At 47.2% G+C, this 143,293-nt stretch overlaps 2 protein-coding genes and 1 long non-coding RNA gene across 4 annotated transcripts; all 3 read left to right on the plus strand.

The window, feature by feature from the left end:
- The first annotated feature begins 33,785 nt into the window (after nucleotides 1-33,785).
- On the plus strand, nucleotides 33,786-87,392 carry BOD1L1 (biorientation of chromosomes in cell division 1 like 1). Of its 2 annotated transcripts, XM_042984917.1 has the most exons (27): nucleotides 33,786-34,135; nucleotides 40,381-40,505; nucleotides 45,243-45,433; nucleotides 45,916-46,530; nucleotides 46,721-46,870; nucleotides 48,986-49,152; nucleotides 50,970-51,081; nucleotides 51,737-51,875; nucleotides 52,562-52,634; nucleotides 54,908-60,893; nucleotides 63,152-63,216; nucleotides 64,088-64,172; nucleotides 68,101-68,144; nucleotides 69,654-69,714; nucleotides 71,261-71,331; nucleotides 71,951-72,023; nucleotides 73,261-73,334; nucleotides 74,966-75,050; nucleotides 75,415-75,488; nucleotides 76,464-76,539; nucleotides 76,752-76,786; nucleotides 77,846-77,891; nucleotides 79,745-79,794; nucleotides 79,892-79,976; nucleotides 80,390-80,543; nucleotides 83,168-83,308; nucleotides 86,113-87,392. In XM_042984917.1, exons 1-27 carry the CDS (start codon nucleotides 33,905-33,907, stop codon nucleotides 86,228-86,230), a joined length of 9,126 nt encoding a protein of 3,041 aa, XP_042840851.1. In that variant the 5' UTR covers nucleotides 33,786-33,904; the 3' UTR covers nucleotides 86,231-87,392. The 2 variants fall into 2 exon arrangements, with proteins under 2 accessions (XP_042840851.1, XP_042840852.1); XM_042984918.1 differs by lacking the exon at nucleotides 83,168-83,308.
- Nucleotides 87,393-88,976: 1,584 nt separating this feature from the next.
- LOC122238116 lies at nucleotides 88,977-96,383 on the plus strand. The gene is made up of 3 exons (XR_006217078.1): nucleotides 88,977-89,478; nucleotides 92,697-92,878; nucleotides 95,853-96,383. It is a non-coding gene; the product is annotated as an uncharacterized LOC122238116 (long non-coding RNA).
- An 11,220-nt stretch (nucleotides 96,384-107,603) lies between these two features.
- NKX3-2 (NK3 homeobox 2) lies at nucleotides 107,604-111,060 on the plus strand. Its single transcript, XM_042984919.1, has 2 exons — nucleotides 107,604-108,110; nucleotides 109,632-111,060. Exons 1-2 carry the CDS (start codon nucleotides 107,645-107,647, stop codon nucleotides 110,165-110,167), a joined length of 1,002 nt encoding a protein of 333 aa, XP_042840853.1. The 5' UTR covers nucleotides 107,604-107,644; the 3' UTR covers nucleotides 110,168-111,060.
- Nucleotides 111,061-143,293: the final 32,233 nt, after the last annotated feature.

The following is a 143,293-nucleotide window of genomic DNA, read 5'->3' on the forward strand; positions in this document are numbered from 1 at the left end:
GTATTTCCTCCCAACGTCTAGGGTCTAGTCCGGACTATTCTCTTTTCTCTTTTCACTGGAGCTCATAAACTCTATGAGGTCATGTTCAACCTTAAAGGAGAAATCTCATCTGGCTCTCTCATACAATTCTGTCATTTCTACTTCACCAGCCAATTAATAACTCATAATTAGGTCCAGAGCTGAAATTCCTTAGTCACTGCCCCCTGTGAGGGGCAGTTGTCCGCAAAACAAGACAAAAATATGGCACACTTCTCCACTTTCAGCCAGATAAAGCTCGCAGCAGTTATCTGGAGCGGTGATGTGAGCCCCCGTTACTACAACAGCCTACCTCTGAGCACTTTGTGACCTGGGTGAGAGAGACATCTGGTCACTTCCTTCGAGATTCACATGGCTCTTGTTACACCTGTACCAGCAGCCCTTCCATGCATCTTTATTTATAGCCTCACCCTATTCTCTGCTGACCTATTTTCCCTCTCATGCCCTCATTTCCATCAGCATGTCTATGGGTGTTTTTTTTTTAACACAAATTACCTCCTCACATAATAGGTATATTACTCATTTTAGTATGTACCAATATTGAATTCCAGCTCAAGTCTTGGTGATTCTAAAATATCACATTGACCGCGTTTTGTCATTAGTTTCTTTTCTTTCTTATAATCTGCCAATTTGTATGGAGATTCTGAGACCCTAATTCCCACCTCCTTTAAAATCGTTCCTTCCCATAAGTCCCCAGACACATTCTGCATCTCCATTCTTCTCTCTGACTCATACTTGTTATCGGCCAAAGCAATTATTTCCATGAACATTTCTCCCTTCCCATCTGTATTAGTTTCCTAGGGCTGCCTTATCAAAGTTCCACAAACCCGGTGGCTTAAAATGACAGAAATGCATTGCCTTACAGTTCTAGAGGTTAGAAACACAGAATCAAGATGTCCACAAGGTCGCTTCTTTCTGCAAGTTCTGCGGGACAATCCGTCCTGTGCATCTCTTCTAGAATCTGGTGTTTGCCAGAAATCCATGGTGTTCCATGGCTTGTAGAGACATCACTCCAATCTCTGTGTCTTCACATGGCCACCGTCTTCGAAGGGTACCAATCACTGGGATGAGGGATACCCTAACTCAGTATGGCCTCATCTTAACCAATTATATCTGCAAAGATCCTATTGCCAAATAAAGTCATGTTCACAGGTACTGGGGTAAAGACTTCAACATATGTTTTTGAGGAAACACAATTCAATGGAGAACATCATTGCTACTCACTTCAGATCCTTGTGCTTCAGTCGGCTGAACTACAGAACAAATAGCCTATTCTTCATCCCCAGGGATGGAGTCAGCCCAAGGAGTCATCACCATCTCCTCCTGAGCTCAGGATGCCAATCCCATGATGGAACCCCATGTACACAGCCAGCAGTGCCCCTCCCAAAACTGCCACTCCCTTCCAAGATCGAAATACCTATCTGAAAAAATAATGAAACGCTGCCTATATTCTCCACCTTCCTGGAAACCCTTCCCTGCCGATGCTGTTTTTCCAGACCAAATTAAGAGGAGCTGATAATGAGGTACAGCACGCCCTTGACCACCACCTAAACATACCCATCATGAAGACAACCGGTTGCCTTCAGCCAGATTGGATGGTAAGAATGAAGACTTTTATCAGACAGACCTGGTTGTAGGTAAATCTTGGCTCTGCCATTTACCAGCTTAACTCCAAGTACCACAGAGCGTGACCATGTTTGGAGGGGGGGCCTTTAAATGGTGATTAAGTACAAAATAGTGATTAAGGGGGGCCTTTAAATAGTGATTAAGTACAGATTGGTGGGCCTGAACCATTCTGACTGGTGTTCTTATAAAAAGCAGAAATTCAGAGGCACAGAGAGACATGCACACAGAGAAATGCCCTGTGAGAACAGAGCACAAGACGGGCATCTGTAAACCAGGAGCCCCTGCCCACACCTTGATCTTGGACATCCAGTCTCCAGAACTGTGAGAAAAATACATTTCTGTTGTTTAAGCCACCCAGGAGCCTATGGTATTTGGCGGTTTGTGTGTGTGTGTGTGTGTGTGTGTGTGTGTGTGTGAGGTAAACTTGACAAATAAAAATTGAATGTATTTAAAGCGTGTCCTGTGATGTTTTGATATATGTATATATACTGTGAAACAGTTATCATGATCGAGCTAATTAACATACCCGTCGCTTCACATAGTTACCACCTTTCTTGTGTGGTGAGAGCACTTACGATCTACTCTCTTAACAAATGTCATGTGTACAATACGGCATTATTAACTGAAGGCACTGTATTGCACATTGGATCTCCAGAACTTATGCATCTTCCATAACTGAAACTTTATACCCTTTTACCAACATCTCCCCATTTTCCCTATGCCCCAACCTCTGGAAACCACCGTTCTGCTCTCTGCTATTATGAGTCTGGCATTTATCAATTCCACATGTTGGTGAGATCTGTGATTGTGTAGCACTTGTCTTTCTGTGTCTGGCTTATTTCACTTAGCATAATAACCTCCAGGCTCATCCATATTGACATGAATGGCAAGACTTCTTTCTTTTTTAAGGTGAATAATATTCCGTTGTGTATATATATATATATATATATATACACACACACACATACATATATACATATATATATACATACATATATACATATTTATGTGTGTGTGTATATATATATATGTGTATATATATATACATACATACAAATACCACATTGTCTTTATCCATTCATCCATCGACAGACACTTAGGTCATTTTCATATCTTGCCTATTGCAAATAATACCGCAATGAATCTGGGGATGCAGATATTGAAATGGTGATTTCATTTCACACACATATATATACACATGCATATATATATCTACACCTAGAAGTGAGACCGTTTTTTGATTTTTTGACAATCCCGCCCCCCCTACTGTTTTCCATAGTGGCTATACTAATTGACATTCCCACCAACATTCCAGTTTCTCCACATCCTCGCCAGCATTTATCATCTTTTGCCTTTTTTGATAAGGGCCATTGTAACAGGGGAGGTGATATGTCACTGTAGTTTTGATTTGCTCTTCCCTGATGATTAGTAATGTTGTGCACCTTTTCATATACACACTGGCCATTTGTATTTCTTTTCTGGGAAAATGTTTATTCAGATCTTTTGTGCATTTTTAAAATCATGTTTACTGTTTTGAGGCTCGTGGGTGGCTCAGTCCGTTAAGCGTCCAACCTCGGCTCAGGACACGATCTCGCGGTTCATGAGTTCGAGCCCCGCATCAGGCTCTGTGCTGATGGCTCAGAGCCTGGAGCCTGCTTCAGATTCTGTGTCTCCCTCTCTCTCTGCCCCTCCCCTGCTCACACTCTGTCTCTCTATGTCTCTCAAAAAAACAAAAAACAAAAAACAAAAAACGTTAAAAAACATCATGTGCATTGTTTTTATTTTTTAAACTGTTAAGTTGTTTGAGTTGCTTCCATGTTTGGGATACTAAGCCCTTGTCAGATACATGGCTTGCTGTGCTTTTGCCTTCTTCCCCCATCAATCAAACTCCAGTGTCTTTCAAACCTTGGCTAAAATTCTGCCTCCTTGATAAAACTTCCAGTGACAGTCATCGGCCCTTTCTCTGCCACATCCCACAGGCCGGGAAACAGTCTGGATCCCCCTCAGCTTGGCTTCTCTGAGTTGCTGAGAGCAAGGCCCCACTGATAAATCCTGTTTGAACTGAAGGAAAGTAAACATGAATCTGCAGCCTGGAGTAGAGATGAGGTGTGCCAGGACATTGTCTACTTAGGAAACAGCTTTATGTTGGAAACGTGGGCAAAATTCAAAACAGGAAACCCTTACAACTGGAATTCCACATCCAATTGCATTCATGGGGAAGGAATTCTACCAACCCCTCTAAGAAACATGAATCCCCGAGGGCACGGTGAGGGAAAAGCCTTCTTGTCCGGTCCCCAGACTCTCAGCCTCTCCTGAGTGAAGACATGAGTGGCCTTTTTAGGGAACCACAGAGAAACTACAGTCCCAATTGTCCCCGTGGGGCTGAAGACCCAAGGCTTAAATGACTCTGAAGGGTAATTCAAGTGAAATTGAAGAAAGTCTAAGTGTTTCAAGAAACAAGTCTCACAAGGCGAAACTTCAGCTTGCACTGCCCACAACACACACGGAGGTACTGGGGACCCAATTCTGAGGCAGGGCAGCCAGCAATGGGCATCGTGGACAAGAACTGGACCTCATAACCACGTGGCCCCACTGTTTACCGACAGTGCAACTTTGGACAAGTTACTCAAGCTTTCTGGACTTCACTTTCCACTTATCCAAAAATAGAGCCACGTAAGTTAACGTTGAATTCTTAACCACACCTGGATAGACACTGTGCCAATTGCTTTCCATGCAGTAACAGGATTGAATGAGTTAACGTGTTTAAGGGTCCTGGTTCAGAACGTGACACTGGGTAAGCGCTTATAACAGTGGATGGTGGCCATTGTTGCCGTGAAGACAGATATTATCCCTATAGTCTATGATCGGATGGATTGGTAGATTTTCCTTTTCTCAGAAAGTTCAAGCACTGGCTTTGTCCCCTGCCAGCTGTATGGCCTTGGCTAAACTTCTGAAGCTTTTCAACCTCCCTGTCTCTGATCTTCCAAATGTGCCTAACAGTGTCTGCTTCCCAAGGTCTTCGGGATACCCAGGTGGGATCTGGATGTGAAGGGTCTTGAAACAATGTATTGTGTGCATGGATGAAATTATTGTGATTACCACCCCCACCAATCTGCCCAACCTCACAGAAAGTGGCTGTGACTTAATGCTTAAGGGAAGAGAATATGTAGACCAGACCTCTCCATGGGTAAGTGCACAGTGGCAAGCTGTGACTCCATGCTATATCATCCTAGAGCTCTCAGCCCTCTAAATTTAAAGGCCATCGATAGGCCACACCCTAGCACGATCAACAGAGCAACAAGCGGGCCAATGCATTTGGCCAATCTCTCTGTCCTCCCCATACTTGTCACACCACTCTGGCTGCAAGGAGGGCCAGTCTACTTAAAGGTAATTATGATGATGATGAATGGCAGGATAGCCTCACCAAACGATGGTAGGGTGAAAGAGGAGCAATTAGAAAAGGAATTATGGGATGCCTGGGGGGCTCAGTCGGTTGAGCGTCCGACTTCAGCTCAGGTCATGATCTCGCGGTCCACGAGTTCAAGCCCGGGATCGGGCTCTGTGCTGACAGCTCAGAGCCTGGAGCCTGTTTCAGATTCTGTGTCTCCCTCTCTCTCTACCCCTCCCCCACTCATGCTCTGTCTGTCTCTCTCTCTCTGTCAAAAATAAATAAACATTGAAAGAAAGAAAAGGAATTATAGATTTTAGGGACACACAAGAAATGTGCACTTCCAGACCCTGCTTAAGTCGTTCCCCTGTAGTCTTTCCTGGTCATGCTGTCTAAAATATCCCACCTCTCCCCACGACTTTCTCGCTCTGCGCCTCAGTCTCCCTTTATTAAAGTAAGGTAATAATTATACCTCTTTTAGGATGACAGTAAGGGTTAAATGCATCATGCAGGTAAATGTTCGCAACAGGTATGCTACGTGGTGTTTCATAAATGTTAGCTTTCATCAATAGTATTAGTATTTTCATCTAATTGTTATTTGATTCTAGCCAGTATATTCTGAAAGCATTATCTTGGCTTTCCACCTCTTCTATGTGGTTGTTACCTGACTTCCCCACTAGGTCTTAACCTTTACAAGAAGGGGCCGAGGCCATCTGTGCACTAGGTGCCTAATAAATATCAGTTGGTTGGACGAGTAAATGATTTAATGAGTGAATGAATAGACAGGCAACCCCCACACTCACCAGACTCATCTCTCATATCCCGACAACATATTTGTAGAATGCAGTTTCTTATGTAAAGTTTAGGCATGAAGAACCAGTGACTCTGAAAAATCGATTTGTCCACATAGGAAGGTGGGTGAGCAGTTGGCTGCAAGACCCACTGATTGATCACTGATTGATTTATCCAGACTTGTGGTCATTTGTTCCACAAATATATCTTAAGTCCCTGCCCCGCACCATGCAATGGGCTCCCCAGCCCCATCCGCAAAGGAAGCTGTCTTTAAATCAGGGCTGCACCCTGGTTTTATTTTTTTTAATGTTTTTTTATTTATTTTTGAAGGAGAGAGAGAGACAGAGCATGAGCAGGGGAGGAACAGAGAGAAAGGGAGACACAGAATCCAAAGCAGGCTCCAGGCTCCGAGCTGTCAGCACAGAGCCCGATGCGGGGCTCGAACCCACGAACTGTGAGATCATGACCTGAGCTGAAGTCGGACGCTTAACCGACTGAGCCACCCAGGCGCCCCTGCACCCCAGTTTTATAATCTCAGTATACACATAGGAAATCAAGACTCAGAACAAATCTTACAGTGAAGAGGAGACAAGGGGCCACAGTCCCCCAGGGCACCCCCTCCCCCCCGCAGCATCTGAAGCACAGCTGAGTCTTTTCTCCCTGTGACACCTGATTTCCTCATCGATGACTGTCCTAGCCAGAGCTACATCATCCCAAGGACAAGGCCATCAGGGTTCAGCTTCATGAGCCTGCAAGTGTAGCTTTGTTTGTTCCGGTGGGGGTGGGGGAGGATGTTGATAAGCATCACCACCATCCATGGCTTACCGTTCATTTCCTAATCAGTCATCACATTTTGTTCAAGCTCGGTGCCGACCTATCGTATTTAACGCCATGTTCCGCAGCAAAAAGCTACTGCTTGGGATTACTTAGCAAAACCCACCAGCTTCTATCTTTGGCTGCTGCAGCAAGCAAAAGAAACTTAGGTTTTCAGGATATTTTCCCCCTTGGGGTCTAGGGGTTTTCATTTTGTTCAGACACTGTGTCCCCCTCCTATTCCTTCTTTCCCTCCATGGTGTGAAGACAAGTCAAATTACTTAAAGCAGGGCTACCTTTGGCTACTGTCTGGACCTGCTCTCCCCGCTAAAGCCACCCCTCATGGCACGCACACACGCACCCACGTTATTAGTCAACAGAACCGTGGGACCTTGGGCCTGCATTTCATTTCTCAGCCTACATTTCATCAACTATAACATGGGGAGATCAGACTAGGTCATCCCTTCCTGTTCTGAAATTACACAATTCCAATTTTGCCATGATTCTCAAATGATGACGATAGAGTCCCAAATTGTCTGAGATGGAAGATATGTTTAGAAATAATCCAATATGGGAGCACCTGGGTGGCTTAGTCAGTTAAGAATTAAACTTCGGTGCAGGTCTTGATCTCGAAGCTTGTAAGTTCCAGCCTCCATCAGGCTCTGTGCTGACAATGGGGAGCCTGCTTGGGATTCTCTCTCTCTCTCTGTCTCTCTCTCTCCCTCTCAAAAAAAACAAACATTAAAAAAGAAAGAAAGAAAGAAAGAAAGAAAGAAAGAAAAGAAAGAAAGAAGGAAAGAAAGAGAAGAAGGAAGAAAGAGAGAAAGAAAGACTCCATGGGGCACCTGGGTGGCTCAGTTGGTTGAGTATCCAACTTCGGCTCAGGTCATGATCTGGCAGTTTGTGAGTTCCAGCCTTGCACCGGGCTTTGTGCTGACAGCTCAGAGCCTGGAACCTGTTTCGATTCTGTGTCTCCCTCTTTCTCTGCCCCTCCCCCCCTCGTGCTCTCTGTCTCTCAAAAACAAACATTAAAATCAAGAAAAAGAAAAAAAGAAAGAATCCAATATGGCATCCTTGTACTTCAATCATTTTAGTGCCGTTTCATTATTTGCCACATCTGCATACCACCTATCCTATGATTTACCCAACTATTTTTCTTCAAGTTGACTTTATTTCTTAAAGGCACGTATTTTAAAGGGACAACTTACCACTACCATAGACCGAAAACCGTAATCCCTTGCCGTAAATAGAATCATAACTAAAGGAAAGTAAAACAAGCAAAGAAAATTCTAGCTGGGTATGATTGCCCGCCCAAGGACACCAGCCAGTCACGTGCACCTCTCCGTTGAAATGGCAGCATGGCTAGTGTCGAAAGGTTACTGACGTCATGCTTGCACAAAAGGCCATTTCTCCTGGCCCTGCTCCGCCTCGAAAAGGGCCACAGCTCTCTCCCAAGCTGTGCTGGTGTACTATTCATCACAGAGCCTGGACGCCGCACCACCCAAGATCAATCTCACGTACTTCACTTTGGGTAAAATGTCTTCACTTTTGGTCTTTGCCCACCATTACACTTAGTTCGTGCAACGTTCCAAGGCGTCTGTGTCTGCGACTCACCCACCTCCTTCACCTGCGGGCACTGCCAGGGAGCAGAGATGAGGAAGCAGAAGCAGTTCAAAACACGCACGAGCACGAAACGCTCCACAACAGGTTGCAAACGGTGCACCGCCTTCTCTGGCGCTTCCCCAGGTCCGAGGCTCCGGGGGTCTCTGACCTTGGGCAGTTCAACGTTGCTGCCTTTTTGAAAGGAATCGCCGCCAGTGCACCACCAAGAACTGCTTCCACTGAGTATCTGGGGAGCCCCTGGGGTGGCTTCCCTTTCTCCCTTTCCTCTTTCTAGAGACACCAAGAGGAGGAGGGACAACAGGATAGAGACTGGGGGGCAGAGGCAGTAAGGAGAACACAGGGGAGGCACTGCCTTCATTTATTTAGATGGTGCGGGGGGAAAAGACACTCCGGTGTTTCCTCCTTGGACGCAGTCTGGCATCCACTTCCGGTTCTATCCTTTGTCGGCAGCGTAGACTTGGGTAAGTTTCTCCCTCCTGAGCTTCGATCTCCTTTTTTGCAAAATGGCTCTGAACGCACATACTTCTGTGGTGAAGACGTCAGGAGTTCTGGCAGGTACGGGGCCAGGCAGGCACACAGATAAACACTCGTTCTGTTCCTCTTTCCGTTATTCTTAACTTTGGCACCATTTCTGGAGATCCAAAACGCGCCCTGTCTATATCGGTTTGTTTGTTTTGCCTTCCAAATCCTGGGTCTCCTCTACAAAGTAAAACAAAGTGAGAGACAGAGAGAGAGCACGTGCTGTGCATTCTCATAATTTAAGGGTTTTCTCCTACGGCCTGATGATGGAAAGGGATGGGTGGGGGCCAAGTGGCTCGACAAGGGAGCAGAGAAGAGGGAAGAAAGACTTTACACCAGCAAGCCCAATAATCAGTCAGCCCCGTTTGAATAATCAGCAGCAGCCTGCTGGAAGCTTCAAGCCCCCAAAAGGTTTCGGGATGAGAGAGTAACACCATGAATCTAGAAAATGTGGTGCGTTTTGTGCATAGATTTGAATTAGAGGATTCGCGGTTGGTTTTGCATCTCAAGTCGGGGAGGTGGATGGAGGCATAAAGAAAAACGGAGAAACACTGCCCCCTGCTGTCGATACGGTAAATAGCAGCATAGATGTAAAAAATTTCCACTCACGCCCTAAATGTTTGCAAAGGATTCTCTACGTGCAGATATTTGAATTTTACGGACTGCCTTCTCCCATCTGAAGCTATCCCTCAAAGGTTGCAAAAGTGATCATAGGACAGAGGCCTGCTTTCCAATGATTATATTTTCACCGGACATTTTGCTGTTTCTTGATCTGAACAGGAAATGCATTGACATGATTTTTAAATCAGAACACTATAAAGAAAAGTTATAAATTGAAAAAGGCCCCATCTTGTGGATGCCCTCCTTACCCATGTCCAGATGCTTTTATTCGCTCTTTTATGTAAATATAAGCAAGCGTGGCTGTATAATCTTTTCTTCCTTCTTTCTCATACAATAGGTACCTACTCACCACTGTTCCGCATACTGCTTTTGTCACTGAACACCATATCTCAGAGATGTAAGCTTCCTTGTTCTTTTTATCACTGAGCATTTCAAATATGGGGGGAGAAAACACACACTGCCAGTTGGCAAACCATACACGTTGGTAGAATTACCGCAAAATGTGAGTGATTTAAAATGGTTGGTATAGACATAACCTTCGGCCCACATCACCCACAGGCGAACACGGTCCATATTGTCCTTGGTAATAAACTTGTCGCCTGCTTAGATTTGCATCCTGGTGCTCCTGCCAATGAGTGCCTCTCACCTTGGTGCCCACTGTGTTCCACACCAGAAGAGAGCTTTGTCGCTACTGAACTTTACAAGCTGGCGCTCAGAACTGAAACGGCTTTATGCACCAAGATTTCTATTAAAAACCCAGGGTGAGGAAGAAAGCCTTTCGCTTCAGCTGAAAGGCTCTCATAAAGGGCAAAATGGGAAATACAAACACCACTGCCTTTTTGCTGGTTGGATACCACGGCCATCAGCACCTCCTGAACGTAGCAGTGGCAGCCGGCTTTGGCTTGTCGTGTTCGAAACAGAAAACGGTGCCTCCAGCACAGACAGCAAGGCAGTGAGACTGTCAAGGTCAAAGAAAAACCCAGTTATCTATAACAAACACTGACCGTACAATTAAATTATACCTGTCGGAAAAACGTTTGATCCCCTACAACTGGCCTTTCTAGAAAATGCACCCGCAGATCAGTCTGTGCAACTGATCAGCATCCAGCCGACCAATTTCCTTTTGTCATCCTGCATCCTGCAACATGTCACTAGTAAATTCGTTGGTGCCCACCTACATTTCCTTGGTCCCACCCCGGAGGCCACCGGCAGCTTCATTGGGAGTTCCCACGTGCACACGGATATCTTATCATCAAGGAATTGCTTCTCTCCACCCAAGGGCTTTTTCTGGCTACAGAAGTGTGCCCTGGACAGTCCAGGCACGCAAAGCAGGACAGAAGTGCCAGGACGTTAGGGTCCCCATACAGCAACGCTCAACCAATGACAGATGGAAATTGGTAGATACATACCATAAATATCCAGCCCCCTTGCCTCTTGCTCGAGCAACGCTCAAGCGTGTGGTACACCAGTACAGTTGAGCCCCAAGTGCCCACAATAGTGAGCCACTCGTTAACACATCCTTTATTGGCTTTTTTCCTTCTCCATTCTCTTGCTTTCTTCCTAGGATCACCTCCTATGACAATCTGGATCCAAACAGGAGACAGAGACCACAAACTAACTCAAACAGAGCACGCTTAGTACAAAGAACCATTAACTGTGATAGAGTAACCGTCAGATACAAGAAAACTCTAGAAAGGCGCCCTGTGGCTTAGGAGGGGTGCCCATGGAAGAACCAAACTTGCGAGGGGTCCAGACATCTTTGGAGGTGTAACTCTGCCCACTGGATAGCAGAGAAGTCTGCTGCTTTGGCCAGGCTGGGGCTGGTCCAGAGGCACTGTAAGTACAAGAGACCACACTCCAGAGAGCGTGTGAGAAAGCGGACAAACAGCGACCGACCTTAGGGTGTGGAGTCGGGAAGCCAACAGGGCCAGGAGTCCTGCAGAGAATACGTCTATGCCCCAGGCTCTGGCTTCTGCATCGAGGGGGCTGCACAAATGTCATCACCACCTTTGCCACGTTGCCAAAGGACCACATTTTGGCCCGTGGCTGAGGGGGGCCCCACTGAATGTCCTCACACCCTTACAGTTGAGCCCCCTCTGGTACAAAAATGGCAGGAGACCTTCCTCTTCTGCAACAGCCCTCCAGCGCCCTCTACTGAGAAGCTTGACTCCGTGCTCACATAAAATGGAAATACTTAAGGGAATTCCGTTATCACAGAGCATAGATTGAAGGGCTGCCTCAGAGCTGAGAAGCAATAAGTTAATCACACAGCCTCCTCCCAAATAAACTACGTGCATCCATATCCTTGTCTCAGGGTCTGCTCTTAAAAGAGCCCAAATCATACTTGATTTCAATCTTGGCGCTGTGACCTCGAGGAAGGAACTTAGCGGCTTACGGTCCTCACTTTCCCAATTGGTAAACGGAGGTAACAATAAACAATATCCACCTCATGAGGTGTCGAGAGAATGAAAAAATGAACCACGTGCAACTCATCCGAAACAAAACAAGGGCTCAAAGATGTCATTATCTGTCTTCCTCCTTTTCAATCCAAATTGCAGCCCTAAGGTTTCTTCTTAGTTGTCAGGATGCTCAGAGATGCCCAGCCCAAGACGTTTTTGCTCATGAACGTGCCTCAAGACAGCTTTCGTGGGGAAGGGATTAGAAGGACTGGAAAAGGAATTTTTTTTAATGTTTATTCATTTTTGAGAGACAGAGCAAGGGGTGGGGGGCAGAAAGAGGGAGACACAGAATCGGAAGCAGGCTCCAGGCTCCGAGCTGTCAGCCCAGAGCCCGATGCGGGGCTCAAACTCACAAACTTCGAGATCATGACCTGAGCCAAAATCAGATGCTTAACCAACTGAGCCACCCAGCTGCCACCCAGAATTCTCTTGAGAGAATCCTAAGCAGGGCTTAGCGTTTGAATCCAATGCCAATTCTCTAGTTCCAACCCTGAGATCATGACCTGAGCTGAAATCAAGAGACAGATGCTTAACCCACTGGGCCACCCAGGCACCCCAAGGTAAATGTTATTTTTAATCTCAACTTCCCAAATGATGAAACAGAAACTCAGAAAGATGAAGCAATTTGCCTAAGATCAGAACTAGGATTTGAACCCAAGTCGACTTGACTCAAAGACCCAGCTCCAGCCACAACTGTGGACAGAATCTTCATTTAGACCAAGGAGTCACAAGACTGTGGTCCACGCCTAGCTTCCAAGTCCCTGTATGATCGGGGGCAGTTCTTCCTTTCCCAAGATTTCCCCATCTGTAAAATGAGGGTGTTGAATGAGAACCGTGGTTCACATGGGGGTAGTCCCAAAGATATTTTGGAAATTTGGGGGGGATGGTTGGTATTGTGATAAGAGGGCCCCCACTGGCATTTCATCGTTGAGGACCACAAAGAGTAGACACTCTATGTGATGCTTGGGACAATCCTGTTCAATTCAGAATATGTGTCATGCCACAGAATGTTCCAGTAGTTGATGAAGTTATCTGAACCCAGACCCCAGCTCCATTTTACATAGAGAAAGCATTCTCGCACAGTTTTAATAGACAGTGACTTTTCCAGAACCGATCAGAGGAAGATTGTACTTTCCTTTATTAGAAATATTACCAAGAGCGGGTCACCATTTGGAAAATCACATCACCAACAACAGTGCAATTCAAGGCAGGAGTTAAAAGGCCATCAGACGTCTCTCACTTCATTCTGCATTTGTACTGATCACATGTGTAGTTGTGTCTGTGTGTCTCATTGTGTCCTTCTGAGGCAGTCATCCTCAGGCATTTGTATACTGAAATTCTCATTACCTTACTATGAATTATTTTCTTTTATTTTTTTCCTTTGAAGAATAGTTAGAACATCATATTGATTAAAAAGAACATACATGTGTAGACAAGCTGTAATATCTATGAACTTCATTTCCAGATAAATAAAAAGGCATTATAGAATATTTGTTTTAGAGGCTCCTGGATGGCTCAATTGGTTAAGCACCTGACTTCAGCTCAGGTCATGATCTCGTGGTTCGTGGGTTCAAGCCCCGCATCGGGCTCTGTGCTGAGAGCTGAGGCGGGAACCTGCTTCGGATTCTGCGTCTCCCTTTCTCTCTGCCCTCCCCTGCTTGCACTCTCTCCGTCTCAAAAATAAATAAACATTTAATGAATTAATTACTAATTAAATATTTGGTTTAAAAGGGGGGCTCTGGGCACAGGGAGAGAGGTTCTGACCTCTCTGTTCACTGAAACAGGACAGCCCCGATACAAAGCCAAAAAGCAAAATGCACAATATGTAAATATTTTCATGTACTCAAAGACAACCCATTAGCACCGACTCAAAGCCAGAAACCGCTCTGGGTTCCAGGGATGCAGCATAGACGGAAAAGACCTAAGTCCGTGACTTTATGGAGCTTCCGCTGGAAAAAGCAAAGGCTCATATCGACTGAAGTTAAATAGTCACCCAACCCGTGGTCCAGTAATTCCATTAGTAGTCACACACTCAAGGGAATTAGGGTATATGTTCACCCAAAGACATTATGAGAAAGCTGACAGCAGCTTTATTCATAATAAGCAAAAACTGAAAACAATCCAAATGTCCCCCAAGAGAAGAACAGATAAATAAATTATGGTGTTTTTGTACAATGGATAAAAAAAAAGATAAAGTACTAATATGATATGATAAATCTCAGAGACATTATATTAAAGAAGCAAGACACAAAAGCAAAATTACTATGAAATGCCATTTTTATGAAAATAAAGAACAGTCAAAATTAATCACTGATGGTAAGTATCAGAATAGTGGTTATCTCTAAGTGAAAATGTTTTCACTGGGCAAGCACACAAGGGAACCTTCCAGAAAGGTGAGAAAGTTCTGTGTCTTAATCCAAGTGATGGTTATACAAGCTGAACACCTAAGATTAGTGCACCTTGGCAAACCTTAAAGTACTTAATTTTACCTCAGGTTTTTTTTTTTTTTTTAAGTTTATTTATTTATTTTGAGAGAAACAGAGATGAGGCAAGTGGGGGAGGGGCAGAGAGAGAGAGGAAGAGAGAGAATCCCAGGCGGGTTCTGCACTGGCAGTGCAGAGCCCAACATGGGGCTTGAACCCGCGAAACCGTGAGATCAGACCTGAGCCGAAACAAAGAGTCGGACGCTTAACCAACCGAGCCACCCAGGCACCCCATTACCTCAGGTTTTTTAAAGGCTTCTATTTGAACACCCCAATTTACCAAGTTAGTAACTGCAAATAAAAGGCCTCTGGAATCAGAGACATCTAGGATCAAATCTCATTTCCACCACTCCCTACATTGTGAGAACTGGAGGCACGTACTCGGCTTGGCTGAGCCTTCATTTCCTCATTTATAGAATGAGGTCGGGGCGCCTCGGTGGCTCGGTCGGTTAAGCGTCCGACTTCAGCTCAGGTCACGATCTCACGGTCCGTGAGTTCGAGCCCCACGTCGGGCTCTGTGCTGACGGCTCAGAGCCTGGAGCCTGCTTCCGATTCTGTGTCTCCCTCTCTCTCTGCCCCTCCCCCGTTCATGCTCTGTCTCTGTCTCAAAAATAAATAAACGTTAAAAAAATTTTATAAAAAAAAATAGAATGAGGACAATAACTCAATCCTCTCCAGTTTGCTGAGAGGGTTCGAGACATGACGGCTGTAAAAGCGCCTACCACTGTCCTTGTGCTCAATAGCTATTCACTTCTTCTCCAGGAATGTTACGCTCCATTAGCTTTGACTTCCCCAAAGCAGAGCTGTGTCAGTGGTGGCACATGTGGGATGGGCACGTCCCCCACTGTCCCCTCCTGAGCCTGAGGACATGACTAACCAATGACACCCCTGTTCCCTGCTGGGCCCTAAAATCCATCTCCAAGGTTGTCCCTGAAGCTGCAGGTTCCACGAGGGCTGGCACATGAAATAAAACCTATGTGCCGTCCTGACCTAGGTCAAGTTCATCTCTGCTTTGTCTGTAGCATCTAGTACAAAGACTTGTCGAGCTTGCAGAAAATTATAAAAGAACTTGATATCTATTTAACATCTAAAACTCAACAGACTCGGACCAGGGTTATATACATACACGTGGGACCTCTTAAATCCTCACAAAGATTTTGTGAGAGAAGCACGATTCTTGCCGAGTAGTCAAAGAAAGTGATACCCAGGCTTATTGAAGTAAGGAACACCTGTCTCCAGGTCATAGGTGGCTAAGCCAGGTTCAAATCCAGGTCTGCCTGGCCCAACGCCCACGGTGTGTCCACCACGACGTGCCACACTTTGTCAACAGCAGAAAACCAATGCGCGTCTAACATTAGACAACAGACAATCATGGACGAATCTTTCAGAATCCAGAATGAGGAAAATACACACATTATGCCATTAGGAGGGAGTTAAAAAGAGAATATAGGAAATGATTTCGTGACAAGAAGTAGGTAAAAAATAAGTGAGCTCTGGTGGTATAAAGGAGCAGCACAGAATCAATGGTCTGCAACACTAACAATTCATTGGCTGCTGTTTCCACAGACTTGCTTTTGGAAACAGGAGGGCCTGAGGTATTCTGCTAATGGAGCAGAGAGCCCCTTGGCTAATCTCAGGTGAAGCACAGCTGCACAACTCTCCACAACACCGCGCCTCTTTTTCTTGCTTTCAGTTGGGTCTGCTTTCCTGCCAGTTTCATGTGCCTCATCAGAGACGGAGGTGGGACAACAGAGCTGACTCTTGACGAAACAGAGCTCTTGGCTGGGGAAGATGGAGAAGAGCCACCCAGCACAGTTTTGAATCTGGAAATGCATAATGTAATGCCCTCTCTCCTGGAGAGGCAGAGGAGACAGGAGAAAAGACGGGGAGGGGTCAGAACGTCAGAACGTCAGAGCCAGGAAGACCTGCAGAGGCCATTTTGCCCATTCCAAATATCAATCATGACCGCCATATTCCTATGGCATCGGTACTATCTTTGGCTTATTCTCTTCCTTTAAATAAGTCCGCTTACTTGACTACATTTACCTTCATCTTGGACGATAAACAGTGAAATTAGACACTTCATGTGCTCGTTATATTTTTCCTTACAGATATTAAAATAAACATGGTACCCAGGAAAGCTAAATATGTTCATCCAAAAACATGATGAGATACCACCTCACACCTGTTAGAATGGCTATTACCAGAAAGACAAGAAATAAGAGCGGGCAAGGATGTGGAGAAAAGGAAACCCTTGTGCACTACAGGTGGGAATGCAAATTGGTGCAGCCACTATGGAAAATGTATGAAGGATTCCCAAAAAATTAAAACTAGTGGGGCACCTGGGTGGTTCAGTCGGTTAAGTGTCTGACTTCTGCTCAGGTCGTGATCTCAGGTTCGTGACTTCGAGCCTCCTCTGTCAGCACAGAGCCCTCTTTGGAGCCTCTCTCTCCTCTCTTTCTCTGCCCCTCCCCCACGTGTGCTCTCTCTCAAACATAAACATTAAAAAAATAGTAAGACACACTTATCATGATAAGCATTGAGTAATGTATTGAAGTGTTGAATCACTATATTATACATCTGAAACTGACATAACACTATATGTTAATTATACTTCAACTGAAAAAAAGAAAGAAAACATCAAATATAGAACTACAATACTATGCAGCAACTCCATTTCTGGATACTTATCTGAAGGAATCAAAACCACCATCTCACCAAGGTATTTTTACCTTCATGTTCATTGCAGCATTATTTACAAGAGCGAAGATGTGGAAATAACCCTACTGTCCACTGATGGCCAAACCAGAAAATGTGGTAGGTATATACAATAGAATATTATTCAGTCATAAAAAAAGAACACAATCCTGCCAATTGTGACAACATGGATGAATCCCGAAGGCAGTACGCTAAGTGAAATAAGTCAGAGAATGACAAATACCGTACGATCTCATTCATAGGTGGTCTCTAAACAACACGGAACTCATAGATAGATTATATTGGTGGCTGCTAGAGGCAGCGTATGCGGGATGGGACAAATAAGTAAAGGTGGTTCCAAGGTCCAAACTATCAGATATGAAATAGATAAGCCCCGGGGATGTAATGTACAGCATGGTGACTGTAGTTGATATGAAAGGTGCTAAGAAGAAAATACATCTTAGAGGTGCTCATCACAAGAAAAAAAACTATAATCATTGGGATAACGGATGGTAACGAGACTTACGTGTGGATCATTCTGCAATCCACACAGTATCAGATCATAATGCTGTGGACCTGAAACTAATAGAAGATTATGTGCCAAGTGGATCTCCAAAAAAAAAAAAAAAAAAAAAAAGGTCAGCCATCTAACACATGAGGTCAACATGTATCCCTCTAGTGGAGCGTGCACCACACACATATGGACAAAATATTGATAAAGTTGGTTGGATTCTAGCCTTTTTTTTTTCCTCCAGTAGCAGAAATTTAGTGGTACTAGGGGCCCCTGGCTGGTTCAGTTAGTAGAGCATTTGATTCTTTATCTCGGGGTCGTGAGTTCAAGCACTTTGGGCATAGAGCTCACTAAAAATAAATAAATAAATAAATAATCCAAGTTAGAGAAGCAAAGAAATTCCGTGGTAAGAGGGGAGTTTAAGGGACCCCAGCCTGTCCTGTACATAGCACAGAGCCACTCTGAGGACAGTGGCCAGGAAGCCAGCCCTTTAAGTATCCACATTGCTGCCACCCTGTCCCAAGCCCCTGGCCGCCCCTTAGAGATCATGCAGTGTGCAACGAGCAGCATTTGAAACATTGCTCTAGCCCTGGCCTCTTGTTGGACAGAGGCGGAAACTGAGGCACAAGGAAGAGAGCGGATGACAAAAGATTGCATGTGAAGTTACTGCAGAAAAGAGTTTGAGCCCAAGGCCTCTGACATACATCTGACAAAGATCTGGAGATCTTTGTGCTACCCCGTGCCCCGGAAAAACTTCCACCCTGGGTCAGAGATGACACATGGCCTGCCTCCTCCTCCTCTCTCTCCACAACTTCTGGTCTGGAGCAACCTTTGAGGTGAGAGAAGAGGCAATCTGGGCCAGGAAGAAAGGCAGCAAGGTGGCGTTCTGACAACCACGGCCAGGGTGATAGTGCTCCGAAAGCTCTTTGCACTGAGAATGTAACGCTGATGCAGGGCACTTGAGGGGAGCAGACACAACTCAAATGCACCTGCACAACTTGCGCCCCCTGTTCTCCCTTCACAGACATTTCAGTTGATTGAAGCATCTACAAACACACCCACAAGCAAACCCCAATCCTACTCCAGAATCACTGAAGAATAATTTGGGACAGCTTCCACGCCTCTGCCTCTTTCCTCCGTCCCCCTCCCTGTTTCTTCTCACCCCATTCCTATCGGGCCATGCCCCTCCAGCATCCTTTCTCAGGATCTTTCTTTCTCAGGGGATCCCCAATCTTTTGCCTGGAGAGCACGCCAGCCCCTGCAGATCTCCCCACTCGTCAAGCTGCTCCACAGAAAACAGGCAGCACAACCCACACCTGCTGGCGATAGGGTCATCCTTCCCCTGAAGGCTGGAGGTGGGATCATAAATGAGGAAATTTTGAACAATCTTGTTCTGTCCACCAGATTTTAGCTCAATGTAAGGACTCATTTTCCAGAACCAGAGATGGAGACAGCAAATAACACAGCACCCATAGCCTGCATTTCAGTGAAGAGCCCCATCACTCTTCATGTGGCTTCCCTCACTGGTGATACTGTGAGAACCTAGGGTCATGGAGTCATACTGGTCAGGGGCTGGGACCACTACCCTGACCACTGCATGGGGTTGTAAGAGGAGGGGAGATGAGTCCGTCACCGGGTGCTCACTGTCCAAAGGGGCAACTCTGATTAGATGCCGATTAGCATAACTAACTAGTAACAGAGATAACAATAAGACATTACGAGTTGCTCTTTCCACATCCTTTTCTCAACCACCCTGCGAGGTTGCCATTCACATCAACCCCATTTACATGAAACAGGTTGCCCGGAAGAGACTGAATCCTAAAATTGGTTGAAACTAACAAAACTACCATCTGGGCTGTGTTCTGTGGTTTCTCATGGTAAAAATTTGAACTTTCATTTGGGGCAAGTAGTCCTTTGTCTTGGAAATGACCATTTCAATAATTCCTCTGAGTTATACATATGCAAAGTAAGTGCAGTCCTGCCCACCAATATTGGGAAAGGGGCTGCTTTAGTGGAGAGGAGGCTTGGAAGGAGCTTATGTTTAGAAGAGAGAGGCTGATAAGTGATCATGGATCCTCTCTCCTACATTTATATATATATATATATATATAGCATATATATATATATATATATGCTATATATATACTATATATATATAATATATATGTATTATATATATATATTATATACATACATATGAATCTACTCGGTAGGCCAAGAATCTTTCTGGGAGCAGAAGGTGGCCATTTAGCCACTAATTACATTTATTAGAACGCATCTGATGGACAAGGGTGGACCCCTCTGAGGCCAGAGAGCGAGATGAAAAAGAAAGATCTGCAAGAGGAAATTCATCAAGAGGGAGGAGCATGGACTGATCAACCACCGTTGGAACAGATTGTCCCGCTCTGAGCAGTGAGTGAACGATGTTGTCACTCATGACACCGCTCTCTGGTTACGGGGCTGTGCCCTAGAAAACGTGGTTGCTCCTGTGTGACGTGGAAGACCTGACATCTGATGGGCGTGGTCCTGGTGACCCAGGGCAAATATAGGGGAGTATCCGTAACCAAAGGTAAACCAAGAGAAGGACCATGGTCCATTGTTCTGAGCAACCACCACAGGGGCTGGCATTTCTGCCGGCCACAGGGCCTGCCCAGCTTCAGCGTGGGGATAAGGACGCCAATTATCGTTCTTCTCCCCTGCAGAGCACCAATGGGGAGTCTTGGGTGCCTCATGAAAGGCCCCTGAAGACAAGGGGTGGGGGCAGGTGAACAGACTGCACTGCCTGCTAATCTGAACAGGTGGAGGACTGCAGTCACAAAGTGACCGTTCCCGAAGGGAGCTCGTTTTGCACTTCTATGAGCTGCTGAGGTCCAGGGACTTCCAGGTTATGAGGACATGGGCCAACTGAGGCTTAGAGAGGCTTACTAAGAGGATCTCAGCAATTCTCCACCTTCACTGCTCACAGAATTGTCCAGGAGCTTCTAAGACGGACTGACGCCGGGGCTGAAACCCAGTCCAATTGAATGAGTCTTTTGGAGTGGAGCCAAGGAAGCAGTGATTTCCGAAAAGCTCCCTAAATAGGTCAATCTAATGCGTGGCCGGGTTGTGAAGTACAGGACTAACCCAAGATCGAGGAATACATGATAGAAAGGGGGAGAGAGGCCCCCATTTTATGGATTAGGAAGCTGAGGGCCAGAAATTCAGATGAGTAGCCCAAGGTCATTCAGCCAGTCAGGAGCAGAATCATATATCAAATTTGGGTCTGTCCGATTGCTGATCCCACATTGATTTTACTCTATCATGTCGCCTTCAGACTCTGGAGAATGAGGAAAAAAAGGAACCAAGACAGACAAAATAGAACAGAAACACCCTCCAAAACTTCAGCTTCCTGCCTGTTAAAAATATCTTTGTGGCACTGCTAGGAATTTACCCAAGGGATACAGGAGTGCTGATGCACAGGGGCACTTGTACCCCAATGTTTATAGCAGCACTTTCAACAATAGCCAAATTATGGAAAGAGCCTAAATGTCCATCAGCTGATGAATGGATAAAGAAGTTGTGGTTTATATATACAATGGAATACTACCTGGCAATGAGAAAGAATGAAATATGGCCATTTGTAGCAACGTGGATGGAACTGGAGAGTGTTAGGCTAAGTGAAATAAGCCATGCAGAGAAAGACAGATACCATATGTTTTCACTCTTATGTGGATCCTGAGAAACTTAACAGAAACCCATGGGGGAGGGGAAGGAAAAAAAAAGAGGTTAGAGTGGGAGAGAGCCAAAGCATAGAGACTCTTGAAAACTGAGAACAAAATGAGGGTTGATGGGGGTGGGGGAGAGAAGAAAGTGGGTGATGGGCATTGAGGAGGGCACCTGTTGGGATGAGCACTGGGTGTTGTATGGAAACCAATTTGACAATAAATTATATTTAATATAAAAAAGAAAGAAAGAAAATAAAAACATCCTTGCATTGAGTAAAAGGCGGATTTTTGCACTGTGACACAAAATACTCCTGTATATCAATGAAAAGCCATCCGGGCCAAAGCATCAACATATTTCAAGAAAGGTTTCTTTCTCCCCATTTCTCTGTAGCTGAACAGGTTGTCAAGCCAGGAGCACTAGAGGTATCCCTGGGGGTGGGTACTGAACGAAAGGGTATGTGGCTGGGGCGGCTTGAAGTACCCCAGAGTCATGCCCGTGCCTGGGCTCCCAGCCACACGGTGCATAGGCAGGCAGAGACTGCCACCTGGTGGAAGAGATGGCACAAGCCAGGCTGGTTCCAGGGTTGCAGACATCGCCAGAGATGGCGGGGAAGGGTTGGCCTCTGGGAACTAGCACTTTACAAGCGTTTCCAGGGCAGGGGGTCCCTGAGTGTCTGTGAATACCTGGCGAATTTCAATTAGAGCTTCATTTAGAATTTCAATTAGAGCTATCATATACTGAAAGCTTACAATGCACCAAGTTCTAAGCAAAACCTTCCATGGACACCCTTTATTACCCACCCCCCCCCCAACCCCAAATGTCACACGCAAACCTTGGGGTTGGCAGTATTCTCTTCCTTATAGTGACGAGGAGACAGGCCTAGAGATGTGGATAGTTGACTAGCTCAAGCCACAGGGAAAGTGGCAATTAGCTGGGTTCAACCCTGGGGCCAGGGAGTGGGGGTGGGGGCTGATATTGAGGCTCATTTGCTCTTAGGAATGTGGGGTCTGTTTGACTCAGGAACTCCTGGCAGAGTATGTGATGGGGGATAATGCAGAAAGGAAATGAATGCCAGCCAAAAACCTGTCCTGGCAACTGTCCCACTGTCTTTCCGTGTCCTCTCCTTGGTCTGTAACCAGTTGGAAAACAAGGGTGACCAAAAGGCACTTGAGTGACATACTGGTAAATATTTAAACACTGGTTCCGGCGGGGGGGGGGGGGGCGGTGGCGGGGAGAAATACCCTCATTTGTGGCATTTTCCAACTTCTGGTATAAACACTTCACTGTGACCAATTTCAATCTACCAACTTGGCATCAACTACTTCGCAAAATTACCTGAAAATTTAACATGAGCTTGTTGTTTGAACCGGCTCCAGGACACCTATGGAAGCAATTCCATTCTAAGAAAATATTTGTTAGTTAGAAGTAGGGACTCTCCCATCCTCCAGTCCAAAATCATCCAGAGTGTCTTAGCATCCCTCAATGATCTCATCCAGGTTTCTTCTCACGAGGGCTAATGCGTAATTTACTTCAGTCTGGCAGACCCACATTGCACACAGAACACTAATGACTTCAAGCTCTGGGTTCCATGGACTGAAAATTCAAGCAAGGGACGTTCTAGACCAGAATAGGTTTCATGAGTCAAACTGGAGAAAAAATCCATCCAAGACAAGATTGGGTTCAGTTAGTGAAGGAACAAATTTTCTTACAAATGAAAAGCAGAGTGGGAATAGAGGTGAACTACATATACCCTATGTCTATGAAATGTACATATGTATAGTATATACGTATAAATATATATGCATGTATTGTGTGTATATACACCACCTATGTGGGGGAGAGGAGGTCACAATGAATCAGTCTTTGAAAATCAATATAAACTTAAATGATATTGGGATTTCAATAAAAGAAAAAGGAGTATGGAAACCAGGGATCATCCTTTCCCTTGCTTTGCTGCTTCTTACAACTCTGGGTTAAGTTTGGTGTTTCTGGGAAGACGTACATGGAGTGCCTACCTGTGCAGGCTTTGGGAAGCAATCTGTGGCATTGATCAAGTTACTTAACATTTGTAAGCCTCAGTTTCCTCGACTGTAGAATGGTGATATTCGTGATAGCTTCGAAACAGTTTCTCAGATGAATTGTGTGAACATTTATCCACATTTTATTTCATTGTTAGGGGCGAGAGAAAAGGCGTCAGAAAAACCAGTTCCAAGGTTTTATTTGGAGAGGAAACAAGTGTGATTTAAAGAACACTATCCGACTAGAGGTTTAAAAGATGAATGTGTGGCTTATAGATTACTAGGATAGCATCTGGCTTAAAAGAGCATTCTACCTTTGAATATCTGGTTAAAAGATATTGGGTGCCTCGAAAGAATGAGAGTTAGCGGAATGGAGTCAAACTAAGTCCCCAGAAGGACTCTAAAAAGAATCGAAGTCCATCAGAAAAAAACAAACAAACAAACAAACACCAGTGCTTTATCAGGAATGCTAGATCCTTCCCAAAGGGGCTGAAAATCACATGAACCCACCACGTTCTGCCCCGGATGAAATTTGGAATGATTTCCTTTCATGGTAACCATCACATTGGGCTGGCATGAGGATTAAATGAAATCGTAATAGCAGTTAACAAATACTGAATGTTTAGCCTGTGCCAGGACCGGTGGTGAGCCCTGTACATCCATTAGGAAATCATGTCATTTACTGGTTTAAAATTCTCCAGGGGCTTTTCCATGCACTTAAGACAGAACACATTTCCTATCCTTGATGTCAAAGCCCTACATGATCTGATTCGATCCGCTACCCCTCTACCCCTTGCCTAATATCCTCCAGCCCCAATGACACTATTTCTTCTCCTCAAACACATTAAAGCTGATTCCTGCCCCAGGACCTTTACATGAACTGTTCTCCCTGCCAGGACTGCTCCTCTTCATGTTCTTATTGCTGACTTCACTAGGACATTCAGGTCTGAGAAAGACTGGACCTAAGCTGCTCTTCCCTCACCCTCTAGCCTATGGCTCTACTTAATCTGCAGGGCACATATCTGCCTGATATTTTACTCATGTATTTGTTTGTTTGTTGACCAGACCAAGGGTTTGTCTGTCTTGCTTATCTGCTTTCTCTTGCACATCAAGAACATTTCCTGGCATGTAGCAGGAGCCCAAAACATACTTGTGGAATGAATGAATGACCTCACTCAATCTTCTCCCAAGCCCTACGGTAGCTCTCTTATTCTATTTAACAAATAAGAAAACAAGGCACAGAAAGGTGGAACAATTTGCCCACAGTCATGAAGCTTGAAAACAGTGAAGCTGAAATGCACACCCAGATGTGGCTCCAAAGCCCCCAGGCTCTACCCCTTCATCGTCATGCCTGTAAAAATAAGCTTCTTCACTTGTATATTGTGATACATATTACAGTTAGTCTAGAACTCTGCCCTTGCTTTAAATTGGTTCCCCTGCTTTCTTTTTAGATGTTTATTCCTTTTTTGAGAGAAACACAGAGCATGGGCAGGGGAGGGGCAGAGAGAAAGGGAGACACAGAATCTGAAGCAGGCTCCAGGCCCTGAGCTGTCAGCACAGAACCCAAAGTGGGGCTCGAAACCACAAACCGTGAGATCACGACCTGGGCCAAAGTTGGACACTTAACCGACTGAGCCACCCAGGTGCCCGTGGCTCCCTGCTTTCATTAGTCAAAGGGCTAATGTACTATTTTATGTAAATCAAAATTTAGGAAAATGCCCACTTCAGGAGTGAATATGCCTATAATTTTATGACTACACTGTTTCTGTTCCTGACCTTGAAAATTAGGCTGCTTAACAACTTACTCAGGCCTTCCAGCCCCTCCCCCTGCCCATCCAGTGTCTGTTGTCTCTTTTAAAACCAGGTTCAAGGCTGCTTTCCTACAGAGTGTTTCATGGATTAACTGAGCCCAGCCCAGCACTGTTCCATATATGTACACATCCATTTCTTCCATTTTGCCCTCATTTTTACATGATCCAACTGCACTGATTTTATTTCAAATATGTATTATAATTTAAATCAAGTCTTTAAATATATGCACTGTATGTGCATGACAAGCACGTTTTGTCTTTACAATGAGCACTCCGGCTCTCTGAGAATGGAACCCATGCCCACTGGGCTTCCTATCTTAGGCAAATCCACGTGGGGCCAACAACCCAATAGAGAACAGGTGTTCAGGTGCCTATTAGCAGAAAATGTGAATATATAAATAAAAACGCACTTTCTTCTGCATTCCTTGTTGACATGTCCAGATTTGGGGAACACCACAAACGCTTTATTACAAAATTCACTGTTTAACCAGCATTGTAATTTGTTCAACATGTTTACCACATCAAAGCATTTATTTCCAATAACCTAAAGTAGTAGAAATTCAAGTTTATGTTCAAGCAAAAACAATCTTGACAGTTACTCAGGCTTTTATTATTATTTTTTTTAAACGGTTACCGGAGTCTCACCTGTTAATCACGATCTCATCCTTGTCACAGAAAGAGCGTGTAAAACACCCGGACGATCGCCAGACTTACATCCAGAGAAGCGTAATTGTTGGTTTGGTATTGTCGAAATAATTGCTGATGAATATTTTTATGCCCTTTTCTTTTAAGAAGTGCGCATTTGTCTTCTCTTGTCCCAACTAACTTTGATTATCTCTTGAGGCATATGGTTCAACCCCATGGAAATCAGTCTTGAGTCAGATCTTTGTAGCAAGAGACTTCCTGCCTTTAAAGAGATGCCCCCACCCAATCCACGGCCCCCCTGAGTAACTGCAGCCCTGAAGCGAAAAGAACAATTTGTCTGGCCGGCAGATCACATTTGTACGGACGCCTCGATGCTTGCCAGCAGCAAGGAGCAGGAAGTGCCCGGCTCAGGTTGTTTACAAAGGGGTAAACACTGACCGATGCTGGTGTTCATGGGTTCCCACTCACATGCTACCATTTTGCACCAGCCCTTCCCATTCTCGGTCTCTCCCGTGATCACAGAAAGGCATGCTCCATATTAAACAACGGGACTTTTCTTAGGATGTATTTTGGAGTGTTTTACATCATCAAATGATGAATAAGGACAAGTATAATTGGGCTGCAGGAACGTGGTGGATGCAGGCTGGGCCTTTGTGTTCTCTGTGCTTTCCTCTGTAGGTTAGCAAGATTTTTTTTTCCCCCCAGAGACCGGCTCTGACCATGTGGGAGATGATCTGGTGGTTGACTACTCCAGACATGTGTTTACCGTGTGGCCACCAGGAAGGGATACCAAAAGGGACTTCAAAAGTCCCAAAGATGGTTCTAATTAGTGCAGCTCGGATCAGGGGCTTATCTCTAGATTGTTAGCTGTTGTCGATAAACTTCTAGATTTTCCTCCTTGTCTACAAAGAACACGAGTCACCACTGTAATCAGTGCCACTTGAATTTAAAACCAATAAAATTGGCCAATAAAATTGGAGGTGACCTGAGATAGGCCAGTGGCCACCCATACTGCCCAAGCCAATGACTCAGTTCCTTCACCAGTGTGGGCCCTGCCTTCAGGCTTGCAAGGTCAGAAGGTGAGTATCAGTACTTAAATAATGGATCTGAACCCCAGATAGTTTCACAAGTAAACCAAGCTCTTAGAGCTTTATGCATAAAAATCATTCAGAGGACTGGAATTAAAATAAAAACTTGGAAAAAAAAAAAAAAACACCTTGAAATCATTCATGGGGAGAGACATAACCAAGTCCAGAGCTTCCCATATTTGCTGAACAAATAGGAAGCTAAATATGTGTGCCAAAGGTTGCCTAAGGATCAGTCATAAGAGGAACAGCTAAGATCATTTAATTGATCTTTTTTTTTTAATGTTTTATATATTTTTTCAGTTTTTATTTATTTTGAGATAGAGAGAGAGCATAAGCAGTGGAGGGGCAGGGAGAAAGGGAGAGAGACTCCAGGGCTCGAACCCACAAACGACGAGATCATGACCTGAGCAGAAACCAAGAGTTGGATGCTTGAACCGACTGAGCCACCCAGGCGCCCCAAGATTCTCTAATTGATCCTAATGGCTGATACCTAAAGGCTGAGGGGGTTCAGAAGAAGCGTCTCCAAAATATGCCCCTTTGGCATGAGGATTATCTTAGATTTACTTATTATTATTTTTTTTTAAGTTTATTGTCAAGTTAGCTAACATACAGTGGATAGAGTGTGCTCTTGGTTTCTGGGGTAGAGTCCCCGTGATTCATTGCTGACATACACACCCAGTGCTCACCCCAACAAGTGCCCTCCGACATGAGGATTATCTTGAACTAAATTTAGGTAGCCAAAACCCAGCAGATTTAGGAAAAGCTCTTTATCTCCACCTCAGCTGCCTAAATTTACACTGGAAAGGGAGCCTATACCAGGAAGAGAACAATTACCAGAAGACATTTATTTTTTGATGTTTATTTATTTTTGAGAGAGAGAGAAATGGAGCACAAGCAGGGAAGGGACAGAGAGAGAGGGAAGCACAGAATCCGAAGCAGACTCCAGGCTCTGAAGGTGTCAGCACAGAGCCCGCCCAGATGGGGCTCGAACTCACAAACTGCGAGACCATGACCTGAGCTGAAGTCGGACGCTTAACTGACCGAGCCACCCAGGCGCCCCAGAAGACACTTTTTTGAATTCAGCTTTTTATTGAACACGTTACAAAACAGGTTTGGTCAAAAAGAGCAAAGCCCATCTCGCCATCAGACTCCTCAGATTCTTCTTTCTTTGCTTCCACTTTCTTCTCTTCAGCTGGGGTAGCAGTGGTAGAGGGGGCGGGGGCTCCTGCTGGTGCAGCACCAGCTGCTGGGGCAGGTCCCCCAGCCCCTACACTGCAGCTGAGGCTCCCGATGTTGACATTGGCCAGGGCCACTGCAAATAAGCCTAGCCAGAAAGGTTCAACGTCTATACCGGCTGCTCTACTGAGGGCATTGGTCTTCTCTGTGGGGGTCATCTCCCCACCTTGCAGATTCAGGACGGAGTGCAGGCAGGTAAGCATGGCCTCAGCTTCCTCGGAAGGACTGATCACTTTAGTGCCAGCTGAGGAAAGGGGCTAGAGGATCCCTTCTTACCTAAGAAACTTCCCTGGATAACAGGGCAAGCTTTGTTCTCCAAACATCTCTCCCCTTCCCGTGAATAGCCTTCCTTCCCTTTGTATCCCCAGACCCCCACCAGCCTCTTTAGCTAGGATGTTACAGAAGCCTGTCACCTGGCTGTCCGTCAGGTGTCACAGGTTTGCGGCTCCCGGATGTGCAGAATTACACTAGTTTTTCTCCTGTTAATCCTGTGCAATCTCCATTTGGTTGTTTGACCAGCCAAATAACCTAGTGGGGAGGAAGGGAAAATTCTTCTGTCCCGACACAGCAAATATATACTCTCCACGGAGACAATGCTGATTCCAGACACTGTAAATCCCTCCTTTTCAGAAACTTTGTCTGTCATCTCCCCTCTGAAAATATTCCTTTTCCAGAGGTAGAATATTCTCATTACTTAAGTATACAATTTCTTGCTTATCATTACTATTTTCTCCTCCTCCTCAGAATTTCTAACTAGAATTTCTCCCTAGATTCCACTTAGACCTGGATTGGATTTAGGGTATTCAGATAATATCACATAATTTCTACAGATCTTCCTTTCATTTCTGCGTTTCCTCGTTTCATTCCTGGAGGTGTGACTTTTCATGTTCAGGGCACCATGTACCTTCTAGAATATTCAAGGAACATATACACAAACTAAAGCTATTTTAAAAATAAAGAGAGTCTTCTTGACGACTAACTCACAAATGCAAAGTTCCTTTCCATCTTTATAAGCACATAAAGGAATATTTTTTATTTCAAGCCATCTGCTATGTTACCCCAATTGTCAAAACAGCCAGCAACTCAGTAACATTAACAGATACTGGCTTCTTAACTTCACAATAAATCTTACTTTTGTTAATCTGATTACTGTCATGACCAGAAGTTTAAATCTTAAAAGCAAAGAAATATGAAAAAAGTGACGTTACATGCATTAAAGGAGTATTTTCTTATAAAAAAAAAAAGTGTTCAAACTAGAAAGCAAGGAATAAAAATATGACAAAAAGGCTATCGCTTAAGGGAAAGATAAATGGCCATCAGAGTTCACAAATGTAGATGAGAAAATTCCTATTTTAGAGTTCTAGGTTGGTATACCCAGCACCTCCCTCCTTCAAGACCAACAGCAATTTCCTCACAAAGTAGCAAATCTCCATGTGCGTTAATGGACAGTTTAATGTTAACTGATGGGCTACATCACAGAATATTTCTAACAGAAATGAAATAAATATCCCATAATAAATGAACACCTGTTATATCCATAGCTTGTGCCCAGCGCCATACTAGAGATCTAGTTTTCTACCTTGATTATATTCTCATTTATGGAGTGACTGGAGACTGAAACAAAGGCACACTCTGACTCTTTTCCTTTAGAGCGTGTCCTTTCCTCAACAAGGCATAGCTTCCCCTTTCTCTCTCTATCCAAACTTCTTCCGTTTTGTTTTGTTTTGTTTTGTTTTGTTTTTTTACAGAGAAAGCACACCCACTGGGGCACGAGCAGGGGAGAGGAGCAGAGGGAAAGAGAGAAGCTTAGGCAGGCTCCATTGGCGGAGCCCTGGGTAGGGTTCAATCCCATGACCCTGGGATCCTGACCTGAGCAGAAATCAAGAGTCAGACACTCAGTCGACTGAGCCACCCGGACTCTCCAAAACTCCACCCATTCTTAATAATTCACTTCATCTGGGCTGCACAGTACAAACCACGGTCATTTATAAGACTTGGCTTCCCTGCTAAGTAGGCATTATCTCCTCTGTTGGGAGAAGTACCTTGTTATCTAGTGAATGGCAGAAGTTCTGGAATACAGGCTTCCCCAATGGAAAGCCTCACCACCGCACCTTTGCGGCCTCCTTCCAGCCCAGGGGTTTGGCAGACGTTTTCTATGAAGGGCCACATGGTAACTAGTCTCAGCTTTCCCAACCGCACAGTCTCCATCTCAACTCCAACCTTGCAGTGAAAGCAGCCAGACATTGGAAACCAAGCAAACCCAGTGGGCGTGGCTAGGTTCCAGAGAATACTTAATAAGGACAGGTAAACGGGACTAGGCCTGTGGTTTGTCTATCCAGTGTTTCTCAGACGGTGATCTATCAGCATTTGTTGCAAACACGAGTCTCAGGCCCTGTCCCAGACCTACCAGATTAGACTCTGGGCCCGGATGGGGCCAGCACTGTGTGCTCACCAGGCCTCCAGGAGATTCTGGTGCATGCTCAAGTTTGAGCACCACTGCTAATCTTCCTGACTACCCACAAAGGACTCTCCTATCACGTAAAGTATGAGTAACTAAGGTGATGGGTACGTCCTGCTTCACCAGAAAGTGTCCCTTCCCAGCTCTCCCCACCACACCCCACATCATGATTTCTCTCCTCTGGAGTTCCTGCCCCAGTATCCCAGGGCCCAGCCCTGGTCCTCAGTTGCCATCACTGCTATCTTGCTGTGCTAGTCCCACCCTCCACTGTCCTGCCAGCTAGGACTCTCGGCGACCTTCTCGAACTCTGCAGCTCCAGCATATGCTCCCACAGCCACCGTTGCCAAAGCACCTCTACTCTTGAGCACTCCCAGACCGGCAAGGAACAAGGAAGTTTCCAGCGCCTGCCAGCCAAATGCTGCCCTGGACAACCAGCCCTCTACCTGACCGTCTCCCCTCTGACACCCCATCTCCAGGTCCTGACCCTGGAGCAAGGGGCAATTCTTTGAAGTTCCTTCCAGAGAAAAAAGCACCCCCCGCTCCCCGCTTCTCACATTCACGTTTTATAACGCTCTGTGCAACGGCCACTTCTGTCTTTACTGGGTATTTTATACTACAGCCGAAATGGAGGGCTGGCTGTGAGTGCGGAGCTTGCTGCGGGGAGGCAAGCCACACATCCTTTCCTCTCCCCACAACCTGACAAAAACTGTTACAAAAACTTGGTGGGTGGGGCCCCTGGGGGGCTCCCATCATGATCTCATGATCTCACAGTTCGTGAGAGTTCAAGCCCCCGAGTCGGGCTCCGTGCTGACAGCTCAGAGCCCGCAGCCTGATTTGGATTCTGTGTCTCCCTCTCTCTCTGCCCCTCCCCTGCTTGCACTCTATCTTTCTCTGTCTCTGTCTCAAAAACAAATAAACTAAAAAAAAAAAATACAACAACAACAAAAAAAACAACTTAATGGGCATTTGAACCCCACCTAAAAACGTGTTCTAGTGTCATTGAAAAAGTGAACTTTCAGGGTTTTAACTGGGCTTTGGGTGGGTGGAGGGTCATTTAAGAAATGATACTGGTCTTTTTGGATCATCTGTTTAAATTATAATCAGTTCTTACATAGAAAATATTTAGGATTTTCTAAAATGTTCACAAAACAAAAAATTTACTAGCCAATGAACCAATTTATTTTTAGTAGCAAAAATGCCTTATTATTATTTTTTTTTAGGTTTGATCACTATGACTGACTATATTCATGGAGTTTTGCTGAATTTTTATGGATGATTCGTACTTAGTTATTCCCCTAAAGCTGAATAAGTTTGGTGATACAAGCACCCATACATACCAAATGCCATGCCTTTTATCATACTAGACACACTTAATAAATAATATAAATATATTTAGCAAATTATATTGCACTGTTGATAACTAAGGGAAACATCATATTTGCATCTTATTTTCACTAATTTTGAAAATGGATAAAACAATTGTGTCTTACACTATTTTAATCTTTATTGCTTTTAGTAAATCTTTTACAATTCATTCAATGACTTTTTCTCTCCACAGTCTTCATTACAATCCTCAAAATGCAAGACACTTTATTTAAACTGAAACAAGGAAGTCAAAGTGTTTCTCACGGAAAACTAAATCCAATTTGGCTGGTTCCATGGTGAAAACGGGCACTATTAATTAGGGTATATGACAAACATTTTCCATGCTTGACAAAGCTTCAACTGGAATGAGCTGTATAATTAGCTGCAAAGTCTTGACAAAACAAAACCGAGCTATCCGATAACAAAACAAAATTAAAAAAAAAATTTATCTGCAGCCACTTATGAAAATGAACAATGTCTAGATTTTCCCCAAATTTTGAGCGTGTCAGGTTAAACAAGATACATCTCACTGAAAAAAAAAAAAAAAAGTCTAATTCATAGTCATTTGATATGTTGTTAAGCCTATTTGTTATATTTCCCAGAAACTGAAAAAGTGGAACAATAAGGACTAGATACACAAATCCTTTGGCAAGTCGGGTGGCTTTCAATTCTTTGCTTTCAACAAAATTGAAGGAGGCTGAATTGAGTAAGTGAACTCGTAAGTCATCAACTCTAATTTTTTGAGATCAAGAATTGAGTGACATTGCTATAGTAAGACTCCATTCACAGGTATGTACTTGTTTATATGAACACGGTTTTTCAGGGCGTAGAGCTATAAAAACTAGAAATAACAACAGAAGTCACGCTCAGCCTTTCTCCTTCCAACAATGAAGCGTATTCATCCACAGACAAATGAATTTGTAAAAACAACAGTATCCGCTTAACCAAGATGTATTTTCCAATAAATTTTGCATTCTACTAAATAATTACGAAAATTTGTTAATACTAATTTCAATTTGTGTACTAATAATTTTAAAAAATAGATTAGTCTAGAATCGGGCGATTTGCTTGCTGTGTAACCCTAGGCAATTTACTTAACGTCTCAAGGGCCTCCGTTTCCTGATTTGCAGACCGATGACAGTACTAAGACCTAGTAGCTTAGTGTCGTTCCAAAGACTGAACTAATTAATGCATATAAGAAGCTTTCAGGGCCATGCGGGGCACACAGTGCTGCACGAGAGCTACAGGAGCGTTACCTGTTCCTATCAAAGTAATCCATAACAAACCGTTAAAACTAAAAGCCTGGGGGCTTGTCTTCACGGGCAGGAAGGTGCTGTTGGGATGGAGCGAGTTCCAGACCACAGACACATTCGAAGTAAGAGGGGGACGCCCACGGAAAAACCGGAGGGAGAGAGGGGAAGAAAGACAGGAGGCGGCTGGAGCTACCTGCTTGGAAGAAAACTGGGCCGGATCGTAGGCTGAGCGAAGACGGTTGGGAGAGTTTAGAGAAGCACTTCCACCTACGGTTCGCATTACAAACGACTACGGATCTCGACTGCTCCGTGCAAGAGAAGCAAGGGCGTCAGGCCTAAATGCCACCGCGCAGGGAACCCGGCCGGCGCCGCGCGGGCGCCCAGTCGGCCCCCTGGCCCGGAGAGTCGCGTGGCTCGCACGCCCGACCACCCCGGATTCCTGACCTTGGTCTTTGGCCCCGACGCCGCGGCTCGCAGCGCCTGGTCGCCGCCGCTTCCGCCGCAAGCGCGCCTCGCGAGGGCGCCCGCGGGCGGCCGGAAATGGCCCCTCGCGGCTCCCGTCGCCAAGCCTCCGTTACTATTGTCACCTCCTTTTCCTCTCTTCCCCTGGTTCCCTTTCACTTCCGGGGTTGCTCTGGATCCGCTGGTTCCGTAACAACATCCCGTTGGCTTCCCTCAGGCGGCGGGACCGGTGCAGCCGCCGCCTCCCAGGAGCGCCCGCCCGCCCGGGCCCGCGCCTTCCCCGGCCCAGGCCTCCATGGCCACCAACCCGCAGCCGCAGCCGCCTCCTCCGGCGCCGCCGCCTCCCCCGCCGCAGCCGCAGCCGCCGCCGCCGCCGCCGGGCCCCGGGGCTGGCCCGGGTGCGGCGGGCGGCGCGGGGGCCGGCGCCGGGGACCCGCAGCTCGTGGCCATGATCGTGAACCACCTCAAGAGCCAGGGGCTCTTCGACCAGTTCCGCAGGGACTGCCTGGCCGACGTGGACACCAAGGTTCGGGGCGCACGGGGGCTGCGGGGGCAGGGCGAAGGGGAGGACCCCGAGGGCCGCCCTCTGGGGCAGTGTCCCGCACTCGTCCGTCGGCCGGCTGCGCCTCGACTTCCCCAGCTGGGGCCCCTGCTGAGCGCGCCTCTCCCTCCCCAGGTTCCCTGGGCAGCCGCTTCCTCTTTGAGCGGCTGCTAGGGGCCGGGCACTGTGCGAGGCTCGGTGCGTTCATTCATTCGCCGATCCTGTCGTTCGTTTAACGGGCTCGTGTTAATCACCTGCCCTGCTTAGACGCGGGGAGTATGGTGGTGAGCAAGACTAAGTCATGGTTCTTCGGGAGACTCGTCTGGAAACACTAATGCTAACAGGGCTTTCATCTCTGGTTTTTTTTTTTTTTTTTTTTTTTTTTTTTTTTCGTGGTTTGCTTTGTATCCAAGTTATTTTTGCGTGCTCTCTTGAAGATTTTTGGGCGGGAAGGGTCATGTCTGTGTCCTTTGGAGGAATTCAGTGATTATGAATCAAATTATTAGCATTGTGCATTGCTGGTCACTGTGTGCGTGGGTGCAGAGGTAGGGAGGCAGAGCCGGTCGGTGGAAAGGTGGGCTAGAGAGACTGAGACTCTTGTTTCCACCGCTGACTGCCTGATTAAGGTGGCTCAGGCCAAGTCACTTCTCTGAAGTGACAAGGGGCAGGGGGATAGGGAGAACCAAGCCATTGAGTGAGGAAAGGTTGGAGGAGAGGTGACAGCAGGTATTGATTGAAGTGGAAGAAGGACAGGAAAGAAGAGAGTTCTGGAGAGTAATGGGAAGAGGGGAAAGGTCAGCAAGGTGCTTCCTTGTATGGAAAGAGTTAGGGGCTGGGAAGGGGAAGGATTTTGTACCAAATGTCAGAGTGAAAGGGGGTGGTGGCGGGAGTGAGTACACTTTGCTGATTCTGCAAAGAATGAGCAGTGGACAACCAGGATAGAGCAATCAGTGAGGAGGATGGAACACAGAGTCTGGAATTCTGGAAATGATTGAAGCAGGAAGCTTCAGTTGGAAACAGTTAAGAAATTGGGGTATTTGGCTTATATCTGGTTGGGTCCCTCAGATTGGAGTTTGCACGGGGTAAGGGTTTTCTCAACACATTCCTCACATTTTCTGAGGAACCTCATGTCTTTGAGACAAGGAGTGTTTGCATCCTTACACGGATTTTTCCTTGGGACTCTGTCCACCAGGATTTGATGGAAACTGCACACGATTCTGCTGTCTTCCCTGGGAAAACCCTCTGGAGAATCTGGGGATCTCTGATCCACCATGTGGACCAGAAGTAGAATGTGCTTTTTCGGGGTGTTGGGATTTTTACACCACAGAGAATTCAAGATACTTGGAGATGTTCATCTGTGTAGGAAGTATATAGTTTTCTCACTTTGTTTTAGGGAATATGCACAGCCATCTTTTTGAAAATAATGTCTGTTGCCCTTTTTAAAAAAAAAAAAAATGGGAGATGAGACAGATCCAGGTACGTGTTATGTAGATGACGCTGGTTATTTGTATCGGGCAAATAGAGATTTCACTCTGCTGTTCTGAGAAACCACATCTCTAGGTTACCCTTGCGCAGGCACATTGGAAACTTGACTATGCTAAAGGGGGCGCTGCAACACCTAAGGCTCAAATTTTTCTTCATCCCCCATCCCCACTAAATGTTATTGTTATGTGTTTGTAATTCCCCTGCCAGATCCTCTCAGAGTGGAGCCTGAAAACCTTTCTTGGTGGGAAGGAAGGGAGGACGGTTGCTCGGACAATCTAATGAAGCCAGGACCTTCTCCCAAGAAAAAATGTACATGTGCACGTTAAAGTACAACTTTTGTCATTCAGAAACGGTCGACTGTAGGCAGTTACATGTGGCTCAGCCTAATACCCAGTTGCAAGGAGTTCAGGGGCCGCAGAACAAGGTCCCTTGTTTTAATGTTGGAAACTAGAGAACTGAAATAATACCCCTTCCCTGACGGGAAAGGATGCCTGTGTGCAGCGAAATTCTTTCCTCACCCCTCCTGTGCTTGCTTTCTCCCTCTGTCTTCACTCCTGATGCCTCCCCTCCTCTCTTTTTCCTCCTTGTCTTCTACCTCTGTGCCTCCTGGTTCTGGTTCTCTTTCCTCTTTCCCCCATGAGTGTCTCCCTCTTCCTGTTCCTTAGCTTTACTAACGATTATGCAGATTTTAATCTGATTTAAAGTGTTTCTTCTTGTTGTGTAGCATTTTATATCCTTTTTCATATATATGTATATACATATACATACATATGACTTAAGTTTGAAAGTCTCAAAAATCCTACAGAAGCCAAGGTTTTCTTTTGAGCCTAACATTCCTCTCCATGTGATGAGTGGGTCAGAGCAGACGTAAGATCCCCTGTTCACGCAAAGGAGCATCACTTTTAGGGAACCGTCGAATCTGCTCTGTAAGAACAACTTGTAATTGAGACCATTTGTGGTATGGTGCTTTTGATAATTGAACCCTGAAGACTGACCTGCTTTATGTCAAACTCTGACCTGCAGTACAGAATCTATAGGGTTATAGCAGTAACTGGCTTGTCAGTCGCATGCATATTTAAGAATCAAGACATTTGACACCTATCAGGAGCTCTCCAAGAGCAAAGCCACCATCCAGCCCAGCGTGGTTAAAGCAAGATGAGGAGTACGAAAGTCCGCTGGCATTCCCGCGGGCCAGAAAACCCTCCAGACTGCCCTGGGGTTATTGATGGCCTCTAACCAACCAAGAGAGGGATCTGACCTTAGCAAACCAATCAGCCCTCCTACCCAAAGAATGAGAACCTTAGTCATCCCAAGATCTAACTAAGGCTGAGGCTCCTCTGCTGTAGATTCCTAGTTCTCAGATCCCTGCCGTTTCTGACCCCTTGGCTCTGAGGTCACCCTGGAGAGTGTGAAGAGGGAAGATCAAGAGAGGCCTGTCCTTCTGTCCCAGGCAGAGAACTCAGCAACCAAATAAATATGGCACCTTTCTCCCCAGGTAATAAAGGCCAAGTTTTGTATACTTTCTCGGTTACAAGTGGCTCCTGGTCACTGTGACTATTGCCTCTCTTTTTTTTTTTTTTTTTCTTTTTAGATTTGAAAGGAATATTGAAGACAGAGTATATAAACTTACTCACCCAACACATATTCATTATGTACAAAGCACTGTTCAGATGCCAGGATACAGCAGTGAACAAAACCTCCCTGCTTTTATGGAGCTTGCATCCCAGCAGCGAAAAGCAGACAGGGGATAACGTGTAATAGGTCCTGTGGAAGAAATAAAGCAGGGTGAGGGTGGAAAGGGTTGCTGATTTGTTTTCAGTAAGTTGTCCGGGGAAGATTTCAAGGTGTTACTTGAGGCGTCACTGAAGGAACCGAAGAGACCATCCATCCAGCTGTGTGGGGCTCAGTGCTCTAAGTAGAGACCACAGCCAGGGGGAAGGCCTGAGGCAGGACCTGGTGAGGGAGAAAGTGACAGAAGGTGAGATAGGAGTGGCCCTCCGTCCCCCCTCCCTTCATGGATCTGGCAGGCCTTGGACGCCATTGTAAGAGATTGGCTTTTACTGGAGCTGAGAAGCCATTGGCACCTTCTGAGCCTAAGGACATGGTCTGACTCCCCTTTTAGATGGGTTGGGTTTAGGTGAGTAATTATTAAGGGTGTCCCCTTCACACTCAGTCATGATGTAGTTTGGACAATAAATATATGATTACCCTAATTTTGGAAGATTAACCCGAGCCACTGTGTGAAAAATAGACTTCAGGTGGGCAAGTGGTCAGAAGTAGGGAGATGGGTTGGGAATCGAGAGAGGAGATGAGAGCACCTTGGACCAGAGGGGTGGCGGTAAAGGGGGTGGAAAGTGGTCAGATTCTGAGTGTATTTTGATGCTACTGCGGACAGAATTTGCCAAAGGTTTGGAGGTGGGGTGGAAGAGAAAGGGAGGAGTCAAGGATGACTCCAAGGCTTTTGAGCAGAGCACTGGAAAAGGAAGAAAAGAGGAAAAGGAAAGCTTCTCAGAGGAGTAATGGGATCCAAAATATTGCTGAAGTCACTAGGCTTTTTACTGAAAGGAGAATGTGGCAACAAGGAGACTTACCTGTTGTAGTTCAGATTGGAGCTTGTTTGGGGCAGCGAGAGTGCTGAATGCTTTGTGATGATGTTTGAGTCCAGTGGTTCTGGGATTGGGGGATACTGGAGACAAGAATTATGTTTTAGAGTCAGTGGGGAGAAAATTCGTTTTAGTTCACGTTGATTTTGGATAAATGGAGAGGGATGTGAGACGGGATCTTGAGTGTCTCTTGTAGGACAGGAAATAGGAATCAGCAAAAGTCTGGAAATTGGGAGGGATGAGGGGGCATCACAAAGGGATGAAGTCTTATCATCTGTGCCTGAGATAGGTATCTGGCCATCTCCGCGGACAGCTACTTTTTTAATTGCTTATCTGCCAAGCAGTGTGAGAAGCTATGTGGAAACGAAGATGAAGGGAATGTGAGGACCCGGCTTCCTCTTCAGTGGAGAGATAAATACCCCCCTCCCCAAAATACAGTACAGGGCAAGCATTGTTGGAAAGGGGGTATGTACACAGGATGGGAGGAACATGGGGGAAAGCCAGGGGTGACATCACAGACGAGGGTGAGCTCTGAAGGCGAGAAGTTTGCCAAATAGAGAGTAGAGGGAATGGTAGGTACAGAAGATTGAAGGCGTGAGAATGTTTCACTGGACTACGGGCTTTGAAGGGTAAGGTTAGGAGCCACAAACAGCAGATGAAGCCGTATGGCCATTCAGGGACTCTCACTCCACTACATGAAAAGCCACGTGACAGACCGCGAGTGGTGGGGGTGGGGGGGCAGGCTCTAGGAAGGAGGGGTGCAGTCCTGATTGGGTGGTCAAGCACTCCTAGGCATGTCCTTTTAAGAGGTGACATACGGGGATGTCACAGTCACTTAAGTCTGTGCCTGGATGGCACAGTCACTTAAGCGTCTGACTCTTGATGTTGGCTCAGGTCACGATCTCACGGTTCTCTCGCGGGTTGCACGTTGGAGTCCAGCATCGGGCTCTGTGCTGACAGTGGAGCCTGCTTGGGATTCTCTGTCTTCCTCTCTCTGCCCCTCCCCTGTTCTCTCTCACTCTCTTTCTCAAAAATAAATAAACTTAAAAAAAAAAAAAAAGTGACATACCATGTGTTCTCTCTCCTGCTTCCCTTAACTTAGGGGTTCTCAGCCTCAGCACCATTGACATTCTGGGCTGGAACGTTCTTTGTTGTTCGGGTTTACCTGTGCACTCTAGGGCACTCAGCGGCATCCCTGCCCTCAACGCACAAGATGCCAGTGGCAGCTCCCTGAGTCGTGGCCACCGAAAATGTCTCCAGACATTGTCTAAAGTGCCCTGGGGTGGGGGTGGTGGAGGCAGAATCGCTCCTGGTTGAGGACCACTGCTTACGTTAGATCGAATGCCTGGTTGCAATGTTGGTTCAGCCCGTTTCCACTCCCCCGGTACACATCTTCATCACCGTAGTTACTGCCTCCTTTCCGAAGTACATCGTGTGTCTCTTTACTCTCTCCCTATCGGAAGATTACTGGGCAGAAAGCTCAGCCATAGCGTATCCCTCTGCTCACGTGCAGTGGGTTCCTGTCCTCAACCCCATAATCCCAGACGTCTACACGTCTGGGATGCCCTCCAGCCCGTGGCCGCAGGCTGTCTGCAACCTCGTATCTCTGCTTTTTTATATTCTCTTCCCCCACCAACTTGGAGGCTCCCAGATGCTCCTGACCCCACATTTTCTCATCCACTTGTACTGCTTCTGTTGGCTGTATGTGCAAGGCCTGCCTCTCCGATGACCAGCTGCTTTGTGAAACTCGGAGGGTCCAACTCAAATGCCATGTCCTCAGCAAAGACTTATTCCTCTGCTCCCCTCCCTTTCTTGGCTCCAGATCATCTGAAGCTAATCTAACCCAGATAGTTACTTGTATCTGATTTTCGAGTCCTTTGTCTATAGATGAGAGGTATGTCTTTCTTCTTTGTGTCCTCCTATCTCCAAACATCTTGGCTTTAACAAAATAAGCAGTATTTGCATGTCTCAGTTATCCTGAAGCAGGATGGTCCTAAGCTGAGAAACTTCGTGGCCACATTGATGCTGTAATCTAAAAAACGTTAACACTGTTAAGCATCCTCAAATTCCTGAGACTTAGAAATATTGATATTATGTAACACTTGTGATTTATAACATTTGTCTTTCCCCCCCACTTCCCAGCCTGCCTATCAGAACCTGAGACAACGGGTTGACAGCTTTGTTGCGAACCACTTGGCAACTCATACATGGAGTCCTCACCTCAATAAGAACCAGCTGAGAAACAACATTAGACAGCAGGTGCTCAAGTAAGTCTTCCAGACCCAGAGTCCCTAGGCAGGCTTGAAGGCATCAGTCTGCTCTGTGGAAGGCAGAGACCATTTTGTGGAAGCTAGATGTCGTTTTATCACGTCTGGTTGGCTGTTTCGAGGATGGCGCAGTGCAGTTTTAGAGGGGGCTCAAATCGCTTCACGTTTCCCCATGAATTTTAGCAGTCTGACTTCTGCAGACCTTTGGAAATACCTGAAGGACCAGGATGCCAATGTGACTCCAGAAACAAAATACTAGGGTATAATGTTAATTGCTGGTAAGTGCCAGAATATCCCATAAAGATCAGGCTTTATTATTCTGCTTTGATAAGTAAAAAAGGCATTCTAGATCACGGCAGTTAAAATAATTTCCCCTAATTTGAGGCCATGTCTCCTATCTTCTAATACGACTCCCCTCTTTTTTTTTTTCTTTTGCACTTTACTGTGACTTTTAAGTCTGCTTCTTAGTGATGATATAGCCAAAAAAAAAAAAAAAAAAAAGGCAGGAAAGTGTGTTTGGACCTGTCAGAGCCATTTTGGGTAAAGATAAAGAGAATGAGAAGAGCTGGAGTGTTTAGAGGGACCTTTAAAAAAAATCATATTTGTTCCCAGAAAAGCAGATTTACAATACCATCTTGTTCTTGAATATAAATATTTGCCAAGACAGGAAGACCCGGACCTCGTATCCCTGCGTCACCCTCCCCGCGGAAGGGGTGACTGAGTTATTTAAAGAGTGCCCAGTCTTCCTTTCTTGACAAATATTTACGTTCAGGCTCATCTTTTAGAATGAAATGTGACTTTTAAACAGTTAAACAAATTCATCTTCTACCTCCCACCTCTTCAAACCCTCTAGTCCGGTAGGAACCCTGCAAGCCTACCTGGTGTGCAGGCCCCGGGGAAGCCCCACAAACAAAGCTTCACACTCTGACTCAAAGACCCATTTAGCCACACGTAATACTAGACACCTGGAACCTGGGGGCCCTGACTGTCTCTGACTGAATAAGAGAAGAGGGAAATTTAACAATAGCTTTGTTGTCTGCATTTTAAAGGATGTTTGCGAAACCTATAAAACAGTCCCCGAGAGGGCAAAAGACGCCAGGGAAGGCTGCAGAGTTAATACCTGATGGGAAAAGCCAAAGACTTTCCTGAAAACCCGAGGGTCTGTGGCTGCCGACATTTCCAGGCTTTTCCGACCAGGAGCCGGAATAGCAGGGGGTGGGGGTGGGGCAAACCTCGGGGCAAGGTCGGGGCCTGCCCTCGCTTCTACAGAGCACTCCCCGATTACAGAGGGTGGAGCTGCCCCCCCTTTTTAAACCAGCCATCACATCCCTTTGAAAGCATAGAGTTTTTACTGGGGGGATGTGGGGGAGGTGCATTCTTTTTTTTCATACGTTGAGCAACCAAAGTCTTAGGCAGATTTCCTGGCATTGTATTTACCCCTCAGCAGGCAAAACCTATCAAGGAGGGAAGCAGTCCTTCATTCTTTTCTCACCCCTGTAAAATCGAAAGCACTTAACAAGTCTTAATAGCCCCCTTATAAGACATTTTCACAGAATCCTGCTTAGTGAGGGGTTGCTGTACATTTCAGTAAAGGGTTCTTGTGACCACCAGCCTGGGTCTTGGGAACTATCTTCTAGAGACACTTAAATTTCTTTTTTTAATGTTTATTCAGTTTTTGGGAGAGAGAGAGACAGAGAGCGCACGCAAGCAGGGGAGGAGCAGAGAGAGGGAGACACAGAATCTGAAGCAGCCTCCGGGCTCTGAGCCGTTAGCACAGATCCCGAAGAGGGGCTCGAACTCACAAGCCCTGAATTGTGACCTGAGCCGAAGTCTGGCGCTTAACCGACTGAGCCACCCACGCACCCGTCTTCTAGAGACATTTCATAACAGGACAAACAGCTTCCCTTGGATAATTTAGGAATTGCTCTTCTTAGACTAACATCTGTAAATTCTCTGCTAGCTATGTTATTTATTATTTTTTTTTAAATGTTTATTTGAGAGAGTAAGAGAGCATGAGCTGGGGAAGGGCAGAGAGAGAGGGAGAGAGGGAATCCCAAGCAGGCTCCACGCTGTCAGCACAGAGCCCGATGCGGGGCTCGAACTCACAAACTATGAGATCATGACCTGAGCCGAAATCAAGAGTCAGATGCTCAACCAACAGAACTACCCAGATGCCCCATTAATTAAAATATTCTCTTACTGAGTAAAGTTACATATCACTTGAGTATATCATTTTCAAGCTTCCTTAAGGAAAGATACCACAGTATTTAGTTGTCCAGCTATTGTTGTAGAGAGGGACCAGCCTCTATACATAAAATTTCAAACAGTTTTTCCTACAAAGACTTTGAGAAATATTCAATTGACCATTAGCCTGAACCATCTACAATTCCCATTTTTGTAGGACAAAAATACGGCAATTTCAAATGGTTCAACTTAATAATTGATCTTCGGACTCAGTGGTATTTTTTTTTAATGTTTATTTATTTTGAGAGATTGTGAGTGGGAGAGGGGCAGAGAGAGAGAGAGAGAGAGAATATCCCAGGCAGGCTTCATGCTCAATGCAGAGCCCGACGTGGGGCTCGATCTCACAACCGTGACATCATGACCTGAGCCCAAATCAAGAGTCAGAAGCTTAACCCACTGAGCCACCCAGGCACCTCTCAGTAGTGTTCTTTTTATGCATTCATTTGAACAACAGAATCTAAAATGCCAGATAGCTCTAAATAATGATCTTACTGAACAGAATTTGAAAGGAAAAGGAAGTAGCTTTAATCAGGAAAATACTACCTACTGGCATTTCGGCTTTGCCCTTGAGTCCAAGGCTGTAGCATCTCCCTCTGGTGAGGCTGCTGTGACCACACCATACTAGAGTGGGCCCACTAAGAGCAGTGTGTTCATTAGGATGGCCCCCACTTTGATTTAAGATCAGAGCTGACCTCGCGGGAGACTAGACTGAAATAGACGAGGGCCTGGAATAGAGGCAGAGAAACATCGGCTGCAGCAGTGATGTTAGGGTGAGTGGGTTTTATTTTTTATGCTGTGCCTTTGTGGTGTGCCTGAAAACGTTTTTAAGATTGCTTGTCCTTGTTTCTTTTACACCTGCTACATGTTAAAGGCACCTCTAAGATGTAACGATGTGTGCAGGATTTGCATTTTTTTTTTTATCTTAGAACTTTAAAAAGCAGGTTACCTACTTTGTCCGGTGTTGACTCATTTTTCTCTGTGGCCCACATAAGTAGAATTATAGTATCACAAGGCTGCAAGGTACCTCAGGAAATGGAAATCAAATCCATCCTCCACTCAGAAAGAGCTGCACTCAAAAATAGCATTGTCAAGTGTAAGGAGAGATGGCTCCCCCGTTCTGCGGAGAGAGCCGAGGCCTAGAATCTGGAAGAGACAGCCCCCGGCTCATCCAATACTGTCCAGAAACATTGGCTCCTCAGGTGGTTGGTTTGGTTTTGTTTTGTTTTAGCAAGAAACGAGGTGTAAGTGCGTTTCTTAAAACAAATCCACATCCTCTTATTTTACTCACGCTTTTGTGATTTTCTGCACATTTCAGTCTGTGTCGCCCCCTTTGCTCCTCCCGTCTCTTGCGTGTATTTCTCTCAGCTCTTTCCTCCTCTTTGCTTCTATGGAAATCAAGGCTCAGTGGAAGTATCTTCTCTTTGTGAAGCATTCCCAGATCACCTTAAACATATTTAATACTTCTCCATTCCCCTCTTTCCTAGAGTAGACGGTGTCTTATAGTGCCTGCCCTCTGGTATTTTAATCATGTCTGTCTCTCCCGCCAGACCAGAAACCAGGTCTGATTTGTAACAGAACGATCCCCAGCATGGTGCCTGTTATGGAGAAGACACTCGTAACCTGATTGTTGAATGAATAAATCATCAGTTTTTACAGCAGGAAGATAATGTAATAAAAAGAAAACGAGAAGTCTTAAGTTTTTCTTTATTTTTCTGAAGTTTGCTTTCTTTTCTTTGTTTTATAAGCTTGTTGAAATTACACTCTGTATATGTTCTTCAGTTTTCCTGGAGATTCTCATATTTCTAAAAGGCTTACATTTTTCTGCTAAAAAAAAAAAAATTGTGGACTCCATAGATTTATACCCAGAACTCAGCTTTAGTGGTCATTTATTCCCATATGCCCTGGCCAGGGTTGGGGTAAGGTAAGCATCACCTGGAAGTGTGGGCTCTAGATAATGTATTGTGTCTAGTTCTTTTTTTTTTTTTTTTAACGTTTATTTTTTTATTATTGAGAGACAGAGAGAGACAGAGCATGAGCATGGGAGGGGCAGAGAGAGGAGGAGACACAGAATCTGAAGGAGGCTCCCAGCTCTGAGCTGTCAGCACAGAGCCCGACGTGGGGCAGGAACTCACAAACCCAGTGAGATCATGACCTGCGCTGAAGTCAGACGTTTAACCAACTGAGCCACCCAGGCGCCCCGTATTGTGTCTCGTTCTAAAGGTGTTTTGTTTCTTGTTTTGCCTGCTTTAGCGTTTCCACTAGCGACACCGCTGGTAGAAAGTATACAGTCTTTCTTGCAGTGTGATCGACCTAAATGCTGCCTGGTGTGAAACTGACTTCCCATTGCCTATTCTTTCCATATATTGAGATGAGTGGATTGGGTAATTTCAGGTTGAACATATATGTGACAGGTACAATTTTATTTAAAAGCAATTAATGTAAATCATATGAAATTGTGTTTTACCTTTCTGTAAAACTTATTTTGTGTTTCAGATCAGGAATGTTGGAGTCTGGTATTGACCGAATTATTTCTCAGGTTGTGGATCCAAAGATCAACCACACGTTCAGACCTCAGGTGGAGAAAGCTGTGCATGAGTTTTTGGCCACCCTAAACCACAAAGAGGAAGCAAGTGGCAGCACAGCCCCCGATGATGAGAAACCAGACTCTTCTGCCATTACACAAGGTGCTTTGCTTTTACTCTTGGTCAGTTCCTTTGCTTTGCTTCTTGAACTGAGTATCAAGCTAGGGATATAATTATCAATTTTGTTCCTTGGCTACTCTAGTGAAATTATATTTATTTCAAATATCACATTCCTCAACTGATAGAACATTTCTTTTTGAGATTAATGCAAAATGGTAGACATTTTCCTGACGTGTTGGCTGTGTGTACGTGTGTGCGTTTCAACTGAGGGAATAATTAATATAACCGAAGAGAATTAGACTATTCTCAGATTTGCATGGTGCCTTTCCTATGACACAGTGTTAGAACAGTAGAGGATTTAGAATGTGCTCGGTGTTAGCACAGGTATCCGAAAGTCTAAAAGAGTATGAATGGTCTGCACAGCATACGTGTCTTATAAAGATGAGAGTGTCTTGTAGCATCGATTCATCAGAGGGGCTTACCTTCTGCATAAGTTTTTTCTAACGCTCATCTTTCCCTCAAAGGTGTCCCAGTGCCTGGACCCAGCGCTAATGTAGCCAATGACGCCATGTCAATCTTGGAAACCATAACTTCTCTTAACCAAGAAGCTAGTGCAGCCAGAGCTTCAACAGAAACATCAAACACCAAGACCAGTGAGAGAGTGTCCAAAAAACTCCCATCTCAGCCCAGCACTGACACTAGTACCGAGAAAGAGAGAACTTCAGAGGACATGGCTGACAAAGAAAAGTCTACACCCGACTCTGCAGGGGAAGGACAGGAAACAGCCCCCAAGTCTGAAGAATTAAATGATCTCCCTTGTCCAGTTGAGGAAATTAAAAATCACACAAAAGAGAGTAGTAGTTCAATTCTGCTAAATAAGGATGTTCAACAGGAAAGCATTGACCAAAAAAATAAATCAACGGACAAAGGTGAAAAGAAACCAGAGAGCAATGACAAAGGAGAAAGAAAGAAAGAAAAGAAGGAAAAGACCGAAAAGAAGTTTGACCACCCAAAAAGGAGTGAGGACCTACAAAAAGCGAAAGAAGAAAAGCAAGCAAAGGAAAAAGATGTAGAGTGTTCAAAACTCCCGTCAGAAAAGAATAGTAATAAAGCTAAAACCATTGAAGGGACAAAAGAAGGTATATAAAAACTTGCAAAAATCTACAACAGTTTACAGATCAAAGAGTGTCAGTTGGGGGGGGGGGGGGAGGGTGTCACATTTTTTTGACCTGTATTTAATGCAGAGTATTTTAAACGTAATTTAGGAATTGGGTGCTGAGTTTGTTCTTATAACATGACTTATCTTTGTGTTTTATTTCCTTCTCGAAGATTGCTCTTTAATAGATTCTGATGTGGATGGACTTACAGACATCACAGTTAGTTCTGTCCATACCAGTGACCTTTCATCTTTTGAAGAAGACACCGAGGAGGAAGTTGTAATGTCTGATAGCATGGAAGAAGGAGAGATTACGTCAGACGGTAAAGCATTTTACTTAATAACGCCTCTGGGAAGCTTCCTGTCGAGCATTGTTTGTATATTCACATGGCTATATCGTGAAAGACAGTGTGGTATACTGGCAAGAGCATGGGACTTTGTAGTTGGAAGATGTGTTTCTGAGTCCCAGCTCCGAGGTTGTCTGTCTGAGCAAGCTTGGTAAGTTACTCCACAAGCCTTGGTTCTCCATCCTTGAACTCCATCCCGCAGGTTTATTAGAAGATGTAGAGGAGACAGTGTATATGACGGTGCTGTGGGTGTGGGTGTCTGTGGGTTTGTGTGGGCGTTGTTGGGGGAGCACAGTCCCCAAGGCTGCTCTCACTTCTGACACCATTTGCAAAGTTGAGGTCTCCAAGCCTACCCTTAGGTTTGACGATTCTCTAGGAGGACTCCTAGAACTCACTGAAAGCTTTACAGTTCATGGTGGTGGTTTATTACAGTGAAGGGACACACATTCAGATCAGCCAAGGGAAGAGGCACACAGGCCAGAGTCCACGGAGCTTCCGGAAGCCCTTTCCCTGTGGGGTCACAGAGAGCATTACCTTCCTGGCATTGATGTCAGAAATATGTATATGGCTAATCGCCAACCAGGGAAGCTCACAGAAACCTTGATGTCCAAAATTTCTACTGGGGCTCCATCATGTAGACATAGCGTCAGATCTTAATCTCCAGCCCCTCCAGAGGTCAAGCTGATATGCCATGGCCCAAAGCTGCTGACCCAGATCATACCGTGAGTTGATTTAGCTTGACCCAAGACCCCCAGGCAGACAAACACTCGTGTCAGACATGACATTCCACAGACTTAGAGATTACCTCCCAGAAGCTACGGGCAAGACCATACTTCTCTGTAGAGTTTGTTTTTCACCCAGCCCTTACTAAGCACTTACTGTGTTCCAGGCACTGTGTACTCTTCTGTGTCCTAGCTCCTGTAATCCTTAGCAATCCTGAGAAGTAGGTCCAGGTGAGGAAAGAGAGTCACCAAGAGAAGGTGTCCTGTCTAGGGTCACGCAGCTATTGAGCTCCGGTGTCAGTTTCAACCCTGGTCTGGGCTTCTGACCAACACTTTGTGCTACTCTGTATCACGTGATTAAGTTCTGCTTACGACCTTTGTTAAAAATCAAATATTATTTGCAACTACTTGTAAGCAGCATTTTGTAAATTTGCCGTGGGCTTTTGGATAGGACACCTGGAGAGAAAATCCTAGAGGAGAAAAAGTAGAAGCTTTTAATTCCACCTTTTAATTTCAGTCCATCCCAGTTTGCATCCTTAGTATCCCCCTAAAAACGAAATGACCAGCCCAGAAAACAACGTCAGGTATGCTTTTCATACCTCGTTGTGAGGTCAGTTCCGTAGGCCCTGTGTATATGATGGATATCACTCATCCTGTGTGTACCCCACTTTCTGAAGCCTGACTGAAATTCTCATCCTAGGTGCTTTTGTGGGGCTTTCCACGTTTTTTCCTGGACAGGACTAGGTTTTATATGTCTGAGATCCAAGAAGGAAGAAGGTGACTGTTTGGAGAGTACTAAGTGGTAGAAATGAAGACCTTGTTTAAGGTTTCTACTTCACTTGCTGTGTTGTGGGAAACATACCCACCTTCCTAGGGTAGGGGGCTTTTAGTACATCCTTGGTGTGGGCCAGTTATTGACTCTTGCCTCTTGTGTAGTGAGAGACTCTCGGGTGGTCATTAAAATCTCAAAATTAAAAAAAAAATCTCAAGCCTACTTTAAAGTGTGGGTTCAAGTGAACTTGTTCCGTTTCACAGTGGCAAAGCCACGTCCGTACCAAGTCTACTGACGTACTAATGAGAATTAAGTATTTGTCAGGGAACCCTGAATGGTGACAGGGTCTAATTTTTTTTTTTGCCTTCTTTATGTGTGAGAAGCTCATTGGAAGAAGTAAATTTCGATATGGATGGGATGATGGCCTTGAAAAATGTTTATTTCTGATTTTTTTGCATCCTGGTATTTTCCATTGGGCTGACAAATGCACTTGAACTATATCGATAACTGCTTTTGTTGCTTAATGTTGATCAGGCATGGTGTCGACTTCATTGGTAATTCACAGAAGCACTCCTCTTTCTATTGGCTTTCTTCCAGATGAGGAGAAGAACAAGCAGAACAAAACAAAAACTCAAAACAGCGACCCCAGTGAAGGAAAAGCAAAAAGCGTGCGGCATGCTTATGTTCACAAACCATATCTTTACTCAAAGTATTACAGCGACTCTGATGATGAACTTACCGTAGAACAACGACGCCAGTCTATCGTAAGTCAGATTCGATCTGTCGCTATTTTAACCTGTCACATCAGGTTGACAAACCTGGCTAGTCTGTGTGCAAGGTACTGGGCAGCAGACAGAACCATGACATGGAGGTTCTGCCTTCAGCAGCCTGTCATTTAGGCAGAACAGACATAAACGTGTGACGTAGGTGTTTGTGTCATTATGCTTAATAGTGAAAACCGGGCAACAAGTGTTTCACAGTATGGAAATGTTTGAATCAAGTGTGGATCCAGCCCACACAAAGATAGGATGTGCAGCCATTAACATAAGATTAAGAGGGAAGTGCCGGTGGGTGGTTGAGTTGGTTAAGTGTCAGACTTCAGCTCGGGTCACGATCTCGCTGCTTGTGGGTTCGAGCCCTATGTCAGGCTTTGTGCTTGGAGTCTGGAGCTTGCTTCACGTTCTGTCTCTCTCTGCCCCTCCCTCGCTCATGCGCTCGCTCGCTCTCTTAGAAGTAAATAAACATTAAAAAATTTTATTTCAAAAAGAGAGAAGTGCAGTCTACAAATGTCCTAGGTACAAGATGTGTCATTGGATTAACAGCTTCTTAGAGAAAAAAATTTGCTACCTTATCATAGGTGTACGTCAGTTTTAAGATGACTTATGGTTTTAGAAACATTAAAATATGGAGCTGCACATCTTAGAGCGAGGAAATGCTGTTACCTACGATGGTCATTTGAAGGAGGTGGAAATGCTGATAGTTGCTTGTCTCTGAGAAGTTTGCTTCATCAGAGGTTATACCAATGCTTAGGGTTTTTAGCCCTCTAAGACTTGGAGTTCTGGCTGGAAAAGGGTGGGGGGCGTAACCCACGATGACCAGATTCTTGTTTTTTTATTTTATTTTATTTTATTTTATTTTATTTTATTTTATTTCTTTTTTTTTTTTTTTTTTTTTTTTTATACCTGACAGAGAGAAAGACACATCATGAGCGAGGGAGGGGCAGAGGGAGAGAGAGAGACACAGAATCTGAAGCAGGCTCCAGGCTCTGAGCTGTCCACACAGAGCCCGATGTGGGGCTCAAACCCAAAAGCCATGAGATCATGACCTGAGCCAAAGTCAGATGCTCAGCCGACTGAGCCACCCAGGCGCCCCTTGTTTTTTTAACATAGGATAGCAGAAAGTCCCATGTCCAAAACCTGGGTCCCAAGAGCATAACCCACAAGTCATATTTGTTGTAGAACTAGCCTGTCTCTTGAATTTGCACTTCAGTTTCTCCTTTAAGAATAATTTAAAAATTTGAGGTGCCCGTGTGGCTCAGTCGGTTAAGCGTCTGACTTCGGCTCAGGTCGTGATCTTGCAGTTTTTGAGTTAAAGCCCCGCGTCGGACTCTATGCTGACAGCTCAGAGCCTGGAGCCTGCTTTGGATTCTGTGACTCCCTCTCCCTCTGCCTCTTCCCCGCTCACTGTCTCTCAAAAAGTAAATGAATGTTTAAAAAAAAATTTTTTTGAGAATAATTTAAAAATTATTGTACACAGGAGATTTGCCTGTGTACATATGATGTACATTGATGTTCATATATATTTTCACAGCCAGCCTTTTAATTGAAGTAACTGGTTTATTAAACCACCATTTCCCAAAATGATACCTTTCCTATTCCTTAAACTAATGGCAATCTGAAAGAGTAATGGAAAATTTTCTGATCTGTCACTTCTGGTAGCTTCCAAATTATATAATGTGTATGCACCTTTGCAAAGCCCATTATTTTGTAAGAATATTTGAAGGGTAAACATACTTGTTTTCATTGTTTTTGCTTTTGCCTAATAGTTGGTCAGGATAATTGTGAATATTTTGTGGTTTTAGGCTAAAGAAAAAGAAGAGAGGCTTTTAAGAAGGCAAATTAATAGAGAGAAACTTGAAGAAAAACGAAAGCAGAAGGCAGAAAAGACAAAGTCTTCAAAAGCTAAGAGTCAAGGTATAGGAGGTGTTAACTTTAATATTTTAAATTATCTTGTATACTCCATTATTTTCTAGATATTCATATTACTTATGAGATGATATAAAATGATCTAAATTGCATCTCAATAAAGCTGTTGTATTAAAAAAATTATTCTTAAATATGGAAGGTTTTTTTTTTATTCTGATGTATCACTTTTTAAATTATATTGCTGTATCTAAGTTATACATTCTGTCAGGTACCAGCTTATACAGCTCTCATTAGCAATTTATTTTCCAGCCATTGTGGAATGAATTATCACTGGAAAATGGATTGTTTGCATGTGAGTAATCAAGCCTTGCTGGTGATATTAGTGGAATTAATCTGTGCTTTTTTGTTTACTAAAGTGTCAAACATTTATCTGGAATATTTCATTGAACAAAATTGAACTTTCTCTGGGCACTGATCCTTTGTAGCATACAAAAAAAAAAAAAAATACACACACATAAGCATTTGAAATAAAAAAGCTAAGACTTGTCCATCTAAAATATTACTTTTCTTCTAGTACAACTTAAGGATATTAAAGCCATTCAGCACTTTTACATTGATCAGAAATTCTCAATGAAAAATAAATATTACACTCTTTATAAATTCCATTCTAAAGTACAGCTTATTGATACTGCTTCTTTCCTAGGCAAAAATAGTGTGGACTTAGAAGAATCATCAACAAAGACTTTGGAACTGAAAACCCCCAGAATTAAAGAAGTCCTTAAAGAGCGGAAAGTATTAGAGAAAAAGGTAGCCTTAAGCAAAAGAAGAAAGAAAGATTCAAGGTACATGTTGTATCTGGCAGTGTTCCCATTATAACTTTCCCCTGGCATAGTTTCAGAAGGGAGGCATTGGCAGTGACAGTAAAGAACCTTACCTTGAAAGTGTGTGTTATTGTTGCACATTTATGAGAACCATGGGGGCTCAGAACTCTTTATATCCTCATTCCTTGTGTTAGTATCTCTACTGTAAAGTAGTGTGTTTTAATGTTTTTGGGAGAGGGGGGCCCGGAACTTTTTCATAATCTGATGGCAGTTTCGGATCTCCCCAGAAAAATGCGTGTGTATAAACACACAGTTGTTTTGAGAATTTCAGAGTTTATGGACCCTCTAGAATACTCAGGAAGTATCCCTGCAGTAGCCACTTAACCACTTATTTATAGTGACTGCATCCATTTTCTAGTCTTGCTAGGCATTCCCTTCAACAGTGTCTCATGCCTCTCCCCGTAAACCAGGGGGCTGAACCAAATGCTTATCTGTCATTGCATTGTCATAGTGAATTCTATAAGAATTAGAAAGCCAAAGAGACTCTGAAAGTGGCCTGAAGGCCCATGAGCCATAGGCTACAGTCAGGTTGCATTATGTACATTTGTCACAGACTTGGATGTAGCTGAACCAGTAACTAATCTTACTGAGAAATTCTTATATTTTATTCAAATTAAGCTCATATATGACTTTTTCTTCCCACTTAGGAATGTTGAAGAGAATTCTAAAAAGAAACAGCAATCTGAAGAAGATTCCAAAGAAACTCTCAAGACAAGTGAGGTGTGTCTGAATTAATAAAACCCATTTTAAATGTTCTTTTGTTAGATAAAGGCCATTCAGTCCTTCGGAGTAAAACTTGGAATGCAATTTGATCTTTTCCAAGTTAGATAAAAAATGTATCAAAATTAAAAAAAAAAAAAAAAAAAAAAAAAAGAGGGGCGCCTGGGTGGCGCAGTCGGTTAAGCGTCCGACTTCAGCCAGGTCACGATCTCGCGGTCCGTGAGTTCGAGCCCCGCGTCAGGCTCTGGCCTGATGGCTCGGAGCCTGGAGCCTGTTTCCGATTCTGTGTCTCCCTCTCTCTCTGCCCCTCCCCCGTTCATGCTCTGTCTCTCTCTGTCCCAAAAATAAATAAAAAACATTGAAAAAAAAATTAAAAAAAAAAAAAATGTATCACCTTCAGCATTCTTGAACCCCCATCTTATTATGACCTGAATTCCTCATTTTGACCAAGTTGATTCACGTGATCTTTTATCCAAGTAATAGCTACTTTTCTACTTTCCTTTCCCTCATTCCCCAGCCCCCCACCCTCATTTGTTATATTAGCAATAGCAAAATTGCCAGTAATGATAATGGAAAAGAAAGAGGGTAGCTAAAATCCCTTCTCCAGGGCAGATTATTCACTTCATTCTCCTACATTCCTCCACAAATGTACATAATTTTGTAGAGTGGGTGTAATCCTGCAAAATGATGTTAACATTCCCTCTTGCTCATTTCATGTTACCTTGTAAGTTTCTAGTTATTATATTTAATGACTGCATAGGGTTGTATTGAATAGATAGACTGTAACTTAAGCATTCCCTTATAGTTGAGCATTTAGATTACTTCCAAGATCTGCCAATGTAAGTACTGAAAGTACGTTTAATGAATACATTTTTTTCCCCCTGTTTGGATTATTTTCTTGGGATAAACTTTTGCTTTCACTGGATTCAGATCCTTATTTACCCTGCCATATTTATAATTCTATAGCCAAACTATCTTTTTTTTTTTTTTTTTTTTTTTTTTTTTGAGCAGACTCCATGCCCAACCTAGGGCTCAAACTCATGACCCTGAGATCAGGAGTTTCATGCTCTACTGTCTGAGCCAGCCAAGCACCCCTATACCGAAACTATCTTCACATTTCCAAGGGAAAACTAATAATTTGGTGATTATTTATTCATAGCCAGTAAATAATCTTGATTTCTTTATTCAGAAATTAGAGGCATATTTATAAGTATATCCTGATGCTTTAATGGCATACTTTAAAATATTTAACTTCATTTTGTGATAAATTTCTTTTAAAAATGACTTCATAAAATTTTGTTCATATAAACTGGTTGAAGCTTACTGTAAAATTAGGCGATAAAATCCTTGTTAGTTCTTTCTTTGAGGAATTTCACTTTAAACTGTTTTTTTAAGATCTTTCTATGTCCTACTCTGAATCTGTAGAAGTGCATTAATCTTTGTGTTAAATTGTAAGAAGTTGCAGTGATAAACTAACCCAGAGACACAGATCCTCCTGAGAACTTCAGCTCATTATTTGAATGAGAAATTATAGGTAGTGGTCAATGAGACTGTAGTATGTGTGGTCTGCGTTCACTGACTAACATTAATAATGTACTCGGTGCCATACTGTGGGACAGGGAGGAAGGGTCGGATGCTCTGGTCCATCATTGTCTTCCTTCGGGTACATAAACATACACGTGCTTGATATGTGATAAGGTTACTGTTACAGTGAGGTTTTGCGTGCATTTGAAACTTCCTAACTAGAATGTCCTTTAAGGAGCCTGAATTCATGAGGTTTCCACAAATCATTCAGGCTCCTAAATTAAAATGTAAGAAACCTTCATTTCAGTATAGAATTTTTAAATTGTCTTCATCATGTTTTGGAACTGAAAAGAACATTGAGCTCTCATTCATGCAGCTCATATTTATTAGTGGCTGCTGGGTGTTAGTGAGCTTTAACGGTTTGGAGTTCAAGGAGGCCTCCGAAGTGCAGGGACAGGTCTCAGGAGAGATAGCTGGTCTCTGCACAGATCTCTGCGGTGCAGTGGGAAGAGCCCTAGACTGCGAATGAATTCATCTGAAGTCGTTGGCCTGGGGACAAGGTCATCAAGTCCCACTGAGCTTCGGTTTCCCGATGCACCAAGTGGGGTCACCAGTACCTACCACAGGCTGCTGGCGAGCTTAAGTGACATGTAACACGTGACGGCACTCAGCATATCGGGGGTACCCAAATGCTAAGTTTGATTTTAGTATTGCTCATATTTTACCTTTTTTTTTTTTTTTTTTTACAGCATGGCGAAAAGGAAAAAGTGTCCTCTTCAAAGGACCTGAAGCATGTTCACGCAAAAAGCGAACCAAGTAAACCTGCCCGGAGACTTTCCGAGTCGTTGCATTCAGCTGATGAAAACAAAAATGAGTCCAAGATAGAGAGAGAACACAGAAGACGCACATCCACCCCTGTCGTGGAGGAAGGGGCACAGGAAGAGGCTGACGCAAGAGATGGGAAGAGGCAGGCAGAACGGGCAGAGGTTGGCACCGAAGAGCCCCAGAAACAGAAGAGCACACTTAAAAATGAAAAGCATCTAAAGAAAGATGATTCTGAAACACCACATGTGAAAAGCCTACCTAAGAAAGAGGCAAAGTCCTCAAAGGACAAGCCTGAAAAAGAGAAGACTCTGTCAGAAGACAAAGTGTCTATGAAACATAAATATAAAGGTGACGGTCTGCATAAAACGAGTGAGGAGATGGAGCTTCACTCTTCTGAGAAAAGCTTAAAAGTGGATGAAAATACTCAAAAGCAAAGTCAACAACCAAAACTGTCTTCGGATGATAAAACTGAACGAAAAAGTAAACATAAGAATGAGAGGAAATTATCAATTTTAGGCAAAGACGGGAAGCCAGTTTCTGAGTATATTATAAAAACAGATGAGAATGTTCGTAAAGAAAACAACAAAAAAGAGAGACATGTTTCAGCCGAGAAAACTAAGGCAGAACACAAATCAAGAAGATCAAGTGATTCTAAAGTTCAGAAAGATTCTCTGAGTTCAAAGCAACACGGAATCCCATTGCAGAGAAGAAGTGACAGTTATTCAGAGGACAAGTGTGATATGGACCCAACTAATGTGGATAGTAATTCGAAACCAGAAGAGATGGTTCACAAGGAGAAGCGAAGAACAAAGAGCCTTCTGGAAGAGAAGCTTTTGTTAAAGTCGAAACCGAAAAGTCAAGGCAAGCAGTTAAAAGTAGTTGAACCGGAATTACAAGAAAGCGTCGCGAAACAGGTGACCACTCCAAAACCAGATAAGGAGAAGAATACAGAAGAGATCAACCCAGATAGACAGCGAAAGTCTAAAGTTGAAGACAGACCTTCTGAGGAAACTGGTGTGGAAGCTGTATCGGACAGTGCCGCTTCTTCACACGGGGTACAGAAGGACTCTTCGAGTCACAGAGCCAAGTTACCATTAGCGAAGGAGAAATATAAGGCTGAAAAAGATTCAGGCCCCTCCAGACCGGAGAGGAAGTTATCAGATGGGCACAAAAGCAGAAGCTTAAAGCATAGCAGTAAGGAAGTGAGAAAAAGGGAAGAAAATAAATCAGATGACAAAGATGGTAAAGAAGGTGACAGTAATCACGACAAGGCCAGAGGGAATAGTTCGGTTACAGAGAGGAAATTGAGTAGGAAGTTGTGTGAAAACCGAAGGGGAAGCTTATCCCAAGAAATGACCAAAGGAGAAGAAAGATCAGCAAACACCTTGGGCACCACCAGTAGTTCCCCCATTCAGAGACCAAAAAGGAGTGGTGATACCACATTAATGCCTGAACAAGAGCCAATGGAAATTGATTCCGAGCCAGCTGTTGAAAATGTGTCTGAAGCATCTAAAACCCAAGACAACAGCAATGCTATTTCTCAACAAGACGTTGACTCTGAAAATGTTACGAAACAAAAAACCGCAGTCCCGGTTCTGAAGGATGAATTAAGAACTTCCACAGTAGACTCAAAAACAGCAGCTCCAGCCTGTAAATCAGGACGTGGAACAGGAGTTGTTAGTAATTCTGAAAAGCACGCTGACCATAAAAGCACCCTGACCAAGAAAGTGCATATCCAAAGTGCTGTGTCCAAACTGAACCCTGGGGAGAAAGAACCCATTCACCAGGGAACTCATGAAACAAATACAGACTCCGAAACTAGTCCCACACCGTTTCCTCGAGCCCCGTCCGACAATGACAGGGCACAAAAGAATTTGAAAAATACAACCAGACCCCCCGAAGAACATGCTGCCCAAGGAGATGCTGATCGTGTACATTCCCCAAATTTAGATCCTTCACCATCCTTAAGTTCAGTAACTGTCGTGCCTCCAAAACAGTCTCCTGATTCGGACGTAATTCCTTTGGTTGACGGGAGGACTGTTTTAGAAGGCGACCCAGCCAGCCCCTCACTTGTGGAGCGCTCTGGTGTTCCTAACACAAGTTTGACTGCTAGGGAATCACAAGTCCTTATGACAGGTGACAGCAAAGAAAGTGGGGCAGTTTCCACAGTAGATACACCGGCAAAAGCAAGCGTGGATAGCAAAAGACACATTCCAGAAGGTTACCAGCCCACTGTGTTGCACAGTAAGCAGGGACAAGTAAACATGCCCGTTGGTGGCAAGTTAACTGACGCGAGGATGGAAAATGAGAGTGTTAACACAGAAGATGGCTTGATGGACGTGGCCAGGAAAGAAAGTGACTTAAGCACAGAGCCCAGTTCAAAGCAGACAGTGAGAGCTGTGCAAGAAAATGGCAAAAAGCATGGCGTCACCGTTGACCCAGTGCTCGGCACGCGGACAGACAAAGCTGCCGAGACAGTTGTGCTCAAGTATAGTAGTGGCCCAGGTGAAATAGAAAACACATCAGTTGATGTTGAAAGAAGGGCTGAAAACAGCGAGGTGGACACCAGTGTTGGATGTAATGCCGCTTTCCCAGTTTTGCAGCAAAGGAGTGGAAATGCTGAGGGTGTGACCGCCGGGCCTGGCAGAGCAGAAAAGTCTTCTTTTGCCACCAGTTCCGAAGGGAAGGGCGAAGGTGTTCCCTTCAATACCGTGAAGGCGGGGGATGCTACAACCACGTCCTCAGAAACAGGACAGGGTGAGGTGGCTGTGCCCTGCATGAGCATTGAGGCAGACGAAGGCTTCGTAGCAGGTGTCTGCTCTGGAAACAGTCCCCTTCGCGTCGGGGCAGAAGCCAGCGAATGCACTGTCTTCGCGGCGGCCGAAGAAGGCGGAGGCGTTGTCACAGAAGGGTTTGCCGAGAGCGAAACCTTCCTCACAAGCACCAAGGAGGGAGAGAGTGCAGAGTGTGCTATGGCTGAATCCGAAGAAAGGGCAGCCGACCCCGTGACTGCTCACGCAGTAACAATTGAAGACAATGTCAATAGTGGGGTGACAGAAGAGAAAGATGATGCTGTCACCAGCGCCGGCTCTGAAGAGAAGTGTGACGGTTCTTCACGTAGTGCGTTGGAAATGGCGGAAAGAACTGTCACCTTTATCAGTGAGGTTGAAAGCGATGGCGCGGTGACAAGTGCCGGGACAGAAGTAAGGGAGGGCTCCTTAAGCAGTGAGGAGGTGGATGGGTTCCAGAGAAATGTGACGAGAACGGGCCCCAAAAAAGAAACCGAGGGGACTGTGACATGCACCGGAGCGGAAAGGAGAAGCGCTGCTTTCGTCATGTGCTCCGTCACAGGCGCAGAGCGACAGGAGGAGCGTGTGGTTACAGGCGCAGCTGTGGCCCTGGCGGGGAGTGACGCGCCACCAGGAACCAGCGCCCCCCAGGACGGAGACGCTTCTGTGAATGACGGCGCGGAAGGTGAGAGTGCCGTCACCAGCACTGGGATAACAGAAGAAGATGGAGAGGGGCCAGCGAGCTGCACAGGCTCGGAAGAGGGCAACGAGGGCTTTGCTCTGAGCTCTGAATCAGAAGAAAATGGAGAGAGCGCAATGGACAGCACGGTAGCCAAAGAAGCCACTAACGTGCCGTTGGTCGCCGCTGGCCCATGTGACGACGAAGGCATTGTAACGAGCACCGGCGCAAAAGAGGAGGACGAGGAAGGTGAAGGTGTGGTGACCAGCACCGGAAGGGGGAATGAAATCGGGCATGCGTCCACCTGCACCGGGGCAGAGGAGGAAAGCGAGGGGGTATCGATCTGCGGAAGTGCCGAAGAAGGGGACGGTCAGATTGGTACTGCGGCAGGGTGCGTGGGAGCTGAGGCCGGAGCCACCGTCACCAACGCCAACGAGAGCAGTGTTGACAGCTTGAGCGGTGCGGAGAAGGGCATGAAAGATCCGGAGATCTGCTCCAGCGCCAAAGGCGTCGTAGAAAGCAGCGTGACCAGTGCGGCTTCAGGGAAGGGTGACGTGGCCCCAGTTCCCGGAGGTTGCGAGGCTCCCATGACCAGTGCAGCTTCAGATCACAGTGACAGTCCGCTCACCAGGAAAGAAAAAGTGGACGACACCACTACTTCCACTGGCTTGGTGGGGGGCAGTTACGAGGCACTCGGGTCGGGTGCGGGCCCACAATGTGAAGCTGGGCACATGTCGCCTGGTGGGAAGGAAGACGAAGGAATCATCACCTCTGGGGAAAATGAAGAGTGTGATGGCCTTCTGGCCACTACAGCCAGTGACACCGTTTCCAACCCAGCTGCCGTAGCTGGGGGCAAAAGTCCAGGCAAAGGCTTGCTGATTTCCACCAGCACAACAAACGACTGCACCCCTCAGCTGAGCACAGTTGCCGATGTACAGGAGGGTCATTCAAGCGCACTGAGAGGTGGGGCAGATCGGGAAGGTGCCGGCATAAACGGGGAAGAATTCGAGGCCCCCATGCCCAGTGCGGTGTCAGGTGAGAGCCAGCTGGCTGCCGTGAGACATGAGGACAAAGACGAGTGTGCCATGATTTCCACGAGCATCGGCGAAGAGTTCGAGGTGCCGATTTCTAGCGCGACGACCCTCGCGTGTGCCGAGAGTCAGCCGCCGGCGGCCGCGGCGGAGGAGAGTGCCAAAGGCGCCGGCTCGGCGAGCGCCGACGACTTCGAGGTGCCCATGCCCAGCGCGCCCACGCAAGCTGAAAGCCCCCTTGCCTCGACCAGCAAGGAGGAGAAGGACGAGTGTGCGCTCATCTCCACCAGCATAGCGGAGGAGCGCGAGGCCTCTGTGGCAGGCACGCGGCCCACCACCGCCCTGGAAGAGAAGGACGGCAGTGCCATCATCTCCACCAGCTCGGGGGAGGACTGCGAGGGCCCCGTGTCCAGCGCCGCCCCGCGGGAGGAAGGCCACCCCTCGGCCGTGCGGGCGGAGGAGGTCGGCGACACCGCCATGATTTCCACGAGCACCTCCGAAGGCCGCGAGGCGGTCATGCGGGGCGCTGTCCCACGGGACGATGAGCGGCCCGCCGCTGCAAGGACGGAGGACTCCAGCGACACGGCCATCATCTCCACCAGCACGGCCGAGTGCGTGCTGCTGCCTGCCGGCCTCGACAGGCACGAGGAGAGCCCGCTGACCGCCAGCGTCGCCGACAGAAGAGACCCCTCGGCCGCCAGGAGGAGCCGGGGCGAGGCCCCGACGCCCAGCCCGATGGCCGCGAACAGCCCTCCACACCCAGCACCGCCGCCAGGGGCCAGAGCCACAGGCCCCGAGGACCGTCCCTGCGAGGTGCCACCGGCAGTGACAGAACGCAGCGAGAGCCCTTCGCCCCTCGTCGGCGTGGCAGAGAGGAGCACGTGGCCAAGCTCCGTTCAGAGAGGACGGGGGGGCCAGGGGGCCGCCGCGGCAGGGCATGACACCTGTTGGGCAGGGAGGGGCGAGCAGAGGAGAGCGGGCGCACCCGAGGATGGACAGGGGCGGACGGCCGGGGACGCCTCCCTCGGGAGCCGCTGTTTGCCGGCAGTGAGTCCCGGTGCCGGGAGGGCTGACAACGTGCCTCCTGTCCCAGACGCTGCAGCGCGGCCGCCCTCTCCGGGGCACTGTGGGCCGGCCGACCCCGGGAAAACCACCACCAGTGAATGTGTTAATGGCCGAGAGTCAGAAACTGGTCCTTCCCACGGGGCGCCCCTTCCAGCTGCCTGCGCTGTAGCTCCGTCGGCTCCAAGACATGAGCAGGACTTGACCGTGACAAGTGACCACAACGGCGGACGGACAATCCAAGGGTCCAGTGAGAAAGCAGCAGACGGTAGTGGCATGAGGAAATCATTGCAGGAGGAAAGAGACCTCAAGGTCATTGTTCCTCCTGAGGAGAATTTGCACGATATAGGTGAGACTCGCCCTAATTGTACATACTAGCGTTTTACAAAGGTGATTGCACGTAGGGTATGTTTAAAACCATCTTTCAAAAGGTGGTTTTGCTTCCAGGATGTCACAAAATAACTTCTCAAGTAGGAAGACTGAGCTCAGAACCATGGGTTTAAAAACTTAAAACCTTAGACCCGTTTCTCATGTGGCAGGAGAGCAGAGGCAGGAAGCTGGGGGAGGGGAGGTCAGCCACCCGTGTGTGATTTGCATGACTGCTGCAAGGTACTAAACCTCGAAGCCTCGGGTTTTTGTCACAATGAACACTACCTTACAACAGCCCTGTGAAGTGAGCATTTTTTTATCACTCCATTTACACATGAGAAAATAGGTTCAGAGAGTTTAAATAACTTGCATGGTACTTAGGGCCCTTTAGAAAAAAATTACTTCCGAGCCTTAGTTTTCCATCGTATAAAACGGGGAATAATAGTGCAAAAACAAACACGATTCAGCCCTCATCTAACATCCTATAGATTTGCGATGAGTGTCAGTTCAGTCCGGCTGGCTACTTGTCATCAGAGGAGCACAGTATTTTTTAACGGAGTTTTTCATTCAGGTAAAGTGAGCTTCTGGTTTGGAATTTGAAAGACAAAAAGAAGCGTGTTCCCTCCTGACAGATTTCAGAGAGTAGATGTTGGTAGAAAGTTGGTAACTTTCAAAGGGGTAACCTTTAGGCTCAGTCATTCACTGTGCCATCCAACTTGGGACACCCTGTGCCAGCCACGACTGTGCTGGGCTTTGGGGAGGGGGAGCAGCTGTGAATCCGGCTTTGCATTTTAAGTAGGCAGGGACGCTCTGATGGCAGGCGCTGTGGGAACTCAAAGGGACGTCATGGGCTGGACCTGAGGGAGTCAGGGACGTCGACTTCTTTTCTGTGGGTGTGTGAATTAGAGTGTTCTGGACTTTTAAACTGCAACAGCCCTTAGATGTCATCAAATACAGCCTCAGGAAGCTGAGGCCAATAGATTGAGTCCTGTTCATTGTAGGGACTTAAGGGGCATTAAGAAGTGTTCCAAGGGTTGACATAAGGGACTTGAAATTTTTCCATTGCTTTTTGCCTGGGAAAATTGAGTGTTCTGCCAATTTTGTTTATTTTTGACAGAGAGACAGAGAATGAGTGGGGGAGGGGCAGAGAGAGAGGGGGACACAGAATCAGAAGCGGGCTCCAGGCTCCAAGCTGTCAGCACAGAGCTCGACAAGGGGCTTGAACCCACAGGCCACGAGATCATGACCTGAGCCGAAGTCAGACACTCAACTGACTGAGCCACCCAGGCGCCCCAAGTGTTCTGCAACTTTTTATGCATTAACCATTGCTACAGTCTGCTACTCCTTTCTCCCCTGCTTTGTTTCCCTGAAGGAACAAGATAGAACAGGTTTGGGGCGCCTGGGTGGCTCAGTCAGTTGAGCGTCCGACTTCGGCTCAGGTCATGATCTCACGGTTCGTGGGTTCGAGCCCCGCGTCGGGCTCTGTGCTGACAGCTCGGAGCCTGGAGCCCGCTTCGGATTCTGTGTCTCCCTGTCTTTCTGCCCCTCCCCGCTTGTGCTCTGTCTCTGTGAAAAGTGAATAAACGTTAAAAAGAAAAAAAAACAGAAGAGATTTTAGCAAGGAAAAGCCCGCATCCTCTTAGAGAAAGGAAGGGTTTTCTTTGGAGGCTTCTGTGTGGGTGGATGAAAGAACTGAGGCCACAGTCACAGAGGGATGAGGGCGAGAGAAAGGAAGGATCACAACAGGGGTAGGACTGAGTCTTACCAGAGAAAATGCCATTTTCTTTCTGTCTGCCTCCCGGTTTCGTAACTTTATTTTCAACTCTGCTGTGTCAGGGTGAAGCAAGCAAAGTGAATCTGTTCATAAACATGTTCTTTGTTGAGAATATAGCTCAGTGGCCCAGAGTTTTTTCTTTTAGGGCCAAACTTGATGCAGAACACTGTAGAAAAATATTTGGAAATATCACGTCTCCAGAAATAATCTTCTGTTATTCTTTCTGGGCAGCCATCTTAACAGCGAGAAACAATTTCACCCCCAAACTTAGTAAACGACTCCTGCCTTTCAGCCACGATTTTTCACACGTCCTCCTTTTGTTGTTTTCTACCGACAGCAAAATAAAACAGCGGAGGAAGGGGTCACGGCAGGCTAGGGAACAACATTGTTACCTTTTGATTCAGCATGGTTTTTTTTTTTTGCAAGCAAATTCTTAAATTGGCTAATGGTTTGGCTTTCTTTAGGCACTGAAGAATCTCCGTCGAGTGTTTTGGGAGGATGGGCACTGAAAGGCAGCTTGAAAACTGAGGTATGACTGACAGTTCAGTTACACTGGGCTGCACGTGGTGTAAGTACTATGTCACCACGCGTAGACGTGTGCATCCTTCAGCATCACACGGCTCCTGTTCCCACTGTACTTCGGACGTTTACACGTTGTCATGGTCGTGTCCTATGCAAGGAAAGCTAATAATCTCAACACGTAGTGCCATCATCAGTTCCATGTACTCAAACCAGGAGTCACCCGCAGTCTCTCGGTGTCACCCTACATTTAAGCCATTGCCAGTTCCTACGCGTTCCATGTCCAAAATGTGACTTGAATCTCTGCAGCCGGATCTCACGGCCCCCTCTGAGTGTGTGAGACAAGGTAGCAGTAAGCACGGGAATGATGCACAGTGCAGAGGAGGGTCAGCTTACCAGCAGGAGCAATGGTGCGCAGACAGGAGGGCTTGCCAAGAAGACATTTGAGTGGTGGTTCACAAGCAGACTAGGGATTTACCAGAGGGGAACGAAACGGAAAAGAGCCTTGCAGGCAAAGAAGTATGTTCTGGACGTGGAGCAGGAGGGCAGTTGTGAGCCCCAGACCCCGCAGCGGGGCAGGAACGGAGGCCTGACGAGAGAGGGGACGTGATGGGGGCGGGGGGTCGTCTTGTGTGTCGTATTACGGTGGCGTTTCACTTTCAAGGGGACGGGGCAACCACTGATGGATGAAATATGAGATTAGACTGACTTTCGTTTTCAAAGTTTGGCATGTGTTCGCTTTCAATTCTGCACAGACTTGAACGTGGTCTTTTATATTGTTACAAGATGCAAGATGCCTTCATTACCTTGAGGTTAGTCTTGCCTTCTTGTCATCAGAACCTCAGTTAACTTAGTGTTTTATGGTGCTTTGGACTTTTTAGACATTTGTACCATCAGAGGAAGAGAAAACCCAGGAAATTCTAGCAGCACCAGAAAGTCTGTATGGGAGACAGCCAAGTGGAGCAGGTAAGCCCTTTTTAGTGGTTGTCCACATTACTGTTTTCCTGGTCTGCGGTTTGACTTTCTGTTGCAGCTTAAAATCAATAGCTGATTCATAATTATAAAACACAGGCTATATGAATTTTCCTCTCACTTTTTAAAATAGGTTGGAGAGAGTTCTTTCCTATTTCATTTTTAGCATATACTCTTTCTTAGCATATACAGTTTCTCATCAAGCTGACTCTTTGTCAGTTTCATATAAGGTAATTGTTTAAATCTCTTCTTACCAAGTAAGTGTGCAAGGAGGCAAACTGCTCTGGAGCAAACTCTTGCTCTTTCCCCAGCACGTGGCTCCCTGCACCTTCCTGCCACGGAAGATGCTGTCACAGGTCCTTTCCAAAAGCTGGAAAGCCCGTGCATCCCTTCAAAGCTCTGCTTGTTGTCCCTTGGACTCTGGCTGGGCCCCAGCGAGCACAGAGCTGCTCCCGGCACGCACAGGCTCCTCCCGGTCTCTGTGCACCGTCTCCAGGGTCCACTGCAGGCTTCGTAGGAGAGAGCCCCAGGATTTACAGCAGCTCCCAAACTCTGGTCTCAGGACCCCTTTCCATTCTTAAAAATTATTGAGGATCCCAGACAGCTTTTGTTACGTGGATGATACCCATTGGCATTTATCCAATAAGAAACTAAAACTGAGTTAATATCACCAGCTCACTATAGGTTAAGCACAAGTAACATTTTTTTCATGAAAAATAGCACATTTTCCAAAACGGCAAAATGTACCAAGAAAAGTGACGTTGTTTTGCATTTTTGCAAATCTCTGTAAGTCTGGCTTTAATAGAAAGCAGTTGGTTACTCGGGGCTGTTTCTTTATTCAGCGTATTGCTGATGCTGTCTTGATTGAAGTATATGAAGAAAACCCAGCATGACACTTAAATGGTTGGCTTTTAATAGCATTTTCAGATAATTCTGGGAACATTACATGGCCTCTAGAAAACTCCATTGTGGACTCATGAATTTAAAAAGTTAATAACATCTTAGTGTGTTGACAATAGTTTGGACCTTGTGGACCCCTTGATGGAAGATCTCAGGAGTCCTAGGAGTCCTGGGACCACACTTCGAGAATCACTGGGTTAGGGAAATAGAAATGAGAATGGTGACAATGGACAATTATTTCTGGTTTGTTTCTAATCAGTACTGTAGCATCTCTTCTGGTTTGCACATCAACCAGGGAAAAAGATACTAGGAACTTGAGAGTATGTGACCAAATTTAAGTCTGTTCTTTTTTGTTTGTTTTTAAATGTTGGAATGTCCATATAAGCCACGTAGAACGGTCAAGGCGATTTTGGTTCAAGTAACAGAAACGCTACCAATGTTTATGGGGAATATATGTGCTCAACATCTTAGGCAGTTCAGCTGCTAGAACAGAATTCCATAGACTGAGTGTTGAAGCGACATATTTATTTTTCATGGTTCTGGAGGCTGGAGGTCCAAGTTCAGGGTGCCAGCGTGGTCAGGTTCTTGGTAAGGGCTCTCTTTCTGGTTATGTTCTCACATGTATGCATGCAGAGAAGGAGATTTCCTACCTCCTCTGCTCTCCGCAAGGACTCCACTCCCATCACAGTATTCCACCTTCATGATATTGAAACCTCCCAAATGCCTCACCTCCAAATACTATCACACTGGGGACTAGGGTTTCAATATATGAATTTGGGGGGGGACTCAAACATCCAGTCCATAGTATTCACACAACTGCAAAGTTCAGGCAGAGCAAGATCTCAGAGCATGATGAGGTCCCCAAAGACCCAATTTCTTCCCTTTCCCTCAGCCCCCAACAGAGATAATTGCTTTCTCATTTGTGAGCCTTTGGAGAAATATCTTTGTCCTGTCATTCCTGGCCAAAATCCTGAGACTTACTCTGATTTCAGCTTACATACCTTTGTCCACTCTAAACTAACTGCTATGACCAGATGAATATGATTTGCTGGTTGACTCAAAGTGAATCAAGTGCTGTCTGTTCCTGGGGTAAGAGTAGAGTTAGTGTCTTTGGAAGCACGTAGTATCCGAGACCACGGTCTGAGTTCTTGGAGAAGGGGCTAGGAGAGCAGCTATTATATTTACTATGATGACCTTGGCTCTTTAAATTACTCCCCCGACAAACATTAGTAAGCGGGGTTCCTTGTGAGTACCAGGGAAATGGAGGTGGAGAATGTGGTTCCTGTGCTCAGGGAGTTTGCAGAAGTAACTGCCAGTGAGGAAGGTTCTCTGTGTAAGACTGATACATGCATGACCGGTGGGGCTAGCTCTGCTGGGAGGGCCTTGGGGAGGGCCTGGCTTTAAGCTGAACCAGTCTCTCTCTCTCCCCTTTAATTATAGAAAGTAAGATACATAGAAGTGCATAGCAAGGTTTCCCACATTTCACGATACCCACCTTAAATACAATTCTGTATTTAAACAAAGATGAAATCATAGCATTTGTAGTGTTCTGTAATTTCTTTTTTTTTTTAACTCGGTGTTAGCATATACAGATTGACTTCATTTGTTTTAACAGCTGAAAGTAGTCTGTAACGCATTTTCCCATTTGTTAGAGCTTTAGTGGTCTCCAGTTTTTATGGTTTTTACTATTACAAATAAAGCTGCGATGAACTTTCATAGGCATATAGTTCTGTGTTTCCCCCAAGTATTTCCATGAAAGAGAATTGGAGGGTCAAAGAATATAGAAGGTTTAAATTTCCATAAGTGCTGGTCACTCCCCCTAAGTTGGAGCCAAATTATGGAAGGATGAGCAGGTGTGCATTAGGTAGACAAGGCGACGGAGGAGGATGGTGTGTAGGGAGCGGTGTATGTGGATCCTCACCCAGGACTGTCCAGAGTGGTCAGAACAGGGACCCTCCAAGGCAAAACCATCTGAAGGCACAGCCTCCAGAGTATGTGATCTCAAGAGCCTCATAAGCAGAAGTATCAAATAGTCCTCAGGGATCACCCCAAGACCTGAGAAGCCATTCATGGTGACATGTTAAAAACAGTGACTGGGGTGCCTGGGTGGCTCAGTCGGTTGAGCGCCCGACTTCGGTTCAGGTCATGATCTCACAGCTTGTGGGTTCGAGCCCCGCGTCGGGCTCTGTGCTGACAGCTCAGCGCCCAGAGCCTGCTTCAGAATCTATGCCTCCCTCTCTCACTCTTTGTCCCTCCCCGGCTCATGCTCTGTCTCTCTCTCTCTCTCTCTCTCTCTCTCTCAAAAATAAATAAACGTTAAAAAAAAAAAAAAAAAAAAAAAAAAAACAGTGACTAATTTATCCAAAACCTAGATGCGTTAGTTAAAATTGGTCTGTATGTGTTAGAGTACAAATAATTAACATCCCCTTGTTAATTGTCAAGGTGACGTTTTTGGATTCTGAAGTCTCTTTTCCCACAGTATAATCCAGATGACTTCACTGTGTTTAGGTACGATTCAATAAGAGATCTACTTACGTAAAAGGAAGTTGTTTAAAAGAAAAATGTGTGTTCTGTCATTGTTGAGTAGAAACAGTAGACCTTGTACTTCAAGTTTCCAGAGAATATAAATAGACCGTTGCTTTTGAAGGGATAGGATCTGACTTTTTGCTCGATGACATTGTTTTTAAATGAACCCGTGTCACTTTGCACCTAAACCCGTGTCACTTTGCAAAGGTCTCCCTTTCTTCTAAGCTTCAGATCACCAGCATAGTGAAATAGCTGCAGCGATTTGATGGACCACTGCCATTATTGTAAAAATGCAGACAACAATAATTCCTGTTTTTCTGGCATAACGGCAGACACGAATTGTAGAAAACAATTGGTCAGAATCTCATAGTTCACAAGGCAGCTAGGCCACTTAGCGGCATAGCCCCTACCTTACCTTAGAAAGTTCTCGATTTGTTTCTCTGTGGTTCAGAAACCGTGTTCAGTTTCCTTATTTCTCATTTTTGTTTTTGAACAGCTGGACCACAGGGGGAGCCTTTCTCAGTGAATGAATCACTTAACGTAAGTCACCGTCACGGTTTGGGTTTTGTCGCGGGGTCCGGTGTCCTGAGAGCAAACGTATAGGGGCGTCTCGCAGAAGGGCAGTCTTGTGCATTCTTCAGGAGACGGGAGGCTGCTTGTAATGTGCTCTCCACTCGAGAGCAGCACACTGACTGCTCTCGCTGCGCTGACTGCCAGCCAGCGTTCAACTGTGTCCCCTGAAGTCGTGAAATTTAGTTGTTTTCTTCAGAAGGAAAGGGTCTCCCTGAATTCAGCAGTACCGCGTGCTAGTGACTCCTTAGACCAGTGTCTTGACGCATTTAAGGAAACCGAAGAAGGCCTGCGTACCTCAGACTAGGAAACTCACCTGGTGATTACTAATGCAATCCTTCAAAGAACTATGAACTTTCTATTTTTTATGAATGGTAGCAAGTTTGATAATTGGATTGCGGCGTCTGAAATTATCCTGGTGCTGTGGACAAAACCGTTTGAAAACTACAGGGCGTTTTATGTTTGGGGAAAGCTTTTCTGAAGATACTCGACTGTGATTGTCATGCATACGTATTCTTTCCCAGCGGTGGCTGTCATAATCCCTTTTGTGCTGGGAAGAAATTTTATATCTCTCTTAACGCACAAGGGACCTGATATCTTACCAGGAGAGAACATTTTGTAAAATGCTTGCAAGTTGCAAAGAGACACGTTCTTTCCGGTGCCCCAGAGAACTGGGGGAGCTCTGCACCAGCAGATATCAGAGGGCTAACTTCACCCCTTTGAAACATCCTGTATGGTAGCTGGAAACTCCTCCACAGTCAGCTGAGTGAGAAGGAAGAGAAAAAAGCCCACTGTGTTTGGTTGAGCTTTATCCTCCAAAAGGATTCCAAATGTGGAGGCCTCTACCCCGCCTCATTTCCCTGAGGCCCCCCCCCCCCCCCCAGCAGCTGCCTTTCCCCAGTCAGGGCATCACTGTCCTTTCCAAGTATTCATAAAGTTCTGTAGCTAAGATTTCGAGTGTTGTAGGGTATTCTAAGACTTCCCTCAGCTAAAAAAATAAAAGCACAATTGACAAGATTTGCCAGAGAGAGATGATGACAGAATGACAGAATCCTTCAGCATTTTTAAATAAAGAGGGGGAAAAAGGTCATGAGGGATCATTGGATGGGAAGAGAATTCATAGAAATCAGAAAATTCTTCTTACCTCTTACACTTTTACCATAACCATTTTAAAGACAAGGAGAGTAAACACAGTGGGATGATAATTTGTTAAACCAAAACTTCTTCAAAAGCACTCTGCTCTTCTGCCTCGGGGTGAAATTTATTTTTTAAACTTTTTTTTTTTTTTTCTGGGTGAAATTTAGTTTTTGAACTTTTTTTTTTTTTTTTTTCCTGGGTGAAATTTGAGCATGTGTTCTAGTCCATTTCAGCATTCCCACAGACTACCAGATTGTGCCCACTATCTTCCTTATTTGTTTTCTCTGCCTTTAAGACTTTGGTGACACAATCCATAAATAACCTTTCCTATGGTATGTTTAGGTCAAAAATTCAGGCTCCAGAACAAATGAAGAAATTCATGGCAAATCTCATAACCAAGAAGGTAAGTTAATGAATTTCGTACTATTGACGTTAGTATTAATTGTAGTTACCATTTGTCGAGGGCCTTCTGTCTGTCAGGCCCTATGCTGATTACTTCACAAAGTCGCTCTTACTCAAGTCATATCATTTGGTAGGTGTTAGCAGCATCACTTCTGTAGCTGAGGAAACTGAGGCTTGGAGAAGTCCAGTGTTTGTTCAAGGCCCTCTAGCAGATAAGTGAGTGGTGGCTTGCCGTAAATAGCTACTAGAACTTTGCCGGTAACTTCACAGTGGACTTAAATCCGGCGGGAACACAAAACGCATAGTTCCCTGTGGTCTGTACTGTAAGAGCAGTTCTAAGTACTTGTGCTCAGTACTTGTGCTAAGTACCTGTGTTGCCTTCAGACAGACAGTCCCAGTTTGGTAGATCAGGGTTGTCATGGTTATGTGGCTCTTCCCCGGGAGTCAGGCCTCCACGAAACCTATGGAGGCTGCCAATTGCAGAGGGATAGTTCTCCTCTCAAGCAGAACATAGACTTTAGTCGATTCCTGCTGTGGGCACCTTACTCCAAGAATGGGGAAAGAGGTGTTTTTGTAACATGTTATGTACCGTGTTTCAAACCAAAGTAAAGCAGCTGTAATTCTACACACTCAAATACTCAGCACCTAGTTTTGTCATATCTTAAAATTTGGTATATCTGCTCTATCGGCATTTTGGAAAAAAAATGTTACAGATAGAATTGAAACCACATTGTATGCCTCCCTGATCCCAATCCCTCTCTGTCAACCCACTCCAAAGGGAACCACTCTTCTACAATCGCTGTATGTATTTCCCCAGAAAATTGTAGCCTGATGTTGCATACACGGAGAAGCTGACCCCCCCCCCCCGCCCCCGCCTTATTTGGAGGCCATTCATTCGGCATCACGTCCTGAAGTTCTGTCGTGTTGACGTGTGTAACTCCAGTTACTTGGTTTCGGGTGCTGTTTAGTATTCCACCGTGGGACTAGACCACCTTCATCCTGTTTTGCTTTGGTTGGTGGACGTTTGGATTCTAGCAACTTTTCCCAATGACGAAGAGTGCTGCCGTGCGTGATCTTGTACCTGTTTCCCAACGCGTAGTCGTGTGGCTGTGACTTGGGTGTGCAGTTGTTGAGCGGCTGGGCGCCTCCTCTGCTTCACAGACTGTGCCCAGCTGTCCCCAGGTGGTGTACCAATTACAGCTCCACATCGTCTCCTATATTTAGTATTATCAGACTCAGGAATGTTCGCTAATCAGAGGACTGTGAAACAAGGACTTGTTTTCCTTGGATACGTCTTCACAAGATGTTGCTACATGGGCTGGAGGAAAATGGCGCTACTCTGTGTAGAGTCCAGTGACCATCCTTCCACAAACCCATTTACTCACATTTTACAAATGGAAATCGCGGAGCTTACCTGACGTAGTTGCCGTGAGGACCCCGTCACAAAGATTTATGAAGTGTCCTTCCCCCTGCCACGCACGCCCCTCAAATAAGTACCGGAATGAATAATTTAACCTTTTTTTTCTTTTTTGTTGTTTATTAATCAGAGATGTCCAATGGCAGAAAAGACAACACAGAAGCCTTAAGAGATCACAGTGTTGAAGCAAATCCTAAAGAGGTGAGTTTTCATAAGAAACTCAAGTATTTCACGGTTTGTACCTAGTGTTTTCACCGGTGCACGGAGAAAGGCTTCCCTTTTTTGTATGTATTAAAAATTAAATGAATCTCCGTATCCCTTTTATCTGTTTATGCTCTTGTGTTGTGTAAGTAGTTATTGGGATGTGTCCACGTTGTACAGTCAGGAAGGTTAAGTGTTACTTCATACCCTGCCTTTCCTTGGCTCTTTGCTGGGCCACTGAGGAGGAGAAGAGCCCTACCGATTCATTTATGACATGCCATTGATTGTAAGACATAGCTGGACTTCAGGGATGGTAAAAGGAGAAATACTTCTTTAGGAACATATTTTAGAGTTGTTGGATTACAGTATCTAACCAGAAACAGATTTAGATGTTTCGTATGGATTTACATTCAGATCCAAAAAAGAAAAAGACTCAGGCTCACAAAATAAGTCTCATCCAAATCTAGATGCCAAAAATGCTATCCTAGATTTAAAAAAAAAAAAAAAAAAATTGCATGAAAATTTATTTCAAAGGCTAGAAGCTAATATAATGTGCTGTCATTTCAATGGATGTGGTCCCAGATTGTATTGCCTTTAATATAGTCATTCTTCATTCCAGGTTGAAGAGGAAGAAAGGCAGATGCCTAAAAGAAAAAGAAAGAAGCATTACCCCTCTTCAGAAGATGAACTGGGTATGTAGAATATATATGTTCCTCTTTTAGACATCTTTGAAGATCATATTATTTTTACATCCAAAATACTGGGCAAACATCCTAGAAAATTTTTGAGGGTGATAATTACTTACTTCACAACTCTTGAGTCCAGTTTGCGTCCAGACTGGCTTGGCACTTCAAGGATTTTTCTGGACTTGATCTAGAAACTACATGCAGAAGACCCAATCACTGGGACCGACATAAACCCTGGGTTTTATGGGTCCCTCTGTAACCTGTGCCTGGACCCTGCCAGGGGCCACCAGTTTCCTTATTTTCTATCATAAACAGATGCCCCACAGAGCTCGTGAAGTGTGTTAGTGAAGCATAAATGCAGTAGCCCTTCTGTGTTTCATATTGTTGACTTTCCCATGGTCTGTAACAGTGCCATCCAATAGAACTTGTTGCAGGCGTGGAAATATTCTGCATTTGTTTTGTCTAGTACAGTAGCCAGAGCCACGTGTGGCTTGCTGTTGAGCAGTAAAATGCCGTCAGTGTGAACGGGAGGCTGGATTTATAATTTCATTCGATTTTAATTTAAATTTCAACAGCCACATGTTGCTAATGGCTACCGTATTGGATGGTACAGAGACTGATACCTGACACAAAATAGAAATGCAATAAATGCTTATTAAATAATATGTGAGAAAGAATATGTGAAAAAGAATTTCCTTTTTTGGTTAGGAGCATGTAATTATTTTTTAATTCTCGAGTTCATATTTTAGGCACCATTCATGTTATTTTATACACGTTCATAATAACTGTGTGAGTTAGGCATCATCACCATTTTGTAAATGCATTTGTAAATGAAGGTTTGGCGAGACGATGACTTCATTGCACCAAGTAAATCTGATTCCCAAGCCCGTGGTCTTAATCCCTAAGCTACACCTTCTAGGTGGTAACTCATTGAGGGTGCTAACGTATCTCCAGGAACTCCGTGTGCCCTAAGCCCTTTCCATGGAACCTGCTGCTCTTTTGGTGTCATCTGAGCACTTGTGGATTTCTTGTTTTATTTTTTATATTTTACTTTCTTGGTTTTGCCAGGGCCACCGTCAGTGTTCAGTGCTCAAGTCACGTGACATAACATTTAGAGTAACTTTTGGCTTCACTATATCACAAGACTAAAAAAGAAGCCTTAAAGTGTCTTAAAATAGAACTATGCATTTCATTTTTCATTTAGCTTTTATCCCTTTGTGATTCTGTCCAAACTGATTTACAGATGAAAATCCAGACGTCCTAGATTCCAGAATAGAAACAGCACAGTGTTCTGAAACTGAGCCGCAAGATACAAAGGTATTTTTTCCACATATTAATGTTAGGTTTGGGGGCAACCTAATTACATCACCGTGAATACTTATTATGATATTCTTTCTCATTCTCGTGTCCTTTTTACTTCATGTATCTCTAATAGTCGCTTTATCATAAAAGGTATATTTTTTAGGATCCTGCAAAACAACAAATACTGCACTTTATCATTTTAAGCTGTAAGGGCAGTAACATCACAGTTTATATGTAACCATTGCTTAGGTTTCTGTTCAGTCATATTCACTGACTTCAGGTTTCTAGGTGTTTTCTTCCAAAGTGTCATAGGCTACCCATGTGCTCGCACCAAAACATTGAAATACAGTGACGCATCATGTTATTTTAAAAATTCGATATTCTGCCTTCTACTTTACTTCCTGGACTTAAAATAGAAGTAGTCCAAGGCTTGGCCTCACCCACTGCCTCTCGTTCACATGGTCTTATTCTCCCCTGAGGACTCGGGGAGGCGGCTCACAAATTTGTATTTCTGCCCTTGCTCTCCAGGCCCCCGTTTCTGCATTTCCTGGCGACACCTCTTCTTGGGCACGCTTCCATTTCTGAGACTCAGTACTGCTTATTGTCTCTCCCAAACTAGTTCCGTCTCCCTGTTCTCTCTTTCCCTAATTTATTTTTTCCACTTTGTTCCCGAAGTATTGAAGTCAGCTTATATCCATACATGCGGTTGAATTCTAGCTTAGTAAAACCAGTTCAGAGTCTCTCTTTTCTCCCAGTGACCGATGAACTAAATAAAAAGTAGTGGCAGAATTTTAACAACCAGAGAGGGAGCCATGTAACGTCATGAATTTCAATTGGTCCTGGTGAAGGAAAGAAAGAGGATTTTAACCGCATCCCTCCCCCTGCCCTGTGCTGAACAAGAATCCTGAGACAGTACACCTAGATTTGGAGAGACCAGGTCGAAGGGGTACCTTTATATTTTCCCTTCAATTTCACGTAAGTTTTTTCATGTTAAATTTAGGTCAAAGATACCAACCATTTTCACTAAAAAAATCACATACCGATAATATTTTCAATGTCGTAAGACAGAATTCTCATTTTATATTTTAATTGATGTGGTTTTGTTTACGTACTATGTTAGTATTACAGTATAGCATTTCAGTGTTTCTTGCTCAAAACTTTTTTGCCCCTAAGGGATGACTTCATGTGTTGCGAGACCATTGCTCTCAATCAGCCCAGCTGGATCCCCCCAGATTCTCGTAGGCACTTTCCCCTTTATCCCTCCCCACCCCCCCCCCCCACCCCCTCCTCCACCTCCCAAAGAAAAAAAGAAATCTGTTGCAAACTCCTATCAGTTCTTCTCTGGAGTTTCTCTCAAAAAGACAAAATCCAGCCTGAGGGAGGAGGAGTGATTTCTGTTTTGCAGGGGAAAAAAGAATGGCCTTGTTGCTGTAGAGTCTAGCCTTATCTCCTGTGGGTCTACCTTGGGAATTTCTATCTTTTGGTATAGCCTCACTAGCAGCAAAAACAGTTACTTTTTAAAAATTGTGCAACAAACTTCTACAAAAACTCCTAGGAAATACACTTTGAAACAGAAAGGAAAACTTTGGGAAGGACAAAAGGAGGCAGGGTGAGGAAGCTTCTGGTCTTGTTCAACCTCTCCATAGGAGGAGAACGCAGGAGATCTGGAAGAATTATCTAAAATGAGCTCTAAGACGAACAGCACTGCCTCACGGGCCACGGACGAAAAAGGTGAGTGATACACAGACTTAGATACGTTGTTGGGAGAGACTAATCTTTCCAAGTGCCAGCGTCTCTGTCCTCAGGCTTCGCTGGCCAAAGCTGCGCAGGACTCAGCTGTCCTTCCCAGAGAAACCAGTGGCTCACACTTCATAGCCCCAGGGCTTGGGAATCGTTTTGAATTTGGATCTTAACTCTACCCAAAGTGTGCTTATCGGTTAGCCAGACTCCAGTGCCTTAACTTGGGCGGCATAGGCCTGGGGATGGCGTGTGTGCGCCTCGGTGACTGGGACCGCGTAGGCCACTCGGACGGGTGTGGTGGCGACGCGGCTGCCCGGGGTCCCCGGCAGTGAACTGAGCTGTGCTCTTTCTGCAGACGAATACAGCGGCGGGGAAGCTGCTGGCGAAAAGACGGAGCAGAATGACGACGACACGGTGAAATCTCAGGAGGTAAGCAGTCAAGCAGTATCCTTCCTGTCTTCTTGTTCAGGTACGCGAGTGCTAACGAGAAACGGAGTGCATTGAAGGCGATTACCGAAAGTTTTTGCCAGGTGCCTTTGAGGTCGTTCGTGTTTTCAGCGCGCTGGGCCACCGTTTCACGCCGCGCGTCGTATCATCGGTGTCGTTGTGGTTAATCTTGTTCTCTTCATTTTCACTTCATTTCATCGGAACATTTTAAGAGACCTATTTCTGTCACGACCATGTAGGATCAGCCCAGAGCTGTACCTCAGTGTTTAGGTCAGAGAGCAGGACTGCTGAGCCCTGGAGTCTAGACAGGACGAAACGGGGACAGCACAGCCGGGTGCACAGAAGGCCCACAGCGAGTGCTGAATGGGACCCACTTTTAGGAGGGCAGGCCGACCTGCAGCCACATCCCCCTCTACTCGGGGGGATGTGCAGAGCCTTGGAGGGGGGGAGGCGGTGGAGGCAGAATCCCGCTGGCCTGAGACAGGCCCATAAATCAAGGGAAACAACCTGTACACCAGCCACATCCAGATGACTGTGACCAAGTTTGCCTGACTTGATACAACTTCTGAATAGTTCTCTTCGTTTTCTCACACTTGTGTATGAGAAGATCAGTGGCCTACTTTATTTTTTTTATAAGGGATAACATTTGGTCACAAGTGACTAGGACTGAATCCATATTTAAGTGCACACATAGGTCGACTGCAGAAGTAAAAGCTGACACTAAGCACTCACTGCCGTTAGCTCATCACCTAATCCCCAGGACTCCGTGAATTAGTAGTACAGCTCTCCGTGTTTACAAGGTGACAGAATGCACGACTGGGAATGGAGCCCTGGGCCAGGTATTTTTTTTTAAGTGACAGAGCTGGGATCTGAGACCTACGTCTTAGGAGAGAACTCTAAATCTCATTTGGAGACAACAACAAAATTTTATTGCTCTCTGTTTCCTTCCCCCTTTAGGAGGATCAGCCAGTAATTATTAAAAGGAAAAGAGGAAGACCCCGTAAATACCCCGTGGAAACAGCGTTAAAAACAAGTAGGTATTTATTTTCATGTGTTCTCGGTTCACAGGAAAGACGTTTCCAGGGGGGCGTGGTTGGCTCAGTCGTTAGATTCTTGATCTCAGGGTTGTGAGTTTGAGGCCCACATCGGGCATAGAGCTTATGTTAAAAAAAAAAAAAAAAAAAAAAAATATATATATTTTCAAACTGATTTTCTAAGTGAGATTTTTATTTTTGTATTTTTTAGAAGAAGACTGCAAAACAGATCCTGGTGTTGTCACTGTGAGTAATTGCAGCGCGTGAGAAATCTGGGAGCATTTGCTCTGGACCTGGATAGTATCTACTGCAGGATTCGTGTTCTGAACCCCTTTGCTTTTTTTTAATATTTGGAAAGCATTGAACGAGTTCCTCAAATAGAATCCTGAATAACCATTTAAATAACATTTCAGTTACCAGTAACTTTACGTAAACATACTGTTTTTCAGTCCGATCCCACCCTCACGTGAGAGTTTGGTTATATAGAAATTACGTAGGGACTTACCTTCTTGTCATCCTTGATTAAGATGTAGAAAATGGCTGTTGTATGTGATTTTTAGATAATGGCTTCTTTACGGAAACCCTCCCTGTGTCTCACCTGTTACTACTCCCTATGGAGTTCCCTTCGTGATAAAATGCTCCCTGATATTAGTGCAGGAAAATCCTCAGCGATACTTTATCTTTTCTTTGTCTTTGGCCCTGACGTGTACCGTCCAACAAAATCATTGCGTCAAGACTTCACTGCATGAGTTTCAAGGGCAGCATTATTAGAAGGACAAACACGTCCAGTGTTCTGACAAAACCAAATGGGACTGGAGTCTCCACTCTGCCACTTACTGCCAGAGCTGTGCACTAGGCTAGTGATGTGAGCCTCTAGAGACTCCTGTGTCTTTGGATGTAAAGAACCGTAACAGTACCTTTCGTGCTTCTCTCAGTAGAGTTATTAGAAGACAGCAGGACCGAGGAGCCACGTGTGAATGCACTTTACAACGTGTAAGATGGTTTGCCCGAGTTGGGGAATATTAACAGTGGGCCATGCCACGTCCCCTCCAGTGCTCCTCTCCCAGCATAGCAGCAGAGCGGCCGGGGACGAGGCTCGTGGCAGCCCCGGTCCTCCTGTGGAAAGACCATGCGTTCACAAGCACGGCATCCATGTTCTCTTGGTAGACCTAGCCAACGGCAGGAGACAGGTTCCACAGATTCTGCCTACGTCGTAGCGATCTTGAACCTTCCTTACGTAATTGCTGACTTTCTTGGTGGTGACAACTAACTGCTGACTTCAGTTTTTTCTTTGTTTAAATTTAGGTAGAACAGTCTCCACCTGGCAGCAAACCAAAATTAACACAAGCAGGTATGCCTCGAGCGTTGCTCTGCACGGGCTCTAGGGACAGAGCGGAGGCGGCAGCCTATGGGGGAAGGTTTCAGAGTTTGATTGTTTCTCAGTGAAGTGGGTTTCAACAGTTGCCCTCGTAGCCCTGGGAGACTCTTGCTACTGGCCTTTCTTGTGACAGGAGCCCTTCTTGGCTTCAGGCTTCTTGAGGAAGCCTCCAGAGAGGAGGGTGAAGGCAACCAAAAGTAAAATAGGGGCGACACTGCCGTGTCCAAACCATAATTTACTAGGTATGTTTAAGGGAGAGACGGGTCAGGCTGGGGACTGGGCACTCGTACCAGGAAGATAGGAATTGATATTCAAAAGCCTGTTGTTCTCACACAGTTTTGAAAGTAGCCTGTGCAGTTCTAGAGGCAGAGTGCAAGAGATAAAATTGCTTCCGTTATTTTGGTCCTCGTTCCAAGGAGAAAAATACTCCAGAATGTTGACAATGATTGGCCCGGGGTGGTGGGATCATGGGAACATTCCGTGTTCTTTTCGTTACCTGCATTTTCCAGAATTTGTACAATGTGTATATATTACTTTCGTGGTTTAAAACTTTGTACTTAAAACCAACAAGACCCATCGGTGGGTTTTAAAGGATTGGCGCAGGCAAAAAGATGAATGTGACCACGATTTGGGATCAAATAAATAGCTGGTTAGATCAGGAAAGGTAAAGCAAAGGTAAAGCAAAGGTAAAGCAAATACGTGATTTAAAAACTTCTCCACATTTAACTGATCACATTTGATCTTGTGATCAAATTCCAGTTTTTCTTGTCTCTTGGAAAATTAAGGTTGGCTGATTATTATTATTATTATTTTTATTGATTTTTTTTTTTTACAAAGGGGACTTCTTATGTTTGGTTTTTAACCAGTTTTTATTCATAATTTTATAATGTTTTGAATCCATATAACAAGAAACTTGTTATAACTTGAATCCCCTCTAAAGAGTCTAACCTGAGCTGCGTGATCAGTGGTTTGGCAGCGATTTTCTGAGTCTGGGTAACGATGGCCAGTTGAGGCAGGCTTCTCCACTGCCAGCCTTCTTGACGTGACTGTTCCCTCTACATCAGTGAGCGATGCAGGGAAGGGTGACCACACGGTCCTCACCCAAGTGTCTAGTGAGCTCCCCCATAACTTTAGTAACTTCAGACAGCGCCTTAAACTAAACTTCAGATACACCGTCAGAAAGCTGTAACATCTACAGGAAACATGTATGTAAAGAGCAGGCACACACAACCTAAAATCGGCCTCTAATATGTGCTTTTCTCAGTGCTCCGATATAACTGTTTACAGTCAGAGCATTCCAGCTAGCATGCACTTGTGATGTGCCTCCGAACAAATTACTCACATCAAGTTACCTGGGCCTCATTTTTCCTAACTGTAAAATGGGGATTATAACAGAGAGGGAGCTACACTGAGGTCTCCGTGAGGTCTCTCGTCCTGATGCGCAGCTCCCGGTGTGTCCCGAGGTGTCCCAGATGTCCCTTTCCTCCTCCTTTTCTGGGTTCAGAGCATTCGAGCTGAAAGGGTGGGCTAAGCCAGGTCCTCAGCTTACAGGTGAAACACTGAGGCTTGGGGAATTTAAATAATTTTCCCAGATGGCGCAGGTGACCTCTGACGGGTCTGAAGCACAGATTTGGAGGTCTCGACTTGGATTCAGATGTACTTTCTGCTGGGTATTCTGACTCGAGCTCCGCTTGCCTGATACAAGATGGTGACAGCTGGGGTAACAGGGCATTAATCAGCACTGGTACATTCGGAGACAACAAGCCAGACTGTTGAAAATTGATTTTACACCAAGTATTAATGCAGAGATTTTCCTTTTCTTAAAGATGAGTCCAGTAAAGAAACCACTACCCCACAAGAAAGAAGTACAAGCAATGTAAGTGTTAATTTTCTCATCGAGGTACATCCTTTAGGAATAAACTCAGTAAGTGTTCAGTTAACCACCCTTTTCACTTTATCGTTACTGCTTCTAGGATGATGGTGAAGAAAAAGCAGTAGCGAGCGTGCGTCGGAGAGGAAGAAAGCCCAAGCGCTCGCTCACTCTGTCAGACGACGCTGGTATGTTTCTGGCACGTTCTTAATTGCGGAGTCTTACCGTTTCAAAATCACCTTTTTAAGAGTTTTTCTCTGGATGAGGGAAAATCCAGTGGGGCACAGCTAGTATTAAGATTACATAAATATGTGTGAAATGGCTCTAATCCCATGTCAGAAATGGTACATCCCAGATGCTTTTCTGAGTACATGTGGATTTTTCGTGAATGCTGGCTGTGAACTGCCTAAGTAAACTATCCCAAATGTGTTTGAGATTAAGTTAAACAGTTCTGAGTTGCAAGTGCTGAAACAAAAGGAAATGGAAAACCGCTTCTTCTGCCTCCAAGTCCCTCATATCCTACGCTCTAAGCGCCATGACTCTCCTCTGGAAGTGTCTCGGGGAATTGTAGAATCCAGGTGTTACCCTTCTGTTTGAGCAGAATCTTCAGAGCCAGAGAGGAAACGCCAGAAATCAGTGTCTGAAGCCACCGAGGACAAGAAAGACCCGGAGTCTGAGGAGGACGAGGAAGAGGAGGAAGGGGAGGAGCCCTCGGGAGCCACCACGAGGTCCACCACCAGATCCGAGGCTCAGAGGTAACGGGGGCAGAGAGCTTCCAAAGGCCTTCACCAGCTTCTCCCATCAGAAAGCAGCTTCGGGTTTCACGGGATTCTCTTTTCATTGACCCCCTCGTGCCGCGGCGTAAGCTGTGTCCTTTCCTTGTATCTTGAGCAGAGAGCACGTGCTCTCAGCCCTCGCACCCTGCAGTTCTCGGAGAAACCCGCCTTCCACCCTCACATTCGAGTCTTTGCCAGGGTCCCAAAGCCTGTTCGGTGGAACCCGTTCGGTCCCGGTACAGCTCCTTACTGAGCGTCACCCGGTGTCTCGGATTCCGTGCTGGGCCCGTGGGGGAAGGGAGGCGCGCACACAGGCCCCGCCTGCAGCCGGCTCAGCTCCAGCGAGAGAGGAGGCAGGCACACCCGTCACTGGTGAGGCGCGTGCAGCCGGTGGCACGGACCAGGTTGACCGTGGGAAATTGCCCGCACGCGACCACTTTTTCCTCACATGAGTTAACTTCATGTTTCCCAGAGTTCATTCTCCCAGGCCCTGGGTCAGCCAGAAGCCTCTGGAAGACAGAGTGCCGTGGACAAATGAGTTTTGGGAGTGCCAGTGAATTCTTTGTCCTTCAGGAGTCCCCGTGCACATGAGAATATCAAGGGCTTGGCGTGGTCCTAGAGGAAAGAAACTGTTGAACTTTGTCTGAACAGACATTATTCGCCAGTTATACCCCCACCCGCACCTGTTAGTATCAGTCAGTGTTCTTTTCCCCAGGGCACATTTTGAGACCTGTTGCATCACTTTATGGTTTATTAACCTCCTAAAGCGAGAGTATTTTCCGTGTTTAAGGTGATTCACAAGCCGCTAATTGTGGTATCATCTTCTGTCCTTTCATTACCCAAGATTCAGCAAAAAGTTCAGGAACATTTATTTCAAGAGTATCACTTGATTATATCTGTCACCGTCGTATAGCAGTAATAGTGACGTGTGTTTACGTGAAGACTTAAAATCAACCTATTTCTTTTAGGTTTCTTTTTTTTTTTTTAATGCTTATTTATTTTTGAGGTAGAGAGTGAGCAAGCAGGGAAGGGGCAGAGGGGGGGAGAGAGAGAGAGAGAGAATCAGTGCAGAGCCCAGCACAGGGCTGGAACCCACGAACCGTGAGATCGTGACCCGAGCCCAAATCAAGAGTCGGACGCTCCGCCGCCTGAACCAGCCAGGTGCTCCGAAATCACCGTTTCTGGTCACTCCGCACTTAACTCATCAGCAGCCACTGGCGCCACAGTTTGGTTTCTCCAAGAATCCGATTTCAGAGCCACAAGACTTCAGGAGCTCGCATGGTGAAGAGAGGGGGCGGGTGGCCTCGTACTTGGTTTTTAGCTGCAGCAGCTCAGATAAGCAGAAGAGCCAGAGTCCGGTCCCCTGCACGTGGGAGAGGGCGGGGAAGTGGAGCGCAGTCCCCTGCATCGGGCTCAGAACCACTGCAGGGCCACTGCCTCCGCGGGGACAGTCGGGCCCGCCTCACGGCCAGTCTGTGGGCCTTCTTGTGGTCTCTGAGTGAGCGTCTGCAGGTAGCGGTCAGGCATTTCGAATTCATTCTTTGAAAACAAACCTGACTTGACTCGGATTCCATGATCGCCTAGGTTGTCAGCGCTCTCCTTAACGTGCCTTCAGGGCTCCTGACTTACAAAGGGATTCTCTTGTCTTAGTTTCGATTCCTTGGCATCCGTTGATTGGTTCCAGGGCCCTGGCTCTGGTTAATGCCAGATGCTGGGGGTTGGCCGGGGTCTCCACGTAAGGTTAGTGCTGCTAACCTGTTGCGCCCACGGCTCCTCTCGGAAGGCCTTCCCGCGGCGGGGTCCTCGGGGGCGGGGAAGCCACCCCTGCTTGGCATTCTATCCCTTGTGCGCAGTAGGAGCTGGCCTCCCAGAGGCGTCTGCCCTTGTTCTGGATCTGCTCCGGGGGCGTCTCTCCAGCGTTGCCCTAAACGCTTGTGGGCAACTTCTAGGTGTCCTCTTACTTTGAACCCCCTCATCATCCATGTGTTCCCCAGAGTTTCCGTGTCACTCCGGAGCACTTGCTCTGCACACGTGTCCTGCACAACGTGTGGGCTAAGGAACCCGGGAGAGGATCGCCCCACCTTATCTCGTAGGGACGCGCTGCAGCCAGCCGTGCGCCCGGCTCTCCGTTCTCCGCTGGAGCCGCACAGCAGCTCACACGAGCTTTCTCTCCCGGGCTTCCTGGCGAGCCAGCTCTCCGGTCCCCTGTTATCTGTGCAGACCGTTACTCGGCCCAGTCCCAGGGCCTCATCCGTTAGCCTTGTGACTTGTACTTCTGTGACTCTGGGCCCTTACTCTCCCGCGGGGAGCACTGTGGGGATTGCTGTCTTGTCAGCCAGTGTATTTGTTATTATCACAGATTCCTCTTCCTCTAAATCATGGGAAAACCTCCCACACAATCAAAGCAAATCCAGAGCCGTGCGGGCAGTTCGTGGTAGACGACATCAGGTCCCCTTTTTACCATCGGTCCGGAAAACCAACCATTTTCTGCTTTTAGTCCCCATTCTCTGACTCACCCACGAGGAGCCTTGTCCTTTCGGGACAGGCCCCGGGACTGGAATGCTGAGGGTACCACTGCCCGGTGTTTCTGTAATCTGTTTCAGAAAGCATCCTAGCAAGCCATCGGCACCTGCAGCATCCAAACATGGCAGCCCAGAGACAGTTTCTTCTAGAAATCGCCAAAAATTAGCAAAAGAGAAGTTATCTGCCAGCGAGAAAGTTAGTAACTCTCCCCCATTAGGAAGGTAAGTCCCTGCTTACACTCCAAGTCTTTTTTAATGCCCTGAGCCTATTTTTGGTACGATAATGTTTTCTTCCCAAGTTCCTTTAAGATCTGTCTTTTGGGATCATTGGTTTCCCAAATGGAAACCTCCTCCAGAAGGAATTGGAGTGGCTGTGGAAGGAATGTCGGCCCTCCTACATTGGGCAATGGACTTGCCCTTGACCCTTGTGCGCCTTCCCTGCTGGCTCCCGTCCACCAGGGCCGAGGGCGAGGCGTGTTTCTTCCCAGGTGGCCACGGGTCTGAGTGCTTGGCTAACCCAGCACAGCATGGTCGGGCATCTCATAGCCCTGAACCGTTTTGTGTTTTAGCCGGAGCGTTGGCGAGGCGATGGGGTAACGAGCAAAATGGCCGCTTCTGGCTCAGCCCCCACCGTCCACAGCCCCCTTTGTCCTGCCGCTTCCCACAGGCTGCGCCGAGGCCTCCTTTTTGTCCTTGGCTTGTGCTGGGTCTCCAGAGCCCTTGCCACCAGCCCCCAGTAAGCCAGGCACTGCCATCCTGACTCTCCCTCCTCAGGAGGCCCCCCCCCCCCGCTGCTTCGGTGTCTTTGCTGTCCTTCCTGCCTCACCTCTCGCCTGCTGTGCGGAGGATGGCAGTGGGTCCCCCTCTGGACTGTAAGCTTCTTCCTTGAGATGCGGGGCGTGTCTTACTTTCCGTACGTCATAGCACCGAAAGATAGAAGATTCTTCACGCTGTACAAAAGCTGCCGCGACCTGTCCTACGACAGTTTGCTTCTCACAGCATATGGGTGTGTATAATGTGTACATGCGCTGATATCCCCACGTCCTGGAAAGGGAAGCGGACTAAAGGGCCAGGCGCCTTTCACATAGATTCTCCATTTAATCCTCATTATGTGGAATGTGGTATTTATCCTTATTTCATCAGGGAGGGGATGAATCTCAGGAAAGGCTGGTCCGTATTTCCCAAAGCGGAACTGCAGACCAATCATGGACACTCTCACTAGGAAGAAGATTGCCATTCTGCGGGGTGGGGGGGGCCGAGAGTCTGCGTTGCCAACAGCCCCAGGTGATGCTGGTGCCGCTGGTCACAGACCACATCCTGGGGGTCCCACCCAGCCCCCCCACCGGCCGGGAAGAAGCACCCTGACCGAGAGCTGCTGTTCCCCGCCACATGGCATGGGGCACAGGCCCGCCATACACCGGCTGCTCGGCAAATAGGTGTTCACTTAGTGGCCGGCGGCTTCCCCGACTCGGCTCGAGGTGGACGTTAGCTCATGCGGGCCCGCCGGAACCGCGTCCTGTACAAGCGCAGCCGACTCCGTTTGAGTTCTGTCCCTGTGCCGTCAGAAGAACGATAGAGCAAACGCATTCTCCTGTCGGTGTGGCCCCACTGGTCCGCCCCTGCAGACTTGGCTTCCGCGGTGTTCTCCTTCCCGGGTAGCACACGGACAGGCGCGGACACGTGCCTGCGTACCCGGTACTGGACCCAGCAGCCGCCCTGGAGAAGCAGCCTAGCGGACGCGGACGCGTGGACGTGATTTTCAACTTTCCTTGGCCCCAACCGCACCAAAACGGTTTTGCAGCATCACCTGTGTTCACATTCTGCCTCTATCACCGAAACAAAATTTTCGTGAACGAAATTTAATAGAAGCAATGCCGGTGGCATTTCCTATTTGCCGGAGGTCTGTTCATATGTCGTTCTAGAACGATGACTGTATCCTCTAGTTGGAAGAGAGCAGCTCGCTCTGTGATGACGACGACTTCCCGGAAGGAGTTGCTTTTGAACTGGGGCCTAAAAACGCGCACGTTTGCTAGACGGGAGGTGTGGGTGATTCTCCAAGAATTCACATGTCAAAGCACGAAAACGTAAAGGAATGTCAGGACTTCGGCAGGACCGTAGTCCAGGGTGGTGTAGAAGTCAAGGGCTAACTGTAAAGGACTTTTGAATTCTCGGGATGACTTTATCTTGAAAGCCATCAGATAGTCAACAGGGACATCCATATAATACTAAACAGGACAGTGACGCGATTCGTTGGGGTTTCCAACAGATCATTGTCACGGCAGACAGGAGAGCGAGGAGATTGGCCAGAATGCTCTTAGGAAATTCCAGTGCCTTTTTTTTTTTTTTTTTTAAAAAAACGTTTATTCATTTTTGAGAGAGAGAGACAGAGCATGAGCAGGTGAGGGGCAGAGAAAGAGGGAGACACAGAATCTAAAGCAGGCTCCGGGCTCCGAGTTGTCAGCTCAGAGCCTGATGGGGGGCTCGAACCCATGAACCGTGATGTGAGCCAAAGTTGGACACTTAACTGAGCCACCCATGTGCGCCTCCCCCACCCGCCCCGAACTCCCCCTCCGGTGCCTTTTCTACCATTGCCAGCCCTTCTCTGTAAACTGGCCCGTGAAACACGATCAGGCCCTCGCCCAGACGTAGCGGACAGCCCTGCTGGGGTCCCACTGGCCGTCTCAACTCGGGGCAGTGCGTGGAGGAGGTTACTTTGTAGACAGAAGAACTAGGACCCAGAGAAGAAGGTGCTCGGACCCAGGCGGGCACCCGGAGCGTGAGGGAGCTGGAAGCAGATTACAGGCCTCCGAGCTGCCCTCGTGCCGTTTGTATGAGGTGGTCAGCGCATGACCAGTCAGCACTCCCCCCCCCCGCCCCCCCAGAGCCACCTCTTCCTGCGGGAACGTGACCCGGGCTTTCTCCTCCTGGCTCTAAAGTCCAAAACCTCCCCTTGTTTAAAGAACTCCCAAGTTACTGAAGCCGTTCCCTTCAGCTCTCATCACTGCCTTGACTTTTCTTTCCTGCAGATCGAAGGCCCAGCTCTCCCCTCCTAGCAAGCGCAAGAGGGAGGCCAGCCCCCCCGGAGCCCGAACTAGAGGCCAGCAGAGGGTGGAAGAAGCCCCTTCGAAGAAGGCCAAGCGGTGATCCTGGCCACCGCCGCCCCTGGCTTGTGGGGGACACCGTGGAGAGAGGAGAGACGAGCCTCGGGGCCATAAGCTTTTTTTTTTTTTTTTTTTAAACCAGGGAAAGGACATGCATGTGCTCTGAGTTTCTAGGTGCAAGCTTTTTCTTGTTCTGTTTTAAACAGCTTTATAAACTACTGTTCATAGAAGATATTATGTACATTTATTTCAGATAAAGGAAAATAAGTTTACTTTGTATCTGAACTCAAAGTAGTTGTATATTTTAACATGTGAAATTGGGATTTCCCGATGGGACACGTCACTAATGCGAACCCTTCCAGCCCATCAGACACCAGGCTGCCTACTGGTAATCTGTGTACAGTATATAAACATGTAAAAATAGGTTGTATTTTACTCTATGTATGATGCTAATCAATGAACACTTTATTTATTTTACAGAGAAAACTTATCTGTGAACTTTACTATATATCTGTTTATTTTATTTTATTATTTTTTTTTATAAAAAAAAGGGGGTGGGGTGGGTTTCAATGCTATGCAGTCATCAGTAGAGATGTTTTAGGACGCTGCCTGCCTTGTAACTATATGAATATGACCCGGCAGGAAATACAGAATCTTCTCGCATGTATCCCAGTAAAGTAGTTTAGCTCCAGAAAGGGTCTGCATTGCTTTTCTGTTCACAGCTGTGACTGTTTTTAAGAATGTACCTTGTTTTTAGATTACGCTCGCCTTTGTGGCTCTCCTTCCAGCCCCACTGGCGTGCGAGGTCCTACATCCCGTCACCTGCAGCAAAAACCTCTCTGTCGGTGTTCGTTCCTCCCCTCTGTGCTACTCCGAGGCTTCTACCCATTTTCTTTCCATATTGTCCTTTCTCGGTGACGAGAAATGCATTGAGATTAGGTCACTCCTGTCTATCGAGCTTCAGGATTTTATGTTGTTTTATACACGGTGATTTCAAGATAGAAACTGGCTTTATCGCCAGGTTCTTTTTTAAACATGTTTTAACTCCCATATGAACAAACTGTCCAACCTAAGTTTTTTCATAAGATTAAATTTTTCTTAAGATCAAATTTGTCTCTAGCAATGGATGTGATGAGTTGCCAAATAATTGAGATTATTTTAAAATGTTTTGTTCATATTGTTTTATAATTAAAATTTACATTCAGTGTGTGTGAATTTTTTTTTGACTCTTAATGTAAGGTGGATATTTCTGTCATTTTACATGGTTTCTTACAAGATTTTATATATAAATTATAAGATGTTTCCAAAACTTGAGCGGTAAGATTTTTTTTTTTTTCCGTATTTTAAATGTTCTTCCTGTGAAAAACACTTCTTCTCTTCAAATACTTGGTGTTGGAGATACTGTTCATTTTCACTTTCAAATAGGAGTCCGTGGTGGCCCCTCGGTAGAACTGAATGTTGGATCTGGAAGGGACCTTGGACACAAGAACAAGAGAGTTACTCGTTTTCATGTAAGTGGATGAATTTAACCAAAGCTCAGAAATGGAAAGTGGCTTTTCTTAGTCAAGGGAAGAAGCCAGAGTTGGTTCCAAGGCCCCAAAGTCCTGGAGCCACAGTCTGCCCTGTGGGGTTTAGATTGGATTACCAGAAACACCTCAAACGGTATTCTCAGTGCGAAACCTGCGTGTGCGGTTGGGTCACAGCCGTTCTGGGCATGGCCTGACAGCGACAGAGTCGTCGGACCAGGAGGAAGTGCTGCCTCTTTATAAAGTTGGAGCTAAATATCGGCACTGGGAAATGCAATTGGCCATTGTGGCTTCCAGTTGTTCTAAAAGCCAGGTAGGGAGGGGACACCGTCCCATGGGGCACCGGAACTACAGGGGAGCAGTTCTCGGTCATCACGATGATTCAGTCCTGCTGGCGTTTAGTAGAAGGGAGGAGATCAGAACGCTGAACGTTCTGCAGGGGACGAGACCGCCCTCGCCTCCACAGAAACGTCTGCGCCAAATGCCTGTAGCTTCCCCCTGGAGACCCGCACAGACCATCTCCGTGTTTGCCATCCCCTGGTCTCCGCCCAGCTACCACTGTCCCCACCACTCTCTGCCCCTCTGCGAGCAACATGAACACCAGCACATCGCGGAGCTGAGACAGGGCTGGAATAAGCCAGCAAGACTTCCCGAAGGGGCAGAAAAATCCCCTGGTGGAAAGTGATGTGGCTAATTCCTCTTGAGCTAACGCTGGTCGTGCATGACCACAGTCCTTCCCTGCCTACTTGAGGCCTCTGCACGTTATGCCCCCACCCCCCACCACCACCACCTAGGCTTTTTAAAGACTACAACCTACTAACGATGTCCTGCCCTAAGCACCCCAATTAGGAATGGCTATCTAGTGTTCCTCTTCCCGGCGAGATCTCAAAGTGGGTTGGTGGCAAAGTTGGGACTCAACTCTCCTAACCCCCAGGTCGGGGTTCTCCGTGCCAGGCCCCGTGGGAGGGGGCCACTGATGGAATTCGACAGCAGGCCCACCGACCTCAGGACCATCCTGTAGTGGAGCCCAGACATCGAGCGACTGGTCAACCTACTAACCGATTTGAGACTGGCGGTTGACGATTCGAACTCAAATGCCGAAAGGTTTGCTTGCTTTCTGTGATTTTCGTGTCTTCTATTCATCCTATGTGCAAGAGCACTTTACATTTCCCCGAATTACTGCTTAGCCATCATTATGATGAAGTCAAGAATAAGGCGTTCTTCACCATCCGCTGACACCTCCTTGAGGCGAAGGAAATCGAGGGCCTGTCTTCCCATCGAAGCCACCGTGCTGGGGAATATGTATCTGACAAGCTCCTGCACCAGGCCTGGCACCAGGGATTCGAGTCTGAACCCAGGTGTTGAAGGGTGACATCAGTGAAACAGCTGTGCTGCACAGAGATTGCTGTCCAGGCACAGGACCCGGCAGGGGGAAGAGGGAAGCCAGATGAAGGACTAACTCCTGACAGACCAGAGGAAGAGGTCGTTATTTGCTTTCTTTTAAGTATAAGGCGAGTTTTCAGCAAGGTTAGAACCTAGAGAAGAGAACATTCTAGAAGCTGACGAGCAGGGAGAACTGGAGGCCATGATGGGTGCCATCTTTACCACCAGGTCAACTTTCCAGAAAGTTCCTGGAGGCGATAACTGTTTCAATAGCTTCACATCACACAAAGCACTAGTTCCAGGAGAGGCTTCCTCACCCTGCGGCCCTTCTGGAAAGTTCACTGGATGTATCAGCAGCGCACATAAATTTCCAAGAAATTAGGTTAGTTTATTTAACCCAGAAGTTACTAAACCTAAAACCCCTGTTTCCTCACCCCAACGCGCACACACACACCTGCACACCCAGAAACGTAATTCAACATCCACGGAAACTGATGAGGTTCAAAACTGAAAACTCCACTCGGTTCTTAGCCCTGTGAAGATATGATATCGGCCCCCCTGTTCTATGGCAAGGAGAGGCGACACTCAGGTTGTATCACTGACTTCTAAGGACACACACACTACGTGTTGCTGGGACTGGAACCGAGATGCCGTGAGCCTCGTCAGCATCCACAAGTGTGGCCGTGACCGTCTGCTGTGGCAGGAGCCAGGTGACCCGCGGACACACGTAGGCTGGAGCGTCCTCGCTCCCTCTTAGTTGTATGCTTGACCTTTTTAAACAAATGATATAAAACCTGAATTTTGTTAAATAGTAGCATTTTTGTTCTAAAAGTAATGTCTTGGTTGTGGAAAAAATTAAAAACGAAACCAAGCAGGGGCACCTGGGTGGCTCAGTCAGTTAAGTCTCCAACTCTTAATTTCAGCTAAGGTCATGATCTCATGGTTTGTGGCATCGAGCCCCTCAAACGGAGCCTGCTTGGGATTCTCTCCCTCTTTCTCTGCCCCTCTCCACTTGCACTTTTTCTCTCTCTCTCTCTCTCTCCCTCCCGCGCCTCTCAAAAATAAATAAACATTTTAAAAAACAGGAGGCAGAGATGGAAAAAAAAAAAACAACCAAACCACTCGTAAGCCCACAAGTCAGATATGTTATTACTTTGATTGATACACAATTCCTCCACACTTTTCTTTTTACGTACATATAAAACTCATATGCCATATTTCATGAAATCTAAGATGCTATTGACTATAAAATGCATCATCATTACTTTATATACTAAGAAAGAATAAACTGAGAGTATGACACTCATCATAGTCTCACCAGAAGCATGAATCCGTCATACCCACTTGTTGCTTTGAAATGAAAGGGATTGATGATTTCCTCCCACCGTTAGCTGTGTGCCTGGGAATGCATCACATAATCCTTTGCACATAGCTCAGGAACAGGATGGAACAGCCTCACCTGCTCTGGGATATCTTCCTTTCTCGTTTCACACGGAACTTGGTGGTTACTTTGCAAGAAAAGATGAAATCACAGGTATTTTTCCCCCAACACGGCATCTGCCTCCCTGATACGTCAGGTATTTCTTGCTGCCAGGTTCCTGGGACTTTCTGAATACACACTACCTCTGTTTTATTGCCAAATCATGATGCAATCTTTGAAAAGACACTTTAAATGATGTTTAAAATCAAAGGACACAGAATCAATGATGCACATCATTCACAGCAGTATCAATAGTTAGAAACGAGAACACATGACGATAACTGTAGCCTAACTGCCACTTGATCAGTACAATTTTAAGATACTTCCTGGGGTGCCGGCGTGACTCAACAGGTTAAGCAGCTGACTCTTGATTTCGGCTCAGGTCATGATCTCACAGTTTGGGAGATGGAGCCTCAAGTCGGGCTCCGCACTGACAGTGTGGAGCCTGCTTGGGATTCTCTTTCTTTCTGTCGCTCTGTCTCTCTCTCTCAAAATAAATAAATACACTTGAAAAAAAAAGATACTTTCTAATTCCAGAGGTGTTAAAACATGGGAGGCAAAAGTGTGCCTTTGAATTAATGAAATAGGTAGATAGATTTTTTACGAAAATGAGATTTTACATATCTACATTTTTATACTCTTAAAATATTACGTATTTATGGAATATTTATTACAATCAAAAGGATAGAGAGCTTTTATATATACATATATAAAATATATGTACATATATATACAAGTATATAATAAGAATATCATATGTCTTAGATAATATACATAATATGTAAGTATGGATATATGTATATACATATGCTCTAAGATTATATATATAATGTATACGTGTGTATATACACATATATGATGTATGAACATATGCTATAAAGAATTTTTTTAATTTTTTTAATGTTTATTTATTTTTGAGAGAGAGAGAAAGCACAAGTGGGAAGGAGGAGAGAGAGGGGGACAGAGGATCCAAAGTGGGCTCCATGCTGACAGCAATGAGCCCAATGTGGGTCTCGAACTCACAAACTGCGAGACCATGACCTGAGCCGAAGTCAGACACTCAACCGACTAAGCCACCCAGGCGCCCATGAATGGGTTTGTTTATGTACGTATATATGTATTTTTGAACGAGAGAGAGTGTGCACAAGTGAAGGAGGGGCAGAGAGAGGGAGAGAGAGAATCTTAAGCAGACTCCATTGACAGAATTGTTCTTTAAAAGCTCATTTACTCACCCTTCAGCTTGAGACACAGAATCATAAATACCAACACCTCCTGGAAGTTCCCAGCATGCCCACAAAGTTACCATGACCATTATAAATACAAGTTTATCATTTTACTACATGCGCATACGACCCTAAACAACATTGCAAGTTGTGAACATTTTTACACTTTACATAAAGGGAATTTTTTTTAATTTTTTTAATGTTTATTTATTTTTGAGAGGGAGAGAAAGACAGTGTGTCAGCGGGGGAGAGGCAGAGAGAGAGGGAGACACGAATCTGAAGCAGGCTCCAGGCTCCGAGCTGTCAGCACAGAGCCGGACGCGGGGCTCGAACCCACAGACCGCAAGATCATGACCTGAACTGAGGTCGGCCGCTCAATCGACTGAGCCACCCAGGCGCCCCTCACACCGTGTTTTAAAAGTCATCTCCGGGGGCGCCTGGGTGGCGCAGTCGGTTAAGCGTCCGACTTCAGCCAGGTCACGATCTCGCGGTCCGTGAGTTCGAGCCCCGCGTCAGGCTCTGGGCTGATGGCTCGGAGCCTGGAGCCTGTTTCCGATTCTGTGTCTCCCTCTCTCTCTGCCCCTCCCCCGTTCATGCTCTGTCTCTCTCTGTCCCAAAAAAAAAAATAAATAAATAAAAAATAAAAAAATTAAAAAAATAATAAAAGTCATCTCCGGTAATGGGTGTGGCTCCAGTTGGCTCATTTTCACCACTGTGTAGGATTCCAGTGAAAGCCTGTATCACAATATACTAAAGCCATTTAGTTGCCTGTTACTGGTCTTTGTGTCATTCCTGGGTTAAACAATGCTTCCGTGAGTATTCTATGAATATTTTCTGGGCAGACCTTCCCAAAGTTACTCATATCGTTGTACGCATAGAAAATTATATTTACCGCAGGGGCAGAATTCTGAAGGAAGAAAGGACGAGGCTGGTTGCTGCCTGGGGAGACCATCAGCCTGCGAACCAGAGGACCAGCTCAGACCGACAACTTTGACGGCCAGAAGATGAACATATCCCCATTTTCCACTTCAAGACATGCCCAGCTTTCGGCCCCAGGGGCACAGCTGCTAACCTCTAAGGTAAGCATGTTTTCAGCTTTGCGAGGTAAGGTCCAAGTGTTTCCCAAACGGGTTTACCACCTGTCCTCCTGTTGTACGCTTCCCTCGACCTTTTAGTTGAGGACTTCGTGATTTTTGCCTATTTGGTGGAGGTAAAATATCTCACCAGGGTTTTTATTTCCACTGGTTTCCAGAAGGTGGAAAGAGTATCTTTCCATGGGTTTATTTTCCGTCTCATTTCCTCTTCTGCGAAATGCCTGTTCATGCCTCTTGTCCATCTTCCCATTCGGTTCTTTGTGTTTTGCTTATTGATTTGTGAGAGGTCTTTATATATTTTTATATAAAGATACAAACATAGGATGCCTGGGTGGCTCAGTCAGTTAAGCATCCGACTTCGGCTCAGGTCATGATCTCACGGTTCATGAGTTCGAGCCCCGCGTCGGACTCTGTGCTGACTGCTCAGAGCCTGGCACCTGCTTCGGATTCTGTGTCTCCCTCTTGCTCTCTCTGTCTCTGTCTCTGTCTCTCTCTCTGCCCTTCCTCTGCTCGTGTTCTGTCTCTCTCTCTCAAAAATAAGTGAACGTTAAAACATTTTTTTAAGATGTAAATATATAGTTCTAGTACTGGGGGCAATAATCTTTGTGTACATGTGTCACAAATACCACACTCTCAAACACACACACACACACACACACGTGCACATATCGTGTAGATTATCTTTTCATTTCTTTGCGCTACTTTCGGTGAACGGTTTTTAATTTTAATGTCACTGAATATAAGTTTCATTTTGTAGTTAGCTATTGTCTTGAGATTCGAGATCAAATAGCTATTCTTCTACAAGTTTTATGTTTTGTGTCTCACATTGGGGGTGCGGAGAGGAAAGCAAGGGCTGTGTTCGTGTGAGATCCAGGCAAACCAAGTACCCAAAGAAATCTGGCCAAGTTCTCCCAGTCTAAAGCCGGAAGGTATCTTGCTGAAAACAGCTCTCTACCAATCAGTCTTTTGAGTTACACTTCTCCAGTGTGGACTGGCAGCCCTCACGTCCTGGGGTCCTCTAACCACTGCCCTGGGGATGCCCTTCACCGCTCTCGTCCCTCGGATCCCCTAAGACCTGTATCACACACCTTCATCATATTTTGACAAAGCCCCGGTAACATTCTGAGAAATTTCTTCTGTAAGAACACAAAGGACCAACTGTCAGGTCAGACTCATCCTAAATGGGAGCTCTCACCCAGCGTCAAGGGTTGTAACAACGTCAAGCACACACATAGCTGCTGGGCACAACTCAAGCGTGGAGGTCTGGGCCAGGACACGTACGTACCCACGTTGGCAGATAAGGTCTCTAAAAACTACCTGCAGCTCCAACGCTTACACAGAAGAAAGACGTTTCAGTCATGGCACATCCCTCCCCAGATGGCGACACAGCCTGTGTGACATTTTCCAGGGAGCTATGCCCATAAATCACAGATTCCAAGGGGTGGGGGTCGTTTGTTTGCTGTGTTGTTGCTACAAGCGATCCTGGAGGGCCCAGGTACATCCCGCTAAAAGCATTCTGTGAGTATCAAGTCTCTAGCAAAAGCCATCACTTGTTTGCCTGGAAATTTCTAGCTCCAGGTCACCTAATCCCTTTCTCAGGGCATCTCTCAGTATCGGATTAAAGGCCTGATGGTAATCATATTCTTCATATTACATTATAGCAAATCATTTTATTTTTTAATTTTACTTATAAATTTAAGTTAGTTAACATACCGTGAAATATTGGTCTCAGGAGTAGAATTCAGTGGTTCATCACTGACATATAACACTCTGTGCTCATCCCAAGTGCTCTTCGAATGCCCATCCCCCATCCAGCTCACTCCCCACCCACCCCCACCCCCATCAACCCTCAGTTTGTTCTCTGTATCAAAGAGGCTCTTATGGTTTGCCTCCCTCTCTGTTTTTACCTTATCGTTTCCTTCCCTTCCCCTGTGTTCATCTGTTTTGTTTCTTAAATTCCACATGAGTGAAATCATACTATATTTACCTCTTTCTGACTTACTTCGCTTAGCATAATACACTCTAGTTCCATCGACATTGTTGCAAATGGCAAGATTCCATTCTTCTTGATCGCCAAGTAATATTCCGTTGTATATATAGACCACATCTTCTTTTTTTTTTCTTTTTTAGAGAGAGAATCCCAAGTAGGCTCTACGCTATCCGCATGAGACGAACTCATGAACTGTGAGATCATGACCTGAGTCGAAATCGAGAGTTAGACACTTAGCCGACTGAGCCACCGGGGGGGGGGGAGGGAGGGGGGTCCCGATACCACATCAGTCGAGGGACATTTGGGCTCTTTCCACAATTTGGCAACTGTCGATAGCGCTGCTATAAACATTGGGGTGCATGTGCCTCTTTGAGTCAGCATTTTGGTATCCTTTGGATAAATACCCAGTAGTGCAATTGCTGGGTCCCCGGGGAGTTCTATTTTTAATTTTTTGAGGAACCTCCATACTGTTTTCCAGAGTGGCTGCACCAGTTTGCATTCCCACCAGCAGTATAGCAAATCATTTTAGACCTGTTTCATCACGGTCCAGTCGGATATGAGAACCCACATCAGTTATTGTAATAAATCATTTAATATAGGGAAATGGCTTTGACTAACAAGCTCAAGGGGGACACACAGACGTAATACAGAGTAACTTCAGAAAGCAACCGTCACCCCAGCGTGGCTTGGGGGAACGTAAAGACAAGACTGAGTGTGGCAGGAGACGGAGGGGAAGCTCTACAGAGCTCAGGGGCTCAGACTCAGCAGCAATGCTATCCGGGTGGTGCTGGCATGCCCGACACAGGACAGGGGAGGCTCGTTCCGGGAGACTGAGGAAAAATCGGACACTGAAGCCAACGGTGACCCATCAGCTGCCACCGCTGCAGCGAAGAACCGTTGCAAGGGTGACACTAACAAAAGAGGGAGCCAACAGGAAGCAGCAAATCCCTTCCCCGGCTTCGGCCTCAGTCTCTTTTTAGTGCCTCCAGCTGACAGACGGTGGAGAGCCAGCCGCCCAGGGAGAAACCGGGGCTGCAGACGGCCGGTCCCGATGCTACGAAGCAGCATCGAGAGGCGTGGCTCCGGGATGAAGAAACAGTAGCTTAGTAATTGGCACACGCCACACTCCTGACGACTCACCCTCCACACCCTGCTCTGCACCCAGGAACAACGGGCGGCTTGTACATTTCCCTCGTTCTCCGGCAAGCTCAGCAATGCACTTGACGTCTGCTTGCACTTGACGTCTGCAATCCCGGTATGTAATTCATCTAGCATCTGGGCGTTTCGTTGCAGTAGGGCTGTGCTAAATTCCTTCTGTGCTATGGTTCCTAAAGCGGAAACTCCAAATACATTTTTCAAAGCCTCTGCAGAAGTCTGTGTCCTCATTGACTCAGTTTATATCTCCTGACGGATCAGCCTCTCCGCTCGCTTTTAATAAATGTGTTTCCTATGACCACTCGCGGAATCCATGCAATGCTTTTTTTTTTTTTGTCATCTTTTCAAAATGAGTTTATCATCAAAACTCAGAGTTGTTTTTATTTGCGGAAACCAATTTGTCAGTCTTCCGCAAGGCTTACTTGAAATAGTCAACAGTTTTTCAACCGAAAAGAAGTATTCAACAAGACCTTGCCTTTTCCTATTTTTGGCTCACGCGTCCCTGTTTGCCCTCAAACACCGTTGTTCATTTCACACCCCCCCCCGCCCCCGTCATTGTGGGGGCCCTCTGGCCCTTTAAAAAATTCTTTCCCCAGTAAACATGATTGGCATTTAAAAGGATACACTTAGTTGTTTTGGGTTCTTGAAATTAAAAAAAAACAAATCTAACCTTTAAGTGAAATCCATGTCTCAATAAATGTGTCCCCCCTCAATCCCCGGAACCCTACTTCCTTCCGGCCTGAATCTGGACTGACTGCAGAGTCGTAGCTTAGACAGAAGATACCACTGCTTTGCCTTTGTGTACTTCACTAAGAATCCTTTCTGACCTACAAGAAGCACGTGTCTCCAGCCCAGGTCACCTGCGCTTGTGCAGGGATTTCTCCAAAGCCTCCTCGAGCTTATTCCTTTGACAGTTCCCAGGACAGCTCAGGCCCATCTGTTCATCTGACATTCCATGAAGTCCACGTGCTACCACGACATCCTGTTTTCGCCCTTCCTGTTCCTCGCCACGCTTACTCAGACAGAATGACAGTTCGCTGTAATTCTTTGACATAAATCTCCCCAGTGAGCTTTCTCCCCCACCCTACACCCCTTTCTCTGAAAGCACAGCCTTCTGGCCCTTTCCCTTTCAAAGCCCGGTCCAAAATATCTCATAATGGAAATAAACATCTCCAAGTTGGGCCTCAGAAGATGATTTAACAACAACAAAAGAAACTGAAATATGTTATTTGTGTTAAAAAGCTAGGGGAAGAGCTATGTAACTGAGGATGATGGAGAACTAACCCGTTTACAGAGCAGGCATCCCAATGCAGTGGCCATGCTCTGGATGACCTTGAATAAACCACTTGGCTCCTCTGAGTCTCAGGTTCCTCATCTGTAACTAGAAATTCTGATTCCTGTCCCACCAGTCTCATTGTGTTGTATGAGGATCAAACGAGACCATACACTCAATAAATATTTGCCAAGGGACTATGATGTGCCAGACACCCCCACCCCCCCACCTCCGGGCACTGGGGGTGCGACAGGGAGTCATTTAAAACACTGTGTTTAAGTCACTGAAGGTAAGGGAACTATCGGGACTTCATCAAGATAAAAAGCTTCTGCACAGTAAAGGAAACAATCAACAAAACTAAAAGGCAGCCTATGGCATGGGAGAAGATACTCGCAAATGACACATCCGATAAAGGGTTAGTATCCAAAATCTATAAAGAACTTGTCTAACTCAACACCCAAAACACAAACAACCCAGTAAAGAAATGGGCAGAAGACATGAATATACACACACACACACACACACACACACACACACATGCGTGCGCGCGTGTATATATGAATATTACTCAGCCATCAAAGAGAATGACATTTTGCCATTTGCAATGACATGGATAGAGCTAGAATGAATTATGCTAAGCAAAATAAGCCAGAGAAGGGTAAATTCCACATGATTTCACTCATGTGGAATTTAAGAAACAAACAGATGAACATATGGAAAGTGGGGGGAAGAAGAGGGAAACAAATCACAAGACTCTTAACTGTAGAGAACAAACCCAGATTTGATGGAGGGACATGGGTGGAGGATGGTCTAGATGGGTGATGGGCATTCAGGAGGGCACTTGTTGGGATGAGCACTGGGTGTTGTACGTAAGTGATGAATCACTGAATTCTCCTCCTAAACGCAATATTGCATTGTATGATAACTAAAATTTAAATTTAAAAAAAAGGAAAGGAAAGAAAAACAAACAAACAAACATTGTGTTTATGAGATTCATCCCCGTGGCTGCCTGTGGCTGTAGACTGGTGATTTTCATTGCTGCATAGAATCCTATTCTGGGATTACATCATACGTGATTTATCCATGATATTCTGAATGGGCATTTGAGTGGTTTCCAGGCTTTTGGAAACTAGAACACAAGGCTATGGACATTCTGGCACATGTCTTTGGAGAACGTACCTGCACATTTCTGTTGGGTCAACTCCCTTTCAGTCTTTTTCATTAGGTCAGAGAGAGAGTCTCAGGTTGACACCTGTACGTTGTATTGTCTCTCCAGCACACGACGAGCTGCTCCTGTAAGAGAGCCAACCTCAGGCCCCCAGTCTTCGGCATCCCATTCTACCCAGCTAGTTTACTAATGCTGTTTTTTTGGCATTCCATGTTTTTTCAGATTATACTTGGCAAGAGGTTCCCGGTGCCCCATTTATTTACATACTTATATCCAAATACATGCTCTTTCTACAAAGGTTCTTTTGAAAATAAATCTTTTTCAAGTTTATTTTTTTTAATTTTTTTAAATGTTTATTTTTGAGAGAGAGACAGAGCATGAGTGGGGGAGGGGCAGAGAGAGAGGGAGACACAGAACCCGAAGCAGGCTCCAGGCTGTGAGCTGTCAGCACAGAGCCTGGTACAGGGCTCGAACTCACGAACCGTGAGATCATGACCTGAGCTGAAGTCGGACGCTTGCTGACTGAGCCACCCAGGCGCCCCGTTTCAAGTTTAAAAAGTAGTCATTTAGGGGCACCTGGGTGGCTCAGTCGATTAATCATCTGACTCTTGACTTGGGTTCACGTCATGATCTCACGGTTTGTGAGTTCGAGTCCCCTGATAGGCTCTGCACCTGTAGCATGGAGCCTGCTTGGGATTCTGTCTCCCTCTCTTTGCCCCTCCCCAGCTCTCTCTCTTAAAATAAATAAATAAACCAAAAAAAAAAGAGTTTTTAAAAGTAGTCATTTAAATAAATCTATTAAGCAACTAATGATGACAGGTGGCTACAGATGGTAAAAAAAAAAAATGTGAAAAAGGTATCAAACACTGTAATGTAGGAAACGCTATTCTAAAAAAGCCACACTTTCGAATGAAATATCTTCGTTAATCATCGCTGGGCGGCAATTTGCCCAGATGAGTTGCTCTAATTAAAGACAAAGTGCTCAGGTCAGGTGTCCCAGCAAATCATTCCAAAGCACTGGGTTTCCTCGTTTCCGGGAGGGAAAGGTCACAACAGGTACGGGTGGGAGGGGAGCAGAAGGACTCCGAACTAAAGCAGTACGTGAGCTGAGCTTGGCAGGTGGAGGACAGTATCTTTGAAAAAAAAAAAAAAAAAAAGTACATTTTCCTGCTTCCGTGTTCTTTGCCAACTTTGTGGGTCAGTGGGATCTCCACCATGAGGAATAGGGCAGATGGCGGGTAGGTGGAAGAAACAGGAGCCAAGGTTGGAGGGTTTCGTGGGAACATCACGGCAGACATAAGAAATAAGAAGTATTGGGGGAAATAAGGCCGGAGAGCACCCTCAATGATCAACGCCTCCACCGGACGCCGTCACCCTTGACCTCGGTGTCACTGACAACTTGAGTACCTGTGAAGCCTTGACTAATTTCCCCAATCTGTGACTACGGCTCTTTCCAACTCATATTCCTGATACGCATGCTCCAGCACGCATCTTACTCTTCCAGAACTTCTAAGCCGTCGATCTTAAATCTATCCATCACCTTCCTCGTGTCGTCATTTTGCCCTGATCCAGCTTCGACTCCTTGGCTCCGAGCCTGAAATCCCCAGCTGTCTTGTTCTCTGTTCACGGCCCCGCCACACCCCAACCTCGGGAAGCCCAGCTGTTTACCAGTCTACCTGTTTGGTTTTTTTCTTTTCATTCTTTGGCTTTTGGGTTTGTTTTGTTTTGTTTTGTTTTACCCAGAGCCGGGGAATGTAGCTGGACAGAAGGACACATCTGTGCTAACCGGTCACACTTTCGGTGTAGGCATGTGAGTCTCAAAAGACTCCCTCAATCCTGCCCAGCTGTTCTACCTTACCCTGGAATCTTCCTTCCCCGTTGTCCAAAATGACTATTTCTCACCTCCTCTCCCCTGCTCATACTCAGCCTCTCTCTCTCTCAAAAATAAATAAACATTAAAAAAATGAAGGAAAAAAACAAAACAAAACCAACCACTTCAATAATGGGCAAAGGACGAGAACAGACCGTCTCCAAAGAAGATACTCAGACGGCTAATAAGCATATGAAAACAAGCTCAATGTCCCTAATCACTGGGGAAATGAGAATCAAAACCCCAGTGAAATGCCACTTCTTGCCCATTAGCATGGCTACTAGCAAAAACAACACAATAAGAAATAAAAGTGTCGCCAACAATGTGAAGAAACTGGAACTGTGGCCACTGTGCGTGGGAATGTAAAATGGTGCGGCCATTATGGAAAACAGCATTGGGATTCCTCAAAAAATTAAACACAAGTTACCGTATGATCCAGCAACTTTATTTCTGGGTGTATACCCAAAAGAACTGAAACCAGGGTCTTGAAGAGATGTTTGTAAGCCCATGTTTATATCAGCAGTATTCACAATGGTGCCAATGTATGGATGCAACCCAAGTGTCCACTGAGGGATGAAGGAATTGTTTAATATGGGGTATATATGCATACAATGGGGTATTATTCAGTCTTAACAAAGAAAAGAAATTTTGACATATGCTACAACATGGATGAAACATGAGGCCATTATGCTAATGAAATAAGCCAGTGAAATATGCTAGTGAAATAAGCCAGTCGCCAAAGGACAAGTAGTGAAGGATTCCGTTTACAGGAAGAAATTAACGCAGTCAAATGCGTAGAGACAGAAAGCAGAATGGAGGCTACCGAGGAATGGGAGCTTGTTTCACGGGTTCAGTTCAAGGAGCTTCAGTTCTGCAAGAAGAATGCATTCTGCAGATGGGTGGGGGTCATGGTCCCATGGCAACGTAAATGTACGGAAATGCCACTGAGCTGCAAACTTCAAAACGGTTAAGGTGGTAAATTGTCTGTTATAATCATTTTACCATGACTTTTTAAAAGAAATCAGTAAAAGGAACATACTCCTGTGGTACTTGGCTGGTTCAGTCAGTGGAGCAGGTGACTCTAGATCTTGGGGTCGTAAGTTCGAGCCCCACATTGGATGTAGAGGTTACTTAAAAATAAAACCTATTAAAAAACATACTACCAGAACAGATGCCAAATCTGGCTTTTCCCTCCATCTCTTCTTCTATCTCTACCACCGCCTAAGGGACTCACTAGCTTCTAGCTGGTCTCCCCAATTCTCCATTCGCCACCGCCTGAGTCTTTTGGTTGCAGAACAGCCAGATGCAACTCATATTCAGTTAGCTCTGGGCCTCCAATCTTCCTGTGGCTTCCAATCATGCTTAGAATAAAGGTCACCCCCTTGACTGTGGCTTATAAAGTTCTGTGCTGTCTGGTCTCTGACCACTCTGCCCCTCCCCCCTCACTCTGGCCACGGGAGTGTTGTGTCTGAGCCTTGAGCTCACCGACTCTCCCCACCACGTGCCCTGGGCACTAGTTTTTCCCTCTAAAAATCTCTTCCTCCATATCTCTTTCGGCTTCGAATCTCACGCCCAATGACTGAGCTGAAGTCGGATGCCCAACCAACTGAGCCACCCAGGCGGCCCCGAAGATTTTGTATTTTTTAATTTTTTAAACATTTATTTATTTTTTGAGAGACACAGATAGAGCATGAGCAGGAAGGGGCAGAGAAAGAGGGAGACACAGAATCCGAAGCAGGATCCAGGCTCCAGCTGTCAGCACAGAGCCCAACGCGGGGCTCGAACCCACGAACCGTGAGATCGTGGACCTGAGCCGAAGTTGGATGCTTAACCGACCGAGCCACCCCGGCGGCCCAGAAGACTTTGTATTTTACAAGCATCTCAGACTCGACCAAGCAGCAGCACATAACATCTTCCTCTTTATCTACTCAAACCTGCTCCTGTGACTTAACCTCCCCACTCCTCAGATTATCACCATCATCATCCACCGCCCAACCGACAACCCAAATGAGAAAATACAACCTGAGGGACAAGATGGGTTCGTTTTAATGCCTGAACTTTCCGATGTTTAGGGCGAAATATCCCCAATTAGTGTCCTGAAGAAATTGGTTCCCGAAGAAACAGAAAAACCTTCCTACCGCACCATTTAAACACATTGAGAGCGTGCGCTCTATATGACCATCCATCAGGAGCCTGGAGCCAGCACTCTGGAGAGGCAGCCCGCGGAGCCAGCACAGAGGATGGAGGGGCTGTTAGGCCAGGAGGTGTCTGGGCTCTCCCCACTGCAACCACTTCGATTCTGAAACTGGTCCGTGTGCGTCCCTCCAGGCTCCAATCTTCCCCTGGCCTGGAGTGGGAAAGTCTCCAGTGGGGGGTCCCGAACGCGTCTGCGTGAGTTTTTAAAATGGAACACCCCCGCTACTACATCACGGACAACGTGAGGCTCTGGAAACAGAAAACTAGGAGCAAAGACATCCCGTTTTGTGAAGCCAACATTTTCTTCCTGCCTAAGCTGCTTATCCCGGCTCGTCTCTACACGGGTACGCCACACATCCCTCAGGGGCGCCCGCTAGGTGGCGCCCGTCCTCCACTGTACCCGGGCGGGTTCGGGAGTCCGCCCAGGGCTTTTTCAACAGGAGAGGTGATCTCCTGTCCTGACTTTTTACAGGTAGGAAAACGAAGTTCCAAAGTGTCTTTCGTGAGGTCGTATCACTGCATCCCAGAGCCGCGAGCAAACACAGGTCCCCCTTTTTCTGAACCCAACCAACTTCCATCACCTGGCTGTCTCCCTCTACGCACGGTTTAGTTTGTTGATTATAATGATAATGCTGTGTTTCTTTCTTTGTATACAACAAGGTTTAGGTTCAGATGTGCAGGCCTTAGCGTCCTTTATTTCCAAATGCCCGGAACAGAAAAAATCGTTAGACTTGCCTGCCTGGATTCTTTCTTTGATTTCCTGAAGTTCTGAGCTCCTTTTCTGATGAATGAGTAGCATAGAAATGCGTAGGGAAGGCCATGGAAAACGTTTAATGAGAATAAATGTGAAGGTTTGAGAAGACAACGGTTAGAGTAGAAAACCCAACCAGATTGGCTTTTGACAACGTCAGAACTGAATCCTGATTTCGCCACTTTTAAACCCCGTCTCAGTTTACTGACCTATAAAATGGGGATAATAATGTTTTCTACTAACCACACCCCCAGGGCTGTGTAGGTTAAATAACACAATAGGCCATGGCTGCTGGTACACGTTGGTAAACAACACTTGTTTAAATGTAAAACTCCCTTGGTCCACAGTAAAGCTGCTGTCTTCAGACTGATACATCCGGGCCACGTTTGTGAAAAGCCCTGACGCGGGAGGCCAGGAGCTGAGGTCTGCTGGCAGGAAAGCGGCATAGAGCTTGGAGCTTTGGGTGCTGCGGGTGCTTCAAGTGCCCTCAGAAGCCTGGGGGAGGTGGAGGTGGACAAGTGCGGGTGGAGACAGGAGGTCAGTCCCCGGCGCAGCCTCTACCTAGACCTGGCTCCGCGGGCCTCCGCGCTTCCCCCCTCCCGCCTGCTCACCAGTTCGCGCCGTTCCGCAGCGGCCTCGTAGGGCACCAGATACAAGCCCTCGTTTTAAAGGATTGGAAACCTTGGCCTAGAGAAAGCAGGTGACTTCAGTCAAGGTCATCGGCGTCTGAGGGCCGAGTCCCGCGTGGCCTCCCACTCCCTCGGGCCACTCCGGGCACAGAAGGCGGTCTCTTCCCCCGGAAACCGAGGCCGGCCAAGGGCGCAGGTGGAGGGCGGCAGGGGCGCGCCCCCGGTGGCCCCGCGGGAAAATGCCGGCGGACTCAGGTCCGGGGGAGCGCCGGGACGTGCGCGTCAGCTTTCGGTGCGCGCGGGAGAGCCGGGTCCCCCCTCCCCGGCCCCCACGTCTCCCGCACCCCCCTCCCACCCTGCGCCCGCGGCCCGCACAGGCTTCGCCGCCCAGCAGCGCTGCGGAGCAGTGCAGTGCCCGGGGCGGGAGGGCGCAGCGGGGCAGGGGGCGCGCAAGAACCCAACTGCGGAGGAGGGAGCGGAGAGCGGGGTGGGAGGGGGGAAGAAGGAGGGGAGGACTAGGAGAGAGCCGGGCGAGGGGCCGGGGAGGAAGGCTCGGGCGCGGAGATCCCCGGCCGCCTCCTCGAAGGCTGGCCGGCTGCCGGGGCTCCCGGCTCCGCCGATCCGCGGGGCCGGCCCAGGCCAGAGCGCGGCGCCGACGGAAGGTCAGGCGCGGTCAGGCAGCCGCGGGGTTCCAGGAGCTCGCGGCGGCGCCCGGGACCCACCGCCCTCCGAGCTCCGGAAGCGGGGCCCTGCGCCCGCGCGGCCGCGCCCGTTCCCCGCCGACCCGCGGCCCTTGCGCGCGCTGACCTGCGGAGCCGTGGCCACACGCCCCCACTCACCGGCCTGGACTCTGCACGTATCCCGGGCAACCTCTGCCTACTGCTACGTCTGCTCACCGTCCCCCAAAGCCTTTTCACCCGCCTGCCAACGCCTTACCAGGAGCAGCTTCTAGTTGTAGCTCGAGACCGGTGTACTTTTACCCACCTCCCGGCCCAGCCTGCAGCCACTCACCAGACCTTCGGGTCCTCAGCCGCCGCAGTTGCCCGGAGGTGACACGAGTCTCTGTCGCTTTCGCCTGCTGAAGTCTCGGAATGCGGCCACTTTCCTGCGCTCCGGGCACGCACGAAAAACGGACAACTCAAAATCACCGAACTGCCTCTTTAACGCCTTGTCAGCCTCTGCCGTAGACTGGCAAAGGGCAGATCCTGCTGTGATTTGGGTTTCTTTAAAAAAAATAAATAAATACGTGTGAGGGGCAAGGAAATAGTAGTTACTATTTTCAAGTAAGTCTTGGTGCAGCCCCCAAACTTACCCTGATACTAGGTCATTCGACCTCCAAAACATCTCGGTTGCCTGTGGGTGCGGAACTCTATTGTTTGTCCACACCAGGTCCTGGCCCCACAAACGCATAGCTGTTCTGGGACGCACAGTTCACACCTGCCCATCTCTCACCTTCTGGGCGACCTGTGTCAATCTCCTCCTGGATGCGCTCCCCAGAGAATAACAGGATGGTGGGGGAGGGAGGTCATTTACAGATTAAATAAAGGTCAGCGGGAGGGAGGAAAGGACACGCTTTCTTTTGAAACCTCACGAGCATTCTGTTCTGTTCCCCTCCCGGCCTGAAGAGCGTCCGTTCCTTACACTGGCCAGATGCTAACACCAAATTCAAGCACCTTTCCCTTAAAAGTGATGTAATCCTAAAGAGCTGTAAAGGGCAATGATCTCTTCAAGTGCGAATTTTTCACCCAAGTACACTAACGGATCTGCACCGCCGTGTGTGGGATGCAACAAAGCATCATGTAGCTGAAGTGCTGGAAAATGTAGACACGGCAAAGCCCTCCCTCCCAAACGTACACCCTGAGCCCGAAAACTATGAATAGTGCATGTATTTCACCCTGCGGTGCGCAACAAGAAACAGCAACAACAGGGGGAAATGTTATTTATTTTAGTGACACCAACAACACCAATCCCAGCCTTTACTAAACTGAACTCACGGTTCTCTAAACATGCTCAGTGGTTCAAGCTGTGTCTCTGGCGTTGTTACACCTTCGGTAAAATGTATGGAAGACAGTAACATATGTCACTTGAGCAAATTTTTTTATTTAGAAATAAATAACGTAAATAAGTAACAAATGTTTTCATGCCACAATATTTGTGTTCCTTAGCTTGGTTCCTTCTGTTATGTAAAACAATCCAGGACTTATCTTTTTAAGAGAATTTCATGTCAAGATCATTGCTACAGTAATTTCTATACAGTCCTTTAAGCAAACACATATCTTTTCTAATCTCATTCAACTCACAAGTAAAAGAATATGTAAAGAACAAATGGAAAGATTTTTTTTTTTCCTCCTCCATCCTGGTGCAAAATGTAACAAGCTCCAATTAAGTTCAGTATTAACCGTCCAGGGAAATGACCGCGCGATTTCCAGACACTCTCCCAAAGATGCCTTCTCATTTCTCGCCTGACTTTAGTACTCTAACTGTACCACCTTTTTTTTTTTTGATTGCTCTACAGTAATCGAATCAAATAAAGTAAGGTGAAGAAGGAAAAACAATATTTCTAATGATTTTAATTAACTGATTATTTCAGCGGAAAGAATTAGCAATGAGGCAGCCACGAAACTGTAACATAGAGGTTTTAAACAAAAGCAGCAGCATTCTGTTCTTCTCTTAGGACCTTCCTAGAGAACGGAAAACTGCGCGCGCGATTTACCGAACTGCGTTATTTTGGATTTCCCCCCTCCCCACACTCCCGCCGCCAGATTTCGACTATTAAATATCGTGATCCCTAAAAGCGCTGGCATAGGCGGATCCTTCCGCAGCGGTAAGACACGTGGTTTCTCGGCCAGAGTGTGTGGGTGGGTGAGCCTCCCAGTCGCCGGAGGATGCTTCGAGGACCGGGGCTTGGGAGGAAAGGGGTTAAGTCAGACCCTGACTTTCTCGGCGCAACGTGCCCAGTTTTGTCTGTTAAAGTCAACGTCGCCCAGCTGGAGCCAGCCAATAGGCGGCCGGGAGGGCCCGGGACGGCCCAGTGAAGGGGCGTGGCGCGAGGCTGTCACTCAGCGGTGAGGAATGACACCCGGGCGGGAGGGGGGGGATACGGCGGAACGCCGGGGAAGGAAAGAGAGAAGAAACAGATAAAACCAGAGCAGGGGGTAAAAAGGTGCCCCGCGCCTCTCGGAATCCAGAGGCCGCCGCCGTCGTCGCCGCCGCCGCTGGGGGTGGGCTCCGGAAGAGCCCGACCAACGGGGAGGGAAAGGACGGGCCAGGAGCGAAATCCTGCAGCCCGGGAAGAGACCGAGGCGCAAAGAAAAAAGTGACTCGGGCCGTGCGCCCCGGAGGCGCCCAGAAGGGGACTGCGGCCGCGGCGGGGGCCCCGCCGATCCGCCCTCCGCATCCTCGGAGGGGGCAGACCCCGGCCCGCCCCTAAGGGCGCGAGGCGATGAGATAATCCAGCTGAGCTGCGAAAGGAGAGCGTCTGGCGCTGGATTGGGGGGGAGGGGGTCTCCGCGCGGGGTGGGCCTCGGAAGTGGGGGTGAGGGTCGGCGCTGATCCCGGGCCAGAGGGGGGCGGGGGCTGCTGGGCCGCGCGGGAGTGGGCTGCAGGGGCCTCGCGCGCCCGGCTCACTCGCGCTGCGGCGGCCCGCGCGCTCCGTCCAGCTCGGAGCTGCCCCGCGCCCCAGCCGCCCGGCCGGCCGGCCGCTCCGGCCCGCGGCGCAGATGGCTGTGCGCGGCGCCAACACCTTGACGCCCTTCTCCATCCAGGCAATCCTCAACAAGAAAGAGGAGCGCGGCGGGCTGCCCGCGCCAGAGGGGCGCCCGGTGCCCGGGGGCACCGCGGTGCCAGTGGCTGAGGCTCCCGCTGTCTGCTGCTGGCGACTCTTCGGGGAGACAGACGCGGGCGCTCTGGGGGGCGCGGAGGACTCTCTGCTGGCGTCGCCGGCGGGGACCAGAACGGCTGCAGGGCGGACCGCGGAGAGCCTGGTTGCTTGGGACTCGGACTCGGCGCTGAGCGAGGAGAACGAGGGCGGGCGGCGCTGTGCGGACGCGCCGGGGGCCAGCGGGGCCGGCCGCGCAGCGGGGACGCTGGGCCTCGGCCAGCCGGTCTGCGAGCTGCCCGCCGCCAAGGACCTGGAGGAGGAAGCCGCAGGCCGGAGCGACAGCGAGATGTCGGCCAGCGTCTCAGGTCTGCCTGGGCTTCGCGGGGAAGGGGGCCGGGCCGGGCGTAGTGGGGGTGGAGGGGTCGGGAGAGGAGGGCAAACACGCCGAGTGGGGTGGGCCTGCTGTGTGCACCCTGCGCTCTGGGGCCCCGTGGCTGGTCGGGGACCGAAGCTATTGGCGCTGGCGCGGACTGCTCTGATCCTCCGGGAACTGAGCCCGAGAGAGAACCGAGAAACTCCCCAGGGCTCTGCGTCCTGCGGTGAGGCCTGAGAGGTCCAGGGACAAATGTGCCCTAGCCTGGGCTAGGAAAAAAACGCCGCGCCCTGGCTTTAAGTGCGTCGCCAGTGCTTCGGCCGCGTCTGGGTCCAGATCCCCCGAATCAGCAGCAGGGAAGAGCCGGGGCCCAGAGACCTCGGGTAGCCAGTGCCCTGGCCCCTGGCCCATAAAGCAGAAACGCCCAGGGCCCGGCCCTCAGCTCAAGGATAGGTGGTGAGGGCGACTCCTAAGTGGTACCGAGGTCGTCCATCCACCCAGCCTGGGTTTTGGGGGGTGGGGGGGCTTATTTACCTCTCCCAGACCCCAGGGTCAGGAGAGCTGGGAAGGGCGGAGGAGCGAAGACCTTGGCCACAAACCCTGCAGCTAGCTGAAGACAGAAGGGCTTGGTGTGGGTCACCCCAAAGGTAGCAGGGAGAGGGACAGCCTCAGCTAGGGCTGGCAGGTCATTTGGTCGGAAAGACCCCCGTTCCTATCCCTGTCGGCCGGACGCCGCTGTAGGCCTCACGCTGGCTCCAAGTAAATAGTGTTTGCCAGAGGCCGGAGCTCTGGACCTCTCTGCTAGGGGGCTGTGTGGGGATCCAGGAGGAAGCTGAGGAGCTGGCGTCGGATTGGGGTTCAGGGACCCCAAGCGGGGGCACCTCCCTCTCTTCACCCTCGGTCCCTAGCCCTCCCCTCATTTGCCTGCAATAAGAGAGACAGAGAGAAGCCCACTAAGGCTTTGGAGCAGCCTGTTGCCACGGCCGCCGCAGAATTCCGGGTGCTTGGGGGTAGGTGGGTGGGTGGGTTAGGTCCCGAATACTTCTGTCCCGGGGATTCGGGCCCCCACCATCCCCTTGTGTGCAGTGGACGCCTGTGTGCTGAGACTGTGTGTGTAAGCGTGAGTGCGGGGAGGCCGGGGAACCCAGGGAGGGGAGTAGTCTAGAACCCTAGGGCTCAGCGCCGAGAACGGAGGAGGTGCTCAGACCCCAGTGCCCCACGATCCCGAGGGGAGCCTGGGGCCCAGAGAAGGCAAGGAGCTGGATGTCGGCCACGCAGCGTGGATGAGGCGGCTGAGTCCGTTTCCCTCGCAGGACAGGCCTAAATGCGAGAAACTATGGGACAGGGTTCCGAGACTGATTGCCGGGGACCCGCGGCTTACACACCCTCCCCGAGCGTTCTTCGGGGATCAAAGTGTACTTCCGTACCCTACCCCACCCCCACGGTCGAGGCCCGACCTCGCTTCTCTGCGGCGCTGACGGTCTGTTGTTTCTGTTCCCCCTGGGATCCGCAGGCGACCGCAGCCCGAGGGCCGAGGACGACGCTGTGGGCCCCGGAAGCGCACGCGTCCCGGCGCTGTGCGGCCGAGGCGGCGGCGGCGGTGGCGGCGGACCGGCGGGCGGCGCGGAGGAGGAGGAGGAGCCCGCGGCGCCCAAGCCGCGCAAGAAACGCTCGCGGGCCGCCTTCTCCCACGCGCAGGTCTTCGAGCTGGAGCGCCGCTTCAACCACCAGCGCTACCTGTCCGGGCCGGAGCGCGCCGACCTGGCCGCGTCGCTGAAGCTCACCGAGACGCAAGTGAAGATCTGGTTCCAGAACCGTCGCTACAAGACCAAGCGCCGGCAGATGGCCGCCGACCTGCTGGCGTCAGCGCCCGCCGCCAAGAAGGTGGCGGTGAAAGTGCTCGTACGCGACGACCAGAGACAGTACTTGCCCGGCGAGGTGCTGCGGCCACCCTCGCTGCTGCCGCTGCAGCCCTCCTACTATTACCCTTACTACTGCCTCCCCGGCTGGGCACTCTCCACGTGTGCAGCCGCCGCGGGCACCCAGTGAGCCGGCCTGGGGCGAGGCAGCAAATGATCCCTGCGCCCCGGTTCCGGACGGCCGCGGACGGCTGTGCAGGTTGTGCTCTGCACAGGGGCGCCCCGCGGAGGGGGCAAGTGGAGGATGAAATCCAGCCTGGGCTCAGACTTCCAGGAGTGCGCCCTGGCAGCGGCACTGAGTCTGTCCAGAGAGGGCGCCTTTTTCTAATTCGAACAGAGGCACCCTATGGCCAAGGGGCCTTGCTCCCCTGTCGCCCGCCTGGAAGCTCTGGGACGTTATTTATTATCACAACAAAGTTGGATGTGGATTGTACCTGCCAGGAGACCACGTTTCCCTGGAGCGGAAAGAACTCCTGGAGATCACTTAGCCTGAATCCCCAGAATTTCAGGCTAGCCGGGAGCTTCGTGCGCTAGGCCACAATAGTTCATGGTATCCATGCTACCAATCTATGTGTATCGACGTATCTATTTTTTTTTGGAAATTGCATTTGTATCAAAGAGGTGCGGAACCCTGGCAGCCCCAAGGAGCCCCAAGCCATGGGGCTGATTTGAACCGTGAAAGGTTTGGTTTTCCTGCCCTCTGCCCCACCCCTCCCCATGTCAGAGCTCGGGTGGGGATGCCCTATTGGGTGCTGAATGTAAAGACGGGAGCCTCTGAACACAGAGCAGGGCATAGATCCCCCCCGGAATCTTTCCCCTGCGAAGTCCAGGGCCGCCACCAACTGGGGAGCTTCCTGGGAACCCCAAACCAGGAGACAGCAAACCCAGCAGCCCTTCACAGAAACTTTCCTGTATTTCTTTTTATTTTTTTAAAGGAGGTTAAAACTTGTAGCACTTTTCAGTTGTTTGTATTCAAATAACGGTTATTTTTGTATTCAATGTGAATATCCCTGACCAGCCTTTCCATGGCATCCCTCGCTGTTCAGCCACCTGGCCCTCTGTCCCTACCGACCATCCTCCGAGATTCTTGCATTCTGACCCAGGATTCTGTCATCCCTCTCCCTGCCCCGAAGACAGATGATCCTGTCAACCTCGTCGCTTTTTGCCTCCTTAACGGCACTGTGCACTCATCTAGAATATTAACTTTAAAAAGATTTGTGAAGTTTGGAAGCTCTATTCGCTTTATCTTTTTTTCCTTTAATTTATAAACTTTTAGTTTAACATGCCCTCTTGGACGCCGTGTTTTCTCTGAGCCTCTCTCCGTCTGGCTTTGGGGAATCCAGTACCGTGAAAATGTCTGGGGCTCATTTTCCCAACCACTTTTCGGTCCTGGACCAAGAATGCCTCTCCCCTCGAGGAAGCGGCCGTATTTCCAGCCCCTCAGAAAGTGCTTAAACCCATGTAGTTCAGGGAATGGCGATTTAGGAGATTTTGCAGAAGTCACAGATGAATCCCACTAAATCGGGAGCAAATGCCTAGGATTCCCTTTTATTATTATTTTTTTTCCGTGGGACTGGTTTCTGAGTCTGGAAATCGTTCATAACTGAACCTGCACCCAGCTTCAACCCCCTCCTAACCTGCTGACTTCTGCACCTGCCCATGTCCTCTCTGCTTTTGACTTTCCGAGCGTTTCTGTAAGTAACCCTGTCTTCATTTCGTTTGGAGAATAGGCTAGCAAGAAGCTGAAATTCTAAAGCGACTGGGGGCAAACAAGGCTATAATGAGGGGACCCCCCGGGAGTGCCAACTGAGCTTTGACCCAGGCAGGGTGAAAATGGCCCTCTACCTTGTTCCAGAGCGATTCCACTCTCTCTGTGACACGGTGTCATCTGATCCACACAGAAGCCTAAGGCGGAAGCAGAGAATGAGTGGGGAGAGGGTTATTTATTATTTACCTTTTACAGATGAACACAACCCTTCCCCCCCCTCCCCCAGGCCCCGTTCAGACTCCCCAGGCTGTCAAGGACTGGCCAGAGCAAAATGCTCACCGCTGCATGCCCCTCCCGCCAGGTCCACGTCGAGCAAGGAAGAGTTAATGCCACATAGGAGGCTCTGAGGCCTTGGGGCCTCCGGCCGGCCGCCGGAGCGGGGAAACGCCAAACCCAGGCCCCAGCTACTTTCAATTTTACCAGGCGCGGAAAGGCCGATCCGCCCTCCTCCCAGGCCGTGACCTTTTCCAGCCTCAAGACCCCTAGGCCTTTGTAGCCCAAAGTCCTTGGCCAGGGGTCTGCAGGCCGCTCGGCCCAGCAGGCAGCGGGGTGGACAGTCGCGACTTGGGCTTTACCAAACCGATTCCTGTTTGTGGACACAGCAAACCGCAAAGGGAAAGGCACAGGCCCTCGGGATATGCACACCCTTGTCCCCGAGTCCAACTACCTTCTAAGTGGTTCCTGCAATCATTTTGTTCCTTTTTGGCATGTTTAAAAATTCCATTTTAACCTCATAATTAATCATGAATGCATTTTCCTTGTAGAAAGAAAATTTTTGATAATGCCAGAGTCTCTGCCCTTCCTCTCCGCAGAGATCGCCACAACGAGAGGTTTCCCCGGCGGGGGTGGGGTGGGTGGAGAGGGTCGATTACTTCCCTCTGGGAAAATGTCAGATACTTGTGACTGGGGCCCAGGGGGGGTAAGTTTGTCTTCCACCCTTGCAGCTCTGGAGTTGACAGGACTGGGGATTTTCTTTCGAGTAGGCCCCAGCGGCGCCTGCTCCCTTCGTGTCCCCTCTCCGCTCCCCGCCTGGGCCAGTGCCGCCGGGCTGGCTCCAGACGCCTGGGGAAAATGACCCAAACGAATTCAGTTTGCCCCGGGTTGTGGCAGTTTCCCTCTGACCTCCCCCGCGGCTGGCCCTGCCACCAGCGCCCTGTGATCTGATTCGTGGAGTCGGAGTCAGCCTGCGAGTCCAGCCGGGCTTGGGGAGGTTTCCCAACGCACTTGGGAGACCCAAGACCGGCATCTTTACCTGGGCCCCTGGCCGCGGACGCGGGACCTGTTGGAAACAGGCGGTATTACTTTCTGTTTCCTTTTCCTTCTCCACTCCCACCCCCACCTTAAAAAAAAAAAAATGGGAGAAACAGTCAGTCCTGCTCCCTGTCCACCTTGACGGAGGGGACCTTAGTCCACTCACTCTCCGCGCCCCTGGCGTGCCCTGTTCTCTGTCGGTTTCCTTGGGGCCTGATTTCCCAGAGGAGCTGCAGCTGAGCCCAATGTTGTGTGGGGGGGGTACCTTTTCGTCTTTCTCAATCCTTTGGGGCCCGTAGTGAATCTCAGCGCTGGCCTTCGGTATAGTTGGGGACGACGTGCACACTTACAGGGGTAAACTATAGCAGGAGAAATGCCTGGGAAGGGGGGCGAACAGCTGTACCTGCACTGAAATCGGCCCCAAGGATTCAGGCTCAGCCCACGATGATTCTTGGGCTCTGGGCAGCAAATTTGGGATGACAGGCTATCAAATGTCTCGTGTGTGTGTGTGTGTGTGTGTGTGTGTGTGTGTGTGTTTAACTCCAACCCCTGGCCTGTTGGCCTTGGCTCTCCCAACCTTCCTCTAACTCCAAGCAACTAGGTTTGAGGGGCTCACTGACGCGAGGGCGTATCTCGGTAGAGCTGGGCCAAACCGGGGAGCTTAGGAATGAGTTCCATTTCAGAAAATAAATGGCTTCCGGGCCGCAGAGAATCCGCACCCACCCGCCAGTCCTCCGCGCTAGGGAAAGGGACAGGTTGACTTGGTTCGAGAAGGTCCGAGGAAGGCTCCCACAAGATCTCCCTTTTTCTCTGAGAGCCCAGTCTGGATCCCCGGACCCCGAGGGGCTGCGCCCCTAGAGGGGCAGCGTCTGAGGGCAGCCCGGAGTGGGGAGCTTTTGCTGACCCGGAAAGTGGCAACCGTGGGAGCGCCGCACCGAGCATCGCACAGAGGCCAGACCTCCTCCAAGGCCTGCAGAGGTCCCACCGCGCGGGGATCCTGCGACTCTGCGGCCGCCGGAGCTCCATCCTGGCCAGGCCGACCCTCCACTCACGTTTCGTCAGTGTTTGCCAGGAAAAGGTAGTCTCCGGCCTCTGCCTCCGGGGAAGCTGCCGCCGGCCGAGCCTGAGCAGCGGAGAAAATTAGACATCTCCCCGCAACCCGAACACTGGCGGAGGAGCTCCTGGTCCGCAAAGCACGAGGAGGAATCCAGGGAGACTTGTGCGAGGCGGAAGGGGGAAGGGGGTGGGGGTGGGAGGCGCCCTGCCCAGGCGCTGCAGGGCTCCAGTCTTGCGGGCCACCAACCTCACCGTGCTAGCAATCTTAATTGGGAATCACACCGAGCTGCGTGAGGACCGCGGGACACAGCAAATGCTTGAAAGCGCTTCGTAAGTTGAAAAGCGCTGCGGGCGGTAGCGGCTGGGAGTTACGCACGCATGGCTACTGCACAAGCCCTGGCTGAGAGTGAAGGCCGCGCCCAGACCCGCCAAGGAAGCGGGAGCTGAGCGCTCCATAATCCGAGGGAGGCCCGGGCGAGCAAACAATACATAATAACAACAACCCCAAACATCGGTAACTACGGTCTGTTGTCAGGGACCTTACACCTGAAAAAGTGCTTCCGTACCCTGCTGCGCAGCGTTTTCCTGTGGCCGCCTTAGCTGCGTGGGCTTGGTCTCCATTTTACAGACGAGGAAACTGAGGCTCAAAGAGGCAATGTGACTTGACCGAAGTTAGAGGCCATAAAGAGGCCTTTCGGGGTCACTCAAAGCTCAGAAGCATATTTTAGTATTTGAGGCTGGCAGTGTGGATAGATGGTCCTTTAGAGCAACATCTCCCAGGTTTGGCTTTGGGTGATTGGATGCGTGTGCTTTGAAAACCATTAAGCACGGTACAACCAGTGTGGACTCGCTACTACTGTGGCCATTATTATTATTATTATTATGAACTTCTGGGCAATGCTCGTAGGCAGATCTGAAACAGTCTCCCTGAACTCCTGCACCCTTCAGGGTTTTCCAAGTGACCTGGATGTGCTCAGCGAAGGGTCCCTTAGAGGTGTAGGGACTCTGGGGCTTGGCCAGTTTTCAAGTCTCCTGATCAACATGTTGTTGTTTTTTTTTTTTTGTTTTGTTTTTTTTAATGAAGAAATGCCAAAGCAGGCTGCAAAAAAAAAAAAAAAGTTATACTGTAAATGGTTACATCATGTAATAAATTAATTTTTTTCTGTAGTTACACGTAGAAATTATTTGGTTGCCCAAATCATTAAAACGTTTATAAAAGAAGATTGATTCCCAAGGCCCCTCAAGCTGGGGTGGTCCGGTATGGAGTCCAGGTTAAGTTGAACGATGAACTTCTTTCCAACTTGTTGGGTGTATAGGAGGCTGTGGGGGGAACGTCAAACGTCCATATCTGGGGCAGTTTGCGGATGTGACAAATGAGCAGACGGCCCCACCGTCCCGCACCGCGCCGGGAACGCTGCTGTTACCGTTACTTTTTGCCGCGGAGCGGGAGGGGGCGGATAGGGCGGATGGGGGGCAGGCGCCCTCCTTCTGGCGGATCCAGAGCCGACCCAGAATCGGCAGAACAAGCAAATGAAAGTTTTTGTTGGAATGTCAAGTTCAAAGGGAAGACGCAGTAGCTGCGGGAGCCAGGGCAACACCTTCCCCGGAGTGTCTGGCTAGGTGCGCTAGATCTTGGGCTCAAAGCTTTCCTCCTTGCCCGCGGGAGAGTGCGTGTCCGGCTGTCTCCTCCCCCACCCCGGCCTCCACGCCCGGAGCCCGCGCACTCCAAACCCTCCCTCCCAGAAACACCCGCATTTTCTCCAGGGGTGCCCCGCCCACAGGCCCGGGTGGAGCCCCCGGACCCCAGCGGTTAGTGCGCCCGGGAGTTCAGAGCGCGTGATCTGGGCCTAGGCCTCGGTGCCTACATCACTCCTTACTGTTTCTGCAACAGCAACTAGAGTTCCAGGCATAAGGGGGGCTTCTGGTGGCTTCTCGGGTGAGTCCTTCCACTCCCTGGCCTGGCCCGCTTCCTGTCGCCACACTCAGGCATCCCGACTGAGCTCCGCGCCTAAGACTTGGGGGTGCGCCCTATCCTTTTAGGGGAGTGCGGCCCTGGACATCTGAGATGTCCAGGTGAGAGCTTCTCTCTCCAGCCTGCACAAATCGGACTCCATGGCCCCATAGATCCATAGAGTGCTTCTGCCTCGGGCCTGAGTCTACAGGCAGGAGTCAGCTCTGCCACTGACTTGATGAATTGGAGACAATTAACTTCTCTTCTCCGCATCTATATTTAAAAAAAGAAAAAAGGTTGTGACATGCGCTTTAAATCTGGGTAATGTTTGGAGTCCACACTCACCTCTGGCTTGGAGTGGAGGTAAAAGACAAAGCCTTTCTGCTTTAAATAATGAGCCGCGCCCTTCCTGAGCAGTCTTTTGGAGGGAGAGTTGTTTTGTGTTATTTTTTAAAAAGGAGCTAGGTCCCCCAAGTTGCCGCACCGTGGGTCTCCCCAAGGCCGTTATCTCTGGGCCTCCTCTGTCCACTTCCCAAGCCTGGGTGGTCAGCCGGGTTGGAAAGTCCAGCTTTTCCTCGGCTTGGGCGTCTCCCCACCCACCGCGCTCTGGAGTGGGGGAGACCTGAGGCTATTCCGCCTCGGTGGCCGCACTGAGCCTTGGAGAGTCCCCTGTCCTTGGACGGAAAACACGTTAAAAAAAAAAAAAATTAATGCCACTGGTGCCTTCTCTCCCATGGTCCACCAGAAAGCAAGGGTGGGCAGCAGGCTGTAAAACGAGCCAGTAAAGCCGATTATTTTAATAAGCTTATTAACATTTTTGAATGGCTCCCCTTGTGCGCGCCAAGGCCTCCCTTGGCGGTGTGGCCCAGCAATGCGGGGGCATTTTTTACGCAAAGACAAGCTGCTGCCCTGGGCGCAGGGGGGCCTGGCTGGGCTGGGGCTGCGGGGGTGGGTGTGGGGGTGTCCACAGTGTTCTCTCAGGGACCTCGGTGTCCCCCTCTGGTCCATGCCTTGCTGTGCACAGCCCAGCCCGACAGACTGCGTCCATTGAAGGATGCGGGACTGCTAGGTTAGAGGTCGCCAAGGAGCTGGAGTCACCTAATGTGGCCCCAAAGCGTGCCCACGGCTTCGAGGAACCCGCAGGTCTGGCCTTTTGTTCCCGCCCTGCTACAGTTTTGCTTGTGTTTTTGCAACGATCGATTGTCAATAAAAGTGGCACCTCTCCCTGAAGATCGAAAAACTAAATTGTAAAATCTCGCTCGTGTGCAGGTGTGAGGGCGGGCAGACAGGGGCTTGGTCCGCCCGCACTCGAGACCTGGAGCTGGAGTGTCGCTAGGCTGACTGACTTCTGGGAATCCCTCCCTCTAGGGGAAGCTGAACAACTGGTCCTCCTTCCCCCCCCCCCCCGCCCCCACCCCGCCTTCACCAACTGAGTTGGAAAGGAAGCTACACACGGTACATATAGGGTGATGAGAAAGAGTAGACAGACCTCCTAGGACACAGAGCAGGTGAAAGAAAAAGTCGGCTAAAGGGAAGACCTAGCCTGACCAAGTTCATGGTGGCCCTTCAGGCCTCAACATACAGGTCTCAGGCCTTCCCTGACTCAACCCTCCCGGCAGATTTCAATTAAACGTGCCCCCTGAGGCTGTCCCACTGTCCGGTTCCTTATCACTTGCTGCAGTGATAAGTAATATTGGGTTCAGTATCGTGCTCTGGCATCTTCTGACCTGGCCTTCCAACATCCAGGAAGACAGGGTCCCAGGGTCCGGAGGGCTTGCCCCTGAAGTGGCCCTAAGTGCCTCGCACGGAGTCTGTTGCTCTTTGACGTGCTGTTCATACTTGAAGGACTCTTGAATGACCATCAGGATCCTTAAAGCTTTGTCCCTGTCTGTCCCCACTCCATCCTGCCCCTGGGCCTGAGTGCGTCTCCACAGGCCGGCCTTGAGGCCGGCTGCACTTTCCCCAACCTCACCAAGTCTTGTTCTCCCAGCTGGGCTCAGGGAGGAGCCTCGAGGGTCTCCGGGTCAGGCTTCCAGGCCTGGGGCTCAAATTCTTCCTGGCGCTCTGGCAGCCACCTTAGCTGTGAGCAAACTGGATAAAGCCTCTCACCATCTCATACTTCATCATATTAAAGTGTACACAGTAGGGGCACCTGGGTGGCTCAGTCAGTTAAGTGTCCAATTTCGGCTCAGGTCACAATCTCACGGTCTGTGAGTTCAAGCCCTGCGTCAGGCTCTGTACTGACTGCTCAGTACAGCTCAGAGCCTGGAGTCTGCTTCAGATTCTGTCTCTCTCTCTGACCATCTCCCACTCATGCTTTGTCTCTGTCCCTGTCTCTCAAAAATAAATAAACATTACAAACATTTTTAAAAAATGTACACAGTACCTGAGCAACTAAGGACTGAAAAAACCATTTTCCTGAATAATATTGTGCTTCCGGTTTTTATGGGAGGGGGACTTGGGGTGGGGTGGGACACTGGTCCAATTTCAAAATTGGACAGGGGCTATGGTGGAGAGTGTCAGCTGGCCCACTGAGTGCAGAGCCGGGCCAATGGATGGGGACCCTGGGAGAGCTATTTTGGTGGATCCGGTGGTGGGCCTTAGCTGGAGGGGGGGCGGGGGCTCATTGGCCTTGGGCACAATGGCCTCATCTAGAGGCCTTGAGATGAACTCAGTCTCCCGCCCCCGCCCCCGGGGAGCAGACTTGTGATCACCACCTAAAGGCTGTGCTGTTAGCTGGGACCACTGCTTTTGAGCAACTCTCTGGATTGTCAACTCAGGGCCTGGCGCTCACATGTTTTTAGATGAAAGATTCCTACTGTCCAGCGGCTTGTGTTTCATGAACAGATTCTCCCGGCCCATTTCTGTTCAATGTCGGCGGCAAGCAGTTTTGGTTCCATGAGTAGCCTCAAGGAGGGAGAAGCTGGTGCCTGCAGAAAGTTCACAGACAGAAATGCTGAACCCAGGCATCCAAGTACATCTTTTTGGTTCTCCAGGAGGGAAGGCGTTAAGAGCTTCCTCCTGAAAAACCCCATGGGAACAGAGACTTGGAACTAGACGGTTGATGAAGACCCACATGAAGTAGCTCTGCTGAAAATAGAGATAATTACCCTCCCCCCAACCTCCGCAAAGATGGGGTAGTCTAAGAACGGAGTGCTTCCTGAACAATAGGCACCATGAAATGCTCACAGCCTGATAATATTTTTTGCCCAGTTAAATAAAGACATTTACCAGTTAAAGAAACGTATCTACGGAGATGGGTAGGGGTGGACAAGAGATGTTGAGTGATTGTAAAAGCAAGCAAAACGGTGCGAACAGTCAACCCGCACTGCAAACCCTGTAGGCAACAGGTCCTGTGTACTTTTGCGACTGCAGTGATGCTTTTAAAATAAATTCAGTGTGTAGACTTTTAAGGTTTAAAGAAGACGTACATCAACGGCTTTCCAGTTGATTCCTTCTTTTTTTCTTTTTAAGATTTTATTTTGTTATGTAATCTCTACCCCCAAAGGTGGGGGCGGGGCTCGAACCTACGACCCCGAGATCAGGAGTCGCACGCTCCACGACTGAGCCAGCCAAGCGCCCCTCCAGTTGTTTCCTTCCGTCCACAAGAACTGGCAGAAAGTTTCTTAAAATAATTGTTTTCTAAGATGCGTATTATTTATTTGATTTCTGCTAATCCTTCTGTGCAATGCTGCCTACGGGGAAGCACTCCCCCACCTCCATGCTGCTGCTGGTGTCGGCGGGAGGCTCGTGTCCTGCTTTATCATTCGGTCTGGAGAAGGCAACTCCAGAACACCCTTGGAAAGACAGCCCCAGGATAGCAGGGAGGAGAGCTGGGGTCTCACCCTTCACAGGTGTAGGTCAAGGGGAGACCTCAATAGAGCTGGGAGGGGAATTACAGAGAGGGTGTTTTTCTCTTTCTTTCTTTCTTTCTTTCTTTCTTTCTTTCTTTCTTTTTCTTTCTTTGCTTTTCTTTCTTTAGAGAAACCTCCTTTTGTGGAACTGCTGACAGTCCCTCTTTCCTCTTTCATTCATTTGTTTGTCCGGATATCCAGCAATATTTGTTGGGCGGCTACTCTGTGCCAGGGGTGCAGAGGAGAGAGGCCCCATCCTAGTGGGGTTTACCGTCTAGTGGGAGGCAGGGATGCGAGTGCCGAAAGGAAAATAAAGCAGGCCGTGGGGCAGAGCGTGGCGTGCAAGGGGTATCATTTGCGAGGTTAGTCCGGGAAGGTCACTGGAATGTCAACCGTGTGTTAACAGGCTTTCAGTGCGTGCTGTTCGTTAGGGCTGAGTCTCCGCCTGGCTCCACCAGGAGGTCCCTTTTCGGGCCAAGTCCCTGCCCCGTGGTGTCCCTTCCTTCAACCCCGTCTTTGAGTCTTCCCTATTCTGAGAGCGTGGGGGCGGAGAAAAGGCCAGGAGCTCCCAGAGCGGGCCGCTCCTGCCTTCCTCCCGTTTGAACAACTTCCTTCACCTCGCAGAGGCCTGCGGGAGGGCCCAGGAGGCGCAGCCCCGTGCCCCAGGAGCTCTCGGAACCGATCTCCAGGGCTGGGAGCGGCTGAAACGCTGAGAAGTTTCCGGAGGGGGCTGGGGCCAGCCTCTCCTCCCCAGACAGCAGCCGTCCAAGCCTGCGCGGGCCAACCGCCACCCTGGTAATCAGTGCTTTATTTAGCGCTTACTCTGTTTCCCTGAGTGCTTTCCTTGAATTATTTCATTCATTCCTCCTGGCAGCTCCATCCCTGTTACCCCACTTTGGGGATCGACCCTGCGCTGCGGCTACTGCTGGCGGAGATGGGGTTCGAACTAGACTGTCTGGCTCCAAACTACTTAGCGCTGGCCATATTTCCGCTCTGTTCCCCACCGCAGAGCCGCGGCCACCGGCATCCCATTTACGGAGGAGAAGAATGAGGCCCGGGAAGAGTGCGCTGGGTCAGGCACCGAACTGAACGTTTCAGTTTCGTAGCTCATTTCATTTCCACCACTTCTGGGCGAGGCGAGATTCCCCACCCCGTAGCAAGAGACTCAGATGAAGGAGGGCCTCGGCCGCATCGCGGGGTTAAGGCTCTGGAGCCTGGGCGCGCTTGGCTGTCACTTCTCCCGGCTTCTGTGGCCCCTGGGCGAGTTCCCTAACCTCTGACCCTCAGCTTCCTCATAGGAAGGAACTCTGGAGACCTAGGTGTGGTGGGAGATAATGGGAGAAAATGTGGGCAAAGCCCACAGGAGCTGGTGCCTGTACAGAGCAAGCTCTCCGAGGTGACAAGGGTCCAAGGCAGGACAGGAACCAGCCTTCTTTCACTCACACTGGTCTTCCCCCACCCCCCCCACTCACACTGGTCTTCCCCCCCCCCCCCCCCGCAGCAGAAGGAGGGGGATTTTCCCCAAACTCCCTGCAGAGGAGAGCAGGGGATAGTAAAATGCCTTTTCATCTGGGCAGGGGACTGAGAGGGCTGCCCGTAAAGGAAGGTTTCTTACTCTTGGTTCCCTTTACCATTTACTTCTCCTTGGTGACAGTGTGGTGTCCCATGACACCACGGATCCCTCTGGGCTGGTGGCTGGGGCACCCAGGGAGGCACAGTGGAGGACCCGTTGCTCTGTTTCTTTGGCAATGTGATGGGGAAGTGGGTACGAGGTCTACCCAAGGCACACGGGTTGCTCTGAGTTTACCCCTCCGTGATTTTCAGAGATTCTGACTTCGTTTCTCAGGGCCTGATTGGCAAGGGCGTCTCAGCTGCGGCTACCCAACCCTAATCTCCAACCCTTCCCAGCACAAAGACAGGGCCTGTCACCAGGGCCCCAGTGCAGAGGAGGGTGCTCCTACAAGGGAAAAGGCATCTCTCAGGTCTGAGGGTTTCTGGTGCTCGTTGGTGACCAAATCTGATCTCATTTAATCCTCAGGAGAACCCCATGAAGTGGGTGGGATTATCTCTCCTTTGCAGATGAGGGAGCCAAGTTCAGGAGGGGTCAAGTGACTAGGGCAGGGTCACACAACTTCCAAGTGGTGAGCAGAAAACTTACCCCGGGGGCCTGTGAGACTTCAAAGCTTCCAGCTACTGGCCAGGGACACTTCTGTGCCCCACTCCCTCTCCTGGGGTGGGGTCTGGGCGGTGGGGAGAGGTGAGGAATTCCCTGGTGGGGGGCGAGAAAGCGGGTATTAATTCTCTGGGCAGTTTCCTATTAAGAAAACACGGTGCTGTGGCCCGCCTCCTGCCCGGGGCTGCTGCTCGGCCGCCTGAAGGCGAGGCCTGTATATTTGTAGTTTGATTCCGCCCGTCAAGCCTAATTTCTCCCTACAACTTAATGGACTCGGCTTGACATGCGTAATGATTCCTAATCACGAACATTATTTTCGCTAGCGCGGAGACATGTTCCAGTTGTTGTGACAGATCGCGTTTCAGCCATAATGACGGAAAATTACCATTTCTAATTCTCCGGTTTTTGACACCTAAATCCACACACCATATGTGGCAGAGGGAACTGTGGGCCCCACGGTTCTCCCTCCCCGCTGGGGCAAAGAGATCTTGCGGCCGGTGCTTCCCCCCACCCCCTCGGCCGCGCCCAAGGTGGGGGGGAGAGCTGGAGGGGCCCCTGGGGTGGGCCCATCTCTGCTGGCTGCTCAGTCTCCTGGCCTCTCCCTCCAACAGGAGGTTCCTCCAACTACCAATGGCAAACACCGGAACTTGGAAGGGACCTCAGAGGCGGATGCATTTTTAGGGACCCCTCCCTTTGCAAATGAGGGCACAGAGGGGCAGAGAGGGGAGTGCATCTTGTCCAAGATGTCAGGGCTGGTCATTGGAGGGGAGGTTCTTCTCAAAACCGTTTCTGGAGTGCTGAGCAGTAAGACTGTTGTGTCCCTCAGCCCGAGAAAGGGAGACCTGGCATGTTCCTTTACTTGCAAGCCTCGGACCGAGGGAGGCAAAGTTTTCTAGGGAACGTTGTGGCGAGAGTTCATGCAGAGGAAGAAGTTGAGGCACAGAGAGGCTAAGTAATTTGCTCCAAGGGCTGGTACAGATGGAGTCGTGCCCCCAGTCTCTTGACCACTTTCCAAGGTGGTGCAATTCACCTTGACCACTCATATCCAGCGCACACACCAGCAGGGTGCAGATTATTATTCCCACCTAGGGTGTGAAGAAATTGAGGCCAGTAGGCAGAAAGCTGAAACTGTGAGTCCCCCCGTCCGTGTCTCGGGTGTTGCTCGTTTTTAGAGGCTCGGTGGACCCAGAGGACCTCTCTATTGGCCAACATTCTCCAGTTTGCTTCAAGAGTAGCTTCCCTTGTGCTCCTCGAACTCCCCCCCCACGTCAGGTGCATCTTCGGGAGACCTTGAAGAGAGAGAAATGGAGATACAGCCCCTCCACCAGGGGGTCGCAGTAACAAGGGTTCATCACACAGGCGTGAGGGCCTGATAGTGACTGATGCACTTTGTTCTAGGGAAGCACGAGGGTCCACCGGCCCGGGAGGAGTGTCTGCTCAGAATTGACTACTTGGCCTTGGGAGTTATGTCATAGAACCTCAGATCCATTCTCTGTCCGATGGGGATGAAAACACCCACCTACGAATATGGTTGAGGGAGCGGTAGAGACCTCTTGTCCAGGCACTGGGAAGGCGCCAACCTTCGCTGGGGCTCCATTCCAGCAAAGCCACTGTGCCACTTCCACGGTGGTGGGTGAGGGATGCTCCTGTTGCTAAGGAATGCAACCCAATCTTGAAAGGAAGCCCCGAGCTTCCCTAGAGGGTGTAGGTGCCTCCTAGAGGTTATCTGCTGTCTGTGCAGAGTCCTGAGCCAAGGACTTGAGGGCCCAGAAGAAGAGGAGACCCCGGGTGCTCTCTACAAAGTCTCTTCTGGGAGGGACTGACCACCTGAGTTTGCAGACATCACTCCGATCTAAGTGCGCAGAAGCAGCGTAGACCCAGCAAGTGGGCAGACCAGACGCCCACTCTGGAAACAGCTGGAGAAGGGAAACAACGTGTCCCAGTCTGAAAGGGAGGCGGGGTGGCTCTCCGCCTCCACATTGCCCCATCCCCACCACTCCACTGTCCCCGCCCCAGTGCCCTCGGCTCCCTGCCGTCCCTACTGCCTGGCATCTCCCCACGGTTCCCCGCGGGTCTCGCCACGCAGGGCGCCTCTCCCTGCACCCAAGGTCTGCTGTGGACCACACTCGGTCACCGCCGCAGCCTCACTTGTTGTTTCCAGGTGGCCTTAAGCTAACAGATACTTAATCTGCTTGTGCCTTGGTTTCCTGTTATGTAAAATGATTTTTAGAAGATAGATGTAAACATTGATCTCACTCCCTAACAGTAAGAGTTCAATATTGTTAGCCCTTATTTCTTCTTGGTGTATGAACTGCCCTTACAGACACGTGTGTTCCCAGTATAGAGGAAGATGATATAATCATGCTCTGGTGAGCGCCTGGGTATGACCGCTCAGAGACAAGGACTTTAGGGATTACCTGAGTTCAAGGCTGACCTGACCGCTCACAGTTGGGTGACGCTGTACCCATTACGGCCTCTTGGAGCCAGCTGCCACCTCTCCAAGAAAGACAACAACTTCCATTTAGCAGTGGAAACTCCAGAATTTCCCAACAGGAAGGGCCGGGGAGGCTTGGGTCATCTGGAAGTTAGTCTTAAAAGTGTTCTGCAGAACAATCAGTCTCTTCTTAGATTGGATGCTGTGATCCACTGGAAGGGACTCCGCAGGCCGTGGCACCAGCTGCCCCAGTCCACTGGTAGAGAGCGAAGTGCTGTGCTAATACGCCTATCATAATCCCTCAGGTCTTGGGTTCGTGCAGACACAATGGATGAAGTCTGATTGACAGGGCACTTGCTGCCTAGCCCCTCACAAAAGGCCAGCGGAAGGGCCGAATTCATCTGGGGCTCCCCAACTCCTCCTCCGCAGGACAATTGATCAGAAATCCCCTTTACTTGCCAGATCTTAGAAACCACTTTGCGTTTGCCCGTGGGATTTAAAAGGTCCACAGGCTTCAGGACCTATTTTGTAGATTTAGAATTAGAGCATGTGAAAGGTTTGGCAACTTGCCTAGCACACAGTCCTGGAAAAATGGAAGCCCCTATTCCTAAATCAGATCATAAATGCCTGGAATAAAAGGGCCTAAGCGGGACCTTCTGGGACACATTCACAAGAAGCCTCCCGGGGCATTTTTAAGCCTTCCCGGATGAGCCTGCAAGAGGCTTGTGGTGCAACTTCTGTCCATTTCACTGAGGGACATCCCGAAGCAGAGAACTTTCCTGCTAGAATTCTTTCAGACAGGAGGCTATCTAGCAACTCATTTCGGAAGAAGCGAAGCCGGGGGGCCTCTTAGCACCTGCCCCTCCGACTCCCGAGTGCCCAGCGCGGGTGCTCAGGGCGGGTTGGGATGAACCGTGCGCGCGGCTGCACCTGCGCCCGCGGTTTGCTCTGGGGCACCTGGTCCGCGCCGGGTGCCCGGCGCACTGCTGGACCGCCTCGGGCGACCCAGAACCCTGAGATCTGGGAGAGCGAGCAGGATCTCTGCGCTTCCGGCTCTCCGGCCCTGTTGGCAGGGGCCGAGGGTCGGCATCCGCCGGGCTGGCGGCCGCAGTGCGGGCGTCTCCCTGCGTTCTTCACGTCTGCGCCCCTTCCTTCTGATCCTTACGGAGAGGTTGCTGTCGAGACTGATGGATAGCACGCTCGCTGCTCTGAAGCAGGATAATGGAAGTGACCGCTAACGATTTGGTGAGCTTTCCACAGGGGTCAGTCTCCATGGCAAGTTACCTATGCCCATTCGATAATTTGCCACATCCGTTCTATGAGAGACGTATTGTTACCCCCATATCGCAGCTACGAGGACTCAAGTGCAAAGAACTGAATTTTTCTGTGGTCCTGTAATTTCCCGAGCAAAAAAGCTGGGTTTGAACCGTGGCACCTCGCATCTCTAACCGCGCCTCTACGCTGCTTTCCGCAGCGTCTTTCCGGCCCAGAACGGTGCCTGACTACTTGCGGAGAGAGGAAGGCATTGTTCTCCTCTTGTTACTAACGGTGAGCAAGCGGACAGACTTGCTGAGCCAAGCCCGGGGCCCGGAAGGGGTCTGATGCCACGCTGGCGTGTCTTCTCTCCCCTGCGACCGAGGTGGACTTGAGGAAGGGGGACGGGGCCACCAGCCGGATCCACCCTGCCTTCAATACCTGGGTCTTTCGGTCCCAACCAGAGCAGGGAGTTCTGTGAATTAGGGGCTCTCAGCCCGGCGCGCAGAGGACACTGATTTAGTTTTATTTCCGAGCGCTCCAATCAGAAGGCCACCCCATTTCCGCGGACTAAACGTTCCCTCCACCACCCCCCCCCCCCAAACACTGAGTCCCTCAAGGGTGCTGGAGGCCGAGGATGGAGAGCCAGGAGTGTATGCGTGTGGGTGGGGGGCTGCTCAGGGCGGCTGCGATCTGGATCCTGTCGGTTTCTCCTAGCAAGGCACGCAAAAAGGATGAGGCCAGGAATCCGGTCCCGGGTTGGTGCCTGGGGCAGCCTCGCGGGTGGGAGGGTGAGGGGGCGTAAGCCGGGCCTGAGTGGAGTGTAACCGGGCAGGAGGCGCGGGCCCCCCGCGGGTGGGATGAAACGGCTTAGGGGCCGCAGGGGCAGCTTGAGTTGGGTGCGATGGGGTTGAGGGGCGCAGTGCCCACTCTCACGAAGATGGCCTGGCCCCCACGCACGGACACCTGCCAGACCAGTCCTCCCCTTGCCCCCTCTTGGCGAAAGCCACGCAGGGTGCAGTTGGCCGAACCAGCCTCTGCCCTCAAGCTGGGGGCTCCGTCCCCCCCCCCCCCCGCCCTGTAACTCCCCCCCCTCGAACGCCAGCCTCTGGGTCCCGGGGGGCAGGTGGAGGGAGTCGGTACGCAGGAGCAGTGGGAGCCAGGAATCTTCCAGGCCCTAGCAGCCCTGTGCTCCGCCCCACGCAGGGCTCGTGCGCGCACGGCCCCAGCCGCGCAGGGCCGCTGCCCGCGAGGGGCTTTGGGCGCCCCCGCCCCTCTTGGTGCTGTAGGTCCTCCTCCTGTAAGATGGGGTGGTGATGTCTCTCTCGTTGCGAAGCTGAAGATGCTTCTGAAACGCAAAAGCTGCGATCGGCCAGGGCCCAGCAAGCCTCCAACTTCAGCCCGAGTCAAAACTCAGCGGGGAGGGTGCTTGCTTTCACGGGGTGAGGGTGGGGCCCCGAGTCCGCGTTTTCGCCCCACGGGTGGTCCTGGTGCACGTGGTCCGGGGACCTCACAGGGAGACCGCCGCCTGCGGCGGGCGGGGGGGGGGGGGGGCGGTAGGCGCGTGCAGAGCAGTGCGGCCTGGGCCGGGTCAGCCTGTCCCGACAGCCTGGGTGCCGGGGGCAACGGGGGAGCCAGGGACAGCCAGAGACTCGCCCTCTGGGAGGTGACAGTTTAGCAGTCGAGAGTCAGGCCTGGGAACAGGACTCTGCCTTTGGGCTACTTCCTCCAGCCAGGCGGAGGTCCACGTGCCGCCACCGGCCCCAGTTTCCCGGAGTCGCTTTCGCGCGGTCGGTGTGGTGGCGCACGCGGTGGGGGTCCGGGACGGCACAGGCGTCCCCGGGTCCCGGCAGGGGAGGGAGCGGCCACGCGCTGCAGCTTTCCTGGGGCCCCGAGCGCTTTGGCGGGGGACCCAGCCGACACTCCCTCCGGCGACGAGGCGTTTGCCAACTTGGGGAGGGCGGTCACCAGCTGGGGAGTCTAGGGTCCAGCGTTTCCCAGCTCTGGTCTTGCAGCGGTTTGTGCCGAAGCACTCGAGCAAACTGGGTCCCGCTGCAGCCGACCGGCGGAGGCCTCATTCTCCTCGCAGAGAACAGAAGCGTCGCTTCCTGCCACCCTGGGCGGGGGTCACGTCAGGCTTCCCAAGCAAGCGGGTTTGCGCCCGGCCTTGTGCCAAGGAGAGCCACCTGCGGAGGCCGCGGGCGAGTGCCGAGCTGAACCCACACCTGGGAACGTGCCCCTCCCCGGTTCCCTCCTCAAAGCCCTTTCCCGGCCGGTCTGAAATGAAGCGAGAGGTTCTGTCTCCTCCCTTGGGTACAAGGCAATGAGGTTGTCGGGGATTCACAAGCAAACAGTGTTTGCTCGCCTTTACCTATCCAGGTGAATTATTTGCGGTGACTTCTAATTTCCTTCCCCCAAAGAAAACCATGTCCTCCCACCTTTCCACCTTTTTTTTTTTCCCTTTAGCTTAAATGCTTATGAAAAATTGATGGAAAAACATCTTCAGTGGCCTTTGGGTTTCTCCTAGAAAAACAGCCCAAACCCACACCTCACTAGTAATAGTGAAAACCTTAAAATTCAGCTCTTTATCCCATGCTTCCCCAGTTTTCAACTGACAACGCAAACATGTTTGCACTTCAAATGCCAAACTTGATATCTGGCTGTTTTACAGAGATGGCTTGGCTGAGAAAGGACACAAAAGGTAACATGTTAATTCTGATAGATGTGGGGACCTTTTGCTTTTCCTAAGCCGGCCATCGGCTTGCTGAGTGACCAAGCTAGTCATTGAAAAGTGTGTGTCAATATATTGGCGGTTTATAGGGAAGAAAAATAAGGTGGAATATTGAGCTAGTGAAACTCAGTAAGAATACCGTTAGAATTTTCCCTTATTCGTCATTCCCCCTTGGTTTCTTTTACATGGAAATCCATATAAAACACAAACTATTTATATAAAAGTTTGCAGAGTGTTGCGTTAACCAAAAATACAGGGAATGAAACAATTAAGGAGCACATACAGGCATATTAATTACCCCACCTTGCACATGCAGGTATATGTTCTACATGGCATTTTTCATTACTACATGAGCTGTTAAATGTATAAAGTAGGTACATTTGTGGGCACATTAACACACTATGAGAACTTGAACTTGTTCATTTCCTGGCTTTTATGGGCCTGGTTGGGCTGTATGGGCTTGCTTTACACAGGCTCACATGCCCTGAACTCCCATTGACTTCTGGAGTCCCCACCTCCATGGACAGAGGGAGGCAAGTAGAAAATGGCACCGAAGGGTAAGCTGGCTAAATCTATGTTGTCCTATATGCCCAGCAACAGCCAACAGCACCCCCCCCACCCCCACCCCACCCCAGCGGCTGTGGCTCTGGTCCCAGGGACAGAAGAAAGCTCTTGATCCCTCAGGAAACTGGGCCTGGGTAGTTTCTTCAATCAGTTTGTCTCTTCAGAGATCATTTGGCAAGAACATCATTGTGCTGGAGGGGTGCATGCGTGTGTGTGTGTGTGTGTGTGTGTGTGTGTGTTTTCCATTGGTGTGCCTGGGCTGTTCTTCCAACTTTACCTTACAAATAGGAAACCAAAACTGAAGCTTCCTTCAATAGATATATTGATAGATAGGTAGATTCCTTGCTCCCTTAACAGAGTATCCAGTTTTCCTCTTTAAAGTAAATGAGTATGAAATAATCCTCACCCCCCTTGCAGACAGCGAGCCACCTGGGCTTTTATCTTGGGTTTCTCTACTCCTTTATTTGTAAACATAAGACTAAAAATATTGATAAGGCAATTAGACTCCCAGTAAAGAACAGGTAGATTGGCATAAACATAAATAATCTTGGGTCCTGATGGGTGTTGCAATTAAGAGAACTAATTTATATTACCTATATTGAAGAAAATTGCTTGTGTATGCAAGAGAACTGAAGGGGGAAAAAAGTACATACCTCTACCTACCATTCATACAGTTTTTTTTTTTTAAGAAATCAAGATTCTAGCAAAAAAAAAAAAAAACACGTAGTTAATTTGAATCTGGAGTTAGAATAAAGAGCAAGGTTTGAGAACTCGACGGTGGACCATGAAAAGAAATTTCAAAATCAGCTTCAAGACAAATCTTGAAATAAGTGTTTAAAATACAATTTGGTTTACATGCACATGGCAAACGAAGGAACATAGCACCATTGTTTTTAAGATGGTAAAAGCCTTTGAAGAAAAGTGAAACATGCTCTTTGTCACTTTAAGTCTTGTTTACAGAAACAGATAACCAGAGGAGTGCCTGGATGGCTCAGTCAGTAAGTGTCCGACTTCAGCTCAGGTCATGATCTCCTGGTTTGGTTTGTGGGTTCGAGCCCTGGGTGGGGCTCTGCTCTGACAGCTTGGAGCCTGGAGCCTGCTTCGGATTCTGTCTCCCTCTTTCTCTGCCCTTCCCCCACTTGCACTCTGTCTCTCTCTCTCTCAAATGTAAATAAACATTAAAAAAAGAGAAACAGATAACCAGATATTTTGGAGGGAAAAACCTGACCTACGTGTGTGTGTGTGTGTGAAGTATTTTATGAATGATTCAGGTTTTCACATTTTATCTGGTGTGTATAAGCAGTGTATGATGGGTCAATTGAAATCTGAACTGAATACTGGTAAAGTTTTAAAAGATGTGACTGGTCATTTTTAGTCTAAAACTACTCCATCTAATTTTTAAAAATAATCAGGTTGAGCATGGAGATAACTACCATTAGGGAGGGCTTCCCAGGTGCTAGGCACTACGCTTGATCCCTTACAAACATTATTTCATTTCCTTCTTATGAAAATTTTTGATATGATCCCTAGTTAACAGTTGAAAAGGTGGAGGCTTGCAGGGTAAAGTTAACTTTGTTACAGTCTTATGGGTAGTAAAGAGTGGACCTGGGATCAGTTGACCTTCAGATGCAAATTTTAGCCACTACTCTAAGCTACTCTCTCCATTGATATGAATAGCCATGTTTCACTGAACAGACATGAATTCACAGAACCTTGTATTAAAAAAAAATGTTTACTAAATTAAATGGTTCGAGCTGAAATGGAAGAATTGGCTATGAACTTAGACTTTGAGAAAAATTACCTGGCTTTCAAGAAGGTGGTCTTATTTGCTAGGCCTAAAATGTTTTACTTTACTGTTCTGTTTTGAAATGTCATTTTTTGGAACAAAACCAGTGGTAAGGTTCAGAAATGGAAATGCCAATATAAAGGATGAAATGCTGGAACTTTTTCAAGTTGTAAACCGGAGGGGGCTGAGTTGGGGGATTTCATATGCATATCAATTTCGTATCAGACCACTTCATATATCTGATAGATTTCACGTGGCCTCTTTCTGTGAAAAACATTTTTCTTTAACATTTGTTTGCTAAAAAGTGTAACTCCAAGCACCAAATTCCCTGGCTTGTCTACTGAAGATATTCAGCGTTTTGAGTGTTAAGAACTGCGAATTAATCCCCGGGAAAAATTCCTTCCATTTCCAAGTCTGCCAATGCAGGATTTTCAGAAAGGATAGTTGACCAAGGAAATTAAACTCCCTTTTACTATGCAGATGTCAAGAGAGAGCATGCTCTTCAAAGCAAAACTATGAAACAGAAGAATTTTTTCTTCCCTTTGAAATGTATTTTCTTCTTGCTGTTGGTATCTAAATTGAGTTCCCTAGGAAAGGTCTAGTTTCTTTCTTCTTGGTTACTGTGTGGCACTTTTTTTTTTTTTTTATCACCCAGCAACAACTTTGTGTAAAGGAAATTTAAAATTTCAATGGCAATATCCAATTCTCTAAAATGGAGAGAGTAAACTGGAATTAACATACATGCCATTGAAGGTTGAAATTTTAAATTTGGTCCTAATTGTCCCAATACTTAGAATTAGCGGAATTATTTTGTGGTTAAAGACTCTTTAATAGTATTTCTAGAATGTGGTACATGCTGATTGAGCAGGTTAATGTGCTGCCTTTTTAATAGGGAGCTCTTGCTACTGGCTTACCTTCCATAAGGCATGCACTTGGAGTTGTTTTCCAGGGCTGTGAGCGCTAATGAAGGCCAATTTAAAGCAATTTTCTTGAAGATTGCTGTTCAGCGCCGTCTGACTTGTAATTCCAACACTTATGCCAGGCAGGAGGGTGTAGCAAGAGGTTAGTAAATACAATTATATTAATATTGGTGTTATTTTAGTTACTAAGAGTTCAGTTATCTTGAAGGCAGCCAGTCAACTAATATAGACCCGGACTACTCAATGCACGCATTACACCAATAACCCTAGCATTTTAAAAGACCTTGAAACTACGTGTCTGAGGAAGGGTCAGCATGTAAACACTCATGGTCAGGCTGAGCTTGCTCTGAGCTGATGAATGAGGGCAAAAGATCCTTCTAGAGTGTAGTAGATGAGTTATGGGCATGTGTTACCTTAGATATGTCACTGCCATGTTTACCGTGGAATGATTATAGCGTCATTTTTTTTTGAGAGGTGAAATGGTTTTGCTCTGTTAGAGATATTATATTTGTTTATATTTTCTGAGCAGGATGCAATCTTTCAGAATGGACGGAATAACACAGAATCAGTGGCTCAGTTGGACATACAGAATTCAGACAGAGGCTAGTTCAGTGATCTTTGCACCATGAAAACTCAGTAGGGTCCCTCTAGCCCAGTGACTTCATTATTAGGAAAATAAAAAAGGGAAAATACGGCTTTTACACATTCTTCTGTCATTTTGCAGCCTCCCAGCCATTTTCAGGTTTCACTTTTCATTTTAAAAACAAAGTTTCATAGGCTCCCTTCCAAACTATTTAATTCACTTCTGGCAACTAAAAGGAAAAATGAGGCATAAGTTGCTTTTGAAAACTGAGAAAGGTACCTGTATTACTGAACATAATATTGTATATGACTTAATTAGTATAATATTTTATACCTTCAATTCCTTTGAGACTAAAATGAAAAAATGTTCTCTTTGAGGCAAAGGATAAAACTGATTTCAAATACAATGACTAAAATAGGGTATTTTTTTTTTTTTTTTTTTGCTCTTTCTTATTTCTAAATTATTCCTCCTTGATTAAGAGAGAATGAAAAGTTCCAGGGAGGAAAGCTTAAGGGTATCTAATATGCGATCAAAACTAGTAGGTTGGTATTTGTACATTCTTTTGCGATTTTTGAGCTGTAGTATAGAGATTATTTGATTTATCAAAAACATTTCATGGAATTTCAATGGAAATGAAAATAAATGATGCGTGCTACATAAATTTTGACATTTGAAGAAAATTACTTTTTTTCCCCTCCAAGTATCAGCTTATATTGACATGTAAGAATGTGCCCTTTTATATGAAAGCCACAATTATAGAAATAATTTAAATAAAATTTAAAAGGAGGTCATTTGAATTTCCATTGTTGTCAGTGATTTACATTTAGTTCAATAATTTAACTTTTAATATTTGAATAGTGGCAAGGTAATTCAGGATGAAGTTTCCACTTTGGGCCTTTTTCCCCAGTTTGTGTTTTGACTTGCATACACAACAAATGTATTCTTAAAAAAAAAAAAAAAAATGAAGACGTTGAGTTTGGCATTCAAGGCTTCTTTGAATGTTAAAAAAAGTGAGATATTTACAAGTGTAATGAGCACTTTTTTGGTGCTCACTTCAAAAGAATATCAGATTCATATTGATAGCAAACAATTTTAAGAGATTTTATTACAGTGGCCCTTGTAAAAGTGTGAGAACACATCCTCTCTCTCAGAGTTTCTCTTTGTCTTTCCATTTACGTGGAGAATAAGGAAGTGTGTGTAATTTATTACTATTAAGGAACTTTATGAATGGTCTTTCTCATATTTCCCCCTTGGAAGCCATTAGATAATCTGTTTTTGTAATACTGAGTCAAACATTTGGTTTAATATTCTTTTTTCAGAACAGACCACATAATCATAGGATTATTAGACATGTCATAATTTTTAGAGGTGTCTTAAACCCATGCATGGTTATTCCTGTGCTGAGTTTCCTAAAGTTACAATCTTTAATTCTTGTTCTCAAAAGCAAACAAACAAAAAATGTTACCCAAGATGCACATAAAACATGCATTAAAAGCGTTTCCTACTCTATGTTTTTTTATTATCCCTCTACCTTACCACCCACCAGTGTTGTGGATTTAAGAGAGTCGACATAATTGAGTAAGTAAATTACCAAAAACCTAGGCAGCTGCTGCAGACGCCTAGCAATTGGCTGTTCCTTGGTTCTAATGTTCTCGTATTAGCACATTAAAACAAGCAGAAAGGGGGCTCTTAATTACGCCTTGCTTTATGGGAGCACAATAAATTCCTTTTGTTGACCTTACTGCAGGCTCAATGGTGTTTTTGTGCAGTGTTGAATTAAGAGATATCAAAAGTCATAGATTGAAGGATTATTCTGAGCATTTCAAGAACGTGTAAGTAGGTAGTAATGAACCCCCGGTACAACCCAATCTGCTCGTCTGAATGCGAAAGTACCAGTTATTCAACATTTCACACTGACAGCTTGTAAATGTAAATTTTATTAAATGCACAGCAATAAAAATTTGTAGGTTTCTGTCACTTTGAATTTTCGTGGCTCAAAATGAGGCCTCGAGCCTTTTAAATCACAGCAGGTAAAAGCAGAGCTCTCAAACGTTCAGCATTTTCAACCGGGAACCTTTTTCAGGTTTCACGATGTGCATTTGCTCACATAATATCCTTTGCAGGATTCAAGAATGGATGTGTTATGTCACTTAACAGGCTTGCATTTTCCACTGCCCTTATATCACGGTTCACGAAATGTTTCCCTTGCAACCCAGGAGAGGGAGCGAGATAAGAGAGAAAAAGTGTGTGTGTGGGGGGGGGTGGGGGGAGGTTGTTTAAAAGGAAATGAAGAAATTAAAGAGATAAAAAGAAAGATTAAGAAGGTTATAAGAAAGCGTACCGTATTAATGTTTTGCGATGTGAATTTTTTTAACTTGTCAAGCTCTTTCTCTTGGAGATGTGGAAAATATAAACCTGACGGAAGTCATAGAAGATAAACATAATAGTGAGGAAATATTGTGGGGAATAAAATCTTGGTTAAAATATCCCAAAGACTTGTAAAACCTAGAAGGGAACATCAAAGCCATGCATGTATCAAGGCTCAGTCTGTTGGACAAAATGATAATTGATGTTTCATTTAAGGAAGTCTGATGCCAGATTTAAGTAACAATTGTTTCCTACGTTCTCACCTTGCTTAGTAACAGAAGTATTTCATTTCTCTACTTGTCCTATGGAGAAGGAGTTTCAACTGATAACCTGACAAACGTCAGAGTTGAAACTAGTACTTGAATAGGCAGTTTGTCAAATAATATTCTTTTACCTTGGTGAATATTGTTGCCAGAAGTGACTTTTCTGATGAGACTTACGAAAAGGCATTTGGCCACCTGCAGTTGTTAAATATCCCCCTGGCACTTTTCCTAAGAGTTGAAGTATTACCCCGTGTTTTGGCCACATTCCAGTTTGGGCTAATGGCATTCATCCTTTCGAAGTTTCCTTTGCAGATTTAATTGGGTCTGACCCTTTTCTTCACTTGAAGGAGTCTTCCCCCCTCCAAACATTTCCATTCTGGCAGAAAGAAGACAGTCATCCCTTCTTCGACTAAATTTCTGAGAGTATGAGGATGTTCTGTGCATTATCAAACTGGCTAAGGGTGAATTTCAACACTGTGCATGTATTAGGATTAGGCGACTTTTTAGCATTTATAAATTATAAACATCATTTGGCGGATGCATAGAAACTCCCTTCAAAAGATTTTACTTTTAGGGTACTTTAAGAGAGGATGTAAAGCAGTTATTTTCATTTCAGAGTTTCAACGGCTTATTTTTATGTGTATTTTTTTTTTTAGTGTTTATTTATTTTTAAAAGAGAGAGTGAGACAGAGTGTGAGCAGGGGAAGGCAGAGAGATAGAGAGAGAGACAGAATCCAAAGCAGGCTCCGGGCTCTGAGCTGTCCCCACAGAACTCAACGTGGGGCTTGAATTCATGAACTGTGAGATCATGACCTAAGTCAGTTGCTTAGCCAACTGAGCCACCCAGGCGGCCCTCAACAGCTTATTTTTAAAGTGGGGGAAATCAAGAATGCCTTATGATAATAATTTACACATATTAAAAGATTGTGATTATTAAGATAGTGATCACATCTCAGGAGGCTAACTTTCCTATTTGTATTAAAAGTCAAAATACTCAGGGTGCCTGGGTGGTTCAGTCAGTTGGGCATCCTACTCTTATCTTGCTTCCGGTCATGATATCATGGGTTCGTGGGATCAAGCCCCACATTGGGCTTTACGCTGATGGTGCGGATCCTGCTTGGGATTCTCTCTCTCCTCCTCTCTCTGCCTCTCTCTCTCAGAAATAAATAAACTTAAAAAAAAAAGTCAAAACCCTTTCTTAAAGACCCATGGGGACCAGCTAACATCTATTTGAAGCTGTTACAATTTTAATAACTCTTGTTATTGCTGGGTCTACTGAATCAAAACTAGAGTCAAGTATGGAGTACGTATCAGTCAAATGGTTTTTACGTTTTCTTTTTTTTTTTCAATATATGAAATTTATTGTCAAATTGGTTTCCATACAACACCCAGTGCTCATCCCAAAAGGTGCCCTCTTCAATACCCATCACCCACCCTCCGCTCCCTCCCACCCCCCATCAACCCTCAGTTTGTTCTCAGTTTTTAACAGTCTCATATGCTTTGGCTCTCTCCCACTCTAACCTCCTTTGGTTCTTACGTTTTCTTAGCTAATATGTTTACATTTGAGAGGCAGTCACTTTTGAGAATATTTCTATTTATGGTTTCTCACCTTCCCTTGTCACTTCTGGTTGGATGTGCTTCCGACATCAACGCTCTGTCTTGTTAGGGTTACCAATATTTTGGTGGATAGCTGTTCAAGGGAGGGAGGTGGAATCAACATGGACAAGTGGCCTAAAATCATGGAATTTCAGAGTTAGAATTTCAGGACTCATACTTAGTCACCTTACTTTATTTTAATCTGCTTCATGTTGTTTTTTTTTTTTTTAATTTCAAATTACATAGTAATACATGGCTATGAAAAATACATCAGTTATATAAAGTAAAATAATTTACTCTCCCTCCATCCCCCTCAATCCTAGAACCTTCCCAGTGGTGATTACTGATGTTACTTTGGCATTGGTCCCTCCAGACACAAATGTATTTTTGTACATAATTTTGTTTTGTGTGAGTTATTTCAAACATAAATGGAATCATACCATACCTTTCATGCATCCTGCTTACTTTTCACATTTTAAACATTGTTTTAAAAGTTTTCCATATTAGGGGCACCTGGGTGACTTAGCCAGTTAAGTGTCCGACTTCGGCTCAGGTCATGATCCCAACGTTTGTGGTTTCAAGCCCTACATCAGGCTCTGCACTGATAGTGGGGAGCCTGCTTGGGATTCTCTCTCTCTCTCTCTCTCTCTCTCTCTCTCTCTGTCCTTCCTCTGTTCGTGCTCTCTCTCTCTCAAAATAAGTAAACTTAAAAAATACATTTAAAAAATTAAAAAATAAAGTTTACCCTATTAGTACATGTAGATATACCTAATTCTTTTTGCCCGGGGCTTGTAAATCCATACTACGAGTCACCTCCCAAGTGTTGAACGTTCCGTTATCATAACCATAAGCCCTTCGCCCCTCTTGACGTACGTGTGGGATTATTGCTCTAGAGTAAATGCCCATGGACTGTGCTGCAATCCTCTTATAACCGAGGCACCCGGACTCCACAGAGATAAAGCGATTTGCCTAAAGGATGCACAGTTTTGGTAAAGCCAGGACCAAAGCCCCGGTCTCCTGACTTGTAGTTTACTGACTTTTCTGTGACACCATATATGGTGGCTATGCTGATGCTCTGCCCCAATCCTCTGTCCCCAGGAAACGCTCTCCTCCTCAGAGGCTAGGGCCACTTCTGGCCGCTCACAGCTGCATTCCTCAGGGAGAATTGCCCTTGGCTGCAGGAAACTGCTTTGGCCCAGGTTAAATGCCCCCCTCTCTCCCCCCAGAGGGTCTCACGGTGAAGGATGGGCTGATTTCAGAATTCAGGGACCTGGCTCTCCTCTTTCAATTCGGGACAACCCCAAAGAGCCACACCAGCCCCAGAGCACCAGGTTGGGTTAAGGCCTCAGCTGCAGCTATATTCAGGGTCAACTTCTCTTGCTGCCCAGTGCACACTTCCCTACAGGAATATCTCACTGGAGCACCCAGCAATCAACCTCTTTTTTCCCCTCCCCAAGCCACCTTCCGCATGCGATTCTCTGGCTCAAAACCTGTTGTCAGGGAACCCCATCCGAGAAACATATAGCTTCATGTATATGTTCCTGAAATATGAACTTGGAAGTTCAGAGGCAGTGCGAGAAGTGACGTTCAGAACTAGACGGTGTCAACAGCGTCAGCGGTCCCTGTAGGCTTGAAGGCTACGTGTCAGCATTGAAAGCTAAGCATTGCACATAACTGGTACTACAAGAAAAAGTGCAGAGACAGAAGAAGGAATGTGTGTGTGGGGGGTGGGGGGGGGGGAGAAGTAGAGATGAGAGGGACTACTTTAAACACATTTTTTTAATGTTTATTTTTGAGAGAGAGACAGAGTGCGAGTGAGGGGAGGGACGGAGAGAGAGGAGACGCAGAATCTGAAGCAGGCTGCACGCTCTGAGCTGTCGGCACAGAGCCCGACGCGGCGCTGGAACTCACGAACGGCGAGATCACGACCTGAGCTGAAGTCGGAGGCTTCACCATCTGAGCCACCTAGATGCCCCGAAAGGAGTTTCTTAAAATCATTTTTGGGAAGAGAGACGATAAACATCAATCAATGAACAGATGTATTAGGATTGAGAAGTCGTGTTCGCCAGAGTTCCTTTTCTAGGTACAGGACTATCTTTATGGGATAATGCAGTGATTAGTGTAATGCTCTCTCATTTCCCAACCTTCCCCCCAACACCCTCAACCTGAATATGCAGACATAGGTGGGCGCCAAGAGCTCAGAGGATAGAGAGGGAGGAATGTAAAGTTCGAAGGGAAATCAGGAAGAAGGAAAATGAAGACAGGGTCGCCAGGAGTTGGGTTGCTTAGAAAAGACAGACAGGAGGGACCTGGGTAGAAAGGGGGCTGAAATAGAGCCGCTGAGGGACAAACGTCTGAAGGGATTTCTGTCAAGTTGTTCCCTATGGACCATAGTCTATAGATTCCCCTCACCCTTTGTCAGGTAAGGGTCCTCCCCCTACCAGGGACCCTGCCTAGTGACCTCGGCCCCCAGCTTCAGTTGATTAGACCTGTAATGGACCCCTGAACTCATGTGGGCCAGTCAGAAATTTGGAGTTGGGATTCAGAGACAGAGGATTCATGTCTGTGTGGGGTTGGAATTACAGTAATGTAAGCCTGGGAGCTGAGACATGGCTGTCTTCCAGACAAGGAAGCAAAGAGGACCAGGCTACACAGAGGGGACTCAATTATGTGCATAGAGAAAAAGAAATATGAGAGACAGGCAGAGTACTCTGTCTCCCTTATGGATTTCTAGGTCTTGCTTGAAGTCTTCTGTGAGGCTCAGTTCCATGCAGGTACAGAGATCAGATTGGTGTTTGTCAAAAGTGGGGGGTGGGGGTGGAGGAAAGGGGTAAAGGGGGTCAAAAGATACAAACTTCCAGTTAGAAAACAAATAAGTCTTGGAGATGTCATGTAGAGCAGGGTGACTATAGTTAATAACACTCTACTCTTTGTTCGAAAGTTGCTAAGAGAGTAGATCTGAAAAGTGCTCATCCTAAGAAAAATCACCACAACTAAGGGAGGCGATGAATGTTAACTAGACTTATTCTGGTGAGTATCTTGTGATATATAAAATGGCAAATCATTATGTTTTATACCTGAAACTAATATAATGCTGTATGTCAATTATACATATAAAAAAGGTCTGAACGAAGGATGGCGGTACAAGAAGTTGGGTTGCAAACAACAATAGTCCTTTAGAGAACATGTAGAATTGACTCTGTTGAAGTGATATAAAATGGAGTAAATAATGGAGATTTCGCTAGAGTGGGACAGGAAAGTAGCTTGATTTTGTAACTTACAACCATACACATATGCCCCATGATTAAAGTGGAGAAAAGAAAAGTGTTGAGGGAAAACCATTTTGCAAATTCCCTTAGAGATCACTAGAGAAAAGAAATGGGTGTGGAAGGGAACATCCAGTGTATATCAGGTGAAAGAGTTCAGGAAGTGAGTTGATAGCAATACTTATGTCTTCAGATGAAGAAAATGTTACAAAGAAGCAAAGCCAACTTTACATTTAAATGGGATTATATATGAGCACTTATAGACGAAAAAGGAAAAATGTAGAGTGGTGGATATTGTATTTGTGTCAAAAAATGGAGGTGTCGTGTGTTAGTTTTCCAAGTAACGCAGACTGAGTGACTTAAATCTATTGTCTCCTGGTTCTGGAGGTGAGCAGTCCAAAACCAAAAACATGACCAGAGGGGCCATGCTCCCTCTAGAGGCTCTGGTGGAGAATCTTCCTTTGCCTCATCTCAGTTTCTGGTGGTTCCAGGTGTTCCTTGGCTTGTAGCAAGATCACCCCAATCTCTGCCTCTGTCTTCATATGGCTTCCTCCTCTCTATGTGTCCCCGTGTCTTCACATGGCATTCTCCTCTTTTCTCTCTTATAAGAATACCAGTTATATTGGATTAAAGGCCCACACCAATGACCTCATTTTAACTTGATGACATCTGCAAAGATCCTATCTCCAAATAAGGTCACGTTAACAGGTGCTAGGGGGTGGGGAGCTGGAAGGTTGGGACTTCAACTTTTTTTTTTTTTTTTTTGGTGGTGGAGGGAACAATTCAACCCCAACTGGACTGCATGGACATGTTTCATTATTCAGTAGACAAATGTTTTTCTACTGTAGATACTGTAGCTCATATCTTCCAAAAAAGGCCACCACGATGTCTCCCATTCTAGGTCCTCTTCTGCAGTGTGTCCTTACCACTCCTCCATTGATAGATGGAGTGTAATTCCCCTCCCCAGAATACAGACCTGCTTTAGTGAATCTTGTTGTAACCGGTAGAATGCAGCACAAATGATACCATATGACTTCTGAAGTTTCTCCAGAAGAAGCCCGGTGGCTTCTGTCTAGGTCTTTGGGAATGCGCGCTTTCTGGTCGCACCTTCTCAGGATGCTCCCTCTGGGCACGTGGCCGGTAACCTGTGATCAGCCCAAGACGCCCAGTGAGAGGCTGCATGTCGGTGCGCCAGATGGCAGCCTCAGCTGAGCCAAGTTTTCAAGTCATCCTTGCACAGGATTTAGGCATTGAGTGAAGAAGCCCCCAGGTTACTCCAGACCTAAGGCATTTAGGTCATTCCCTGTCATTTGATTCTTCCCAGCTGTAGCCCCAGGCATTGCAAAACAGAGACAAACCACCCCTGCTGTGCTCTGCCCAAATTCCTGACCACCAGAAGCCCTGAGGATAATAAAATCGTACTTGTCTCATGCCACCAGTTTGAGGGGATTTGTGATGCAGCCACAGTCACTGGAATGCTGGGGCACAACTCATTAGCTGCGTTACAATGTGAGTTTAGTGGGGCACTAAAAATTAAATTAAAAATTAAAAATTTTGTATGCTATATCTTGATATTTTATGTAAAAATATAAACAGCATATTTTTGTTGTTAAAGTATATAGTTACATTTCTTTAAAAAAATTTTTTTTAATGTTTATTTTTGAGAGACAGAGGGCGAGCAGGGGAGGGGCAGAGAAAGAGGGGACACAGAATCCAAAGCAGGATTCGGGCTCTGAGCTGTCAGCACAGAGCCGGACATGGGGCTCAAACTCAGACTGTGAGATCATGACCTGAGCTGAAGTCGGATGCTTAACTGACTGAGCCATCCGGGTGCCCCCATAGTTATGTTTCTTAAATAGGATTGCCAGTATATCAATTAATAACCCCAGTGTCAGTGAGAACCTTCTTCCCAACCTCAGATGGAAACTTTCAATATATATATTTTTAAGTTTATTTATTTATTTGGGGGGGGGGCAGGGGACAGAGCAGAAAGAGAGAATCTCAAGGAGGCCCCATGCCCGGTACGGAGCCCAGTGTGGGGCTGGATCCCACAAACTGTGAGATCATGACTGAGCTGAAACCAAGAGTTGGATGCTTAACCAACTGAGCCACCCAGGCACCCAGAAACTTTCAACATTGTAACAGTAAGTGTAATATTTGCTGTACGCTTTCTGTAAATTGGTTTATCAAAATAGGAGATAAAGTATTTTATCCTGGTTTGCTAAAAGTATTTTTTAAATATTTTATTTTTATTTATTTATTTTTAAAGTTTTTTTATTTCTTTTAGGAATCTCTACACCGAATGTGGGGCTTGAACTCATGACCCTGAGAATAAGAGTCACATGCTCTTCCAATTGGGGCAGCCAGGCGCCTCTAAAGGATTTTTTTAAATCATGACAGGATGTTGAATTCTACTGAATTAAAATCTTTTCCTCCATCTATTGAGATGGTCATAATTTGTATCCTTTAATCCTTAAATGTAGCATAGGGTATTATTTAATTTTATATTGTCAAACCAACCTTATATTCCCGTGAGAAGTGCAACTTCATCATGACTTTAAACCAAGTTACTCTATGCCTTTCTTTCTCCTGCTTGTACGCAATTATTGTCATGTATTTTAATCCTACCCTTTTAAGCACTACAGGATATGATTATTGCTATCTTATATATTCAGCGTTCATTTGTTCACTAACTTATTTATCCCTTTCTTTTCTTTTCTTACATGTCAGTCCATATGGGATCGTTTTTCCTGCTTGAAGTGTATTCTTTAAAATTTTCTTTAGAGTGGGTCTAATGGTGGTAAATCATTTCTACTAGCCTGGAAATACCTTCATTCTGTCTTTTTCCTTGTCCAATATTTTCTCTGCATATAGAAATCTAGCACGATGGTTATTCACTTGTAGAACATTGAAGGTTCAGTTCCTCAGTCTTCTGACTTCAACTATAGCTGTCAAGAAGTCAAGGGTCAATATACCTCTCTTTCAGTGGTAACTTTTCAGATCCTCTCTTTGTCTTTGAAGTTCTGTGTTTCCACAGGATGTATTTGGGTGTGGATTTATTTTTACTTAACGTGTTTAGGATTCATTGTGATTCTTGAATCAGTAGATTAATGTTATTCATCAGTTTTTGGAAAACTCTTTCTGCCCTTTATCATGACAACTCTCCCCTCTTAGCACCTACTCTGTTTCCTCTTTCATTGCGTTCTGGAGCTCAGATTAAATACTCGATAGATCTTTCCACTTTATCCTGTAGGTTTCTCAATTTTTATTTCATATTTTTAAAAAATCTTTTTTCTTTCTGTGCTGCATTCTGGATACTGTCATCTGGACGGCCTTCTAATTCAAAGATTCTTTTATCATCTTTGTCATATCTGTTGTGTTTTCAGTCTCAATTATTTTCATTTTCAGGTTATGAAATACTATTTGATTTTTTTTATGT

This window comes from Panthera tigris, chromosome B1 (assembly GCF_018350195.1).
Source record: "Panthera tigris isolate Pti1 chromosome B1, P.tigris_Pti1_mat1.1, whole genome shotgun sequence".
In the NCBI taxonomy this organism is placed as follows: Eukaryota; Metazoa; Chordata; class Mammalia; order Carnivora; family Felidae; genus Panthera; species Panthera tigris.

Bases quoted from the DNA above. Each gene is read 5' to 3' on its own strand.
- BOD1L1 (XM_042984917.1), top strand. From the start codon at position 33,905: ATGGCCACCAACCCGCAGCCGCAGCCGCCTCCTCCGGCGCCGCCGCCT. The intron at 45,434-45,915 runs GTGCTTTGCTTT...TTTCCCTCAAAG, and splicing joins CTCTTCTGCCATTACACAAG to GTGTCCCAGTGCCTGGACCC. The intron at 51,082-51,736 runs GTATAGGAGGTG...CTTCTTTCCTAG, and splicing joins TTCAAAAGCTAAGAGTCAAG to GCAAAAATAGTGTGGACTTA.
- NKX3-2 (XM_042984919.1), top strand. From the start codon at position 107,645: ATGGCTGTGCGCGGCGCCAACACCTTGACGCCCTTCTCCATCCAGGCA. The intron at 108,111-109,631 runs GTCTGCCTGGGC...TGGGATCCGCAG, and splicing joins GATGTCGGCCAGCGTCTCAG to GCGACCGCAGCCCGAGGGCC.